A 139,544-nucleotide genomic window follows, 5' to 3' on the forward strand; every position below is an offset into this window, starting at 1 on the left:
TTTTTTGGCTTATGTCCTGATAGGACAAGATTTCATTGAAAATCCACAGAGAGGACTCTAAGAGAGCTGTTTCAAAACCCACTTTGAACTTGGTTCCCCCAATCCACTCACGCACTAGCTAACCATGCTGGAAACACAGCAGCTCACCATCCCTCACCGTTACACAGAAACGAACAGCCCATTTCATCCAGCTTTGGAACGCTCTAATGTTGCCCAAGCGACAGAGGCCAGGAGCCTAATACACTTAACCTGTCATCAATCGTTGGTGGAGCTCGTATTAAAAATCTGAAGTGGCTGATAACTGCTGGAAACCAGGATAAGTGATACAGCAACAGCACGTTTATTAATAGTAACAATTAAGCGATTAAACAGAAGCAATATGAAGATTTATGCGTGCTTTGTACCCTGAAATAAGTGCGAGACTAGACCTGTTAATTACGAGCGCCTGGTGATATCGCAGTACATATATTATGAAGAATATTGCCTATGTGTTCGTATTCACAAACGCAACATCCAGTGAGGTGTTTTTACGATGGCGAGAAAAGCCATGCGGTAATTGCTTTCCTGTGTCTGATTTTGCATGTACCTAAAATCATACAGAAAAGACAGACTTGGTTGATTTGGGTTAAAAGAATCTACCTTTATACAACCGTTATAACTATTATTTAAACAAATTCCCATTGGTTACATTCCCCAAAAGCAGGATCTGTGTTGCTCCGCACCTGCAATATGAATTATATCAACATGGCTCAAATGAGGGCTTTTTGAAAACCTGTATGTCCCAGAAACACCCGTGTCAAAGGCTCGACTACCGAACTGTATTCAGAAATTAACCACCGTTAAGTAGAGTGATGGATGAACAAACGCTGTCCTGTCCGTTGTCCGTTGTCCGTAAGGGGTTCCTGTGCCCGAATCACTTGTGAAGGAGAGAGCTCCGTTTGAGAATCTCATTAAAAATACCACCGAAGCGAAACACAGTGAAACGGTGTTACCTTAAATGTGTCATCAACACACGTACAGTGTACACAGTAATTTCTCATGTTATACTCAAAGAACAGTCGTGTTAATGCAAACTACCGCAATGAAATATAGGCTGCATTCCGTATTATAAATGCAATGTTTTCATAAACATTTCTGTTCCCAAATTAGAATGGAGGGGAACGGGAGAGTTTTTTTCCCTCTCCCTGTTTACACAGTAGACGTGTGGCTCTTGTCAAATCTTTGTTTTGTCTTGTCAATCTGTTCAGTTGCTGAGACGTGCCTTGTTTCTCAAGCCTATATTGCGCAGGCGTGATCCAATCTGAGCCCAGCGAAATGCTCTTGGATATAGAATGGGATCACCCTCTGCTCTGATATCACGTTAACCTATTTCTGGAAGTGAGTGAACCGAGGAGCTGCGGGCGGTCTTACTTCCCGGACCCATCCTTGAGGGACACTGGAGCTTGCATGTTTCGGAGGTCACTTTTCGCCACAAAACAACAGACATCAACCTGTGGATGGCGAGAGCATCAGGAGATTATTTTCGTGGCTCTGCAATAGCGCTGTCACCCCCCTCTGCCATTGAAATCTAGGGCGCTTTGGCTGTAACCGGCTCCGCTACCCGCGGCTCACATGAAAAGGTGGAAAAACGGGAAGTCTGAAAGAGGATTGATTTAGATTTATGAATGGCCCCGACATGGAGGAAATTCCGTTTCAGAAAGTCAAAACCCGGAGGAAGAGAGGGCACTGTCCGGCGGGGACCCCTTTAAATGCCATCGCCTGCGAGGACGAGTTCGACTGCAAGGAGCTGGAGTCGCTCTTCCAAAATTACAACCTGAAACTGGAGCAGACGTCGACCCTGAAAGCTCTGGCGGTTCTGATCATCATGGCATCAACTTTGGCTTTGGTGGAACTGATGTCCGGACCCAGCCTCACCATCTCCAAAGGATCGCACCCGGTGCACTGCATCATATTCATCTCCCTGTTCATTGTCACTAATGTCAAGTACCTGCAGGTGACACAACTCCAGCAGATCGTCAAGCTGACCCTGCTCTTCAGTTTTACTTTTTCCTTCCTCTGCTGTCCGTTTTCTCTGGGAGCCTACGGCATGGAGCCTCCGACGTCCCCGGAGCAAGGAATGTGGCAGCTGATGCTGGTCACATTTGTCGCTTACTCGCTCCTGCCCGTGCGGACTCTGTTAGCCGTACTATTTGGAATTATGGTGGCCATATCCCATGTAATTGTAACTGCGACGTCAGTCACGGTTAAAAGACAGCGATTGTGGAGAACGGTGAGTGTTGCTATTTTGGAGAAAGTACTTTTTGGCGTACATTCGTTCCTGCCCTTAATCGTCTGATAGTCTGCTTGCCATGGTTCTGGTTCTGTGTCTGTTTTGGTCTGTCTTAGTCAATGTCATGTGCTGTACAGTGGATGTTATCCAGTGCACGAGCGGATAAAAAAGAATCTGACTCGTGCGCTTCTCAGTTCAGCACTCAAATGTGGACAGCGGCGAGAAAGAAACACGGGCGCCCCGGGAAGCCCGTGAATTATGCACGGCACCACCTCGCCGCGGAGCTTCATGAAAGTTTGCAACGCCGGCACGTTCGGCGGCGTTTATTACACAGGCTACAAAAGCAATATTCCTTCTCAGTGTTAAGCGACGGTGGAGAGAATAGCTGCGCTTGTGTGTACAGAGCTGTAACTCTTTACATTTTCGTGTATATTTGGCGTTAAAGCTTGTGCATGTATTATACTGGAAACCCCGAAGAGTCACTCAGTGCACTGAGCTAAATTTCGCTGTACAAATTAAACACACACATACATGTTACTTAATATCATATCGGGGGTTAGGCGTGTTTTGGCTTTACTTTACGCTGTTTTAAATGCTATGAATTAAATATTCCTAATTTATGTCATTTTGGGCTTTAAGAGCGTTGTGGCTTTACCCTTACTTTGTGTTAATTGTAAATAAAACACACCATGTCGATACGTGAAGAGAAGAACCAGCCAGGATAGGTTGCATGAATGGTATTCTATTTTATGCTCATTTTATTCCTAAACAAGACAGATTGCCCCTTCTCCCTTTCCCCCATACATAGGCCTACATAAACTGTTTACTCAAACTCAGATCGACACAAATTCAAAGTCTTTCGCGATCTGAATGACTGAACTACAGTCGTCAAGCAGGCTACCTGCTTTCACGTTCAGTATTTTCTAGGGTAAAATACGTGCAATACTTTTCTACTATTATGCAGAAACTAAGACAGATAAGTGATTGCATGAAAAGCAGTTTGAAAAACAGCAATAAAACAAAATAAATATGATGACCCCGGAAGAAACGACTATTACGTAATCCGCATATTGGGATCACGAACATTGCTCCGATATCTGAACCTACCCACGCCTGCTTGGGATAGATGACAAATCTTTTTTTTTTTTTTGGATACGCCTTTTCTAATTGCAACCGCCCCCGCCAGGCATTGACAGCTTGGCCCGTCTGTTATGGAAACATTTTGGAATGTGACCACTGCCGGGCTGCCGGCTTCGCATTTACTGCCCGGGTCACCAGCAGAACTGAGCTTTCTTTTTGATGGTTTGAAGCAGTAACTTATTTTTATGCTCGTAAACAAAAAGTATAAAAACAAATAACGATAACAACAATGATTTTACACCTGTTTTCCATAGCTTAGACTACTTTTTAAACGAATCTGCTGCATCATTTGGTGAACTGCATCTTTGAATAGAACAATTAAAGCCATGAACTCTTGGCTTTCACTATAGTAATCTGCACAAATCATTAAAAAATAACATGAATGACAATGTCCCATTATGAAGAATGATACATCTGTTAGCAAATGGAAATGTAAATGATGTGAACCTACAATTCAGTTTTTAAATCAAAGCAATGGAGTATTTCTTTCCTACCAATAGTTATTGTTATTTGAAATTACAGCAAGTTAATATAAATTGCATCCCTGCTGATCTGATACATTGGAATATTTACATATGTTTTGATCAATGAGCAAGCACACTTTCAAATATCTATTTTTTCAAATCAATCAACCAACAAATCAATCAATTAATCAATCAATCAAATTGTATTTGTTAAAGTGAGTTTCTACAACTAAGATAGTCACAAAGTGCTGTATACACAACATAGTGCATTTTCCAGAGGGAATAAAAAAACCAGACTTCCCAGGCCAATATGGGGGAAAAAAAAACGAAATCAAACATATGATGATGTGAGTTCCTGAAATGGAAATGGAACCACACAGGTGGGTGGGTGGAGGGGAGCAAGCAGAATGTTCAGGAGCAACAGCAGGGGGGCTGTGACGCACAAAAACAGAGTCTCTAATTGATTTTGATTTGCACTGATTCACACATGCCCTCACAAGGTCATGGGGCACTTCACGAAAGGAGAGCAGATTGCTGCGTTGACGGGTAAATGACTTTCCACGTCAGCATTTGGTTGGATTTTCCAAGCATTTTCCTTGTATGATTTGACCGCACACCTCTTATTTGCTTGTTGTTATATGTCATGTATGTGCATGAAGTATATGTGTAAGGATTCCTGACAAAATGTCAAGTTTTGCAGCAGTTTAGCATAGCAGGCAGCAGTGTAACATAGTGATTAAGGAGCAGCGCTTGTAACCAAAAGGTTGCCAGTTTGATTCCCCACTGGGGGACTGCTGCTGTACCTTTGGGCAAGGTACTTAACCCACAATTGCCTCAGTAAATATCCAACTGTATAAATAAGTAATATTGTTAAAGAAAAAAAAATCTGTTACCTACGTAAGTCACTCTGGATAAGTGTGTTTGCTAAATACCAATGATAATCTTGTTTTAGGAACACCCACGGTGATCTCTCACAACTAAGGTTCAACCAAAATACAGCATGCATATACGTTACTAGATCACCTCATTGCATTGACTTCCTATTGATCATTTTAAATCCCTGCATTGAATCTCCCTTTAATATGACCAGACTGACCACATGACGGGGATGGAGAGGAAGTCTATGTATGTTCTATACATTTCAAGCTCAGGGTTTATACTTAGTTACTTTCGTACTGGATAAAACTCTTTAAAATCAGGGCGATAAACTAGAATAACAGGTTGTCATTTGAGTCACTCGCACATTAGAGGTGTGAATATTGCCACCAACTTACATTAGTCCACGACTGCCTGAACCTGGGAAAGGCAGTATGCTGGTCACGCCTTCACAGCACCCACTAACAGTATTAATAAAGAGCAGTGCAAGTATGACGACTCGAACTGGCTGAGTGTCAAGCCATACTGTATTGCACGTTTGTTTTTCATGTCTTCATCTTGGGAATCGGGCAATAAAAACCATACAGATTGCTCTTTTGCAGTTTACACTAGAATATTCTAAATTGGTTGAAAAAGAATCACCAGACAGGGACCCGATGACCCAACAATGTCTTGTCAGGTGAGGTCTGTGTTCATGGGCACCATGGTAAGGAATAGTGGAGCATTTTTCCATGAAAAAGTGTCAAACCAACTATGGATGAACTGTAAATATGAATTATAGTAATGAAGAGGGAGAAAAGTTTGTGATACCGAATTTATCTTTCTGACAGCTAGCATTCCACTGCATGTCATTCATGGCTGAGGGAACATTTTCAGTAGATGTCCTTAAAGGGGCTGTAAGCTCTATGAGAAGCATCTTTGATCTTGTTTGATGTTGTATATGATCAGTGCTGATATATCCTCCCGGACTGTGAATCATCAGCAACTCCTTCCCGAAGAGAGATCTTTTCCCCTCTCCCTGTTTCTGTGGGTCTGTTATGCAACACACTGAATGTAAGGCATCAAACCTGAAACCGCATTTTATCAGTAAGGACCACCCTTCACGCAGTGGTAACCTCTGTTTTATTTTTTCTCCTAAACCTGTCCAAACAGCTCACCATTACTGCACATCCACCCATTATAAAGCTGCAATAGAAAGCCAGGTTGAGATATACAGTAGTATCATACCCTAAACAACAACAACAACTACAAGAACACATTTTCCCTGAGATTAATGACTCAATTTCAGCCTTTGCAAAGCCATTGCACCTGCCACGCAAAAGATAACAAGCATTTGAATGAGAAACTGTGTCTCATTTGTACTCTAGGAACCATCCCATGTGAAGCAAGGCAGGCGAAAAGAAAAGGCCCTCGTCTCTCTGTCATATTCAGTCCTGTGCTGCTGAATGCATATTATTCAAGTGCTACAATGTTATCACAGACTCGAGGGCAGCCAAAGCGAGTCAAGGACTTCTTCACGCGCTTGCCCTCCGCGCCTCTCTTGTACGCTGGGCTGTTTGCTGCTAAATGTCACTTTTTTTCAGTGCGCTCACCCCGCTGAATTCGTTGAAGCGTGTTACTCCTTGCTTGTAAATTTGTTCTCAATTGGCAATGTGACACACACACACCATACACACATAGGCTCGCATGTACCCATGAACACATGCATACACACACACACACTTGCATTTTGTTATGTCATCCAAACACTCAAGGATTTAATGATGACACACACATGCGCATGATCAAATGCAGCCATCAACACACACACATTTTGTTAATTCGTCCAAACGCTCAAGGATTTAATGAAAGCAATGACATTTACTTTGCAGTACAACCATGACGAATGAACCGTAAATGAAAATCAAAAAGGAAACAGTATTATTAGGCAGCAGTGAGAGGAAGTAATTAGGTCACTGGAGTCTCGACCCGAGGGCTTGTGGGACGAATCGCTACCTTGGCTTGTGCCGTTTCACTCTTCAGAAAAAAAAAACTCCCCTTCCCCCCTGGGAGGACTCCAGTGGCGTAACTCACTGCTTTGTGTTGCAGCTGGTGGCCAACACCGTGCTCTTCACCAGCGTGAACCTGTCAGGAGTCTTTGTGAGGATCCTCACTGAGCGCGCTCAGAGGAAGGCCTTTCTGCAGGCACGCAACTGCATCGAGGAGAGGCTGCGGCTGGAGGACGAGAACGAGAAGCAGGTGAGACATGTGTGCGCAAGCATGCATGCACGCACTTCACACACATGCAAGCGTGTTCGGGCAAGAACACACACACACACACACACACACACACACACATACATGCAAGCATGTTTGGGTAAGAATACACACATACACATACACACACACACACACACACACACACACACACATACAGTACATGCAAGCGTGTTCGGGCAAGAACACACACACACACACACACACACACACACACACACACACACATACATGCAAGCATGTTTGGGTAAGAATACACACATACACATACACACACACACACACACACTCACACACATGCAAGCATGTTTGGGTAAGAATACACACATACACATACACACACACACACACACACACACACACACACACACACACACACACACACACATACACACACACATGCAAGCATGTTCAGGCAAGAACACTCAGACACGGGCACACAAACACACACACACACACACACACACACACACACACACACACACATCCTACAGCCGTATTGGTTGCTGTGAACAGAACACATAATTATTTCATTATTACAGAAGGCTTTAACAAAACCTAATTTTGTTTCTGCTCATGAATGTGCATGAACTGTGGGACGTGTTATCATCAGTGTTTCTGTAACAGTTTAGTTTTCTTGCGTTACGAATGCCATCCCAGCACTACCAACTATCACTATAACAATATCTCTCCATGAGTTCAGTTAGTTCCCTGCTGGGAGAGCCTACATTTGATTAAAAGAAGTATATGAAATTATAGTGCTTTTAATGAGTGTGATTTGAAACTTTGAAAGCTGAAACAGCTACAGCTGACTAACTGCACATTGATGAACTTTAATCTTCCACCGAACATAACATTTCAGAAAAAAAAATATTTTATATGTTTCAGTTACTATACATACTGTCATATTAAACGAGGCTATATTTTGACAGATAATTACTTCAGAAGATTTGTTTCTTTGGTTCTGCAGCTTTTCTAAATGTCACTGCATTTAAAAAAAATTCTCATTGATCATGATCTTTGACCATAATACGTCGAGCCTGTGTTTTAGATGTGAGGCAAAGTATTCGAACGCATCAGTTTATGGCACAATCTGCACCTGTAGTTTAACTGATATTTGATCCGGTGAGCCTGTGTGGATTTTTGATACCACTGAAAAACATCAGGAAGGGTTCACTGTGATTGAAGTGCAAATAGTTATACTGTCCAGCACCGAATGTGAAAATAATTTTTCCATGAAACATTTGACAACGTTTTGATATTTTATTAGCATATATGAATAATAACTGTAGTGAAAAAAATAGAAACATGGATAGGTAGTTTACCCTCTATAGACAGCAGATTCAATAGTGGACAGTGGATGAAACACTTCATGCTTCACATGTCCCTGTGTAATTGCACATGTAATCAGTATGTAAGTGCTTTTCTGTTTGAGAGTACTTACTGTGTGCAAGATCCCAAAAGTTAATGTAATCGCACTTTGAAGGCACATAGTCTTACAAGTACTTGTAATTACACAGATACAAGATGACAGACAGCGTTAAATGAGACCCAATTCTCCATGTATAGATATAGACATTGAAAGAACATACAACTTTGTGATATTTGGGGCAACAGTGTAGCATAGTGGTATGGAGCAGGACTGATAACCGAAAGGCTGCTTGTCTGATTCCCTACTGGGGCACTGCCGCTATACCCTTGGGCAAGTTACCTAACTCAGAATTGCCTCATTAAATATTCAGCTGTACACATGGATAGTATGTAAAAAAATTGTAAACTATGTAAGTCAGTGGTACAATCCATCCCAAGTGGCAAAGGTACAGCATTTTTCTTCTTTTAGGTTTTGTTGGAGCTTAAGCTAATTAGGAAAACTAATTATGGCATAACTCATGTTTAGCATACATAAATAAGAAATTTTAATAAGAAAAGATGCACTGAGTGCTATTTCAACATAAAAATTACATTGCCAATCTTTCAGATTTTTTTTGACATGAGGTTGAGGTTGAGAGAGTGTGAGAGTGGATTGTAATTGTCTCCTCCTAATACATCTTACAGACACATATTTAAATATGTATGGTAATAATTCATATTCATTTTTTTCCTTCTGCTATAGCTTAAGGCAGGAGGTGATTTGGGTCTCGACAGCAAGAATGATTCTAAGCCTGAACTACCAAAAAAGTCTTTACCGGTATATGTTATCACCTATGATATTTAGACTAAATTAGCTTCCTATTTTAAACTCTGTGAATTAAGATTCATTTCCATAACAATGTATCCTAGCTATATGTATAATGTGTGTAACTGCCATTTCTCTTATCAGAGGCTGAAGAATCCTTAGATTTTTCCGTTCATCTGCCTAAAAGAGAACTCAAGTTAAAAAATGTTGAATTACATGATTGAGCAGTCCATCCCACGTCCTGTAATTCCAGAATCTGACCTTCCTCCTCCAGTAGAGGATGCAAGCTGGCCTCATTACCAGCTGTGCTGTTGGCCAGAGACTTTCATTGTGAAGTAATATAAAACCGTGTTGAGAAAAAGCTGCTTGCGCATGGCGACATTTTCACAGGTGGGTAAAAAAGTAGGGCTTGCTGTTTCAGCAAGTCATTCTCAATTGAAAGGATTTAGGAGGCCTACTTTGATTTTAGCTCTGTATCTTTATCTTTTTCACTTCAAAACAATTAATTTCTCATCATCGGGAAGGGCTCCTAGCGTATGTGGAAGGAAGTCCCCAAAAACATTTTTTATTAATTGTGAAACATTCGCTTGATCATCACCGCAGTGACTTCTGCTCTTGCACAGGTTTGCTGTAATGACAATCCTCTGATACACTTGCTTGCAAGCTACTTTTCACTCTGTGATTCCTACAGTGCACTGCATTGAATTAAGCACTGATCAGAGGATAGGCGTGTCTCTGCTGACATAATCTGAGTGCCTCATAGGTACCTGAAGAGTTGCAGGGTGCCTGAGAACAGAGACATGAGGTAACCTTGCCATTAAATGCATCCACATCCTGGCAGAACAAGGCTAATCTGCATCATTGACTGGCATTGGCGGTTGAATTCTAGACTTATACTGTTGGACCTGGCTCATAATGCAGTGCAATATGAGCACTTCATAGTCTACATCTCATAAAACATATCAAATTTTTTTTGTCTCTGACTGCCTTTGAAATATAAAACACATTTTCCATTCCTATGATGAGCATAATAACCATTGCAATATTCCCCACTGCAACAGCAATGATAGATTGAAGCCAGGTGAATAGCTGTTTCATAGAAGGTGGATACTATGATTAAATAAGGTTCAAACATTTTGAAACATTTTAAATGCACATAGCAGTATCTATTGTATAATATCTTTTAAAAAATTGATTACAAACTTAAAGTGCTTAAAGAAATCCCTTAACATACTGTATCATTAACAGAACAGATCATGGCAATAGTTTGTTGCAAATACAATTGTGAGCACACATTGTGAGCAGCAGTAACTTGAAAACGCTTTGGCTTCCATCACGAAGAAACAGAGACACAAAAAAACGTGAGGAAAAAAAAAAGTAAAAGATGTGACTTGCCAGAGGAGATGAAAAACAGATTACCATTGCCACCATGTAGCATGTGTCATAAACTGCTGAATTCAATGCAGTTACACCCATTAAGCCTGGCTGAAGCGTTGAAAATAACGTTTAAGCCTTAACTGCGTTCAGGTTCCTGTGTTTGGCCCACTAAAATGGATCAAAGCAGCTCCTGTGTAGCTTCAATACTTCTGAAAACTTCTTTCTGAACCTGCGCTGCAGAGTCATTTACCCCCACACCCCTGATATTAGCTGAAATAATAAATAATAATTTCGAGTATAGGACCAGAATGCGTAAGAATATCATATCTTAACTGAATAAATAATTATCTTCCTCATAAAATATGAAATACAAAAAGTCATGGGAGTAGCGCTAATGGATATCAGTATTCTGTGCCGTCCTCCTCTCCCGCAGAAAGAAACGCTGCTGAAAATAAGCTGCTTTCAGGCAATGACTGTCCATAATCATAAACAATTTCATACTTGATGGCAATACAGCTTTTTAAGGAGAATAACATGTTGACACAAGCATAATAGTCACGGATGAGGGGTGTGCGGTTAACTTAAAATGATACAATGTTTTAAATGGGATCTAGAGGAGTAGATGCATGGGTGGCGCGTTAACTGTGCTTTTGTGTGTATCAGATAAAAAAGTACCCGGTTTCGCTGTTTGGAGCTTAACACTGACTAAACGTTCCAAAGTGCAAACTAACTGACCGACGCTGGCTGCGAGCAGCAGGTTAGGGCCCGGAGGTGGGCACGGAGACGCAGATTAGTGCATAAAACATGACGGACAGGGGATGAATGATTCATGTTCGGTTGCCATGGACTTATTTGCGGAAGATCTGAGCTTTCTGGGAAAGGCTGCTGCCGCTGCTGCCGGTTAGTGCACAGGAGGTTGGCAGAGGCATGCCCTGGAACAGGGCAGCGAGGCCTCAGAAGTGCAAATCACCCCCGCGGTCCCTTTTTCCCCCCTTCCAGGAACGCCTTCTGATGAGCCTGTTGCCCAGGAACGTCGCCATGGAGATGAAGGAGGACTTTCTGAAGCCCCCGGAGAGGATATTCCACAAGATCTACATTCAGAGGCATGACAACGTCAGGTGTGTGTGTGTGCGATGAAATGACCCACAGTTTCAGCCCCATTGAAGTTACGGAAACTAGCTGATCATGCTGACTTACAAAGGCAAAGAGCAGTGACTCTAATTTTTGTGAAAAATGTGACAGGCAACGACCACAGGAGAACTCTGTGTCGAGGTCACCTACGTTTTTGTTTCTGCTCATAAATTGGATTGATTTTCTTTGTTGGAGTGGGGCCTCCTAAACATAGGTTTTTGGGTTGGATAACTGTGACCCTGGTCTTTCATTGTTAGGATGGATTGTGGGGTTTGATTAGAACTGACTTGTGCTAAACTCATACCAGCACAATGGTCTTCTTACAATGAAGTACAAACCTGCCGTAACCTTACCCACACACAAAAAAGTTACAGCAAATGCATTCACCTTACAGACTTAGTCAGGCAAAGTCCTTGCTGAGCATAAACTTAAGTTTAATTCTGTAGTTTTAATGTACAAAATGGCTCTGTATTAGAAGGCTCTTTTAAGAGTTAATCACTAAGATGATCTTAACTGAACCTGGTTAAGTAAATTCATAAATAAATCAGTTACATAAAATCAGAGTTGTACCATAACCACTTGGTTTCCCGGAAAGCCTTCTCCCGGGTCGTGAGAGGGGTCACTGCTTCTGAATCGCGCCGTGGAAGGGCAACACTGCTTCTTTCACTCCGACACAGTCACGCGGAGCACCGAGTCGTGAGCGAGCGGACCCGCCCCCCCGGGCGCATTGTTCTCGCAAATTACGGATATTGGCGGAACGCCGTTTCGCCGAGAGCCCTAGCCACTAATTAGGGATTCATTAGCGGCTTCTCTGTGCCATTAACGCGAGGCTAGCCGCCACGGTGAACGCTCTGCCTCATCGCGCCGGTTTATTATCCTCCTCCGGTAGCGAGCGAGGCACACGCACTGTTTTACAGAGGGGGGCCGTGTCACCCGCCGGGTCACCGCAACCGCACGCTCCGGGGGTGGGTTTCTCTCGACTCTGTCACACCGCATCACCGCAGCGGAGATATGCGCTGAACCTCGAGCAAGTCCGTTCCGCCTGCTACCGCCCGCATGGATATTTCAGTGCCCACGCCTTCCTGACTGCCACATACTGCAAAGTTCTTCACTACATCAGAAACCACTCTGCACAGGGGATATGGAAGCTGGGAAGAGTTATTTCTTGTAAATAATACACTAATAACCCCCATCTGTGTGAACAACTGCCATGATGATGATGGTGGTGATGATGATGATGATAATATTAATAATAATAATAATAATAATAATTATTATTATTATTAGTAGTAGTAATAGCACTAGAAGCAGTATTAGCAGTAGTAGTACTGTCATGATCATCATCACTATTTAATGTGAAAAGGCTTTAGTTTCACTTTTGATGGAACCAAGTGAAAAAAGGATCAGCCATGGATGGGTGATCCTTGCCCATGATTAATTTCATGCACTTGTTAACCTTGCAAAACAGTCTGAAAAAAGGTTCAGGGCAGGTAAAGGTTGCAGGGTAATAGTTTAAACTCCCCTATTTTAATCTCACATGTACTTGGAGAACAAAGAATAACCTCCCACACTGGCAATGAGTCCTAACAGTGTTAGAAAGTATCACAGGGCTGTGCTTTGACAGACTGTGTGGATTAATAACAAATTATACACTCTAAAACAAGGGTGGGGTTCTAGGAAACTCAAATTATGACTAATGAGAAACTAGTTAAGTTCATTTATATTGAGTATGATTAGTTAATATGTCAATAGCAACCTTCACAAATGCTTATTAACAGCCTCTTTATTCTTAACAAACTGTAAACCCACACCACATACAGGGCTAATTGCAAATAATTAATGTTCAAATGCATTCAATTAAGAAAACATTTACCCTTTCCTTTTAACAACAGCCTATTTGTGTTAAAACTTGAATGTATAATATTATAAAACATACATAGGGATACTGTACTAAATTTTCTTAGATTCTTTGCTGTGCATGTTTTAATTTTTTAACAGATAGGGTGATTAAATTCCACAGTCTGGCCATTGAAGTTAAAACTATAATCTTGAGCATGGAAGTCCCCCACCCCCCATGAATTCACTCACTTACTCACTCACTCACTCACTCACTCACACACTCACACACACACACACACACATGCACACACACACACACACACACACATACACATGGTCGCACACAAACACACACACACACAATCTCACCTCACCAGGGGAACACTCCTACGATGATAGGGGTGGAACAATCACCCATTTGAAATGTGCTGGCAATAACATTAACCATCTGTAATTTCCAGCCTGCTGGGAGCAACCCACGCCCTACCAGAGAAATTAGTCTTCTCATAGAACTTTCTCCCTCTATCATTTCTCCTGCCATGAGGTGCATCTTATATAATTAAAGTAGTTTAATCCAGATATTATAATAATTTTAATGCTGTTTCAAATAGCAATATCTAGATTGTAATTCTCTAGAAGGCAGTATATTCCAATTTCGTAGGGTGTAGGGTCTACTGTTATAGCCTCTGTGCTTATCCCCTGTGTCCCCAAAGTCCAGCTGGTGCTCACGCCTAGGATATTAACTGCCAAAAGACAAAGCAAAGGTAAAGTTAATTGAAGTCTTCCAGTTTTCACCAGGCCTCCAGCTGCTTGTTGTTAGGGTTTCTGTGGCTAAAGCGGCATGTTAAACCATGCTGAATGAAGTGGGCAGTGCTGGAGAGAGGTCCTTGTGGACACGAGGACTTGCTGTAAGTGATGCTTGCGGGGACGTTGAGTCTGGTGCCTGCCTTTGAAAGACAGGCTGATATCAGCAGACTCCGGAGCAAGTCTCTTGGCTTTTTTTAAATTTGTCATCAGCCATTTGACTTTAATGTCTCAGTTACTTCAAGGCTGGGTGGGTGTTGGAGCCCCCGCCCCTGCTGGAATGTTCCAGAAGGAGCAGATTATTCAGTCTAGCTATCTTTGTTCCCATTTGAAGTTAAACACCTGGTGTAAAGCCTTCAGACGCGACCCATATGGGTGGTGGAAAACAGACATATTTGATGTATACTGATGATGCAATGATGTCTACTCTTTGAAGTATGCCTTTTAATTGAGAGCAAATACACATGTATGCATACACACACACACACACACACACACACACGCACACACACACACTCTTAAGGTTAATGCCAAACCTGAGTTACAACTATGAAGCCATGCCAAAGCAGGATATACACTGTCACACATGCGTATATGCTACAGTTTACAGGTGTGAATTTGATTATAGCGTCTACATTCGTAATGACGCTGAGCGCAGCCGTCCTCCCATTTCTGCCCATTGTTTATTGCTACCATGAGCATTTGAATGCGGCTGCTGTTGCAGGCTGAGAGGGAATCACAGGCTGCTTGCATCGTAAGTGAACGCTTAATCTGCCTCTTTTCAATGAAAATTCCATGTGCTGTAGGTGGAAAAGCTCTTTAGATGTGTAATTGTCCGGTGCCAGATGTCAACAGCCCCTACGTGAAACAATGATACCATAATAGACTTTTCAACAGTATTTTCGAACGCGGCACATCCTCACCGGCGTCGGCCCCTGTTTGGGAATGTTAAATCCATTAATGCACTGTGTGCTTGCAATAGATTTTCCAGGGGCCAAAATGGCAGGGGTTAGAATAATGGTTAAAAGGCTTGTTCAGATCATAATGACGGAGGAGGGTAGGTAGGTGTGCATATAGTAGCATTGACAGTGGTCTGCCTAATCGCACCACAACCACATCATGTATCCTGTACAGTCCTCTGTATTCCACATATCCCCTCAACAGAATTGGACACCATTCTTGACCTGTATATATCTTTGAGCAGCATCATGTAGCTGAAATCAAGGAAAAGTACAGAGAAATGCCGATGCTATGCACATTAAAAAGAAACATTCACCTTTTCATGTATGTTGCACCCAGAATATAATCATAATCAAACTTAATGTTTTCTGGTTACAGATGGCAGCCCTTTAAAATATTCACAGTAAATTGAATTGATAACACCTCATTATTTTGACATCTGTGCAACAGAAATGTGGCATTTAACACAATCTTATTAAGATGACATGATCTGGAAAATATGCCTGCTCCTTCCCGTAATTGATTTTAAAGTCACTGCGGATGCATGGACGTGCCTGTTTATTTTGAGAACATGTGAGGGGTTTGACATATTGTTGCACTGTTTTTATTTTCCTCCTGCAGTATCCTGTTTGCAGACATCGTGGGTTTCACGAGCCTGGCCTCCCAGTGCACCGCTCAAGAGCTCGTCAAGTTGCTGAATGAACTCTTTGGAAAGTTTGACGAGCTGGCTACGGTGAGTAATTGATTTTTTTTTCTCCTTTTGAACGCTTGGCTTGGCTACATGATTCCTATTTGCATCCAGCAGTGAGGTCTTTATACCTGTGGCGGCTGAATTATTATTCTGGCTTTTATATGCGTCAGGGTTTCACCTTGACAAAGGGCAGAGAACTGACTGACTGACTGTCTGGTAAATTGTTTGTTTTATTATTATTATGTTTTTTTTTTACCTGCTTATCAGTTAGAGGTTACCGAATTGCCGGATTGGGGTCTTCGCTAGATCAAGGTTAGGGATGGAAGCGGTGTTCACGTTTTACTGCTCTCTCACATGACATTTCGGCGGTAGCTGACATTTGCGAAAAAAGGCTATGTGAGAAAAGAAGGAGAGAGAGAGAAAAAAAACATGCAACACTTGCTAACATTTACATTTGTTTCTCAACGTTAAGGGTGAATCACAGCGGCAAGAGATTTAATCTAGGCCTAAAAACCAGTTTTTCATAGTTGCCAGAGCAGAACAACAGCTGTACCACAGAGCTCCCCACAGTTGCCCGACGTGCAGAAGCTGTACCCAGATCTGAAGTCATTTTTAATGAACTTCCAGCCGAATATTTAATTCACTGATGTAGTTCCTCATGTCCCACTGGACCCTACGGACTGCCTTAATAAGAGAAACCAATATAGGCCTATACCCCTAGTCCTATCTTTGAGATACATGTTTCTTTGACTGTAAACAGCTTTGGCTCTTTTGAGTCTACAGTCATTTTACAGTACATGTTTTGCATACTGCATGCTTAAGGGAAGTGGGCAAAGGGAAGGTCATGTGTTTGGAATTATTACCAATCAGTTGTAAAGTTTAAATTCATAGTGGAATGCTATTGCTGTTGCCAGGCAGGAGTGCTGTTTTTGAGGGCAACTGTTGCTAATTTTGGGCAAGTATCAGGTAATCTCGCTTCCTGATTGCAGTCTAGCTGTGCTGTATCGTGTTGATGACAAACAGCCCTCTGTGTTTGTGGCTATGACATGATTGGGTGCCTCCAAACAGACTGTGTCATCTGATGTGCTTTTGAGCGCACTGCTTCTAAGCTAGAACGTCCTGGCCATAGCTGCTTTCAGTCTGGCTACCACTTTTTCTCAGTCACATTAATTTATTTAAGAACAAAAACCAAAGCCACAGTTGCTTTCCATTTAAACACAACCAATGATTTTTGCTTTGAGACAGTCGGATTTGTATCATTAAAATCGACCTTAAGTGAGCTGTTTTTTCTCTGAAAATGAAAAAAAAAACATCATTGGTAACATTATTTGACATCTGCCCAAAAGGGCTACTGTAGCATTTGAAATTGATTGTTCTGGGTCATTTCCAGCAAGGTAAATTCTGTTGCACAGATTACAAAAATGTGAACAACAAATTTTGCATATTTTTACAATGAGATGATATTGTGAGAACTTTTGCTTCAGTGTCATAGAGTGATTTTTCATTTAATTTTAAAATGCATTCAGAACCTTTTTTATCATGCTCCACTGCTAAGCACAAACAGCTTGAGTATTCATCTCTTGTTGCAGGCTGGAGATCCCCGATCTGAAGGCACATGCAATATTTAATATGATTATGGAAAGGCAGGCATGAGAAACGGATATCAAGATCCTAATCCTTTTTCCTGTTGAATCTCAGCAGAGTGGCTTACGGTACAGTAAGCTACTGTAGCCTTTCTTTGTCCATGTGAGGTAAAAGAGAAAATTAGGAAGCAGGCTGAGATTTCCCTTTTTTGGTAGCTTACAATGCTTTTGACTATGGTAACATCAAACGTCTGAATGTCTTGGCTTTATATGCATGTGCCCATGCCTCAGGGGGCAGGATGAAATTTGTGAGGGGGACTTATACATCACCCCACTGTCACCACCCAACTTCTTCCCCACTGGGCAATTACCTAGTTTGGTGCAATTCCTTGTCGTGTCACTTGTCGAGTTCTAACTTACCAAGGTAAGAATTCGTCAGAAGTCTTGCCGACCAGCTCCTTGTCCTGAAACCTCAAAATTGAACGCGCTACCCGATTCTGGCACGAAAATGCAACGTCTCAGCTATCATAGATGAATTGTTGTGGGCAAACTTTTAATTTGGGAGCCATATAAGTGGTCTCTCTGAGATACAGTATATGGTATTATGAGCATTATATAGGATCTTACCCTTTTGTCCACTGAAGAACAACCTTGATATGTAGTCCCTAGAAAAATGTATGCCCCCCCAAAAAAGTTATGCATCTATAAATCGTTCAAGAATTTTTGAAAATTCCAATGCCAGCAAGGTAAAAGGGTGGGAAATGAAGTCTTGTGGTGCAGGTTTTAAAAGTAAGCATTAGAGTAAGGGGAAAGGGTGAGATGTGGTCTCCCCTCTGAGCCGATGCACACATTGGAAATGTAATGATCACATCTCATCCCAATTTTCATCAAGGCAGGCTGCAGCAGAATTAATGACAGAAATTCTAGACCTCCAGCTGCAATCCTTCCCCCTCCTCCCAAAAACAAGAGCCCTCTTTAGCACCTCTTTGGCACTTGTGGTTTGGGAGCTAATGAGCTTCTTTGTTGGTGGATGAACTGTCTTGACCTGGAATGGTGCTACACGTACATAAAATCTTTGCACTGTTACTATCAAGTTATATCCTTAAAATCTTGTTACCTATTGTTCTCTCTGACTGTTCACCAGCTGCTCTCTCTATTTAAATTATCTCCCCCTGTCTCTCTCCTTCTCTTTTTGCTCTCCTTCTCATAACTGAAAGGTTGCTGGTTCGATTCCCAGATGGGGCACTGCCACTATAATCTTGGGCAAGTTTCTTAACCTACAATTGCCTCAGTAAATATCCAGCTGTATATATGGACACTGTATAAAGATTATATCCTATGTATTTCACTCTGGACAAGAGTGTCTGCTAAATGGCAATAATGTAATGTAATATAATGAACATGCTGGTGCATCACCCAGGTGGGAGCAACAGCCAATGAAAAGAGAGCCCTGAAAGGAGCAATATAAACACAGTCCATCACGAAATGCAATCCATTCCTTCTGTGACATCCACCATCTCCTGTTTTCTTTCACCCATTCTTCTGTCCCTCTTCTTTCATTTTTCTCTCTTCCATCATACTTCTCCCGCAGTTAATTCACTCACGCTTTCCTGTTTTACAATATCATTAGTCATGTGTCCCTGACATCACTGCCTGGCAGCAGAGAGGGTGGCAGCAGATGACTTGCCTTGCGTGTGCAGTGGGCACGTACCGCAGGGGAGGTTGTCTTTCTCCCTCAGACTGCTGCTCCAGACGGGAGGGCTGCTGGTGCCACATGGTGAGCGGGCATGCTCACGCTCACACCCATGCCCGGTCCCTCCGCCACCTGGACGTGCGCGGGAGTCATCACTGCGGGGCAGAAGCGCAGGAGGATGCAGTGTCCCCATATAGCTGCACCCCTGTCTCTCTCCCTGTCTGTCCCTCTTTTTTTTCTCCTGCTGCGGCAAAGACACGAGCAATAGGAGAAATGGGCAGTAAGAAAATGACACACAGACATCAGGAAACAGGTGCGCAGACAGTAGGTAACAGGAGAACGGACGGAAAGGAACAGGTGAACAGACAGTCGGGAATAGGTGAACATGCAGTAGGAAAATGGCAAATAGACAGTTGGAAATAAGCGAACAGACCGTGGGAAAGTGGGGAATAAACAACAGGAAACAGGTGAACAGACAGAATAGAACAGAGGTGCAGACAGTAGGTAACAGGTGAACACACAGAAAGGAATGGGGAGTAGGAAAATGATGAACAGGCATCAGGAAACAGGTTATCAGACAGTAGGTGACAGGTGGTAGGTAACAGGCAAATCGTAAGTAGGTAACTTTCCCGTCTCTAATCGCACTTTATCCTTCTGGGTTCTGTTCTGCTGTATACCTTAAGCCCGCTCTTCTTCGTGTAGAGGTGCCATCGACCTCATGGAGGGGTTCATGTCAGATTGCAGTTTGGGTGCTGATTGCCTTAAAGCTGCAAATAACCTGCTCCAGAGCCCACAGATCATTTGCTCAGTTTTCCCAAAATGGGAGAGGAGTGCCACCTTATCTCCAATGGATTGAACTCTTATTTTCCATTCTCTTTGAAGCACTGTCCAAGCGAAGATTAGAACTGACCCTCTGAGCCCAGTTCGCCTGAGAAAGAATCATTTTTGTGGTGAAATTTGCTATTCATCCAGTGTTATCCCCACAAAAGCAGCTTTAAACAGCTGCCAAATGGCTGAATGGTTGGCTTCCCCCCTGTACATTATTTGTTTGCTTCACAAAAGCCCTCACCCAGGGTGACTAAAGTACTGCTGCATTTTACATTTGTACGACTGGGTATTTACGTAAGCAAATCAAATTAAGTGCCTCTCTCACGGATTCAACAGCAGTGGTCAGTGATTCTGTACAGTATGTGCAACCACTTGGTGAAAAGTCTGTTGCTCTCCACTGCACTGCATGCATATCCTGAATTACTTATTTAGCCTTTTTCTACAGCAGAATTTTTACAGCTATTGTATTCTCTTTAATGGCTGGTTTTTGTCTCTTCTTCTCCCCTGTCAGTTGCCTTGCTCTTTCCACTGCAGAGCCATGGCCTGGTCTTCGTCATTTGATGCTCTTCCGTATTGCCTTTACAGTATCATTTAATCATTAGCTGTAGTTAACCTCCCTGGCTCATATCTCGCTTTGCTCGGCAAGATATCAGTTCTCCTCTTCCACAAAAAATCAGTTTCATTATTTATCTCCTCCTTTTTTCTTTGCCAGGTGTGATTACCTTTGACAAACCAGAATGTCATACTGTGTGCTAATTCTGTGCACACACGCACATACACACGCATGCGGCTTACATGCCTACACACACACGCACGCACGCACGCACACACACACACACACACAGTGTGCAGTGACATTGTGATGTAGTGGTTAGGCAGCTGGGCTTATAACTCAGGAGCTGCAGGTTTGATACCCAAGTGGGACACAGCTGTTGATTGCGTCATTATCAATGTCTAGCTGTAGAGGTGTGGCTGAGGTGTGAAATATGAACTATATGGGCCAAGCTGTATGGGCTTCTGCTAAGCAAACAAAGAAATGAAATGAAAATGCTTACTTTGAATTCTTGCAACTTTCTTCTTTGAGAAAGCTCAGGGCTCATAGTCAGGTTCCCTCTTGAAGAGTATATTTTCTTTGAGTTCTTTTTGAAACAGGCTGCTTACTGGGATGATTACGGGAGAGTGGGGCCCGTCGGCCTGGGTGTTAGTTTGACAGGTTGGGCACTGGCTGCTCAGTTCTTAGAATACTAAGGAACTAATGATTGTTTATGTGCTGTATCTGTTTACCAGCTGCCTTCTCCTACCTGTGCTGTGCTGTGATTGGCTCCCGTGGGTTGTGTGGTGCGGTGGGTGGGTGCTCCCCAGCTGGCATGAAAGGCCGGGTTCTGGAAGTGAGAAAATCACTTCCCCAGAGGCCACTTGATCATTCCCACAAGCAGGCTGGCTGTCAGACAGTCTGCACGTACTGTCACACTGGTGCCAATGGACTTTCTTTTTTTTAAAACGGAAATCATTGCCTATCTGATTGGATGAGGTTTTTTTTTTTTTTTTTTTTTTTTAAATTATGCTTTTATTTATTGAGTTTTTTCAGGTGTCAGTTTAAACAAACCTTATAAAATAACAATTCAAAACAAACATTTTTAATGTATTATAAATATAATACTATAAATTAATTGTTTGAGTATCTCTTCTTGTGTCCCTTGTCTCTCTGGCTCCCAGACAAGGGGTTTGACCCAATTAAAGAAAAAGACAAGTATCTGTCAGTCTCCTCTAATCCAGGATACAGCATTTTCATTTTCATGCCAGCATTTTCATGTTAAGTATTCTACTAGAGCATGGAGGTAGATACATCAATATGTTTAATACATAGTGTGTAATTACAAATGTACATAAAAGAATATATATATATATATATATATATATATATATATATATATATATATATATATATACACATATATATATATGTGTGTGTGTGTGTGTGTGTGTGTGTGTGTATGCTGTAAACATGACTTACTACCAAGACTTACAAGCAAAGCATTTATCAACAATGATAAGTATTCATTATGATTGTCGTGTGCATGTGTGTGCATGTATGTTCATGTGTGCATGTGTATGATTTAGTGTAGGCTGGGAGGGCTGTCTGAACAATCTCCTTTACTTCTAGGTACCTAAATCCAATTTAAACAGCCCTGGGCTCCATTGAGCGCAAACAGAGAACTTAATGGGCTAAAACATTCACACTCTTAATTCACTGTTTAGTGCCTCTGTGACACACTGTACCCTCCCCTATTACAGATAAATCATGTTGGTACAATATACTGCTGCTGCTGATTGCGTACCTCCTAGTATTATACCCAAAAGAGTAATTTAAAAATTAAATGAGCAAAGCAGTTTTCTTGCAACTTCAAGGCAGGAGATACCATCAAATGGTTAAACTCAAACAAGCAGCGCTGATGCCAGAGCCTGGTTCTGGGACTGGTTCTGAGCCAGCAGTGATGCACAGCATGATGCTTCCAGGACAGCGCTTCCAGGTCACTTGGAGAACTCTGATTGCATTGGGCTGGCTGTCTGGACCAGCCCCCACTCTGCCTCAGTCTTGGAGGGTTTCAGTGCCTGCAGGCTTTTGTTCCAAGAGCCAGGTCCTTAACCATCCGATTCATCTAATCATTGTCTTGATTGCATCAACTTTGGTTTCCCTCCAAGTTCTGACATTTTTTTATGGTGGTTTAAAGAGAACTGGAAAGACTGCCAGTCTGTAGCCCTGAACCGTCAAAACATACATCTCAGGAGATGAGAGCCATTGTGCTTGTGTTTTATGTAGAACCGAAGAAGCCGAATGAAAATGCAATAGCCAAAATAAACGCGATACAGTTCTAATATCAATATCCAACTCAAAAAGAGCAGGCGGCAGTTTTTGTTGTCTGCAAAGCAGGTAATTGTAATTATATTTTCCTTCTTCCTTCCTTTATTTTTCCCCTCTAAATCAGTGTTTCTCATCCTCATATCTCATTGTGTTCTGGAACACGGCTTGTTCTGGAAAATTAAAAGTCATGAAATGAAGGAAAGGCCTTTTTCTCGGTCGTAGTTTTGTTTATGCCCACGGCTCATTAAAACAGAGTAGATAAGAATGCAGAGAGTTAAAATGAGACGTGAAGCAAAGCAGAGTGGGATGTCTGTGAGCCGGGCCTATAGATCACTCTTTCAGCGTGCTGGCTCTGACAGAACTACCACGTACAGATCCACGGCCATCCCTGTTACAGCTAAGCGACAGATTTAGCGTTTGTTGCTAAATGAACAAACGCGTAACTGAACAGGTAAATAGCCTGGTAGCACAACGGCAGCATCCTCTCACGAGTCCCTGGTGGGTGTTCACGGGCATTCAGTTCCTTGTCAGAAATCTGTGAAGATCATTGATCTGGGGCTTTTTTTCTTTTTTCGGATTAAGCCGGGAGGGTGGCATCGGGAGAGCCGCCTCATTACGCCGCAGCTAAAGGGAGCACCCGCCACCGCATCTCCTCTCCCTCTCGCTTGCTCCCTGCCTCGCACAGAGATAATTAAAAACACACCAGCAGATTGCGCGTCGTGGCCGGGTGCACGTGACCTGGGATAATCCCCGCTCGGGATCTGAGACGGCATCGAAGCAATCAGCAGAAGCTTAGCTTCGGACGGTGAGAGCACGACAGACGCACATGCTGTATCCCCCCCCCACACACCCTGTCCCCGCCCGCAAACCCCATGCCACCAAGGCTTCTCTCCCGTCTTTATCTGCGTCATCTGGTTGGCGGCCCTGTTAAGAAGTCATACGTGTGGATCACAGCCCGCTGCCAGGATGCAGTAGATGCCACAGGAGGAAGGGATTGCATTTAATGATAGATTGCATTTATATAGCTCCTTTCATGGCCCTCTTTTCATTGGTTGGAGGAACGTGACCCCACCCAAACGAAAGTAACGAGGGTGATGCGCAGTAGCCACTGTGCACCTGCATGTTCATCACATTATTGTCATTTCGCTGACGCTCTTATCAGAAGTGACTTACATATGTTTGAAGTTTTACATGTTATCCATTTATACAGCTGGATATTTACTGAGGCAATTCTGGGTTAAGTACCTTGCCTAAGGGTACAGCAGCAGCGCCTCAGTGGGGAATCGAACCAGTAACCTTTTGGTAGCAAACCCTGCACCTTTCCACTATGCTACACTGCCGCCTGTTCACCATAAATCAGATGGGGTGAGGGGGTGGGGATTCGCATTATCAGAGTGTAGGTGATTGGTACTGTAGAAATGCTAAATGTCTTGTCATCATCAATTGCTTATCAACTGGTAAAAAAAAAATGTCTCAACGTGCAGCAATGATCTTGAAGGGAAACTGTCAATGTTAGTCCTGGAGCACCACAGATGTTTCAGGCTTTTGTTCCACTGGAGCTTTTAATTACATAATTGGATCGGTTACAGTGCTGAATGCAAGTGGCTATGTGCTCAATATACTCTGAATTTAACTATTCAAACTCTGAATCACCTACATTAAATTAGCTTAATGATTGGACAGATTCACCATATCAGGCTGACTGATACGTTTTCTTTGTTCAGCACACATGCACTAAAAATCTTAAACATACAAATGCCATGTGTTGTTATCTGAACATACTGTACCAAGAAGTTCCTGGCCTTTGTGTCAGAGTGAGAGTAATTCTACACACTGATAATAACTGAGGCCCCAGCTTTTCAAATGTCCACTACCCTTATCAGAAGGAGAGGCCAAATGAGAATGAGTTTTCATTGCAAGAAAGAAATACACAGGAAAATTGTGCTGTAGAAGTGTAACTGTAGATCCATTTCTACGAAATATATTCAGCTAAGGCACATTTATGTGTATGTGTGTGTGTATGTGTATGTGTGTGTGTGTGTGTGTGTGTGTGTGTGTGCGTGTGTGGGTGTGTATATGCGTGTGCGCACATGTTTGTGCTTGTGTGTATACGTGCTGGTCTGTTAATGGGTGCGTGGGAGTATGTGTATGTGTGTGTATGTCTGCGTGAGTATCAAACACATTTCTGCTGCTGTCTTTGCCCCAGAGTCAGCCCCACGAGGCTCCTCTTTTTTCTGTCTTTCCGTGTCTGCATCTTGTTTTCCTGTAGACGCTGTGATGCAGGCACTTCCTACTTCCCTGTTTTTCTTTGTGCCTAGATTCAGGGCGAGTGTCTTCAAGGGCTGCATATGCCTGCAGTTTTGTACACATTCCTTTCTCAGTGAATAAAGCTTGTGGAATGACCACTAATGTAGAGCAAGAGATCGAAACCCCCTTCTCAATCTGGTGCTACGATATCATGACACAATTGCACAATGACACTATTGTAGCATTTATTGACATGCGCTCAGATGCGGTCTGAACCCTCATGTAATGTTGTTCAAACTGGCCTTATTATGTGTTTCTGAATTTTTGATTTTTAAGTTGCTCTAGGTGAGAACGTCTGTCAAATGATTACAGGTGAATATAAATGTAAGGTTCCTTCCTGCTTGTTTGACTCTCCGTTGACCCCTCTCAGTCAGAGTTGACCTCATCGGCAGTGAGGGTTAACACGGCCCACGGCATGTGGGTGACCTCTGAGGTCATGGCAGGTGAGAGGCAAGAGAGCGATACCTTGATCTGCCCTCATCTCAGCCACTTCTGACTAACAGATCACATAGAGTGCATTGAAGGATCTATTGATGTCTGTTTATTTTAGATTGAATTTCGCATGCCAGTTGCTCAGGTTAGATGATCAATGGGATATGAGGGTCACTGTCTGCAATAAAGAGGCTCTTTCTCTTGCTACTCTAGCGGTACGGGGGGTGGGGGGGAAACCAGCAGTTCTACATTACATTACATTATTTTCATTTTGAGCCCAAGTTCAAATTTCACAGGGCTGAATCATTCAGATTACATTACATTATTGCCATTTAACAGACATTCTTATCCAGAGTGACTTACATAGGTTCAGACACATTATGCCCATCGAAGCTGGAGGGGCACGTACCCCACCAGATTTTTGATCTGGATTTTTTATATTTTTATTATTATTTATTACTATTATTTTTTTTATAATATGTAGTTATGAGTCCAAAATATTCTTCTAATTATGTCATAGATCATACCTCAAAAAGTCACACACCCCCTTTCCCTATGGTATTGGTTTCTTCCAAAAGTTGCAGGATGAAATCGGTTCGCAAAAGCAGGTACGCACGCCATGTACACAGCACTCTGTTGCGCATCAGTGCTGGAGGAGATGTAGGCTACAGCTTAACGTTGTGTTGCTGAAGTGGTTAGTAGAGCATCAATCCCTTTTTCAAACATGTGAAAATCAAATGAAATTAGGTATACAGACTTAATTGCATTTGAGAAATATAGGCATAGTTTGCTTTGCAGGATGGTTGGCTAGTACCAGCTAAAGTTAGTAGCCATCCCTCAATCCGGTTGTTTAGCCTTCTGGCTTGCTAGCCCATCGTGACTTGTGATAGCATCCCATTTAATATTGGTAAAGGAGAGCTGTGTGATTCTTGTGACAGTGAGCTGATAGTTTTTACCACCACTATCACAGGTTATAGTTAGCAAAACACTGAATTCCATTTGATATCTCCAGGTGAAGATGCAGAGGAAAATCTTGTCATTCTTTAAAAAAAAATAATAGAAAGCCCCAGCCCTGTCCTCATTCAGGAGGTTGATAGTGCAAGAGGTAGGTTATCTTAGGTGAGATTTATAGTGATAGCCTATTTTTCCTTCATGGAAATGTATGCAGATTTAATTGAAAGATTTGTTCCCTCTTTTATATGACCATTTCAGACCAATCAAGGGATGATGATGATGATGATGATGATGATGATCAGGTAGTTAAAGTTGCTGATCTGTGAAGCAGGTAAAGATAAGTGAATAGCTTAATGATGATTCTCACAACAACAACATGATCATGATGATGATAATAATAATAGCTAATAATAATAATAATAATAATAATAATAATAATAGTAATAATAATAATGCTGTCAAAGTACTGTGTAAGAGGCAGTCAATTAGCCTATTTGGTGATAAGGGAGCAAAATGAAATGGTTTGATAAACCACAAAAACAAATTTTAGCACTTATGTAATTATGTAATTAATATGTAATTAATTTTAGCATTATATAAGGAATTTCACATGATTTAATGAAGTTCTTCAAGTCATTGAGGATTCCCCATGTCCCTCCACAAATGTTAATCACAGTCTAAGCAGTGAGATAGAAGGTAACCATGTCAGGGGGAGTCAGGATTGCTCTTTGTGACATAGTTTGATACATGATGTAAACATTCTATTCTACACAGAATTGTTTAATTAAGCATTTTCTACTTTTCAGAGAAAGATGCATATATAATGTAGGAGAGAAATAATTGACATGAAAATCTCTAAATAAATATACAGTATTTACCCTAATATAAAGTGGGGGATTACTGAGCTACGAAAACTGATTTAGTGAAATTTTAAAATAATCCCCCAAAGTCTTTGAATATATATGTCAAATTGCATCATTATGTTCTTTTTTTTCTGGGGAAGGACCCCCATGCCCCTCACTCTAATTGTGCCCCCCCAGAATTTTTGCTTTCATGACGCCCCTGCATAGGTTACACTTTTTACATGTTATCGATTTATACAGCTGGATATTTATTGAGGAAGTTGTGGGTTAAGAACCTTTCCCAAGGATACAACAGCAGTGCCCCCGAGGGGATTTGAGCCAGCAACCTTTGGGTTATGAGGCTTGCTCCTTACCACTATGGCACACTGCGGCCTATGGTCTAGGCTAACAACGCGTTCTGTCTTCCCATTCCATGCCTCTGTGCATATCAGCTCAGAGGTAGCGAAGGGGAGAGCAGCCAAGCGCAGATTAATTGAAGTGTATGCCTTGTCTCTTCATCGGTTTCATCGGGATGGCGTGAAATCTCGAAAGGAATTCCCTCCTCCCTAACAAGCGCTTGGTGGTAGTTCAAGTTATTTGGCTCCTAATGTGACACGAGTCTCATCGTGTGCTCCCATACATCATTCTGCCTACCTCACTCTGTTTCCCTCACAATTTCCATGCTAATCAGCCGCTCCAGCAAACACTCCAGGGTGCCTGTTACCATAACAGGAATACTGTATTTTAGGCAAGGTGTGCCAGGGTGTAGGGTTTTGAGCATCAGGGTCAACCTAACCCATTAGTACTGTTGAGCTGAACCCTTGAGAAACACTTACCCTCCATTATTGTGGTAGCTCCAGTTGCCTACATGAGTTAGAGAGGGTGTAAGCTGTGGCAGAAGCTGCATTTCAAGCCTGTCCAGATGAGGTTTACTGCGCATATAATATGACAGCAATGGTCATTGTTTTAACAGTGAATCAGGGCTTCCATGGGTTTAGTATACTGAATACAGGGAAGTACATTGAGCAACACATTGTAAGTGCAAGTTGTATGCTTTTTATTTTTGATAGTCTGTTTATTATATGATTTCGCATAACAATCAAAATAATACAGCACTTGCTTATTTGCTACTCAAAAGTAAGTATGGTGTGTTGAGAAAAATCCATTTAGTGTACATTTATAATGCTTTCTTAACATCCAGTACGCACTCATATGTACACATATGTCCTTGTATATGGGATGATGTCACATATTGGTTTGGTGCCATATGCACTGGTTTACTGGCACAAGTCTTGATTTGATTTGCATATCTCTTGGTTTACTCGGGCTATGGTGAGCTTGATTGTTACACCTGTTGATCTGACTGACGAAAATAATGGCCTGACATATATTTAATTGCTGGTGTGGACTATGATGAGAATGAAATTGGACCTAGGAGTCACCTAACTGTGACAAATAGTATACCAATAGTATACCAACTTCAATAAAATATGATGGTTCGATACAATCTGTGTCTAATTTATATGCTCTAATCATTTACTATATTAAGACTTTATAAAAAATGGGTTTTAAGCATACATCTTTCTTTACTGGAGGGGTGGAGGGGATCAGCGTGGTTGTAGGTTAAGGATTACAATAGTCCCATACAGGTAAATAACAGTAAAACATGGTAATTGTCAACCTGTTTGTTAAAGAGAATGTTAAATGATGTTTAAGGGAAAACATTTAAAATACAACCTTGATAATGAAAGTTGAGCCCTGCTCTGAACCTGGTTCTTGTCAGGAATAGCGGCATTGGTGAATACTATCCACTTTATCAGCAGAACATAGCCCTCTGGGTGTTAAGCTAAACATTTTCCCATGTTTAGCTTACCCTGGAAGAACATTATAATTCTTTTTCAAACAAAAATGAAAAAAGAAAGAAAGATTCAAATCATATTACAAGATAATTAGTCTAGCTGTGGGTCTTACAGCATAAAATATGAATACATGCTATTTTTAAAAGTCTTCTTTAAAGGTAAGGTAATAAGGTAATAAGTTCATTTATTTATGGTGCTTAATCAAGAAAGCAAAAGTGATGGATACATTACTCTCAATGAAAAGTTTTCCTTAGCATAGGGCCTCTCCTTTGTGATCTCGCCTGCCAGGCTATTCAGAAACATTGTAAGATGAACCTGATCCTTTTGCACCGTTTTACTCCTGACACCTTGGCCTCCCTTCCTGTACCTCCAGAGCCCTTTAGCTCATTCCGAATTCTGCTACTTGGCTGGTCTTCAACCTTCCAGAGTTTACCCGTGTCTGATCTCTCTGTCTTCCTTCACTGGCCTCCACTTACTGCTTGCATAAAACTCAAAAGCCCTGGTGCTTGCCTGTCAGACAGCCAAGCGAAAGATCTCCTTCCTCACTTTCAGACCTTATATCCTTGCACATGCTCCACACTTGAAAACCTCTGGTCCTCTGGTTGACCCACACAGCTGTTGCCTCATATCCTCAACTCAACCCCCCAGCCCCCCCCCCCCCCTTGTACTTTGCCCCCCTAGTGGTGGAATGTGAAAACTGTCTGTGGAATCGCTCCACTGATGCTGCCTTAAAAATGCACCTGTTCAGTGTTCACTTTTGTGTTTGCTCCCAGAACATGGACACATCCCATACCTCATGCCCAGTCAGATTTCTGTCAGTCAAATTGGATATAATGTAATGTTGCGCTAAAACATCACTGGTAGGCATCAGGAGTATGATAGTATGACACAAGGTAACATTGTTGACCGGCATGTGGACGCTTAGATATAAGGCAATATAACTGTTATAGATCATTATTAGACTCTTAAGTGCACGTCAGTATGATGTAGGTTCAGTATGTTGCTCATGATAATAATTGCTCGCTACCATGTATGCTGATACAGTTATTATGGTACATTATGTTACTGTCAATCTGAAGCTGCTTGACTGCATTGCCAGCCATTTTGTGTCATTAATGTTGTTCCTCCTCCTTTGACTTGCATTTTAATGAACCTTGCTATGATGACCCATGCTCTGGACAAGAGCATTTTCCAAATTGATTATTAAAAGAGATATTAAAAACAACAAGCACAACAACAACAATGATAATCATCATCATCATCATCTTCGTTGTCATCATCAAAATGTTTGATTGATTAAGTTGATGATTATATACATATATACAACACATATACAACATATATATGATGTATATATTTGCAGGTGCAATTCCACTATACTTACACTCTACTTAGATGCCAATGACACTACACTGTGGTTGCACTGTCTGTCTGAGAAATTGCCATTCTTTATCATTTCAGGCCAAGTTTGAGGCTTTCACTGCTGCCATTGAACCCCTTAAATCTTGATAGCTGTGAGATCATTACAAGAAGATTTATGGCATCAGGGTTGTGGTTGTTGCCAAGTGTGGGTGACACTGTGACAAGGAAGCTTAGAGCTTTTCCCATTTGGGGGGAGGGGGGTTGTTATTGAGGGCACTGGGAGATCCGATTCACTCTTGCTGGTGGTGTGCTCTGAGGGTAACCCGGAATGGTAACCTGGTGGTGGGTGTTAATAGCACCGGCAATAGCCCCCACGGTCGCCCAGCAAAGTTGTCTGAAACAGAGAGTGTTTGGGAGGGACCATTGTAGCCTTGGCAGTGACATGATGTGGGAAGACAGCCCGCTGAGTGGAATGGGCTGTGGGCCGGAGAGATTAACCCAGTTTATCTACAAAAAAATGTGGAGAGCTGGCTGGCACCCAAACGGGGAAATGGGGACGACAAAATGTTTGGCTTTGTATGGATCTGATGCGTGTTTCTAATCCCTTCTCTAGTGACCAGTGACATCATAACAATTGTGGGTTTTTTCCCCATAAAGCTTGTCTGCATGTCTGTGTGTGTGTGTATGTGTGTGTATGCAAGCATGTCTGTGTGTGTGTGTACGTGTGTATATGTGAGTGTGTATGTGAGCATGTCTCTGTGTGCATGTGTGTGTGTGCGTGCGTGTGTGTGTGTGTTTGTGTGTGCATGCATGTGCATGTGTGTGTGGGTGTGCATGCAAGCATGTCTGTGTGTGTGTGGGGACTGGGGGGGAGGAGTGTGTGTGTGTCTGCGTGTGCATTTTCTCTGATTCCACAGTTTGAATGCTTAATACTTTGCAGTATTTATGGCTATGAAACCATTATCCAACATTGCCTCCTGACCTGCAGTGAAAAAAATTGCCGATTGCATTTAAAGTGGGACTACACAGACTGTGCACCATTAGTAAGCATTTCTGGACAATCATACCAGCTGTTGTGATTTTGGTGGGATTTCTTTTGATTGTAGACAGTTTATGCCTCTTAATATATGCATGAATGCATATAAATGGGGTTATATGGCACTTATAGCTTAAATATTTTCTCCAGTCTTTTTATCTCACCATAAAATTAATAACATTTGCTTACTCTCCATCATGCAACAGAAATGGGTGATGATATCAATTATCCATTTATGAAACACTACCATCTATTAATGTTAGTAAAATCTGTCATTTTATAGTGTCCGTTGATGCTATTTACTGCCTATAAATGACTCATAAATGGTCATGGATCATCTGTTAACATCATGAAGCATTAACATATTTGTTGTGCAGTACCTTTGCTAAAGTCAGTTTTGAAGGGTGAGCAATGTCTATTTTTGGAGAGGTGCTACAGTATGCTTTAATAATTCTTTAATAATATCATACTCAATGGATATTTAATGGTACTTTAATATAATTATTAATAATATATTAATATAAAGTGGCACAAAGAAATGCATTAATGCCAGTGTCATGCCCAAACATATGGTCTGTATTGTGTTGCTGCATCTGAATGTCAGGCAATTCTCATGTCTGCACTGGCATGACTGAAAATCCAAGCCAGCCTCCAGACATTTGAAGATCTGAATGCTGATTTCAGGAAAATAGTGTGGGAAATAAATTGCCAAATTATACTGTGAAACACATTGATTCATTTTTTCTCTTTTTGTCATCTCCTTTTTGCGTAATGTGAAACAGTGGGGAATAGATCTATTATGGGATAGCTGTTGTTTTGTTCTCAATCAGCTCCCTCCTCGCCAGTCAATCAAAGGTCAGCGTGTCTAGCTGCTGAGTATTGACCGAACCACTTCTCACTCTGTTATGGGGTTTATCTCTTTCATTTGAAAGCTTTACAATGTATCGAGGCTGTGGGACAACCTGTTTTTTTTTTTAGTAATACCTTTGCTTGATTGACATACAGTGCTGCTTTTGCTGTCAGTGGTGGATAAACTGTTAGGGGAGAGGAGCGGAGATGTGTGAGGTGTTTGATGGATCGCCAGCACCCATGTTAAGTCCTGTGTGGGGCCTTTTTTGGCAGCACTGTGAGCGCAATACACAAACGCAAATGATCTGTCATACCCTCAGCTCCCTCAAGAGCTAAAGGTAACATGAGGCACTTTTTTTGCTCACATCCCCCCATACACGCACTGTATGTCACTAGTAAGTCTTTTCCCACAAACCCCATTTATCCATGCATTTGTCTTTAATATTACAGACTGTTTTTTCACTCATGTTTTCATTTTTTTAATTGCATAAGAAACGAATTACTGTATGTTTCAGGCTGGGACTGTACTAATGTTTTGGGATGGAGCTAATTATTGAAATTTGCTTTCCCCCACTCTCCCAGCAAGGAATCTCTCAGCAATTAGAGGGGGGAGGAGGATATTGGACTTTTTTTTCTTTTTGTAAGAACCAGGACTTCCACTATTACATTTAATAGTGGGTGGCAGTGTAGGATAGTGGTAAGGAACAGGGCTTGTAACCGAAAGGCTGCTGGTTTGATTCCCTGCCAGGGCACTACTTTTGTACCCTTGGGCGAGGTACTTAACCCACAATTGCCTCAGTAAATATCCAGCTGTATAAATGGGTAACATGTAAAAACTGTAACCCATGTATGTCACTCAGGATAAGAGCATCTGCTGAATGACAAAAATATAATATAAAAATGTAATGTACATTTACGGTATACTACAGTCTTTCACTGGTTTATCTTGAATTGGACATCTCCCATGAAGAGAGTGTCATATTTTAGTACACACCCAGTGTGTTGGTATTACATGTTATTAAAAAGACAAACACAAGCTTGCGATTCCTTGGTATATTGGGCTACATGATAAGTACCATGTAAATTCTCACGCATGCTCATAGTGCACCATCAGAGTCGACAGTGAGCCCACAGTTGGCACGTATAACTGCTTCACGGAGCTCACCAACACACCAGGTTCCGTCTGAATGTCTGTCTTTCATACGCGGCTGGTGCTGCATCTGCAGGAGAGGACAGGAAGAGATAAGAGTCTCATTAACATCAGTGACTGCGCTGAAGCGCTGCCAGTCCCTGCCTTTGAGATGACAGCAGTTTGGTGAGGAGCACTGCAACAAAGTCGACAATTAACATTAAGCAATTAGCATACAGTTTTTCCACTGGAGAAGTCTTAGTACATTAGAGGCTTTTCAAACACAGTGGGCATGTTTGTATATGCACACATACACATACGTGCACACACGCGCGCCCGAACACCCCCACACACACAAACACACATGCAAACACACATGCATGTGCACACACACACACACACACACACACACACACACACACACACATGCACATGCAAGTGCACACACAAATGCACACACACACGCACGCAAGTGCACACACACACTCATTCAAACACACGTACATACACACACACACACACATTCTCTATTTGCTGCACTGTGCCTGCTGCAGTCTGGGTTATAATGAAGCACGCTTCTGCCTCTCGGCTCCTCCCCCGCCAGTGACTGGTGCTGCCGCTAGCCGAAAGGCAGCGCTCCCTGTCTCCTCTCATCTGCACCCCTCACTGTACCACTGCCAAGCATGCCGCTGCTCCTTCCCCATCAATCACTGTTCCCAGATCAGAGTCTGGCTTCTCTCTCTGTAGCTGCAGGCTAAAACATGTTTCATGGGAGTGCCATTTTGCGCTCTACGTTGGCCTTTCCATTGTTAATAAATGAGCGTGAGATTTTAATGTGCTTCGGCAAAAAAAAAGGAAAGAAAAAGAAAAAGAAGGAGGCTTGCCTTCCTGTGAAACACGTGGGAGGGATTCTACTTCAAGACTGTGTCACGACATTTCAGTGTGATGCTGACTCTGACATGCACAGAGCCACGCATGCACACCCACTCAGTTGCTTGGCCGCTCGCTCGATCTCTCGCTCACAAACAGACTCACTTGTACTTTACACACACCTGCTCGCTCATTCGCTCCCTTGCTCGCTCATTCACTCACTCACTCACTCACTCACTCACTCACTCATTCACTCACTCACTCACTCATTCACTCACTCACTCACTCATTCACTCACTCACTCACTCACTCACTCATTCACTCACTCACTCACTCATTCACTCACTCATTCACTCACTCACTCACTCACTCGCTCATTCAACTGCTCACTCACACACTTGCAGTAAATGTTAGCGACACAGTTGTTAAATGTGACATACAGCAAAAGCCTTCTACAAGATTGGACTAAATGAAGTCAATAATTGATGAAAGTCTGAAAATGATTTGTTGTCATTGCAAATGGTCGCTTGAAGGGAACACAACAAGGGGTCCAAACTTTAACCGATAAGGTGTGGTTGGTTCATAAGTTCTCCCACACTCTCACTTGCATTTTATCACACCACCACTGTAATATTTCAAGTTTTTTTTCTTTCTCTCTGGCACAAAACATCTCAGTTAACATTCCTAAGGGTGCAATCCCATAATTCCCCTCTCTTTGACTGACAGGAGAACCACTGCAGGCGTATCAAGATCCTGGGAGACTGTTACTACTGCGTTTCTGGCCTAACCCAGCCCAAGACCGACCACGCCCACTGCTGTGTGGAGATGGGCCTGGACATGATTGATACCATCACGTGAGTGACAGTGTGGAAGTTCTGTGTGTGCAATGTTTCCTCTGTGCTCGGAATTGTTTTTTTTTCCCCACCTGTCATTATTCTCAGATTCGGAGCTTTAGCCTTAGCAACACTTAGCAACACTTCCGGTGGATGAAAGTCAATTGCTAATTTCGCTGCAGTCGATAGGCGTAAGTTTGATTTATTGCGTTTCTCTGTTCCCTTGTGAAATGGAAGACTTTGCTGTGCGCTTGGTTGCACAAAGCGCAACATGACAGAGGACAAGAGGATCACCGTGGAAGCAGTCCCTTATTGGGCACATACGGAGAGTCTACGCTAACATGACGCTAGGCATGCTGTAGTTAGGCTTAAAATACAAAGCATTCTTGATGCACTAGCTTAAATGTTGATGCATAACCATTTTCCCCTGTGCATATTCAGAAAAACATCTTTATTTCACCTGTTGAATATCACAGATACCCCTACATTTCCAGACATATTGTGAGATGAGGAAAACTGTACATGTCGTGTTGGATCTGACCTCTTTTTCATCCTTATTTCAGAAACCATGGCACTATATAAAATGCTTGTTGCCATGTGGATGGAAAGACAACCCCTCTCCCACACTGGCTGGCACACAGCAAGAGGAGAGCAGAAAGACAATGAAGTACAGATTAGTTTTAAGCAAATATGTTTGATATCTCTGGAGAGAATCAACTCTGAGGGTCTGCATTTTTGCTGGTTCGATTAACCACTGGGGCTCTGCTGCTGTACCCTTGGGCAAGGTACTTAACCTACAATTGCCTCAGTAAACATCCAGCTGTATAAATGGATAACATGCAAAAAGTGTAACCTATGCAAGTCACTCTAGATAACAGCATCTGCTAAATGAAAATGTAATGTAATGTAATCTGAACAGTTCAGCCCCATGGAATTTGAACCTGGGTTCAAAACAAGCTGCTTGGAAGTGCTGGCTTCATTGCAGTTCATATGTCAAAGAATGCTTAGTGTAGCATACATGGGATTCTTTAACAATCACCCTTTTGTGTTGTAAAGATATTATTGTCATACCAAGCAGGCAGGGAGCAAAGAGAGAGAAGCGAACAGCGAACACAAAGAGACCCCATTCTGAATGATCTGGGATCTATTCAAAGTGATGCTTTTTTTCCTCTGCTGGTATTGACGACAATGTTAATTAGAATAGAGGCCCTTTCTCAGCCAGCCCATTCAGAACACTGCAGGGTTAATTACCAAACGCTCTGTTAAATAAACAACCAGGAGTCATCCAATTTGGCAAACGTTTCCATCCCAGAGCCAGCGGTGGGGGCAAAGTAATTGAACAACTCCCCAAATCTCAGATCACAGAGGCTTGGATATTGTGAGGCTGTGGAAGGCCGGATTGACGCGCAGTCCAAATAAAAAAGAAGGAAAAAAAAGAAACAGAACAGCAATGAAAAAAAAAACAAAAGAGAGCAAGAGTGAAGCTCGTTGCGGGGAAGATCAGACGACAACCCAGCAGCTCTGTAAATCACTTTCCTAGTGCCAAATCCACTATCTCCCCCATCTAATTGCATCTCAGCCACAGGAGAGGAGCTGAAATAAAGTCACTGTAATTGGTGAATCGATAACGAATGCCTTCACCACGGAGAGGAAGCCTTGCAATAAAAAAAAAATCATTGCCGCCTCCTTTCTTGCTGCTTCATCATATTTTGCTTCTACAGCTTTTTGTAACACGCTTGATTAAAATATTGGGCTAATGGGATACATAATTCAGCAAAATATTATGTCTGAAGGAAAGCATTATGGATGGAAAGAATAGGAATATTATGTTACTATATAATATTGCCATAATGTTTTGCTAAATATTAACAGTTTGGAGATATGTTGATTGAGTCTGACAGAGAGTGCGGTTTGTCTGTCAGCGCAGCTTGAATTTACCAACCTGGTCTCATAGGCCAAACATCAATATTTAACGTTTTTCCTGGGTGAGGGAAACATCAATATGAGCTGTTTTGGGATTACATCACACATCAATATTATACCTTCCAAATAAAAAAGGCGTCAAGGTTCGAGCATGTGATGTTAGAGCTTTAATGCAGAAACACTATGGACTATGCCAGCCTAACACCCCACTTAAATAAGGAAATCTTGTTAAGATAAATTTAGCTTGTGTCATTGTAAACTGTAATTTACAATTTTTGTCAGTTGCTTGGGCATATTTCCTAAAACATTATTCTGTGTTCTTAAGACAGTTAACACAACAAAATAGACACAAAATAGAATAAATGTTTTCAAATCATTTCTACCCAAACACTCTTCATACCCTGGTGGAATTTGTGTAATGAGACATGTTACCCACACCTCTTCTTTTGCACTGGAATAAGGCATTTGCAGGTTCGTGCATCAAATCACAGGTGGCTGTGCGGAAAATGACAAGAAAGGAAAATCTTGTTTAGTCAGCACCCACTTCCTCGGCTTCTATCACGCCACCTCTGTCAGGCCGCGTCTACATCACAGAGATTGTTCTCTCTGGCCAGACACCTTGAGGAGCATAGCATTGTGCATAGCAGATTCACCCAGGGTGAGTGACCACAGTGATGTCTTCACATGCCTTTTTCCCAGAGCCCAGAGAAGTACAGCCTGCTCAGGGGGATTGTGGTCATAAACCGCCCAGAGCTTGGAGGAAAAAAAAAAAAAAGAAACTCGTCTACAGAGTTCAGGAAGGGAGAATAAAGTGGGAGGAACACCAAAGAGGTTTGTGTGTGACCTTTAAACCAATCACAGACCAGAGTCGAGTGGTTACTCTTGTTTGAAGGGATGTATGCTCTTCCTCTAGTGCTTCCAGCCATTCCAGAGTCCCCCCCAGCGCCCTCACCCCTTAAAGTGTGTCCGTTTCCCTCCAGCAAACATGAGCTCACCTGTTGTCCCTTTTATTCATTGCTCATTCAACTTGAATAGACACTCTTCTGTTCTTTTGTGCTGGAAGTCACTCTGGATGAGAGCATCTGCTAAATGAATGAAAAGTAATATGTAATGTTTTGTTATGTTGTATGTTTTGTTATGTTATGTAAGGTTTTATTAATGCATGAATTAAGCAATTTGATACTTCAGAGCATATGAGTTCATTGTAGAGTTAGGAAACTGTAATTGAAAAGTCTTGAAAAATGAAGATTTGTGTTTAGTGTTTTGCTAACTCAGCTGTCACTGGAAGTGCAAAATGTGTGAAAATGAGTTTTTTGCCTTTAAAATATGGACTTAATTTGCAAATTCTGATATTGGTGACCATAGTTTCAGTTACTGTACAAAAGTGATTGGGAAAACTATATTAATATGATATTATCTAATATTATATGCTAATATTATTATATACCTATTATATACACTATTGCACAATGATCACTAATGTACCAGCCTTTTAACATGACATTACATTCACATTTAGTCATTTATCAGATTAAACAATATGTTGATCAGCTTGAATATGTGGAGTGACAGAGTAGGGCAGGTTATACCGTTTAACTTTGCAGCAATCACACTGGATGAACTTCATACATTGTTGTTTGGCCTATGAGACCAGATTGGAATTGAAGGGGTCACAGGGAGTGATGCCATCCTGACAGTGCAAACAATGATATAGCTTGCTGGTGTTACTGTCAGATTTTTTTGCTCCACAAGCAGTGAAATCAAACTATTACCATTCTTGATCTGCTGGAACGGATTGCCATTTGGTCCTGTCAGACTGCATACGTGGCGAAAGGGCACAGACTGAATATTTACACAGCTGTGGACGGCTCTTGTTTGAATATCATCAAGGAAGTATACCAGGACGGTGCGCCGAAAAGGTCAAATGCTGAGAGACTATTTCTGGCGCAACGTAAATGAGTACATCCAACTCCCTTACAATAACAGTCAGGAAGGACTATCATTTCAGCTAGAATTTATAGATCAGTGGTAGCAATTACAACCATGCAGAAAGAGAGCTACGTATAGCGTGCATTGCTCGTTAAGTGTTGTGGAACATTATGCCGTGTTTGCTGACATAGACAATGCTATTCTTATGTAAAAAATAGGTCACTTGAAGCCATACATGGAGAAAATATTGCATGTGCTTTTCCCCTGTCCTTCGTGAGATCATTATGTCAGATTACAATCAAAATTCATACATGCTTTTTAGCATGGTCCCTGACCACCTACATGAGCCTTTGAGTTTCTACACTGTATAAGCATTTTCTTTTCTCTGGGGTTTGAAGTCATTTGACTGTTCTACTGCATTGAATTAAATCACCTCATTGCTCATTTCTTTCTATTATCTTTCCTCTTATACAACATTCTGAAAGAGTCTGTGTCTTAATCTTCCAGCTCTTTTTTAAATATCAATATCAGTATCGAGAGTTATAAAGTAATTTGAAGTGACTGCATCAGTGCTCTGTACTACAAACTTGGCACGATGGACATGTTTAAAAAATCATGTTAGATCGTAGCAGAAACACCCAAATGTTGCCAAGTGGAAAATGTTTCTGCAAATGATATGTAAATGGACTGAGAAGAGCTTAAAGTTGGTAATTATTTCAAAAGGCAACCCAGGCATAAGAATCACTTCAGAGGAATGGCAGCCTAATGCATCTCTCCACTAGTGGCCTGCATAACAACAGTGTGGATTTGAAAATCTCATTTGACAGTAAAAAAAATACATTTTAATGCTCATCTCTGAAGCATGAAACCATTTGTCTTATTTGCATGGTGTGCTGCATAATCTGAAAATGACTTCACACATGAATGATCTGTATTCACAATGTCCTCCACAAACAGACATGCCCAGCCTGAGCGCTCACCTATTGTCCATGCAAAGTGCAGTGCACTGTGGCAGTCTGATCAAGGCAGCTCAGAGTAAGAAGCTGTGGTCCAACTGACCAATAAAAGCTTTTCACAGATTAAGGTGGCTATGGTCCATCTGGCCAATTGAGGACCTTCATAGAGTAAGTTGTGGCTGTGGTCTAACAGGCCTATTGAAGACCATTGCTCAGTAATGCCTAGCAGTGGTAGGTAGGGTCCCAGTGGAATGCATCAGAAAGTCCTGAGGACACAAAAAGAGACAATTTTGTGTTGTGGCATAATGGATTTTCAGGTCACTGGACAGCAATGGCCAAAACATTATGCACCTACGAAGGACAGTTTCTGATGGTAGTTTCACTCAGTAAAGGGATAGTACTAGACCACAGTGAATTTGTCATCAGAATATAGCAGCAAACTGTGTGAAATATGCATTAAAGTGATTTCAGTATCAATTGAATATTTTCAGTTGTAAAAATAGCACTAACCATGTGCATATTCATAGGACTTTCTTTAACTGCAGTGTTGGGAAGGCGCACACAGTCTTTAATCTTCAGTTTTAATCCTTAAGCTATGCAACGACAGCACTACGAGTGAAAGGATGGGGGGGAAATATTTTTAAAAATGTACAGAACTGTGTGAATGTGGTAGAGATCCCCTCTTCCCACGTCCCCCATCTCAGTCACCTGCATTCGCTCTCACGACAATGGAAGAGAGAGGATTGATTTGCGGTACAGTGTTGTATTTTCAGCAAAGGCTATGGTCTTTTTTGTCACATTTCCTCATGTTTTTTTTTCTGTAGATGTAACAGTTTGCCCCTCTTATCAATGGTGACAGTCGCTGAGTGCTTTAATCGCAGTCTGCTCATTTCTGGCTGGTTGAAATCCCTCGTTTCAGGATGATCGGCAGATTTCTCTCTTTTTCTTTGAAGTCGTGTTCCCTTCTGCTTGCAGCTTTGCATATAGACAGTGGAAGAGGGACTAAAGAAGTCTTTAAAATCCAAAGTACCAGTGATTTCCTTCCTCCACCTTATCTCCTCAAAGCACATGCACTTGCAGTAGGAAAAAAAATGGGAGAAAGGTTAAAACCCGTTTTTTTCTTAGTACCTTGTTCCTTATTCTGGAAAGGAAAGAGGCAGAAGTAACGGTTTCTATTTTCGAAAAGAACGTGGGTTTTTCTACCAAGCAGGTGTCCTTAACCCATTGTTAACTTTGCATATTCTGGAAAGAACACCTTGTAACATAAGTCCTCTCTGCCCCACCCCAAGTCACAACCACCCCCATCACCCCTGTCAAATCATATCATAATGTGAATATAATGTGAATGTTTAATTCTTTCATGAGAGAAACATAAAGAAGGTGTTTACATAACGGTGGTTACATAAAGAAAACAATTATTGGATTGTTGACTCTGTGATGTAGTCACTATGATGTATGGTAGTGTGTGTATTTGGCTTCCCTTAATTTCTAGGCTGTCTAGTCAGGTTCCCCAGGTAACTTGTGATAGCGCTTGAATAGTGTTATACTCACTCACTGGTCTGGGAGTGCTTTTAGGCCAGTCTGACAGTGTTGCTCATTTAACTTGAACGGATACACTTCTGTTCATTTGTGCTGGCAGTTGGTCTGGATAAGAGTGTTTGCTAAATGAACATAATGTAATGTAGCTGTTTCAAGATGACAATGTCCAAAGCCTCTACCAAAAATGATCTTAGAAATGCATTCAGCATGAGCCATGAGCAGGCCTGGGTGTGGTGCAGTGTCTGTATGCTTCCCTCCACCCTGGTCCTGCAAGGCCCCAATCAAGCACTCAGCCTCTGGTTAAACAAATTGTACTGTCAGAACAGACGAACTTCCCTTCCATGTTCTTAGAGTGGTAGATGTGGCGACTTAAAGAGGAAAGACCCTCTGGACCCTGAGCCTCCAGGGCTGGGGGTTGAAGCTGGGCTGTGGTGGGTGGTTCACGTGCTTCGTCTCTTCCACCCCCCTCTTGAAGCTGTATGTGTGAGAAGCCATGGTGCAACTGACCAATCAAAGGCCCTCAGAGACTAAGGTGTGGGTGTGTGGGTGTGGTCCATCTGACCAATCTGGGACCTTCACAGAATAAGTCATGGCTATGGTCTAACAGGCCTTTTGAAGACCATTGCACAGTAATGCCTAGCTTTGATCATAAAAGTGCTGTGGACACACTCTCAGAAAAAGGGCAGAATTCTGTATTGTGACGTTCGATTTCAGGGGTTGAGCTGGGCCATGGTGTGGGCGGTTCACCCATTTCATCTCTCCCTCCGTCCTCCTGCAGCTCGGTGGCAGAGGCTACGGAAGTGGACCTGAACATGCGGGTAGGGCTCCACACTGGCCGGGTGCTCTGTGGGGTGCTGGGGCTTCGGAAATGGCAGTACGATGTCTGGTCCAATGATGTGACGCTGGCCAATGTGATGGAAGCCGGTGGACTTCCGGGGTAAGTACACTCCTCACCAGATGGCTAAAAGATTTTTCTCTCTAATAGTAATAGTAGTAGTAGTTTTAGTAGTAGTGTACCTGTATTAGCACTGTAGTAGTGGTGTTATGCTTTTGTTGTAACACTTGTTTAGTACAGTACAGTATTTTTCAGGTTCTGCTGCATATATATTGGGTTTAATATTATCACACAAAAGCTGGTTGCTAAGATACAGTTCAATATCTTAAACTGAACAGTTTACGATCAAGTTCAGTTACAGTATGTTAATCATTAACATTTAAATGTAAAGGTTCTACTGGAGAGCTCTGAATGGTGTTGTCCTGTTCTCTCCACGGCCCCTCCGTAGGAAGGTGCACATCACCAGGACCACCCTGGAGTGCCTCAACGGGGACTATGAGGTGGAGCCGGGCTACGGCCATGAGAGGAACGCCTTTCTCCAGAAGCACCACATCGAGACCTTCTTCATCGTGCCCTCTCACCGGCGGAAGGTAGGAGAGGCTGTAGCCCTGCATTCGCATCGATCGGAGGCAGCTGGTTGGTATCTCAATGGTGTCCAGCGTTCCCCACGTATCGGCATTGCTTCTACACCGTTCACTTTATTTATTTTACCGGGAAATCATCACCTCAGTTCACCTCTGTAGTAGATTTTATTTAATTCTGTTTCATTTTGATTTTTTTCCCTCAAAACACTGCCTTTCCAAAATCAAATACATGTACCTTTCCTCTGCCTTTATCTGTCATCCCCCATTGTGCAGTAAATATGTGGAGAGCAGAAGTTAAGCCTGCGGAATGAGGCGTGAGCTTGGGAGAACAAATTTTAAGGGGCGTCTGAGGACAGCGGCTGTGACAGGTTGATATTGGTCTTCCTCTCAGCACAAAGGGATGACAGTGAGGCCGTCAGGGCTGTAAATAGCTCCCCTGTCCCCCCCCTACTCACCCCCTCCCTGCACTGTCCAAACCCTTTCACTCCTCATCATAGAGGCGTGTTGCCCGTCCGCCAGGATGATGGAGGATTGGGAGTACATTTCGCGCTCACTTCCTCACAGTCTGTGATTGATCAGGAGGTGCTCTCCAATAGTATGCTACAGTGGGTAGAGTGTATTGTATTGCCCAGCTCATAAATATTACAGCTCTTCATAGATATCTCACCCCTGAGCTAGCCTCCAGAATGGCTGGGGTCATATTGTTTTTGCGTATATCAGTATTAGGCTTCCCTTTCAGAATAGCTAAAAGACTCTTGATCAAGTTAATATTTTTCTTTCTAATAGTAATAGTAGTAGTAGTTGTAGTAGTGATTTAGCTGTATTAGTACAGTAGTTGTTATCCTTTTGTAACACTTGTTAAGCACAGTACTGTATTTTTTCAGGTACTGCTGCATATATATTAGGTTTACTATTATTACACAAAAGCTGGTTGCTAAGATACAGTAAGGTTCAGTGACAGTATGTTAAATAGTAACCTTTAAATGTGATGATGCATTTTTTTGGTCATACAGTATTTGGTTAGAATTTTTTGCTAATCCTAATCCTCATTCCTCCATCTCATCTGAGCCACTGGTTACCTTAGATACCAAAGATTCCAGTTCATTCAATATGAAGGATTATAGTTTAAATACATCAAAGGCTGTTTTTGGAGAAATTAAACATTTTACAGCTCTCAACAAGTGTCTAAGGTGATATCAGTCCCGATGTGCATTGCAAAGATTTTTTTTTTTTGGAATGCTTTTTATAATCCACTTATAGGGATTTGTCAAATTAAATGATTTCACATCAGTGGAACTGCTGAAATAAATCAAATTGATTCATACCATCTTTTACTTATTTTATCTTGTGCTCATTCTCGTGCATTAAATTAATGTTCTTTTATATATGTCCTACTGGTCATCATATTTTGCTACGGCCATTTACACTATAAAATCCAGCCGTGAAGAATTCTCATTTCTACCATCACCGTCCAGTCAGTGACTGGCTATGAGGCCGAATGGTATTCAGAGCACAGTACAAAAACTATTTGTGCAAGACCGTGCTCAGTGAATGTGCTTCTCATTAGTAGCGGATTAGCTGGGATTTTGTGTGGAGAACACGTTTTGGACGGTGTGAGCATTAGCCGTTGCCGTTCTTTTCGGTCAGAGCTGCTAGAGTCCCGCTGGGACAGCCTAGCGTGGGCGCAACGGCGGCACTGTCCTAAAAAAGAAGCAGAGTGTTTGTCTGCTCCTTCATCCCTAAGCGGTCATTACCCTGCTCGTATAAACGCAATGCCACGCTCTGCAGCAAGCCTGAAATAGCAGCCGCAACGCAGCCACCACGGTTTGGTCGGTGTGAGGAGCCGCAGAGGGCTGGAAATGTCATTTCTGCTGAGGGTGACCAGATGAACTTTGATACCTCGGTTGGCTGAGGTTTGCTGTGTTCGGAGGTGCACCATACTGGTGAAAGCTGGAAAACCTATTCCAACCATTATGTATACTTAAAAGATCCATAACATAACATTACTGGCATTTAGCAGATGCTCTTATCCAGAGAGACTTACATTGGTTACAGTTTTTTTATCTACAATGTTACCCATTTATACAGCTGGGTATTTACTGAGGCAATTGTGGGTTAAGTACCTTTCCCAGGCAGCAGTGCACCAGCGGAATATATGGTCGTGTATGTACTTTAATGACTTCCCATAGTTTTCCAGGCTGTCTAGTTTCAGGTTAGCACTGGTTAACTTGTCGTAATGCTTGAATAGTGTTGTGCAATCCCTTGCTGGTCTGGGACTATTGTCAGCCTGGTCTGATACTGTTGCTCAGTAACTTGGATGGATACACTTCTGTTCTGTTGTGCTAGAAGTCTCTCTGGATAAGAGCATCTACCAAATGAATGTAATGTAATGTAATGTAATGTAATGTAATGGATTCAATGTTTGTTCTGCTGCTTCTCTCTGGCTGCTTTTCCTGTGGATGGCTATGTATCACTGTTTCCATATATCCATATCTAAGAGGCTCTCTCATGGTTTGCATCAAGCCTAGATGACTGTTTATCCACAGATTCAGTGCACAACAGATAAGACGAATTAAAGGGATGGAATAATGCTAAAAAAAAACCTTTTGCATGTGCCTGTTTGACCTAATTTTGTGCGTTCCTAGAAATCAAATGATGCTAAGTCCATTAAACGCCATCTGTATCTCTCTCTCCCCTCTTTTTTATTTTGTTATGGCAGATATTCCCTGGATTAATACTCTCAGATATAAAACCTGCCAAACGGATGAAATTCAAAACCGTGTGCTACTTACTGGTGCAGCTCATGCACTGCCGCAAGATGTTCAAGGCCGAGATCCCCTTCTCCAACGTCATGACCTGCGAGGACGACGACAAGGTGTGACACCGGCCAGCTGTTCCTTATGACTACCTGTGCGTCTGTGTACATGTACATGCATGGCTGTGTATGGGTGTGTGTGTGTATGCGTGCATGTGTGCGTGTGTGCTTGCATGCGTGTTTCTCCAGTCTGGGGAATAATGTGTTTAAGCGTTTAAGCATTCATTTGATGCCCCGGAGCTGATGGAGTGCAATCCTGCCCTGTTGATGCTGTCCTAATCTGGCTGAGAGATTTAAATCTAACCAACTGCTCATTGCGTTAAGCGCACAGGGATTGCACTGCTACTTGGCTGAAAGGAATGCAATACATATCGTGCCCAATTTTGAACGCGCTCCAGGCCTCTCTGTCCCTCTCTTGCACACACACACACACACACACACACACAAGCATTCACACACAAATGCACGCACACACACAACCTCTCTCTGTCTGTCTGTCTGTTTGTTTCTCTGTTTCACCATTACCACCACCACGATTTGGAAGCATAACAGGATAGCAGTATCAGTTCTGTAGTTACTGGTGGGTACGTGAGTGAAACTCCATGCGTGCCAGAGACTAGCTTAGCTTCAGTGGGAAAAAAAAGCTATTTCATATCATTTTCTAAATGAGCTCAGTTTAGCATAAGCTGCTTATTGGGTGTGGAAACATTGTTTGTTGATGATCAGCTGATTATGACACTTATGTATGATGCCAGGCATTACATCAAACAAGGGAAAGGCATGGAGCTCATAGTTACAAGTCCAAGGTCACGTATGCCGAGAAACGCTGGCATTGTGCGCTGTGTGCTTGGTGGCCGTCTTACTGCCGCCATTTTGTTAGCATTAGTTTGTGCCATAAGCCAAAAAGGAGAGCACAAAGTATAAGGCGTGGTGATTTTCCAGTATTGGAAGGTTTTCCATAATCAGCAATGGATTCTCAGAGATGCTTGATAAAATAAAACCTACACAACTAGCAAAACAGAGAAGTCTGGAAAGAGAGCTTGGCTATGTGCATTGTGATCTACAGTATGTGCTGTCTGTGTTGAGAGCAGTTTCGCTGATCATCAGAGCGGGGAAAGTAGCCACGCCCGACTCCAGTATATTTGATAGGATTGGCGGCCAATGGCAGAGAAAACACAGATGTCCTCTTCCGGCGGCAATGTTGCGCTAATGCAGCGGAACAGTAAACTTCCGATTCCGTCCAAATCCCATTTGGGATTGATTAGCTCGGTTCTTCTGTCGCAGGCCATGTGTGCTGCTATCCTAGAATTCCCCCCTCCCCCATTTATATCATATGAAAATTTCATCCAAACACACAATTTCAACAGTTAAAGGCCAATGATCGGGCCATCTTATTTCCATACTTCCTTAATCTGGTGAGAACGGTCCGTTCCTCGCTGCTGCGGTCTGTGTCAAAAAAAAAAAAACACAGTTGAGGCAATTTTAATGCAGTGCTCCTTATCCTGCAACGGTTTCTGGCAATCCATGTGTCCACCGCAGCATTTAAAGCCAAGGTACGTCTAGTCCCCCTCAGAGCCAGTACTGAGGACAGTCTGCTCCCACTGTTCCAGACGGTTTATTGATGCGGTTACCTCCGAGCGAGTTATAGTGAAAGGGAAAAAAAGTAGTTCTCGTCTAAGAATATGGCGTGCGTGCGTGCAGGGGGAATTGTCATTTAGTGGCTCTGATATAATGGCATTAATGTCCTCATTCTGCTTTCGGTTAATGAGATTGAGCGAGAGGCTCATTTTCCGGCATTTTCACACATGAACGGCGAGGATTCCGCATTTTAATTCACACAACAGCGTCGGTCGCGTGGATGAGTCGTGGCATTTGTTCTCAGTTTTCCTCAAACCAGTAAAATTTCAAATAACTTGCTTGTTCCCCTTATTTGTTATGTGCACCCCCTGTTTTAAACTAAAAGGATGTTAATGGTATCATTAGGCAGATTTAGCCTCCCTGGCTAAAATGCTTCTGCTAGCCATGTTATCACCCAGCACTTTCTACTCTCTAGAGCACCGATTCTCAATCCTACTCCTGGGGGGCCCCTGCTCTGCACGTTTTCCATCTTTCCCTGCCCTACCTACCGAACTGAACTCATCAGTGGCAATTTTGATTAACTGAGCACACCTGATTTAATCAAGAGCATGTTAATCACACGAATCAGGTGTGTTTGAAGCAAGGGTAGATAGAAGATATGCAGGACAGTGGGCCTCCAGAAGTAGGATTGAGAAACACTGCTCTAGAGGAAACTTAACTCCCTGCCCTGCCCTGCCTTGCTCTTCCCACAGCGAAGAGCGCTCCGTACGGCCTCGGAGAAGCTGCGGAACCGCACCTCCTTCTCCGCCAGTGTGGTCCACAACTCTCCCGGGACGCGGGTCAACCGCTACATCAGCCGGCTGATCGAGGCGCGTCAGACCGAGTCAGAGACAGCCGACCTCCACTTCGTCACGCTGATGTACAAGCGCGCTGAGCGCGAGAGGAAGGTGAGTCTCCACGCTGCCGCTGTCACGTGTGTCCCCCGCGTGGCCTCAGATGTCCCTTGGTTTTTTAAAACAAGCCAAACCGAATGATCCGGCCTCTGCACTGTGCGCCACTCTCCGTATGCTGTAGGAGTGGAAAAACTAACCACATCAACATTGTATGACCACCACGTGTGTGTGGAATGTGCTTGTGATTCGTGTGCTGTGTAAGCCTGCTTGTTTGCAGTAGCGGTGTGTGGAGTGAGTTGGTGATTTGCGCCCTCTGTTTGCGCTGGGAGTTTGTGGAATGTGTTACTGATTTGTGTGCTGTGTAAGCCTGCTTGTTTGCGTTAGCAGTGTGTGGAATGTGTTGGTGATTTGTGTTCTGTCTTAGCCTGCTTATTTGTGCTGGCAATGTGTGGAGCGCGTTGGTGATTTGTGTGTTTAAGCTGCGTGTAAGCTGCTGGGAGTGTGTGGAATGTGCTGGTGATTTGTGTGCTGTGTTTGTGCTAGCAGTTGTGTGGAATGTGCTGGTGATTTGTGCACTGTGTTACGCTGGTTTTTCATGCCGGCGGCGTGTGGAATGTATTGGTGAGTTGTGCTCTGTGTTTGCATTGGGTGTGTGTGGAAAGCGTTAGTGATCTTTGTGCTGTGTAAGCCTGCTTGTTTGCGCCAGTGGTGTGTGGAAGATGAATAGCTTTTCCAGCCCATTATTTCTGTGTTCGTTTGTGTGGCGCCGCAGCCTGCGAGCTCTGATCTCTGTGTGCTGTGAAGACAGAAAAGACGGCAGGGATCACGCAGGGCAGGGCGTGGCGTGGCGGGCTCAGAGAGAGGCAGCCCTCCCGACCCACGGCTGCCAGCTGTAATCATCTGAAAGACCCCCCCCCCCCCCCCCCCCCCTTTGGCCCCTGCGCCTTAGCAAAAACAGGAACGAAGACTGAGATTTGGGTTATTACAGCTGTGTGAGAAGGAGGCCTCCACCCTGGGACTGAGGCACACACACTGTATGTACGTGTGTGTGTGTGTGTGTGTGTGTGTGTGTGTATATGTAGGAACAGTGTATGTGGAGCAATGACTGTATGCGTGACAGTGTGTAGGTGTAATGTATGCTTATGTGTGTGTGTGTGTGTGTGTATGTGTGTGTGTGTGTGTGTGTGTGTGTGTGTGTATGTGTGTGTGTGTGTGTGTGTGTGTATATGTATGTGTAGGGACTGTGTATGTAGGGAAATTACTGTGTGTGTGTGTGTGTGTGTGTTTGTGTGTGTGTGTGTATGTGTGTGTGCACGCGCACATGTTCTGTGTATGAATGTGATTTGTCTGTGTGCGTGTGAGTGTTCTATGCACAAATGTGTGTTATTGTGTGTGTGTGTGTGTGTGTGTGTGTGTGTGTGTGTGTGTGTGAGAGAAAGAGAGATAAAGGGAGGGACTCTGCATGTGGGGAAATGACTGTGCGTGACAGTGTATAGGTTTGCTGTATGTGTGTGTGTGAGAGAGAGGGAGTGGGAGAGAGAGGGGTAGGGACTATGCAGCAAATTGACTGTATGCATGACAGTGTGTGACAGAGGGATTGAAAGAGATAGAGGCAGTTTGTGTGCATGGCAGCTGTGCGCGTGTGAGACCTTGTGCGTGTTTATGGAAGACAGATGAGTGTTTATGTCAGCTGGACCTTGCTTCTCATAGGGTTATGTTTGTGAAAACGTGAGACAGAGACTCTGTGTACATTAACTACTGACCACTGAGCTACTGAAGGATGTGGTTGAGTTTGTGAAAGTGATTTTAAACATTCTTCAGAGGTTTTTGTATGCCCATGTTTGTGTCTTTGTTCAGGTGTGTACAAGAGCATGTGTGCCTGGGGGGGGGGGGGGGGGGTGTATTGGTTTACATCATTATCCCAAAACCATGTCACAGACATGAACTGAAGACCTGTGCCTACTGAATACAGGTTACTGAAGGAGCTTGCTCTAAGTTCACTGTTGTGAATCGCCATCACCTCTTTCAAATGTCTGTTTAACCCAAAGCCCTGCTTTTCTCTTTCCATCTCTCTCACTACAGTACCACCAGATTCACGATGAGCACTTCACCAGCGCCGTGGTTCTCTCTCTAATCCTTGCTGCCTTATTTGGTCTTGTCTACCTTCTAATAATACCACAGTATGTACCTATACTGCCTGCCACAGGTCTCTGATTCTCTGTTCATCTACCCTAAAGCTTTATAACCGACGTGCACTAACTCTCCCCTTCTGTGCTGATCTCCAGGGGTACGGTTGTGCTAGTCCTCTTGGTGTTCTGCATATGCTTCCATGCTGCCTGTATTATGTACCTGCATGTCACTAGTGTACAGGTAATGCCTGCTTCCTTTATACAAACTTATTTTCCTGTTTAGAACTGGCTAATATATTCTTTTTTTTCTGAGTGAATTACTAATTTGCTGATGCATACTGGTAATACATAATCAAAGTAATTTTTTAGATTTCAAACAGGCAATTTTTTAATTTTCAGTTGCATTTAAAACATTCTTTTTTAATGCTGATTTCTTTGCTCACCTACAAGGTATGAGTGCTGTTTTCAATTATTTTAATGCATGATTTTATATTTATGATTTTTATACTTACACACATGTGCACTGAACATTAATAATTATTTACTTAATTATTCTGCCTGGTATGGCATGGTCAAAAGGCAGCTGATGGTACTGAGATTAAATTCCATTTTCTTTTGTCAACCAGAACATAAGATTCCTTACAAACATAAAATGAAAAACACTTTTTTTAATTCGTAATGATAGTGCAGCGTCTTTTTACAGCTGACATAGAATATTATACCATGTTTTTTTTTTTTCTCAAATTAGATGCATTATCATTGTCAGCCATATTAATATGCTACAACTATTTATAAATGCTTTATTAATTAGTAGTGCCATCCACCAAACAGTGATGTTTTGCTTTCAGAAGGCCTGATAAAGGAATTCTTAAGGTACCTTTGCATATGACTAATAAATCTCCATTTTGCCACCAGCTGCTGAGCTCATGTATGGACACTTGTTTACTCTTTTTCTTTTTAGATTATTGTCATTTAGCAGATATTCTTATCTAGAGCTAATTACATACAGTAAGCTGCCTACCACTACCACACACTGCTGTCCCACACCACAGTTCATTTGTTTATTTGAATAAACTGAAACACTGTATCGGAGAAAAATGACAGCCAAATTCTGTCCTTGTCCACCTCATTCATATTAAACATGTAAACACTATTCATTCGGCTTTTCAGGACAAATCACACACGTATTGGCCCAGGGTCTATTTCGATAAAATCCAGAAGTATTTCTGTGGGGGGAAAGAATCTGTATCTTTTTTCCCTTATATCCTGAAGCTCAGAGAGATTTCTTTTTGAGCCTGTGATGAACCCGATAATTGAACGAGACTGCGGATGGTTGAAAATGCAGCGGGTGTGCCGGAATTGACTGCACAGTCAATTTCATTCCCCTGAGCGGCAGCAGAATCGTAGATCTCAGCTCTAACTGCGCCATGCTGGAGACATGGATATTAGCTGGCCCACATTCACACAAATTTCTCTTTCGATGCATGGTTTCTTTACAGCAGATTTATCTATAGTTTTGGCACATATATAGTAAAGACTAAAGACGTGTGCTTCAAAAGTGTTCTGAGTCTATGGGAACTGGAAAGCGCCTGTGGCTGCCCCCGCATCATCCTCCACCCCAGTGGGTGGCGCTGTTGTGGCAGCTTTAACAAAATCTGCTTTTCTGGTATGAGTTAGAGGAAAACCCATAGGCATGTCAGAGAGGATTGGAGCTCAGACATTTTGTACTGCATAACCAGACAGTTGTTCATTTGTGGTGTGTAGGAAATACAGTATATATTTTGACAGTGGAGTGTTTTCTGGCTTGATGTACACAATTACATCAAATTCTTACAAAAAATTTTGGAACTGCATAAAGTTATCTATTAACTGGCATTTTAGAATGATTGGATCATAATGCATTCTGTGGAATCACACTGAGGACAGAATTATGAAATGAACTTTCAAAGACATAATTTCACATTCTACTTGTGGAAGCCTCTTTGACAGGCAACAGTCAAAAGGCATCTACCATCTTCTTTGCTTTCATATTGCCAATTTTCCATTCACAAAAGAAACCCCAGTATTTTAGTCATTAATTTAATCAGTTTGATCCAACATATTCAGTGAATTCCAGCAACGTCTCAAAGCACTGCCAGAGAGGAATGTTTCTGGATTTTTATTACTTTGATGTTGCATTTTACTTCAGTGCGTACATCAATAGGTCAAAGACAGTAAACAGATGCTTAAGGCTACATATGGGCTAGGGGGTTCATTTAACTGGTAAATGAGCAGACACCAGTTTTTATAGGAGAGTGGTTGGTAAAATGGCCTTACCAGCATTTTACATGCTGTGGGACCCTGTATAAGGCATGCCAAAAGACCATATATGGGACCCTGAAGTGACAAATCATAGAATGGTCCAAGGAAACAAACCCCACCCCATTCACCTAGTCACTGTGTCTGTCCCACAGCATGTGGTACTCAACCAATCAAAAAAAGCTGACAGACTCCTGGCTCATACGTGGGCAATCCTGGACTGAATCACAACTTTCAGGGGCTGATGTGGGTGACCTTTGAATGAAAAGCAGCAGTGTAGAATAGTGGTAAGGAGCAGGGCTTGTAACCAAAAAGTTGCCAGTCCCACTGGGGCACTGTTGTTGTACCCTTGGGGAAGGCACTTAACACACAATTGCCTCAGTAAATATCCAGCTGTATAAATGGATAACATGTAAAAGCTGTAACCTGTGTAAGTCGCAATGGATAAGAGTATCTGCTAAATGACAATAATGTGGTATAATGTTAAGAGCATACATCAACACCTCAGCATTCTGATGCCACTGAAAAGACCTAACTAAGAAAGTAGCGGGTTGGTTGAGGGGCAGCCCAGTAGGAGTGTGTGTCATCTGACCTGCTTGCTCAGCAAGGCAGACAAAGTGGGGATCGTAGCTCCTCCTCATGCAGCACAGCATGGACCAGTGTGCTCTACCAAACATGGGTTACATGCCTAGCCATACTTATCATAAACCCTGTTATAATGACCAGCAGGGGAAGGAGCTAGCAGGCGCCTTCTAATCTTCAGCATTCCTCAGCCGCATTGCATCATGGGTGATAGAGGCTAATATGCATGGTCTTCCAAGCTAACACAAGGAACAAAGGCAGAGTAGCCAGCAGCCCTGCTGTAAGCAGGGTGACACCAGGTGACACTGTGGCAATCCTAAAACATGCAGCCTGACTGTAACTGATCAACATATGTCAAGCTGAGGGAGGAGGGGGAAAATTGGGTTGGGCAGCCAAAAATAAAAATGACCTCTGGGGAAAGGGAGTTCCAGCGGGGGGGTAAATTAATAATGTTGTTGTCGAGAGGATGATGAAATAGGATTAAAGTATCATAGCTGTAATTAATTAAAGACACCTCAAGGAACAATAAAAGGATGCATTGTGGTGTGATTATACCTCCTGGTCACAGGATGGCGATCAAGGCACAAATGCCTTAAAGCATACTCCATAAAGGCATGCAAACTACATGCAAAGCAGCAGGAAAACCTGACATGCATTAAGTAAAGAAGTGTATTTTTTTGTATGTGTGTGTCTGTGTGCATGTGTGAGTGGACAATAAAGCCACAGTAATAAGGAATACTAGCGATATCAAAAAGCAATATAAAAGTCATACATAATGTAATATGTATGTAATACCTCAAATAACATGTTTTTTTTGGTTCAGCACTGTGCAGTCCCTTGGACTTATTACAATGGTGGGCTTATTACATTCTCTGTCCTTCTCCTGTTTTTATATTTGTTATTAAAAATATCCCTGGGATTTCCCTCATCTACAGAAAGGTTTTTCTTTCATTTAGAAGAACAGCAAAATTCATGTCTCAATGTCTATACTGTACACGTATTTTGATTCATTTCCATGAAATTGGTCTTTTCACTCTATTGATTTTGTGCTGCATTGGTATGTGTTTGACACTCCAGCACCAAAACTGTAGCCATTTCTGTATACTGTGGACCACTTTCTGTAGCAGTGATACAAGGGATCTATCAGTTTAGCCTCCTATTACACACCAAAACCGGAGAATTAAATAGATTGGTTTCCCTAATGTACCATGTCAAAATGATCTGCCTCTCTCTATTTCTGTCTTTCTGTTTCTCTCTCTCTCCTTTTCTCTGCTCTCCCTTTCTGTCTGTTTCTCTCCCGCTCCTCCCCTTCTTTCTTTCTCTCTCCTTCTCTTTTTCTCTCTTTCTCACTCTCTTTCTTTCTCTCCCCCTCCCCTTCTCTCTCTCTCTCTCTCTCTCTCTCTCTCTCAGTGTTTTCCAGGTTGCCTCACCATCCGGATCAGAACAGCCCTATGTGTGCTTATAGTGCTCTTAGTCTATGCCGTAGCCCAGGGATGTGTGGTAAGTCAACGTGCCAGGCATCACAAACTCCACACAAGTGCACAACACCCCTGGAAAGCCAGTCATATGAAACATTAGCACTGCTCCTCCGATGACACTCGTCTCCCACCAGGGATGGCTGTGTTGATGGAATTGGATGCTTTGGATTTAACCCTGATATTTTACCATGGATTTCGAAGGGTGGGCTGTCAGACAATGCGTCAACTTATCCATCACTTATTTTGCTGCCTTGGTAGATGATATGCATCAAACGTACCTACAGGCTACACATCTCATTCACATTCATTTTGTTTTTTTTTCTGGGGTCTATTCCTGCCTCTTCCAGATTTTTCCCAGTTTCCCCCTACTTTCTCTATGACTCTATATGCTTCTCCCAGTTCTTTCTTTGGTTCTCTTCACTTCTCCCAGGCTTCTCCTCATTTCTCCTGGCTTGTCCCACTTCCCGCTTGAAGCTCCAGGAGAGCTCTGTTACTCTTTCATGAGAGTGTACATTGTTTTGAACCCGCTAATTATTTGGGTCTTGAGTCAGTCAGACCGATCGGTTTCCTCCTTATGCAGACAGACCTGTCAGAATTAGAGCAGCTCTGCCCATGCATTGAATGAGAAAAAAAAAGAAAAAAATACTGAATAAATATTCTGTTTGCATCTAAATCTGACAAGAGGAGAGGTCACACATGAAAGCTTATCAGAGAAATATACCCACTGGGCCTCCCTGGTAGTTTAATGGACACAGTGCGTGCCCATATCCATAGGCCAAATTCTACCCTGCTTTCTGCTATTCTGCTGCTAATTCAGTTCTATAATTCTATTGCTCTAATGAAGTAATGGGCAAATCGGAGGTCACAGATCTAAATCTGATATTAATCATTGGTTAGAAATAATCATTTGAGCATATAAGCATATAAGCATATAAGCATATGAATCAGGTGTGGATTGAAAGATAGCTCTGATATCTCTACAGAACTGCCTGGAGAGTCAACTGGTTCAGGTGTAGCATAGTGCAGTCAAGACAGTAGATGCACTGATCTGTTAGTGGCACTATGCCCCAGAGCAAGCTTACCTAAAGCAATTTCTTATGTCATAAACTCTGTTTTCCTTTAATAAAAAATATGGTTTAATGCACTTGTGTCTCTACCAGCTAGCTTGTACCTTGTCTAGCAAACTATTGAAACATGGTTATGCGGCACTTCTAATATTGTGAGTCCGTGTATGGTTTTTTTTTGTGTTGTACTCTGCCTCACTTTTAAGTTGCTTTGAATGAAAGCATCTGCGAAATGAATAAATGTAAATGTAAATGTACTGTGTTTTCTCATTTGACCAAGCAGATAGCAGGCTGAGTGAGATTAGCCCATCCAAGCAATGCAATGCACAACACCTGACATCATTCCCCAATGTTCCCCCTCTCCCCTCCCCAGGTGACCTGCCTGCCATGGGCCTGGAGTGGCAACAACTCCAGCACCTCGGTGGTCATCGTCGACCCCAGGGGCGGGAACCGCACCATGCCGGAGCGGCCCTGTGAGGGTGCCCACTATGCCTTCCTCTCCTGCGTGGTGGGCACGCTCACCCTCGCCCTCTTCCTCCGTGTCTCCTCGCTGCCAAAAATCCTCCTGCTCCTCTTCCTCAGTGTCTTATACATCGCTGTCCTGGAGATCAGCGGCTTCAGGAAGTCCGTGGGGTGAGGGGCAACTGACTGTACTGTCCCGACGGGATTGCTCATCTCAAGCACAATTCCTGTCTGTACTGGTCCCTCAGTGTTGGAATGAAGTCCCCACCGGGGTCAGGACAGCAGAATCACTGTCCATCTTCCAACGCAGACTTGAAGACTCACCTCTTCAGACTGCATCTTGGTTGCACCTCAACCCCTACTCCCTAACACCTGCTACTTGTAGTACTTGCCATTTATTTTACGTGTAGTATCACAATGTGCTTTGGATTCTGTGATCTAGTGACTAACGTATTGTAGTATACTTGGCTTCTCTTGCCTAGTTCAGGATGCACAAGTTAACTTGTGGTAGAGCTTGAATAGTGTTATGCTCACACTCACTGGTCTGGGAGTGTTGATATCCTGGTCTGACACTATTGCTCATTTAACTTGAATGCATTCACTTTTGTTCTGTTGTGCTTGAAGTTGCTCTGGATAAGAGCTCCTGCTAAATGAATGTAATGTAAATATAATGTGATGTAAGGAGGAGCACACCTGTCGCCTGCACATTTTCTACTAGCCACTGCTGACTGAGCAAAATGGAAGAGCACAGGCTGGCACGCCTCATAAATGGCTTTGCTGGAAGATAATTCTCGCAGCGGGCACACATTGTGCTACCCTTATCATTTTAATCTCTGGGGAGATGTGCAGTGCATAGGTCCATTGGGCAGAGTTATGTCCCCTGAGTGCACTGATATTTATTCAGATCACTGTTCAGTATTCAGTCCAGTGCTGTGAATGCTGCAATATTATGCATTTGCTTAGCAGACAGCCTTATTCAGGGCAACTTTCATTACATACCTTGTTTAATGTATAGCTGATATAGCTGATATTTACTGGATAAGGATTCAGACTAACAAACCTCCTGGTTAAGAGTCCAGTTCCTCAACCTGCTATATTCAGGGTGCTCTGCTGCCTTGAATATCCATCAAGATGCTTAAATATTCATTTGTTAGTTTTTCAGTTAAGGGTGTTATTTAAGTGATTGGTTGTAAAGTGGCATGCTGATATTCTTGATTGTTGAGTGGGTTGTTGAGTGATGCTGCTCTGGGTGACTGAATGCACACACCTGGCGTGAGTTTTGCACATGCCCACACGCTAATGACCCTGCTTACCTATCTGTGCGCAGGGCTGGATTTTTCTTCGTCCGTGGATATGAGCCCATCTTGGCCATCTTGCTGTTTGCCAGCGCCCTGGCCCTTCACTTCAGACAGCTGGACCTGAAGCTGCGTCTAGACTACCTCTGGGCTGTACAGGTGAGCCCCCACCTGCAATGTTTGTGCTTGTGCAAGTATTTGTGAGTCTTTATAGGCACATACATATGCATATGTGTGTGTGTGTGTGTGTATGTGTGTGTGTTGTGTATCTGCATTTGGAAGTCCGTGGGTGTGTATATGTTTTTGCATGTGCACTTGAGTATTTGTGTATGTGTATATGTGTGTATTGGTTTGCTTGTATACGTTGTGTTTGCTTATGTGTGTGTTTCTGCGCATGTATGTATATGTGTGTGTGTGTGTGTGTGTGTGTGTGTGTATGCGCATGTATGTGTGTGTGTGTGAGTATGAGTGTGACCATGGGTGTAAGTGTGTGTGTGTGTGTGTGTGTGTGTGTGTGCATGTGTGTGTATGTGTGTATGAGTGTGACCGTGGGTGTGAGTGATCGGACACAGATACCTGGCGAGTGAGCCGTGCTCTCCGCAGGGACAGCGCGGGCAGGTCACAGTGGCCGGCTCTCTCGCTGCGACTGCTCCACTTCTATAAATAGCGCCGGGGTGAGTGTTTGTTCTTAGGTGTTATTGCCATGGGCCTGCATTGCAGCCCCGTTGCCTCACACTGCGCTGCGGCCACAGAGCGCGGTGGGCAGATCTCCCACGCCTCAGTCTGGTGTCGGGTGCTATTAATCGCCCTGGGCGGTCTGTGAACCAGACTATGTAGAGCTGGACTCCAGCTCTTTCTCCCCCTGGAGCATACCATTGCACCCTTATGCGGGGGGAAGGGGGGGGGGGGCACTGGATGGTGGATGAGGGGTGACCCTGGAGAGGGAGAAATTGGAAGTTGTATTTGTAAAGGTGTTGGGGCCAACAGAAATGCAAAGCCTCATTCACACTCTGGATAAACTCCAGTTTGAAGCTGTTCCAGTCTGTGGCTGGTCTGGTGTTTTGTTTTCCCATTGAATCAATGCTACAGGGAGTACACTTCATCACTGAGTAATGTCTGAAAGGGTGATACTGTGAACTTAGCCGTTGTGCATTGTAGCCTAGATGAGCTGTGTTGCTGTCTACAGTTAAATAGCTGTTGAATCAATGTAGCTAGTTAAGTGCATCCTTTTTTAACACCGGCTCCACAGTTCTCTCACATATTCGTTCCACATATCCTCATAAAATCAGGTCACTTGTGCTCAGCGTCTGGCTGCTGTGACCTCACCGATTTGTGCGCTTGGCCTGTAGTCAGATTCAATACATGGCTGATAGCTTGCTACCCTTTGGTCCTTCTGAAACCTGTTTTTAATAAAAGCGGACTGCTCTTATTTTGGCTTACATTGTAGGCAAAAAACACGAGTGCATGGATGAAAAGAGTTAGTAACTACATACATAAAAGATCATAACACTTTTTTTTTCTCATACACAAGAATGAAGGCTCAAACGTTTCAATATTCTACCTTCATTAGTGAAATGGTGTTGTTCTGCAGGCAACCTATATGTAGCTACCTAACTGTAATGTGTCACCACATGCATACAGTTCCCTCTCTAATATACTTATGAACCTGTGATGACATATTTGCCTTGTAATTTGTCAGCATTATAGCACCATTTAATAGATGACCAGTTTGCCAAAACATTTGAAACTTTGCAGAGTAGGTTGTGTGAATCTTCTATGGATACAGCCATCATGACTAAATAATTTTCAAGACAGAGTAAAGCAAATTCGTAAGGAGTGATGGCTGTTGTCATGAGCACAACTCACTGGCTTACTGTATTTGTTGCTTTTCCTCGTTTATAATCTGCTAGATGGACACCCATCAGTGTTTAGTGGTAACAGTGAAGAGCGAAGCTAAAAATCATTTATTGGGTCCCTTCTCCCTCCCTGTTGGGACAATTGCCACAGTCAAGGACAGACTGAATATTAGCCTAATAGCGCGTCTCTCAGAATTACAAAACGCCACAGCGTGTTTCAGTTAAATGAAGCCACACAACATGAAAGCCCTCGTACAGCGCACAGCTTCAGAGGTGGAGCGGAGGAGAGACCAAGAAGACTATTCTCAGCAGAGGTCCTCACAATTCCCTATCAAACTCTCCCGTCTCAGAGACAGCATTTGCCTGATGAAATGAGATGTGAGACTAGCAGACCGATCCACTTGTCCCAGTGAAAAGCGCCGGTGCTTTTCATGTCTGCCGAATCTCCCCTTGGCAAAACTGGGCACGCAGGATCCCCCTTAATGCGGAGCGCAGTAGGGGGACATGGTTGACTTTCATGTCGTCTTCCTAAACGCATCACAGAGACATTGTTATCGGGGCCCATGAGAGCAGCAAAGTCAGGCTCGTCGTGACTTATGAGGGCCGAGAGGAAAGGGGGTCTGTCGATCGGGTCAGATTCTATTATGCTAGAACACGGCAATGTCCAGGCGATATGATGTGGAGTACAGTCTTCACATTACCCATATGAGAGAATGTTCAGAAAGTGTGTGGGAGTGTAAATTAGTATCATAATTACTGTTACTGTTCTCTCTCTCTCTCTGTCTCTCTCTCTCTCTTTCTCTCTCTCTCTGTATGTACACACACACACATATATATGTATATATATATATATATATATATATGTGTGTGTGTGTGTGTGTGTGTGTGTGTGTGTGTGTGAGAGAGAGAGAGAGAGAGAGTCAGAAAGAGTTACATGGTGAAGATGAATGTTTACTTGGGTAAACATCCGATTTTCAGACAACAGTTATTTACAATTTAGGGCTAAAACGTTTCACAGAGAGAAGCATTTTGGAGTTTCAAAAGAGAACATAACATCATATTTTATAAATATTTTTCCAACGCTGTTTTTTCCCAGGGTATGCGAGAAATAGTCATTTAAACCTCCCCCTCTTCATTAATGACCTCTAGTGGTCATATATTTGTACTACAGTTTACCAACAGTATCTGGTTTATTTCTGTAATGCTAAACTACTTTACGTGCAGGTATCTATGTGCAATCCATGTGGTAAAATAAAAATCATATCATGATGCTATGTAGATTTTTCATGTTTATTTTCACTTAATATCAAAAGTTTTTCATGTTTATTTTGTATCAAAAGTTATACACTGTAGTTTGGTGTTTATAGCCAGCAGTCATATAGCCATATCATTCTTCTGCCTTCTGCCAAATGGCAGAAGGTAACTGGGGTTAAGCTTGGTTAGGACTTGCATGGGAACCCTCCTGGGAACACTAGGTTGCTGCTGGAAGTAGTATTGGTCTGCCAGTAGAGGGCAGTATTCTTTTTGGACCAAGTAGCAGCCTAATCCCCTCGTGCGGTGATGAGGACTCTGGGCTCTAGTAGACATCTTTCACATGAGACAATAAACCAGCCTCCTGACTCACAGTCATTAAGATCCCATGGCACAGATTGGAAAGGGGAGGGGTGTGCCCTTGTTTCCTTGCCAAATTCTCAATCTGCCTCTCCCAATCTGACCATCTGACTCTTTCCTGGCTTAATTAGCAATATAAATCCTTGTGAAAAAATAGTTCCTGTGCTTCCCCTAGGTGGGCAGCATAATGTATATTGACAGTGCTTGACCTGAGGTGCATGCCCCCTTGACTGTAAAATGGCTGTCAGATCTTTCTGAGGGATTTAAGGTGCTACATGACTGTAATTCCTTATAATTGTTTAGAAGTGCACTTGTGCCTCATTGGTGTCACTCATTCAGTGGTGCACTTGTGTGTTTGATTATTTTCCCAGGCTGAGGAAGAGAGAGATGACATGGAGAGAGTGAAGCTGGACAATAAGAGAATTCTGTTCAACCTTTTGCCTGCACATGTTGCACAGCACTTTCTGATGTCTAACCCTCGAAATATGGTACGTCTCATGACCAACCCCTGAAATATGTTAAGTCTGATTTCTAAATCCCGAAATATGGTAAATTTCACGACTAACCCCTGAAATATGTGGAGTCTGGTGTGTAACCCCCAAAATATGGTAAGTCTCATGATTAAAACCATGAAATAATGGAAAGTTTGATGTCTAACCCCTGAAATATGGTAAGTCTCATGACTAAATGCTGAAATATGTTAAGTCTGATGCCTAACCCCTGGAATATGGTTAGCCTCATGACTAACTCCTGAAATGTGGTTAGTCTGATGTGTAACCCGCGAAATACAGGTCTCATGACTCACGCCTGAAACATTTAAACCAGATGTACTGGCCAGATCACTGCGCTCTGCAACCTTGGGGCAACTAACTGTCCCCTTCTGACGGGGTCCCTCCTCTCAGACATGATGCCTGGCTGTACTGGTATTCCAGTGGTGGAATGAACTTCCCATGGGGGTCAGGACAGCAGAATCACTGGCTATCTTCCGATGCAGACTGAAGACCTACCTGTTCAGACTGCATCTCAGTTCCACTTCATTTCCCTCCCCATAGCACCGGCTAGTTGTATTACTTGCCACTTATTTACTTACTTTTTATTTACTAGTATCACAAAGTGTTATGGATATTGTGATTGTGAGATATATGGTAGTATATGTATATGACCTCCCATTAGTTTTCTAGGCTGTCTAATTTCAGATTAGCATAAATTAACTTGTGGTAGTGCTTGAATGGTGTTGTGCTCACACTTACTGGTCTGGGAGTATTGTTAGCCTGGTCTGACTATACTCTGCTCATTTAATTTGGATGGATACACTTCTGTTTTCTTGTGCTGGAATTTGCGTTGGATACGAATGTCTGCTAAATAATGTAATGTAAATATGGTAAATCTAATGTGTAATCCCTGAATTGTGGTGAATCTCATGTGTAATTCCTGAACTGTGATAACTCTAATGTGTAACCCCTGTACTATGAGGGTAATGTTTTACCCTGAAATATGGCAAGTTCATTCCATAGCCTGTGAAATACAGTCAGTATAATGACTAACCCTTGAAATACAATGAATCTTGTATGAATTCCTGAGGTAGAGTGAATCCAGTGCCTAACCCAAGATATGTGGTAAATATAATGGCCACATTAACATCTGAAATTGAATAAATAGAATGTCAAACCCCTAATATACAGTAAATTTGCTTTATAACCTTAGGAAAAGATAAGCCTAATGTGTAACCCCTGAAATACACTGAATTTAATGTATAACCCATTAAACATGGTATTAAATGTATAACCCCCCAAATACTTTTAGTCTGTTCTATAACCCCTGAAATATGGTGAACGCAATGCCTAACCCCTGAGATTGAATGAATGTAATATGACTCCCTGAGGAAGACTGAAGCCAGTGTGTAATTGCTGGTAAATCTTATATGGCTATAACCTCAATACAATGAGCCGAGCGCACACCCCCCGGATGGTACACTTCCACACAGCCCAGGACGTTGCTTGCCCCTGGCTGCCGGATGTCAAATGTTTGTCCAGTTTGTTTGGGTTAGGCTGGACGTGACGTGGTTGGTGGCAGGGTTCATAGTGAACCGGTGGATATCCCGTGCCATTGACGCTTGTTCCCCTCTGAGTCACTTCCCAGGAAGTGATGAAATTAAACATCCTGGACCTAAGGAGAGAGGAAGTCCATTCGTTCAGCGCGTAAGGGCATTTTTTTTTAAAAAAAAAAAGAACAGCAAGGAAAGGAAACAGCAATCTGGCAAAGCACTGACATAAAGAATGTGTTGGAGCCATTAAATAGCATGTTTATGTTTGAATCCATTGTTCCCCTGTCAATGCCATATAGAGCCTATGAAATGAATATGTGAACCTGCAAAACTGTGTGGTAAAAAGGGGTCATTTTTCTCTTTTATGTCCAATATCCAATACCAAGGCTTTAGTTAGAGATTTGCTTTGAGTAGTTAATAAGAACACAATCAAAGGCTCAGCTAATGCAAAATGAAATCAGCCTCAGCAAACAGCATGAATTAAGAAGGGTGGGGAACAACATGTCTTTTGCAATACATCACCATTAAGCCAAAATCACTCTGCCAGTGGGATAATAGCCCCGTTTTGGGGAAAAAAACAAAACGAGGTCAGTTACGAGCTAAAGCAGTACACTCACCGTGTTGTCATGCAATTGTGGGAACACAGGCAGTAAGGAGCAGAACTCGTAACCGAAAGGTTGCCAGTTCGATTTCCTGCTGGGGCACTGCTGTTGTACCCTTGGGCAAGGTACTTAACCAAAAATTGCTTCAGTAAATACCCAGCTGTATAAATGAGTAACATGTAAAAAAAATTGTAACCTATGTAAGTCACTCTGGATAAGAGCGTCTGATAAATGCCAATAATGTAATGTAACACATATCGTTAAAGCGGCCCTGCCGTCATCTCCGACCGCCACTGACGAGCCTGTATCCCCTTCTCGTTTCAGGACCTGTACTACCAGTCTTACGCCCAGGTGGGAGTGCTGTTCGCCTCTATCCCCAACTTCAACGACTTCTACATCGAGCTGGATGGCAACAACATGGGGGTGGAGTGCCTGCGGCTGCTCAACGAGATCATTGCCGATTTCGATGAGGTGGGAAATCCTTCTGCCAGAGTTTTAGAGCATCATTTTTTTGGGGTCATTCCCTTCAGCATGGGACTGATATTAAAGATCATATTTTTGTCCTGAGACCACTGTCATAAACTGAGGCCAACAGTGGTGAGGGTGGAGGGCCTCTTGCAAAGAAAACACAACCTGACCGTGCAGTTCCCCTACGTTGATAATGGGGTGGGAGTGTAGCATAGTGGTCAGGGCTTGTAACTGAGAGGTTGCCAGTTCAATTCCCCACTGCGGCACTGCTGTTGTTCCCTTGGGCAAGGTACTTAACCCACAATTGCCTCAGTAAATATCCAGCTGTATGGATAACATGTAAAATTGTAAACTATGTGAATCACTCTGGATGAAAGCATCTGCTAAATGACAGTAATGTAGTGTATGGTATGATTGTACAAATGCATATTTTTACAGATGAATTTGGAGGGTGGTGGAAACAGGGGGTGGGGGGGGGTGAAAATGAAATTAATGATGATGTGGGTTTTTGTTGTCATTACAGACCCCTTGTTATAAATTTCATAAAGTCATAAATAAATATTCTTAAACGTCTCCTGTCAGCATTTCGTCTGGTGCACTGAATGCTCTCTGAATGTGCACAGCTTTATCCTTTGTGCCACGGCGGTGTGGTATCTGCTGTGTATTTGTGTCTGTGCTATTATTGGAAATGGGGATATCTCCATAGATATGCAGTTTACACCTCAGTGAGCCTGACAGTGTGTGGGCTGTGTTTCTGGCATGAGCAATAGTCTGCAGCTGAATAAATTCACTGATTTTCCAGCTCATGGACAAGGAATGTTACAAGGACATTGAAAAGATCAAAACTATTGGCAGCACGTACATGGCAGCTGTGGGTTTGGTTCCCACCACTGGAAGCAAGGTAAGCTCAGCTGGAAAACAGTAGACCTCTGTGTGTGTGTGTGTGTGTGTGTGTGTGTGTGTGTGTGTGTGTGTGTGTGCATGTGTGCCTGTGTGTGAGAGATGATGCTATATATACCCCTAAGAAAAGACACCAGCGTTTTAGATTACATTACTTAATTATGTATTAAATACAGTTTCCAGATGTCCTATATGAGAATCTTTTTGTGACTTTTGAATGTTTCATTGTGTGTGTGTGTTCATATAAAGTGTTTGTGTGCGCGTGCATGTGCGTGTATGTTTATTCCACATAGTGTCTGTGACACACAAATTGAAGGCTTTCTACAATGATGTAAACTTCTCATAAATTCCTGTCCAGTTGTACCTATTCTGCCAATGTATAATCTGATTTCTTAATTTTGTCTTTTCGAAAATAGGCCAAAAAGTCCATCTCCTCGCACTTATGCACAGTGGCGGACTTCGCCATTGAGATGTTTGATGTCCTGGATGCAATCAACTACCAATCCTACAACGACTTTGTGTTAAGAGTGGGTGAGTTTCAGCCCGTGACACCCGCATTTACGAAAGGTCCTGCAGTGCAGTCAGCAACACCGTGAGTGTGGTAAACCTAACTGCAGTCAGTGCGCTAAAGGAAATGCATCCCATAAAAAACGTTGAGTCTGCTTATTCCATTGTAGTAGTCATCCTGTTTAGCAGTAGTAGCATACATCGGTGACTGGGGTGAATGAGGCATCATGAACCCCAGAATGGGTAGAGTTACCATTGGCTGTTAATAATTTCCAGGTATGAACCATTGGAGTAGACATTCTGTTTAGTGTTGCAGCAAAACACAAACTGTTCAGTAGTAGCATGGATAGGTGACTAGCAAGCATGAGGATTCATGAACCCCAGAGTGGGTGGAGCTACCATGTGCTGTCAATCACTCCCCAGTATGAACCAGCAGTCAGAAGACTTGACTTTCCACAGCAGAAACACTTTGGCTGGTTAAGAGCACCTTTTTGGGGATCAGGAAGCCACAGTCTCCAGTTAATAATGTACACTGTCACTCTTCTGGGGACCCACAGTGGTGAAGTAATCGGTGAACAGGGCCTTGCAGTCAAAATAAAGCTCTGGCATCATTGTCCCTGTAGGAATTAACGTGGGTCCTGTGGTGGCCGGGGTCATCGGGGCCAGGAGACCTCAGTATGACATCTGGGGCAATACGGTCAACGTGGCCAGCCGCATGGACAGCACTGGAGTCCAGGGCAAAATTCAGGTATGAATGCTACTTCTTTACTGCATCAACAGCAGTCTTCTGGCCACCAGCTGCTGGTGACAGTTAAACCGCAAGACTGTGAGGTCACTTCTGCCCCGATCTCATGACATACAGTAATATCCGATTTGGCTGTTTGGAACAGGGAGAAGTTGGGCTTGTAGTCCTTCCTTGAATTTGCTTTGTACTGGATGACAGAGACTGATTGGGTTAATGGCCTTGATCCAGACGTAAGTTTGAAGCATGTCTGCTACGCAGCACAGATCTCTCTGGATGACCTTTGACCTTCTTCACAAGTTGCAAAGAAAAAGTCTGTATCCACAACAGCAAACAAGTTGAAGTTTTTTTCCAATACTAGTGCATTCTGTTGAATGGTTCCAGTATTGCTAATGTGCATGACGATGCAATCTGATGTGATTCACACAAAAAACATAGAAAATGCTGTTGGAGCTTCTCCTAACTACCCAAACCCATTCTATCTCCCCAAGTGAGCAGAATAAGTCGTTTTTGTTAGCCAGGTAGCAAAAAGTATCCTGATAGATGGCTAGCTATCTCATCAATAATGCAGATATCAGATTAGCCTAGCCATAACTAGCCATATAGTGTCATGTAATGAGGCTCATTTGATGAAAATAAACTTTTTTATGTTTTTAAGTTTTGACTCCATTTCAAGTCTTATGTTCTTTGGATTTTTCAAGCAAGTTTTCCATTTGAATGAGTGTAGTACGATTTTCCTGATGGTTAGTTAGCAGCATAGTTACGGGCATAGTTACAAACACTTACCAATCACCAGCTGGAGTCATGGAAGTTAGGTGGCGTTTATCTTGTTAAATGTTCAACATGGCTATGGGTATATGCTTGTGTATCTTCATTCTGTATGTTGAAAAACATTAGCTTGACAATTATTGACTATAATTGAAAAAAATATTAATTAAATAAAAAAAAATACATATTAACAATCATGATTAATGATTAGTCTTTGGTTCCCGATTGGATGAAGACATAAAACCCCCACTGTAGCTCAGGCAGCTCTCCCATTCCCAGTTCCCATTCTCTGGGAGTGTGTACCAGCTAAGAGAGGTGTTGTCTTTTTTCCACAGGCATGGTAAATGGCTGTTTGCAGGGTACTGGCCCTGAGGGCTGTTGTCATTGGGTTCATTGCTGGAGGTTTCTTCTATGGTTCAGCACCAGCAGAGCCTCTATATTAGACTCTTTTATCTGGCTTTTGCAGCTGGCCCACTTCTGGCTTCAGTAATAAGTCTAACATAGTTTCCCAGCAACATCACATCCATATGGTACACAGACTTTTTGAAAGTCCCTCTTGACTGTCATTTCAATATTGAGTGCATGTTTTAAATCATAAACTTGCTCTCTGGTTGTTGTTTTTGTTGTTGATTTTGTTTTTGTGTTTTCATATTTTTAAATGATTTTTTTCTTTATTTTCATGGGTAAACAGTAAGACTAAAGTAGAAATCCATTATCAGATTCCTTAAGGCATGAGTGAACATATTTAAACGTTCCCTGTCTGCTCGGTTTTATTATTTTTTTAGTTCAAATGTGCCACAGAAATATTAATGCCATGTAGGTGTGTGTGTGTGTGTGTGTGTGTGTGTGTGGGTGTGGGTGTGTGGGGGTGGGTGGGTGGGGGTGTGGATGTGTGGGTTTGTGGGTGTGTGGGTGTGGGTGTGGGTGCATGTATTTATTTGTGTGCTTGTATATGGGTGTGTACACATATCCGTCTGCATGTGTTTCTGTTTGTATGTGTGTTTGTATGCACATGTATTTCCACTTGTGTGTGTGTGTTTGTATTTTTTGTGTATGTGTTTGTGTGCCGGTGCTTGTGTGCATGTGCGCGTGTGTACGTGTGCGTGCGCCACAGGTGACGGAGGACGTGCACCGCATGCTGAAAGGTAACTACGACCTGGTGTGCCGCGGCAAGGTCAGTGTCAAGGGCAAAGGCGAGATGCTGACTTATTTTCTGGAAGGGAAATGCCACGGCCCCGGCTCCCACACCAGATCAAAAAGCCTCGAGCGCAAGCCACATCCTTACGGCAGAGCCAACATCCGCATGAAGCTGGGAACGGGCTGCCCCTCTGTGTCGTCCGTGGCCGGTTTCCCAGTCAAGGCGAGCCTCGGGACAATACAGACCACTCTGACAAACACAAACACCACCGCCCTGTACCTCCCGTCTGTCTCCGTGCCAGCAGGGAAGGACGTGTGAGAGAGAGACGCCAGCCCCAGCGAGAGGGACCCCCCGCTCCTCTCACCCGAAGCGCTCAGCCTGAGGGGGTCACAGGCAGACACACCGTTAAGGATCCTGGCAGTCCAACCAAAGAGAACTTTGGGTTCTGTAATGAAAATCACTTAAGAAGTTAAAAATAACTTTTGTTGGAAAGGTTATAAGGGCTAATGACTTTGTTAGGGGGCTGGTGGTAAGTGAAGGTTGAAAAACGCTTATGTAAACTTCTTTTGAATTTTTTTCTTTTTTTTTTTCCAAAAGCAGTACCCTTTCAGCCTGAGTCATTGAAAAGTGTTCTGAGTTTCAAACAATCCCCTCCAGTTGTGAGAAACGTTAGGGAATCGATTCAAGAAATGAAAGTTGATTCTGAACAGAGATAAGGATTTTCAGTAAGGAATAAGTGATCACATAGCACCAGTTTCACTGCTGAAGGAAGAAAGTATGTCTTCCTTCCATTTTCTCTGATGTTAAGAATAATAATAACAGTAATTAAAAAAAAAAACTTTATGCTTTTGGGCTCTCAAACCCAAAGGGCCTGTATTTGCTGAAAGAAAAGAGTATGTTTATGTGTGTTTAAAGTAAAAAGCCTTGTGACTTTCTTTATAGAGCCAAGTGATATTTTAGATTGTGTTGATCATCTGGGTTTTTGTTTGAATTAATCTGGTTGTAGGACTCACCAGACATGCCTCTTCAAGTAAAACTGTCCTTTTGTGTTGTCCTGGTTAAAGACAAAAAAATACCAGGCTTACTCCACATTCAGCACATCTAAGCAAGGACCACCCCAGCACCATGAAGCTATTACATATTTTTCAACCTTTGTAGCAAGTATGCCAGGGTACAGTAGCTATTTATCTTTCCAGTTGTTTGGAGTTGGGGGTATATTTTGATACCGCTGTATAGAATTGAATAATTATAGCCGTCTCGAAAAATATTCTATTTTTATGTAGGTGTCTGCGGGTTTTTAAACAGCCCTAAACTGTAATTAAACAGCACAAACAGGCTTTTCATAGCTGATGACTAGTGCGTCTGGTTAACTCTGGAATGGCTTGGCTCTTTCTGATCTCCTTGTAACCTTCTGCAGACAGGAGAGGAGCGCCCCGGTGCCAGCTGGGCAGCAAATGCTTCGGTTAGGTCCCCCATCCCTTTGGTGCAGTCATGTTGACGTCCATGATAACCGCACAGCGCTGTAGCCAGTAGCAGCAGACTATCAGTGCACTAGCTCTGCTGTGCTTGGGAGATGCACAGATCAGGAGCAAAAAAATATATATAATTAGCACATGTGTTATTAGAGAAAGCATTATACCCATGGATGCATTGACAGTGTGAATTAGGCAATTATTTGTGCTGGAATCCTGCCCAAAAGAATCACTGTTATGTCATTCTTATGTCCCAAAAACATTAACTAGTGTTACAGCATGGAATATTATGCTATAGCCAATGACTAGTGACTGACTGTTACCCCTGAATGTATGTCTTAGAAAAGATTTCCCTGTTGAGGCCAGAAATGCTTTAAAGAGGTATTTCTGAACATAAATGAAAACAATATATGATTACATGAACAAAATAGATATAATTGGATAATGGGAGGATCTGCCACAGGGAAATGACATATTTTGATCCAATTAGCTATCCACACTACTTATTCCATTTTCCCCTAGAGATGCAGACTGAGTGAGTAGAGAGAGTGTGTTATGTTCTGAAGGGGCAAGAGGGTGTTGCTTGGTTTACTTACTGGTTTTGACTATGGGAGGTACAGTAGGGTAGGACTATCTAAAGTTACAGATGACTGGATGGAATGACAGACATGGAAAAGAGGTGTGGAGGGGGTGGGTGTAGGGTGTTGGCATGGAGGCCAGTCTCTAATCCACTTTAGCTCTAAGCATTTAGCTCTTGTGGAGTTCAGTAGAGGTTTGAGGTCTGATGCCATCTCTCACACAGGACAGAAAAGACTCAAAGAATTTGCTAACTGGCTTTAAACTGGCTTTTTTTAGTAATGGGGTGTTTGTATAACACTATGCTCTTCAAGGGTATTACCACGTGGCAGAGGAATGACAGCTCTGCATTTATGTTCTTTATTAAGTTGCTTTTTCGTGACCTTAGTCAGTAAGGAGTGTGGTCATTCAGAATTGGCGCTCCGATCTGAATTTTGCAGGTGTAAGCAGCATTTCCTCTCTGTTCCTAAAACGTGGTGATGTCACTTTTTGTGGCTTGTGGTTCCTCCCTTGCGCTGTAATCCGGCTCTGATGGTCCAGCTAAAGGGCAGGTTACCATGGAGGTGTTGTGCTGTGGACTTGTGTGCAAAGATAGTGACAGGTGCAACTTCCTAGAGTTATCAGACATCTCCATCCTGTCGTCTGAACGGGTACCTTTTGCCCCGTTGTTCACATGCCTCAAAAGTTATAAAAGCATGCCCGCGCCCAGAGAGGGGTTCAGTCCATCTGCCATTGCAGCTTTTAGATCCAGAATTCAAAGCTAAAACTATTGGCCCTGTCACATGAGGATGGCAGGTTAGGCCACGATTTTGGAGATAAGGATACACCCACTATATGTTTCTGTCAGGTTTTGGGCAAAGCGACAGGGATCTGAATCAATGCCAAGATCACACATTGTGTGCAATATGAGCTCTTCATGCAGTTTATATTAGTACAGAAAGGAAAACATTTAATCGCCAACCTGACCGCATATAACCTGTTAAGTTCAGTAATATTGGCTGTTCCAATCAATACAGACCTCATTCCATTACAGTCAACATAGGAATAGAATATGCTGGTTATTACACAATAAGACACATTGTTAGAAATATTTAAAAACATTAGTGTTTTTGTAGCTTTGAAAGGCCTTCCAAGATGTTATTATTAATATTATTATTATTTTATGTAAGATAATCATTAGTTAGTTTGTCGTGTTCTGACATTCTGAGAGAGCCAAGACAACAGATATATAAACTGTCACAGGCCTTTAAAAGGACAGAACATTCCCTCCTCTTCCTGCCTGCACCCTTTGACCTCTGGAGATAAACACTTTGACGTTGCTTCCAAAACAAACTATTGAAACAGACAAAAGTTTATTGCCTTATTTATTTTTTAATCTTGTAGTGTCCAGGTTTCAAATATTTGCCTTTTAGATAATCACTTTAATATGCTGTACAGAATTCATATTGTAAATAAACTGAGTGACACAGGATAGATTATTTACTCTGTAAAGACAAGTTAAGTAATTTCATCTTTTGTAATCAACACAACTTGTTTTATAACAGTGCATTTAGAAGGACAATATGTAGGTTATTACCTGGTTAGAAGTATTGTTCTGCCTTTGCATTTGAAAGGCCTTCCAGTACATTATAATTATTATTATATGAACTGATAATTACAATACATGTCATAAAATAAATCCCATTGCGTATAATTTCAACAATTCACTAGATGAATTAAACATAATTGTTGTAAGTGAGTTGCCTTTGTATCTTGAATAAAGTTTTATTTTGAGAAAATTAGTGATAAAGCACATATCAGTGTTGCCGACCTGAATGGGCAACTTTATTTTGGCAAGTGTTTAAGAAAATGCGGCTAATACTTCCTTAGTTGACAAATGGTAGCAATAAAACACTGCACTTGTAGTTTTTACAAAATCTACAATTGTTAATAATGCTTAGCTGGATTCCCAAAACATTCACTCTGCATATACATAAGAATATCTCCCTCACTGAGAATCTGGAGGCATGCAGGTATATGGTACTACATGCCTGTGCATCAGTCCAAGGAAAGCATGCCTTTGATTATTGTGCATGACTCTGTTTGCTGATTTTGTTTTTTTTTTTTGTATATGTCTTTAATATATCTCTGTATGATTTCAGTGACTACAGTTTTTAATACTGCACAACTCCCTTTGCTTGTTTATGATGTGTGTTTTATGACAATAATGTTTGATGTATAAGTTATTTTTAAGATATCATTATATATGTATTGATATTTATATAACTATATATGATGGAAAAAAGTGGTGTGAAGCTGACTATTCTCAGCTCTGGGTGTCACACTCAGCTTTTAAAGATCCGCGTTCCCCCCTAAATGCACGGGAACACGCCTCTGTTCTGGTTCAGCATGTACCTAACCACCCGCCTTAGTCTGTGTTGGCACTCTCTGATCTGTACTCTCCTTCCAAAGCTACATGGCACAAATATGTTGTGGCCTCTATCCTGCAAACTGAAATGTTTTGTCGTGTATGCATGAAGTCTGGTTATCCTCCTGGCTTTCAGTTTTAAAATGCATGAGGAGGACAGCTGCCTACTTGAATGTATAGTCTATAGCTTTCCAGGGTCTCCATACATCCCCCTTGTCCAGTGACTTGTGTCCATTTCACTGGGGGGGATGGGTAACAGTATTCGTCTCCCCCCTCCCAACCCCCTCCAGTTCTGTAACTCAGATCTCCAGCATCTACTGCATGTATACCTTAGGGGTGTAGGTTGCTGTCGGACACTTATATTGTGCCAACACATTGTCCTCTCTGCTCTTCGGCAGGAGGAACAGAAGTCAGCAGTGTTTTGTTTTTGGGAACTCCCTCTGAGAAGCTTGTTTGGTTTAATCTGCTCATTTTCCCCATGGGGAGTTTTGTCCAGTTCTCACGGCACGTCAGGTCCTGCAGCTCCACATTGCCCCTGGAAAAAAAAAATGCTGTATGTACATTACAATAAACAGAACTGAGCTGGGATATTCCCAAAGCACAGTGTCCTGAAACGAATCATTGCTAAGAGCTTATCACCAAGAACTGGATCTTCTACTGGTTTGTGCTCCTACCACCAATGTGGAGATGCTTCCCTGTCCTCAACTGTCCTACTGTAAATAACCTCTGGCACATGGACAGCTGATTAAAAAAAAAACAGGCTGTAAGAGAATAGCTTTGAGCTTGATCCTTCTTTGAATGGGTGTGATGTAATTTTGAAGAGCTTGTTTCATTTTTTTTCTGTCTCTGGGGATCAGACAACTTCCTGCATTTCTTATACAACTTCTTTGAGCATGAAGAATCTATTGCATATACTGCATTGTAGTTCTCTGTGGGCTGAGTTTTCAGGGGCCAAATCAAATGCATACTGTAATTTGCTTAAGCAGCTACAAATGTTGGCCAAAATGGTTATATTTCATAAATATTGACTGCTGTGGCCAACCTACTTAATTTTTGAAACCATATATGCGCAGTTATCTCAGCATACAATCACAGATAAACTTGTAGGCTTTTCTTGTGGATTAGATATTTTCATAAATAATACGGGTCTAATTTTGTAAGTATATATGATATTGTAGAGCGACATCCAGTCTTTTACAAAATTGTTAATCTAATCTGAGCGACTAAATCTGTGTCCTATTTTTTGTTACAAGTGAATTGATTGAAATGTTCAATGTGAATGTACATTTCTTATTGCAACTTTTATACTGAGTGTTTGCACTGCTATAATTATTGGAGTATTATGGAAAAAATAAACTCACATCCATGCTTTGGTTTTACTTTTGTTATTCTTAATTTTTCTTCATTTTGTTTGAGCCAACACTGAAATATTTCAGCGGGTAACATGTGATTACACGAGTAACCTCAATTCTATGAATAAGGTGAACATGCCACACCTTTGAGATACAGTGTTTGCCAGGATAGTTGTTCGCATAAACCAACTGTCTGGGAGACTGATAAACTGTAAGGATATAAAGCCTTGTTGCCTACCAGAAATACAGTCATTTTGTTTGTTTTCAGTCAACATACCATGCTATGAGGTGAGCCATGGAGGAGAAGGTTAGACATTGGGTTGAATCAAGATCAATGCCTGAGCAGAGGCCCATATCAGTGATATTGATTAACAAACAGTATGAACCTGAAGAAGCAGGTGAAGAAGACTGCATACCTTGTCAGGCCCTTCCTTCTCTCCAGATCTGTGCAGTGGAGCATCCATAAAGCACAAAGAGAGATTACATTGCATTACATAACATTCAGTTAGCAGACGCTCTTATCCAGAGCAACTTCCAGCGCAAAACAACAGAAGCGCATCCATTCAGGTTGAATGAGCAACAGTGTTCAGACCAGGATATCAACACTCCCAGACCAGTGAGTTTGAGCATAACACTATTCAAACCCCGCCGCAAGTCAACTTGTGCAACCTGACTAGACAAGCGAAGGTAAGTATACTCAAATATCAGACATCAGCTACTAGATCACAGAATCCAAAACGTGTTGCAATACTGCACATAAAATAAAGAGCAAGCGATAGAACAAATATAATAGGAACATCTGCTCTGAGGAATTGTCACCACATTTTCAGTTCTCAACTAATCTAATGGCATGCACGTGTCAATAAGTGAATAAACACCAAAGGCAACACAAACATGCAGTTTTATTAGCTTGCGTTGTTTTACCTGAGAGACTGTCTTTTGATATAAGGCACTAACAGTTACTGAACAAGTTAAAGATCACGTCATCAAGGATGTTGTGGGGTCCAGAGAGCCAAGGCTTTGTTAACCATCAGTCTGTCATATTTCTGTGCCAGTGGCGGAAAAAAGGCACTCCACATGGACCTGTCTCACCCTAGTCAATAACAGAAACGAAATAATATTGCTGATTATGGAACAGTGCTTTATACTGTAACCAACCACATGCCAGGATCCTGGTAGGTTGGGTAATGTCAGATACTATCATTGTAATCATCTCTGTGAGCTGATCTCATGGTGCGGTGTACTTGAATTGAGTGGAGGAGAACTTCAAAGCTCACGCAGCAATCTGCTGTTTTTCATTATGTGTCCTGGACACATGCTATCATGGGAAGGTTTCCACACATGTAACGAAACACACTGTTTTCAGGGTTCTTTGGCATCAAAGTAAATTACTGAAATGCCTGAGACAGCATGAACACGGGCAAGTACGAATACGACCCTGTCATTCACTGCAGGTCGCATCAGGCCTCTTGCTGAACTTGAGCCTTAACTCCTTTGTACTGAAATATGGATTCAAAGGGGCCAATTGCAGAACAAGGAACCTGGGAATGTGAGCAAAAATAGTGTAGGACTCCTTAGCAGAGCAAGTCTTTGTGGGATGTGAGAATCCTGCCAAAACTCTTAAACAGAGGTTTAGACATCATGTCGATGCCCTACAGTAGCAGGGCATTGTCCTATTTTCTGTCTACGCTTTCCATGCGATGCCGTCACTCCCTCACATCCCAGAATTGCCCTGTCAAATGGCACAAAAATAAAACAGAGCCTTATCGGCCCGTCTGTGCGTAACTAGTAAACACAGCAATGTTTCAACTCTTTCCAGAGGAAGCTTGTGTTTTGAAAGCTTCCACTTATGGCTTGTGGCGGATCACAGCTTTTGCGCACTTAAACGGCGGAATTGCTCAATGAAACCTGCGTGTTTGGAGAAAAAGGTCAAAGCCGGCCAGCCAGAAGCAGGCTATAAGTCACACAAGCACTGGCTGACTAGACACTGGCTGCATTTATGGAAACCAAAGAGAGGTAATACTCAATGCACAATTGGCCAAAAAGAGTGCTTTTATTGACACCTTTTTTAAAGTACAGAGGCTCTATGTTTTCTTAGGGTCCAGACACATCCTGCCAACTTGTTTCAGTGTGACTGTCACAGGTAGTTCACTTATTCTGACATGAGCATGTGTCATTGTGACTTATTAGGTCACATTTTAGCCAGTGCATTCACTACATCCTGTGTGCTGGTTACCTTGAAAGTAAAGTGGGTACTTATATGAATCTCATTTATTGAATGATAGCGGTATTATATACTTCTTTGTGATGAGATTTCAGTGACACAAATGGCTTCCATTCTAAAGACACCGCAAAAGCAAAAAAAAAAAAAAAACCCAAAAAATTGAAACTTGCGTCATACCACATCTTTGCATTGAAGACTTCCCACGACTCCCCTTGACTTTTTAAGGCATCCACAGCCTTGCAGAATGAAGTTTTTTGCTTTCAAGCAGTGGTGAAATCTTTGGTATAAAACTGTACTTTTTTTCCCAGCATGAGTCTGAGGTCCTCTGTGAGCAGTATATCCCTTTCTCTCCAGCTGAGCTCTCTATTCCCAGGAACATTCAGAAGTTAATTTAATAATAGCAATGACTGCATGTGCACTCTGTCTTTTCAGTGCCTTGCCAGAGATGTGCTTCATGTCAGCAGAGTAGTTACATCTGTCCTGGGTACAACAAGAGAAATATCCATATCCTCTCATGAACCCCAGAAAACCTCCCAGCGGTGAATAGCCATGTCCTCTCCCCCAACAACCCCCGGCCCATCCAACCACAGCTCCAGCTACAATCGAATTATGAGCACTAAGAAATCTCTCTTGCTAATCACATGCACATGCACATGTCCCATATAATTACAAAGCTGACAATCTATAGTCTGTAATGGTATGAATTACTTTGGGTAGTTTTGAGCAGCCCCAACTAAATTAAAACAAAACCACTGGCTGACTCCATTGTAACCTTTCCTCATCCCCTCTGCAGAGTATGGGGAATGTTTTTCTGCAGGTTTGTTCGGAGTTCATGAGAGTGAAGTCTAATGCACAACAATGGAAAGTTACCAGTCTGATTACTTCAAAGAGGTATTTCAAAGGCCTGCAGCCTGCAAAAGCCTGGAACAAGTTGTTTTTTTTTTTTCTTACAAATCCACAACACTATCATTTAACCATGTAACACAGGCAAAAAATTTCAATCTTTTACAACAACAACAACAAAAAATGAAAACAAAATGTACAAATGGATAGGTGCATAACAATAATAAAATAAATGATTCATTGACATTGATTCCTTATAAACAATGCAATCTTGATTAATTACCTTTGTAATAAGGGCAAATCATCCAAATTATAATAAATTTTACATAAGATATGGGTATTTTTGCTACAACAGCCCAATCTAGTCCATTGGGCTGCACTGTAGCTAAATTCCGTAATACCCCGAACACTTTGAGTCAGCCAAGGTTGAAAATGCATCATGTTCCTTTTAACCAACAGGACCAAAAGCCATTGTGTAGAGGGTCTTATCTTCTTCAAGATGTTGCAGAATTCTTTGGGCATTTTGAAAATTGAAGCCACTACTGATGCTCACACACAGGTGACACCCAAGGTAAATTAAACAGACAAGCATAGTTGATGTAGAGAATGAAAAGGTATAGAGGCTCATGCATAAACACCTGAACCCTGTTTACAATGATCTTCAACTTCCAGATCCAATATTCCTACTATATAATAATCCAAAAAAGAAGGTTTGATCAATCCATTGTTCTTTGTATGGTATCTCAAAGATAATCCACCCCTTTCTGGTCTAAGTAATATACAGGTCATTACCACATCTTCAATAGACTCAGCACTCTATTTGTCATAGAGCTAAAGTACAGTATTTTTAGGGCTTTCTCTTTCCATGTACTCAGTGCTAAGGTAGCGTTGAGCATAGTGCATCCAATGTTCCAATGCTTCATTTCTGAATATGGGCCTGGTTCCTAGAAATCTGGTTCTTTCTTTAGAATAACACATTTTTTTCAGGTTTACTGCCAGGACCCAAGTCTTACAGTATTAATCTAGCAGAGTGTCTGTTGAGGGTCTGTGGTGACAGCATAACCAAGTCATCTGCACAGAGTGGGAATCTTCTTTCTTTGTCATGAAGGGTGAAGTCAGGAGCTGTAGATTGTTCAAACATCATACTCAGTTAACTTATATAGAACACTGTTAGGCCTTGCCACTGTCGCACTCAATGCCCCAGAATGGAGAGGTCTACTCTTTTTTAAGTTTTAATTCCACATTTGTTTTTTTTTTTTTGCTTTTTTTGCATTCATTGCTGGAATGCCACTTCTGAGTTTTCTCAACAAACCCTCTTCTTGGAATCAAAGGCCTCTCTGAAACTGTGATGAAGCCCAGTTGGTTTACACAGTTTCATATTGAGGGTTATAGGGTGTAAATATGGTCTGTTGTGCAGAGCTTTGGAAGGGAACCAATTCAACGTTTATTCATGACATTGTTGCTCCCTGAGGATGTCAAGAATTCTTGTGTTTATAATTCCACATGAATCTTCCCCAAATTTCTGTTTACACCAATTCCTCAGCAGTTGTTGGGGTAAAATTTGTCCCTGATCTTAAAAACAGAGGTTATTAGGCCTTTGCTCCAGATGTTGTGGAAGTAGGCCACACTCCAAACTGATCAGCTTTAGTTGTGCTTTCTGCACCTGGTAGCTGCTGCATTTCTGCAGTTGTTGATACCATTCATTCATTCATAGGCTTTCCTGGGCTGGAGGGCTTGCATTTAAAAAAAAAAAAAAAAATAGCATATTCTGTGATTTGGAGGTCCAACAGATTGCAATTGTTTTGCAAGTCAATTCTAGTTTCTTGACAAGACAAGATGCAATTTGGTACATAAAAATATCAATACATTTTTAGGTTTGACATCATTAACCTTCAAATAGAGGACACCATTACATAGGTAATACCTCCAGGGTAACATGCTGGTAACATGTGGGGAGCAATTCTGTGAAATATTCCATGGGTCAACAGTCCATTACAGTGTTTTTTATTATTTGAATTTCTTTCAGGCAATAAAAAGCTAAAAACAAATAACAATAGTGGTATTGGATATCAATGCAATATATCTTGAAATTCCTGTGCGTTTATCCTGAATATTTATCACTGCTGACTATTTCTCACTTCTTGCTTGTGATTTCCAAAAAGTTTGCTGCCCCGATTGCTGAGATGATGGCAGGAAACTAGCCATTAGTACTAGAAATGGTCCTCAAGTTCATCAACAAACACATTGCCTTTACTCTACCAAGCATGAATAAGCAAAACCTGTTACCTTAGCCCTGCTAAATGAAGTAAATGATTGATTTCTACCCCCTCCTATTATGATCATTATCAAATGATTATCCAGTGTCACACAAATATTTTGGCCATTTACTGTAAATGAGGAAAAAGTTGGGCCAGGAAATGGCCCTATTTGATGTGGCAATGAAACAACATTGTTTCCAAACAATGATTCACAAATGCCTTGTTTATTACAGTAGGATTGTGTGGTGACGTAACCAAGTGAAAACAGTCCTGGACTCAGTGTGCAAGGCAAACACAAATTACCTGCACTGTTTGTCTAACAACAAACACATACCTCTCCTGAGCAAATACCCAAATCCATTGCAGTGCTCTTGTAATCACCAAATGGCCTTAGAAACATGTCAGTCCTTACAACATTTACTGATTGAAAAGTACAACATTTCACAACTGCAAAACAATGGTGAATTTCTCCACCAGGAAAAAAACTATCTCAGACTTGATGAACATATATGAAGATATATTATGCATTTTATTTTAGGTTATTTATTTTCTTTGAATTTTAAGTTTAGGTTGGTTTTAGATTCACTTGTTTTGCATAATGGCTGGTATTGCATGATGCTGAATTCCTGAACGTGTTGTATTTTCTTGACCTTGCACCAAGAAAGCAAACCTCATGTTTGTAACAAGGGAATAAAGATGAGCTTAACTCAACTCTGAAACATGATAATTACCACACTGTAAACATTGCTTGCAAGCTATATAGTCCTTACCGTGTTTCACTTGAGAGCAGTAGGATCAAAAGTTATGATGTGTTTACTCTTCAGGAGTGTACTGCTATGCTTCCCACCACACGTAAAGGCAACACCATAAAATCCTGAGGTGGCAGATCACAACAGCGGTTCTACTCTATGGGTGACTGTTCAAAAGGGGAACATCAGTATGATGCAGTCAGATACAACTGAATTCACATCATCTACTGTGAGCGTTGTACACTTCCACACAGACCCAACCCAAAATGTACGATTTTCTCACAGCAATGGCAAGCTCAGAAAAACTATCAGTGTGTTTATCTTGTAGCACTTGCCAACATTCTTGTTCTTTTGTTCTTTTGTAAGTCACCAGTGGATCATAAAAGAAAACATTCTTTATTTTTGATTTTTTATCTTTTTTTTTTTAATCACATTCAGCAGCATGCATCTATGCTGCCGCATGTATGTTGGTTTGCGCTCCCACAATCCAGCTTAATTCAACAGTCAAGGAAATTAACAGAGTGCAAGAGCGCAGCGGATGGTGAAAAGGAAGTCAGACAATGGAACCTGGCATGTGGGATCAGGTGTTTCCTGCCTTTCTCACCATACAACTGTTTGTTTATTTATTTTTTTCTGCCATGTAGTCAAAAAAAGAAAAGAACTATGAGAAATAAAGATGTCAAACTCAATATATAAACTTTGTCACTGCTGAGGGAAACACTATCACAAACAGACACCTTTGCCTACAACTTACATGATATGTGCCATTGATGTCAACTGGTGGACTCGAATTGTTGGGCATTTTGGGTATATCATGGACTCCACTCCTTTGCCTGTTCCTGTCTTCCTGTTGAAGCTCTTTGGGTGTAGGTTAAGAAATGAGCCCCAATCAACACTGGCCCTTAATTTGAAAGACAATTAAATATTTTTTTCTCTTCATAAAAACTGATTTCATTGATCATCATAATTATTGAAAAAAAATAGTGCTGTGAAAAACAGGAACATTTCAGTTAGATTTAAGGACAAACATTGACTGAATCAAGGGGTGGATATCTTTGAGTAGGTACCATAGACTGTATTGAGATGGAGGACAGGTCTCTTTCACTGGGTGTGAGGAAACCTCGACCTGTTATTTCCTACAATGAATGGCACATTGGACCTTGAGTCTGAGGGGCACGGGTTTAAATCCCAGATGGGACATAGCTACAGTATACTTCAGTGTGGCACCCTTCCGTCAACCTTTTATGTCAGTCACTTATGCCAATCACCCTGATTAAAAAAGATAGAGGAACCAAACAGACACTCTTCAAAGGCTGTAACCTCCAGTGGTAAAAGATCATTACTGTGTCAGTCAGTCTGTCAGTATGGGAAACTAACAGAAACTGAGGGCTGCTTCGTTCAGGTACAGCCACAATACTCATTGTAAGCCTTGTGGAGAAACTGCTTCCCCATGATGGGGTTCAAGAAGCCTCATTATCATAACACTGTAAATCAGTTTCACCTCTTGTGAAACTGTTGGCAAGAAGTATGTGAATTAGTATCTGATCTTTATTTTATGTGTAGTATTGTGATGCATTTTAGATCCTGTGTTTTTACTTTTTTGGCTTTTATTTTGCTAAATGATTCATCATATCTTATGGTCACTGTACGCTTGTGCCCTATACTCACAAAATCTTCTGCTGCATTCTGTTCTTATTTATTTATCTGTGTGTTTATGTATTGAATTTGCCGACTTCCTTAATCAGGGCAATGTCCAGAGCATTGGAAAACACAGAACAGAACAGACAGCAGTTCAACCCTAAGTGACCCTGTAAGCTGCCCTGAAGTGAGAGGTATCACTAGGCAAATAATATACTGCAACATCTTTTGAGAAATCCACAGTTAGGTGTGTACACACAGTGTGGGAAATGATAATTAGTTCATTGTACCATTTCAGTCAGTCATTGCCTAGACTTAAGAACAGAAAAAGTCCCTGGAAGCCTTACACGGGCAGAGGTGATACCCTGGGAGTTTGTGTATCAGTAAAGTCCCAAGCTCTCTTGAACTCATCAGCAAACTCAGAACGTCACAGAAACCCACAGGCCCGAGGCGGGTCACTGCTTATGGCATAGCCAGGCCCAACCATAGACAGCAGTGACGCATAGTGGCAAGAAGCAGGGCTCATGACCCAGTTGTTGGTTGGATTCCTCTACTTGGCACTGCTGCTGTACCCTTAGGCAAGGTGCCAAAAACCCAGAACCGCCTCAGTAAAAATCCAGCTGTATAAATGGACAACACAGTGGTGTAGTCTACGTGATACGCAGGTTTATGCCGTGTACCCACCAAGAAAGCTCCAGGATTTCTGTATACCAACTTAAAAATGTGCAAGGATACGTATCAACATAGTTTTGTGACAGAATTTTCATATGAGCTTATTGTTTTCGCAAACACTGGATTGGGAGACAGCAAACTGTGCAAACGTTGCCGAATATGAAAAAAAAAAAAAATCTTTCATATCACCCAATCAGACAGCCCTACCCCCTGCCCCCACCTCACTCACCCTGAGCACTAATGAGTACATTTCAGAAGCTAGAATGTGTACACATGTGACCACTGCAGGTGTGTGATTTTCAGGATTTTAAAATAAAAAGTGGATATTGAAATAAAGTTAAATGAAATAAAACAAAACGAAATGAAACAAAAACAAGTAACACTCTTGCACTTTATAAAAACACATCATCAAAAGCCAGAAGCTGAAGTTTCTGATCCTGGCAGACTGGCACCTGAGATTGTGGAAGAGGAGCCTGATAAGGTTACAACTGGTAGGGCCTAAGTGAAAATCTCATACAGACATTAGCTGATTAGGTAGTATATATTATTCTAACAGCAGGGGATGTGCGATATATGTATTGAATTATATTTGCTGTCATGTCTAGTGTGTGCCTGAAGTTAGCTAGTGAGCAATGGTTTTCATAGTTTTGACCACGAAATCTAGCTGTCTAACTAACTAAATTGGTTAGCTAGCCAACAAGTAGCTAAGTTAGCACAGTAGCAGTATCTCCCTCCTCTTTCCCCGTGTTCGCCCATCCTTCCTCTTTCAGGCTACTAAACATCAACATAAGAGAATGTAGCTATAGAGGTAAATAATCAAATGACAGTGCTCAGAGATGAAAAGCTTTGGCATGCCGGGTCAACATCAGTCTTGCATGTGATATTGATACAGGTGGATGAAGTAGGGAACTTTGTTTTAGTGAAAGTATAACTACTCGGATATACGCTGTACGCTGGTAAACGCAAGAGTAGGCTACTTAATTTCAAGGTGTAATGAATTTAAAGTAGCTACTAAGTATGATTGCTATCCTCTGTGTTTGATATAGCTATTATTGTTAGGAGGCATTCAATGCACAAGCCTTTGAATTGTGAATGTTAGTGGTCAGGTGGTTAAATGCAGATTTTAAAGGTGCACACTGCAATTCTAATCCATTACACTTTTTGTCAAATTCAACGAATTTCTCCTCACGGTCCTCTAGCTGTCTGTTCTGTAGGCCAGGTTCTGCGTGCTCAAAAAAACTCCGGTGCTCCTACACAGTTCTGCCATCGCTCCGCCATGGATGCAAGGAGGCAAAGCAAAGTGAAGATGTTAGAGTACAAGCACATCTGGAAAGCTTTGTAGTCTGGATACCCCCCCTTACCCCACCCCCACGGACACTATGCTACATTAAGCATGTAATGTTGCTTGAAATAAATAGGTTTCATCCTCTGAAAATACATACCCATTCCTTTGGAATGGCCTCAATTGTTCCATCAAAAGTTCCATCTGACAGGTAGCACACCTTTTATACCCCTCCTGGTCCTGGAAGTGCTCTATACTGACAGATGTATTTTAGCCAGAAACTGACTGACACCTATTGTGGCAAAGGAATACAATTCAGATCCAGCAGATCCAGATTAGAAATGTTAATTAATTTTCTCCAGCATCCATCTCTGTCAAATATAATCAACGGTAGCCAGGACATTCATTTGATCAATAAGGGAAGTCCATCAAGTCAAACACTGTTCTTGAAATTTCATTTTAAAAGTGTGAATCTATGATGCGTTTTAGTAATGTTTGACTAATGTAATCCTTGCTGTTCTTTTGTGTTATTGCACTGTTATTGATTGTGAATTACTCTGGCATTACTGTTGTAAAATGAAAGTACACTACTCTTCACATTTTTGATCATGATAAATTAATACAACAGTTTGCACATACACAGACACAGGAACTTTTGAAGGTTGTGTCAGGTTTTGTGCTTTGCATGCAAAAATGTATAATATGAATTTTGCAAATATTAGAGCTTTGTAACTGAGTTCTGAGTGTGGAGTTTTGTTTTTTACATCTCTTAAAAATTTATTTTAGCAAATGTAAAAGAATCCACTAATAACACAACAGGTCCATACCTCTATGATAGCATAGCCACTTTGTCTGTGATTGATCCACGCAAAGTATGTGTGCCCAGTTAATTAACGAACAATAGCTTAAAAAAATCAACTGCATCAAACCTAGATTTTACAGTCATGCAAGACTAGCAAAAATGACATCCATAATTACACTGTGGTTTAGTGACAGCTAACACTGACTCATTCTGTGACATTTGTTCACTTCTTTTTTTCCCAGAGAAAAACCACAAGACGCAATGATCGCTGACATAAAGATTTATGTAAGAACCCATGAAGGTGACCCCATTGCCAAAACCCTGGAGAGTGATCTGTTACTGACACCGTTACATGTGAGCTTGTACCTTGAGCCCAGAGAGTCACCTGTTACCTGCAGCCTACATAGTGACCTGTTAACTTACACATGAGAAGGTGCCTATTTCTTACTCCTTGAAGGGTTATACCCTTTACCTGCACACTGGAGGGAGAGAAAAGACACATAAACCTGGTCATTCAGTAAGCCTGTTACATTAAATTATATTATTGTTATTTAGCAGACACTGTTATTTGGATCGACTTACAGAAGTTGCAGGGGTTTTTTTTTTTAGAAATGCTATCCATTTAAACAGCTGGATATTTACTGAGGCAATTGTGGATTTAGTACCTGGGCCAAGGGTACAGTAGCAGTGCCCCAGTGGGGAATCAAACCAACAACTTTTTGGTTATGAGCCCTGCTTCTTACCACTATGCTACACTGCTGCCCTATTTAAGCCTGTAATGTTCAATCGTCTAATACTGAAGATTCCTTCGATTAAGGCCTAGCTCATTTGATGTTTTAATTAAACAGATTGCAATGCACAGTAACACAAGGTTTGAATCACATCACAGCAACGTCATCCACTCCCACGTAACTACAGTAATGACCTCTGTTATCTGTTTTGACCCTCCAATGGGTGAAAGTGAGTGTTTTCTCCACTTTCGCCCCTTGCTCAACTTCCATCGTCATTATTGTGTTTTCAAACAGATTTCGCTGTCCTTTCAGCCGCCCACAGCACCATATCTGAGCTACGCGTTACCTAACATTACGATACATTCATTTAGCAGACGCTCTTATCCAGAGCGACTTCCAGCACAATAGGACATAAATGTATTCATTCAAGTAGAATTAACAACAGCGTCAGACCGGGCTAACAACACTAGTTGTTTGCTACGCTAGATAACACTTAGTTGTCATATTCAAGAGCGCTCCTGAATGTCACTTGTCAAGCTGTTTTTCCCGGTGGCCCATGTCATCATGACAGTTAAGCGGCCAGACAGTGGAATCACTCGCTCATTTGAGACGAGATGGATTACATCACTCCTATTTTTCTTGCTCTCTGAGGTAACATGCCACCTGTAAATGGCTGGCCACTTCAATGGGAGATGTTGCATATGTCAGTAAACCCCAAAATCCCATTCACTTGAGTGAACATTATTTATTTTGGCTGAAGCTCTTATTGATTACATTACATTACATTGTTTGCATTTAGCAGACGCTAAGCATAGCACAACAGAACATAAGTATATCCATTCAAGTTAACTGAGTGACAGTGTCAGACCAGGCTAACAACACTCCCAGACCAGCATGGCTTTTTTCGTACACATACTGCCCATTTCAAACTGTGGGGTACATACTGGGTTAAGCACCTTGCCTTAGGGTACAACAGCACCGCCCCGCCAGGAAACAGACCCAGGAACTGCCTTACCATTAATGGGCATGCGCACAGGTACACGTTAGTTCAATGGTCAAAGGTGTTTTGATGGGTTCGACTTCATAGTAAACAGGGGTTTGACGGGGGTGTCAAAGGACGCATGTTTGACTTTTGATCTGGCCATGTGATCCAGCGGGCTGGGCGATAAACAGGCAGGCATTTTTGCCTCTTTCCTCTGTCCCGCGCTCGAACCTCTGAAGGGGCCCCTTGTTTTTGAACCTGGACCCTGAACTTAAACAACTGTTTTTTTCTCCTTTGATCTTGCACAACTTCAATCCATCAGCATGCTGTGATGAGATTTTACTTAAGCGCTTATAGCAGTTTCTATAAAATATTTTTCCTCCCTCTCTCTCTCTCTCTCTGTCTCTCCCTCTCTCTCTCAGTCTTTCATTATCTAAATTGCTGCTCCTAATGTACATATTTTTAAGGGATCAATGAGGAGAAAAAAAGCATGACCTTCAAATAGTGTCTCCTGGCATGCTCTCGGATTCCTCCAGGTGAACTCTCCTTTGAGATTTAGCCTCCCTAATTCCTCACTTTGATAGTATTAGCTTGTTAATCAATGTCAAATCTATCCTATAGATTGTCGAGAGCATTTCGTCAAAAGGTATCAAACGAGGACTCGTGCAATGCCATTAATATTAATATACGTTGAGAATGCCTTCCATCTGTCAGTCCCACACAGCTTAACACACTGCTCTGAAAATGTTTCTGTACATTGGGTCAGCTCAGGTCAGTAGAGTGCAACACTGTTATGGTGGGTCTTTCTCAAAAACAACAGAAAATGCAAGGATGGGTCTGGTACCACAACAACTTGTTCAAGATCTTCTGAAATCATACATGGTGTGGTTTTTTGTGGCTAATATTCTTTAATCTAACTCTCTGGTGGTAATCCACAAGTGGAAGTTGATTTCTGACTGTGAAAAGGGGATAATCCATGCTTGCTGTGCTTTTGAATAGAACAGGACCAAACAATAAAAATTCTCATTACCTGGTTACATGAGTGAATACATAAGCATTGATGGACTGGGCACAAATCATTCATATGACTGTGTTAAAAGCTGATGGCACACCCACCTCTTATGATTACTGCTTTGTGATACTGCTGTCCAAATTTGCTTTAGGGGAAATAGGGGGAAAAAAACACCTTACAAAACACTACTGGGTCACAACAAGGGGATTTAGTTTTTGAGCATCTGCCTAAAATAGCTACAGTCCCTTGAATATGGATAAAACAATTGAAAGAACAGCAAAAAAATAAATAAACTTCAACCCAGCATTTTATGCAGAGAGCCTGCTGGGCAATTATCTGAAATTAGCACATCGAGTCCTTCCGGCCTCTTGAGTGCAAGCCGAGGTCTCCTGAAGTGCACGGATGCATGCAGGAGAACAGGGCAGCGGGGCCAGAGAACGTGTCCCTCTCCACGGCCAGCGTTTTGCTCTGGGTGAAAAAATCCGACTGAGTAATACTACGACAGGAAATGGGTAATTACAATGGGACTCTTCCAACGCGGATCCGTGCTTGGCTCTGTTCTGCTGAGAAAGGGCAAGGCGCTCGCATTGAGGGGACCGTGACATGACTCAGAGGAATACACACTGACCCTCTATCCCTGCAGCTGGTTCACAGGCACTGCTATTGCTGAGCGGTACAGAACTTGAGGACACTTTTAAAAGGCAAACTGAGGTCATGCAGGTGGGTTGTGAAATTAGGGAAGCTCCTGGAGACCATAATTTTGCAATAAACGTGATCATGTTTCAGTTTTGCTGGTTGAGTGTCAAATGATAAAAATATTCTGAAAGAAAAAAACTGTTGAATGAATAGAAGCCCTTGTCTTCATTCGCCCAGAGTAAGATCCTCTATTGTGTACTTATCCAAATTGCTTCAGTTAAGGGTAATTAAACAAGTACAATAAATGTACTAAGGGAAAATGTATCATTTATTTCTAAAATTAATCTGAATTTTTTGGAAACCTCCATTAAATTTCGGGCAGAAAAAGTGAATATTATCAAGTAATGGTTTACATTAAAACACAAATGCGTTTTTTAACTTGAGAAATGAGATTTATGCTGTTGGTTGACTAGTCAGAAAAAAATTGACTGCTGGCATTGAGATGACTAGACTTCTTTTTTTTTGTCTTTTTTTGGCTCTGGAAACAGTGTTGTCGTCACTCACCAGTGTTGCATTCCCACAAAGCGACGTGCCGGTACTGTCTGTTCCAAAGTAAATATTGACGTCGTTAACTTGTTCATTCAAATAAGCCCCTGGCCGGATCTACGCAAACCAATCAGAAGACATCGAATCATGACACCTTCTTTTAAGAAATCATTTATATCACCGATGCGTCAAACATTAACATACACTGGAGGTCAAGCTACTGTATAAATACCGCTGCGCTGAATGAAGTTAGTCATTCTCCAAAAAAGGGCTAACTTAGCAAGATACCTTGAAATACTTTTTTTACTTGATATTTTTTAAATTATTCATTTGTGATGAGTGGATTATTTCCGAGACACTTCTGGGTGGTGGCAGTCTTCTCTGTCCTTCTGGCCTCGGTACTGAGTTCGCCCTTGCTGGCGCAAGAGCCTATTCGCTGTGCCCCTTGCACGCCGGAGAAACTGCAGGAATGCCCAGCGGTTGCGCCGGACTGCGAGGAGGTGCTCCGGGAACCAGGCTGCGGATGCTGCCCGGCTTGCGCTCTTAAGAAGGGGGATTCTTGCGGGGTGCACACGGCGCGCTGTGGATCCGGCTTACGTTGCACACCCAGACCCGGGGACCCCCGACCCCTCTTTTCTCTAACGCGGGGGCAGGCTGTCTGCACGGAAGCCTCCGAAACTGAGAGAAGCCAAGCACCCCAAAGTCCAGGTACGTTTTTTTGTCTTCCAAAATTAGTCTAAAACCAACAGCCATTGAGTATTTATATCAAATCATCATCGAATCATTTAAACCGTTTTTTAATTTCCTTAATCTGTCAAGGGGCTGTTGAGTAGCGGTGCTATCTTATATTAATTGTATTTATGAAGTTCATTTATTCGGATTTCCGTGAGCGTGCTTTGATTGAGTGCATTTAAAACAGAAATGTCCTTGCTGACAGATTAGTAGATATAATTATAGACAAGGCTACTGTAATGGCTCATACATAATATATATATTTTTTTATTCAGACCATGCTGAGACAGACGCAGAGTCCAGAAACAGTGCCGTCGCACCTGATCAGGGCGCAACCCTCTACCTCCCCGGACACAATAAGCCCTTTGATCCAAAGGCTGCCGCGGATGCCCAAGAGAGCATGAAAGCCAAGTTCAATGTCATAAGAAAGAAAGTCGTGGAGCCGGTAAGCACTCAGAACGTTGTCTGCGCTTTGCGGCTAACGCATAATGTCACCATACCGTTGCCATTGTACAGACTGTACTTATAACATGACGGGAATGTTTAAGAGAGCGTTAAAGACACAGGATGCCGGCTGGTACTTTATTGTGAAATTAAGCATTAACCACAGGGGGGAGCCCCTGTGCTTCAATTTGCGATAAACTCGTAGAGCGGGCCAGACGCCGCATTTAACAAACCTGTCCTTGTTCAGAAAAGGCGGCAGTGCATTGCAAATAAATAGTGGTTTTCGATTGATTATATGTTTAAAAATGCACCACGCTACTGTGTCGGGCAGATATCCACGCACATACGTTTCATATTGACCAAAAAATGGAAAAAGAAAGTCTGCATGTTGTATAATGTACTATCCTGTTATAATAAGATTTAGTTCTGTGCATGCGACCATGGTAGTCCCTTGTTTCAAGCAGTGTAGTTTTGCAGTATGCAGATTATCTCAACTGTTGTTTTAGCAGGGGATTGGGGTTGTTCATTATGCTCCATTTTGTTGTGTGTATAATCAAACAAGCCACAATTCACTCTCTGTGTGTCTTTTTTGCAGGGCCCATGCTACATTGAGCTGCAGAGAGCCCTCGAGAAGGTCGCCAAACTGCAGCAAAAGCCGGGAGACAAACTGACCAGATTCTACCTGCCCAACTGCGACAAGCTCGGCTTCTACAAAGCCAAGCAGGTAAGCGCCATTCGCAGACGCTGGGCGCGACACCCTGCACTGGCCGACACCTGACTCCCTTCCGTCATCTTGAAAGAATCTCACCTGAACGCGCTCAGCCATATCCCAGCAGGCCTAGCGCCCACCAGAGGAACGAGGGCAGAGAGTAAAATGTGCGGTCTGTGTAGCATTAGCTGTGTTTACACCTTGGAGGGCGTTCAGCGCCCAGCTTGTTTCGCCCTGATGTCATCGCCCAGCAGAGTGATTGTCTGCAAGACTGTACACGCGCTTTGGGGGTGGGAGATGTGAAGGTGGAGGGGTGTGTGTGTGGGGGGGGGGGGGGTGTGGGGGTGAGGTGTTTCACATGCATGATGAATCCAATGTCAGGAGAACAGAGCAGGCACTGTGGTTAGGGCAGCAGTGTGCAGAGTAGCCCTGGGGTTCTCAACAGTCTCTCTCTCTCTCTCTCTCTCTCTCTCTCTCTCTCTATATCCTTTCTTCTACAGTGTGAGTCGTCTTTGGATAGTCAGAGAGGGAGGTGCTGGTGTGTGTCCTGGAATGGGAAGAGAATTCTGGGGTCCACCGACCTCCCTGGAGATTCGGAGTGCCAGCAAGAGCTCACCTACTGACAGCACCCTGACTCTGGGGCAAGCCACACACACACACACACACGCACACACACCCAAACACACATACACGTGTACACATCCACATGCACGTACATGCACATACACACAAACAGACTTTGACACACTCTCTCAACACACAAGAAGAAATTCTTTCAATACCTTTTTTTATTTATTTAATGTTCTTCTTTCATTCAGGTACACTGTCTTTGATTGTTAACACTGGTTCTTGGAAAAAAATACAAACAAACCAAAAAGACCCCCCTACCGAAAAAAAATATTTTTCTCTACAGAAAAAGAATCTGAATTTATTTACATGAACCATATAGCCTTATTTATTTAAACTGTATGTAAGCACACTAGTATTTAATATTTGTAATTATTTTAAGAATATTTATATACATGGTTGCTTATTTTTTTGTATCACTGTACATAGGGAAAGTGTTTATTTCTGGGTTCTGACTAAGTAACTCCAATGCGGGGCTTACCTCGGCCAGCCCTGTCTTCCTGGCCATTGTTGTGGCAGAGCCAGAGAACTGCATGAAACAACTGTGTATCACTTTAAAAATATTTGTTGATAATGTCTCGTTAGGAGTAGGAGTATTTTTGTTATGATGTGTTCATGTGCTGATAGAACTGGGAATTTGTCTGTTATGAGCTCACTGTTAGTCTGTTATCCTCTTGTGCCGTGAACTTGCCATCGTTCGATACAACCTGTGGTGCTGCAGAAAAAAATGCACGACCAGTGATACTACTTTTGAGCGGGTATTGACCTTTGACCTTTTTACCTACCTCTGTTTTATGTTGTTGTTGATTTTAAGTTGTCATGCAGAGCCTTTTTTTTCCCCGAGAGCGCTTTCTAGCCGTACGGACAAAATCACACAGTCAGGTCCTTTCCACTTGTGTCTTTTTTGACTAAAAGAAGCAACATTGGATTCACAGTGTAGGTTCAATGCGTTTAATGCTGGATATGTCCAGTGAGAACGCTGCTGCATTCTTTCCACTGTGTTCTGTAGTTCTGCAGTTCTTATCATTGTTACTGACTGCTTGACAAAGAGTGCTGCTATTTTATAATTTTTTTTGTATTCCAAAGCAACTACCCAATCAATTGTATGTATACTTTTGTAATTACAACATATTGTAAATACCTATACTGTACATATACATGCATATATGTTGAATAAATCTTTAAATCTCAAATTTGCGCTGAGTTCTGTCTCTGTCTGAAAAAGCTTTAAAGCAGCACAGGTCCCTTCTGGGATGGCCTGTGTACATGTATTTCAATGAAAGAGAGGTATCCAGTTAAGTTTTGAAGTGTACTTTTTTCAGAAACACGTAATGACTTGCATTGCTTGTATCTGCTGTGTGCACATGTGGATGCCATTTGGTCTGTGTTTTCCTGCAGTTTGCTTTGGGCCTGCACTAACATCTCCTAGGTCTTGCCCAATTCCTGCCTCTCTGGCACCATTTCCCTCTATGCAGTTCTCCAAGTGATTTGTTTTGACCAATTTCTGCCAATAACTAGTAGCATTATTCATACCTTTCATAACTGAAGTCACTTCAACTTCAGTAGATTTGGTAAAAAAAGAACTATTTTTTTATTATTATTGTTGTGTAATGCTTAGTTTGGTATTTTTAATCTTATAGTCTGAAACACAAGACTGTTCTCAGTTGTACAATCATTAAATGTATGCATTGATTCAATCTGATACCCCCCATTGATTTACTGTTTGATATAATAATATTATATAAGTTATCTGTGGAATTCCTTTTGTCAAAATACAAAGTGCAGCAGTGTGGCATAGTGGTAAGGAGCAAAGCTGCTAACTGAAAGGTTGCTGTTCAATTCCCTGCTGGAACACTGCCATTGTATCCTTGGGCAAGGTACCTAACAGCTGTAACTTTAAATAGATAACATATAAAACTGTAATCAATGTAAGTCACTCTGGAGAAGAACATCTGCTAAATGACAATAATGTAATATAAAATACACAAATCTGTAAAGTCTCCATTACTTTCATGATCAGCCCAACAATGGCTCACCCACAGATGAGTTTGCAAGGGTCAGAGGTCGCATTAAAACACTGCTATACTCCTTCCTGGTCAAGCTCTATGTTTGTAATGCAGGACCACCATCTTGTTTACAACTAATACATTCTATTTTTTCTTAATATTCTTCCCAGACTTTAAGGATGCAATAAAACACAGCTAACATCCATGGTAAATTAAAATAGTGTTTATTCTTTATTTAAAAAAGACATTAAATACAAATTATATTTAAACAGAATTGTTTCCTTTCTCAAAGAAAAGAATAGCTGTGATTTCTAGTTTAGTAAAATGAAAGCTTCAAGGATCAAAATTCTTTAAAATGATAATCTTAAAAAACACACACACATGCGCGCACATACACACACACACACACACACACACGTGCACACACACACACACACACACACACACACACACAATTACCCGTGAAAGGAGAGCTCCTTACCAGACCAGCAGAAAAGTGACTTAATTACATTGTTCAGATGTACTGCTACACATAGGCGTGACCTACACATTGCACAACAGGTGGGATAACATGGTGAATAATGAGAGATATGAATCTATGCTATTGAAGGAGTGCAGGTTATACTACAAATCAAGAGTACATGAGTATCTGTGAGTGAACATTTGTTCTGCCATACTGCTGAAAATTAAAACGAATATTTAATATTTATTAGTGATTATATTCCCAAAATATGCTGTTCTTTTGTTGTTGTGCAATTGATAAGTCACTGTATGATTCTTAAGAGAATGAATAGTTTGGATCAGCTTATATATCTTTTTAGATAAATATGTTTAAGTACTGTATATATGTCTATTCAGACACACAGCTGGCCAAGAGAAAAAAAACAACGTAAAGGAGGGCCACCAGCTAGACAGATATGTTATGATCTTCCCCAAATCAAGTCAACAAAACTAAACAGAAATGGCAATAGCACCAGCATTTTTAGAACAAGCATACAGCCAATTATATGCTACCGAGCTACTGGGAAAGCATTCCAGATTGGTACCCTCCACTTTTCAAGTCATTACACAGGATGTGGCAGAAGAGGCCTGAACCAGAAACCACTACTGGCTATGATGAATGGCCATTTTTTATTTTTATTTATTTATTTATTTAATTTTTTTTACATTTCATTCGGCATTTCGTGAATCCACAGCTTATCCACAGCTGTGGAGAACGTTGGCATGTAAAAATCGTACGAGTTTCTTGGCATGGCCTTCTCAGTCTACAGAACGGCGTTAGCCGATTGTACCGATTGAGCACCCGAGGGTGGGGGACCTCGGACGACGGGGGGTGCAATGGGGGACTGTAACCGGCTGCCTACACAATAGAAGAGCCTGGATAGAGGAGAGAAGGTGGAGCTGCTACTCGGCTGACCAAGACCACCCAGAGACAGACTCGAGACCAGATATTTTGGATCAGACACACACACAAACACACATTCATACACCCAGACACACACACACACACACACACACACACGTGCAGACACATGGGCCAGCACAAAAAAGTTCGCTCACACATGCCATCACACACACACTCAAAAAAAGTATGCTAACATAAAAATGCCCAATCTTAGACACGCACGCACACACACAATACACACACACACTGTGGTGGCAAGGGGTGGACGCTGCTCAAGTCTGGACCTGGGCCAGAGGAGGCAGTAGCTGAGCCCCCTAAAAGGTTGAAGGCAAAGTGGAGGAAGAGGAGCACATAAGAGATAAGGCACCATTACTGGGAGACAAGCCCCTACTTTAAATTCCTTTCTGGCCACTTGGGTGAGGGGGGATATACAGAACAGTGACAAAGTGCTGTGGCGTTGGAAGAGCATGTGCATAGAAGAGGTGCCATGACCGGAACGAAGCTGTACCCCTTTCAGTGTGCAAGGTCAGCAGTGTGAGTGGGAGTCAGGCACAGGACGAGTTAATTGTGTGTGTGTGTGTGTGTGTGTGTGCGCGAGCAAGAGTGTATGCATGTGCTTGCATATGGGGGGGGGGGGGGGGGGGGGGGGGGTTATGAGAAACTCGGTATCCCACAGAACAATGTGGGAAGGCAGTTGGTGTCTCTCAAAGCAGTCAGTGGTATGAGGGTATCCTTCCCATGAGTCTTCACTTCGTCACAAACCCTGAGCAAAGCTGGAGAGGGCCCTCGGTGACAGTACAAGGAGCGGCCCGCATAAATCCCTCTGGTCCCCCATACTGAAAGCACTAAATAAAGCCGTGTGGCACATGCTCAGCTGGGCCAAGATCCAAAAGCACCTTTTTTTCTTTTTCCAGAGACATAGCATATATGTGGTGGACGAACACGCACTCTCACTCAATCACACACATGTACTCTCACACACGCACATACACACACAAACACGCACACACACAAAATCCATCTGCTGGAGTGTGTGTGTCTGTATGCGCATCGTTTGGATTTCAACATTGAGCTTTTTTGTCTCCCAGGATCAAGTGGGTCACATGCAGTTCTTAACAAAGTGAGTGGAAAATCCCTCCTTCCGATTTCACAAGTGAAGTGCCTTCTCTCCCTCTCTCTAAAGAATAGTGCAGATCATATATATTTATATAATATATATATATTTATTCTCTCTCGCTCTCTCCCTCTCTTGCTCTCTCGCTCTCTCTCTCTCTCTATTTGGGAATTCAAAGCTCCCTATGCACAAAATAGAAAGCCGTAAGAATTAAATGGCTTGGCCTAGTTGTAATCTCCAGTCTTCACAAGCTCTGTGTATTCCCTTGCAGGTCACATGGCTTGAGGCACGGCCATCTCTGCCAAGGCAGGCACCGCCGCAGAGGCCAGCACCTTTCAAAGTCTTTGTTTATTCAGTCTTGTGCGCACAATCCTCGGGAGCCGACTGCGCCCTCTCTCTCCCTCTCTCTCTCTCTCTCTCTCTCTCGCTCTCTCGCTCTCTCTCTCTCGTGCGCGCTCTCTCTCCCTCTCTCCGGCGCTCACTTGCTCTCCAGGTTGTAGCACTGGGGATCTCCTCTTTCCTTGCCGTCGTAGCCGGGCAGGGGCTGCCCGTACTTATCCACGCACCAACAGTAGCCCCGCTTTCTGCCCTTGGAGGGGCGACACTAGAGGAAGGAAAACAAGATAAAGAGAGAGAGTGAGAGAGGGGTGGAAAGAGCGAGGGGCAGAGAGGGTTGTCGAGAGAGAGATAAAGAGGGAGAGAGAGAGAGAGAGCACAGAATGTAAGAACGAGCTTCACTCATGGTTTTAACGCCACCACAGCACTAAGCCGGCAATGCAGTCACATTCCTTTGCAAACGTTTATAACATTCACACATGATGTAGTATTCCTGGCTGATGGGCAGGACTGTTACAGCGTTAATATAGTTGCGGTGACAGATACTGTAAGCTGATACGTGTTTCCGTTAAGGTGTTGCGCATACCCCTGCGGTACTATAACACCTTCCTAAGCATGTGAAAGCCAGAGGACTTCCCTTCTCGCTGCGAGCAGCAGAGGAAGGAACGCGGTTAAATTTGGGATGTCTGGGGATTCTCTCCACTCTCTAAGAGGCTTCCAAAAGACGCCAGTCACATGGGAGCACAAGGTTTAAATGTGGCTTCTGTCGGTAAAGAACGCCATGCCGCTGAGGATGTGATTTCCCCCTTGAGTCGCGCAATGTTTTCACATGATCGTGTTCATAAAAAGGGACAAAGCACTTTCGCTCCACAGACCCCTCCTTCTGTCACAGGGCAGGTGAGGATCTGTCACATTTCTCGTGCACAGACTGACAGACCAGGGCTTCAACGCCCGTGTGGGCCTCACCGGAGGGAAAAAAATTCACCTCGTCATCGAGGGTGAGTCAGACATGAGGTTCGTCTCCTCAGTGGCCAGCAACAAGAACGACCACAGACACCAAGACAGGAAACATGCCATTGGCCCACCCCTCCTGTTCCTGGTGCAATGCCGCCAGACTGACCATCTAACCTCCCCTGACAGAGTGCTCTATCAGGGCTGTAAGCTCGATGGGAACTTGGAGCGCCTAAGTGTCCTTTTTTGGGATGTACTGGGGTGAGGGGGGATTGGGGGGGGGTCGTGTTACTTAGAGAGCAACTCATTTCATAAAAGACAGTCAAAAAAAGTGTAAGAAAGGTAAACAAAAAACCTGCTAAAATATTTGCCCGGGCCCGCCGGAGAGGACCACTGAGACCAGGGGGCTATTTTAAGAAGCTGGCATGTAGTCAAAATCATCTGTTGCTGATTATACCGTACAGCTCCAAATTATGGGTACAACAAATGATTTACAGACCAGCTGGGGGGTGCCAATTTTATTGCCACCCCTACTTTTTTGTTCAACCCCCTGACCGGTCTCCCTTAAAACATCCCAGCTTTGGACAGTAGATAAGCAGCTAATAAGGCAACAATCAGGGGAGAACATATGGAAAAACCCCCTGTGTGAGGGCCGTGTTTAACATCTTGATAACGGGACCACTGCTGCAGTTCAAAAGGCGCTTTTAAGAAAGGAAAGCATATCGATATGCCTTGAATAAAACGCGGCTTCCTCGTCACAGAGAGGTCTTCCTGCAATGCCTTCATTACAGCCTTGAGCCATTTATTTTGCTCCTCTTTAATGCTGCCCGTGTTTGCGGCCGGCTGCTATTTTCGACTTGCCGAACCAGATCGTTTTGTGGGGGAGTGCATACCATTGTGCTCCAATGAGGCCGGGTTATGATGACTGACTGTGAGCTCAGCCCCTGTGTGTGTATGAGTATGAGTGTGTGTGTTTGTGCATGTGTGCGTGTGCACCTGCATGTGCGTGTGTGTGTGCACGTGTGTGTGTGCGTGTGTCTGTGTGTGTGTGTGTGTGTGTGTGTGTCTGTGTGTGTGCGTGTGTCTGTGTGTGTGCGTGTGTCTGTGTGTGTGTGTGTGTGTCTGTGTGTGTGTGTGTGTGTGCACGTGTGTGTGTGCGTGTGTCTGTGTGTGTGTGTGTGTGTGTGTGTGTGTGCGTGTGTGCGTGTGTGTGTGTGTGTGTGTGTGTGTGTGTATGTGTGTGTGCGTGTGTGCGTGTGCATGTGAGTGTGTGTGTCTCCATTCTGCTTTCGGCAGCAGCCCTAAACGCAGTGCACTGTGGGAAGGGCTGACTGCTCTCCCTCAGCGCTTTGCTGCCGGAGCGCTCAGGTCTATCTGTTCCCTCCCTGTCAAAAATCTGAAACATTGTCCCATTTCCTGCATCCCAGAAATATTCTGTTTCTGATGGCATTTGCTACTGATTGTGCTGTCAGCAACACTCCCCCAGAAGCAAATTAGGCAAGTAACATTTGCTTTCAGATTGTTGTGGATTCTTGATACGGCTGTGTCAACAGCATCCTGACATGTGTCTATGATCAGCTAATCCTCCCAAATACTTCCTTTGCTCTAATTATTTCTTTTGTGTAAGTACCTCACAAGCCAGACTGTTGAGAGAATTATACAAGCAAGCATTCACTGATTCAATGTGGGCAGGCGTTCATTTTGGTGTCATTATGATATCGGTGCTGAATTTTTCTCTATAATCTTGTCTAGCAGTCCTCCACTTCAGTTTATAACAACTGTAACTCACTATTTAATTGATTTGAAAATTACTTCACCTGTTAGAAATAAGGTGTTGGGATATATTCTTTACACCTGTACTTGTGAATGGCAAAAGTTACACCACTTACACCATCATTCACATTTCTTTCTGTTGCCTCTACAAGATCCTCTCACAAGATAAAATTATTATTTAGGCAGTCGTAGCAATATATTACACATCTTGGGCATCAGTGTAGCATAGTGGTTAGGAGCAGGGCTTGTAACCAAAAGGCTGCTGGTTAGATTCCCCACTGGAGCACTGCTGTTGTACCCTTGGGTGTGGTACTTGACCCAGAATTGCCTCAGTAAACATCCACCTGTATAAATGGATAACATGGAAAAATTGTAACCTATGCAAGACCCTCCGGATAAGAGCATCTGCTAAATCAGAGGTGGTTTTCAACCTTTTTGGGGCTAAGGCACATCAAAGGTCAAACCAGAACGTCAAGGCACACCAACTTAAAGTTGGTTATCGATTATGAAGAACGTCACACGCATAATGCATTGGGTTCCTCAAAATTCAGCGGCACACCGGTGCACACCGGTTGAGTACCACTGTGGTAAATGACAACAATACAATATATCTTCATTTAATGTACTCTGTACCGACATAATATACACATTCATAAATAACAGGAATAATAACTGACCCACTCTGCATTAAAAAGGAATCACAAAAACTACAAAGTAACTTGGAGGTCATTAAATAACCTACAAATTTTAAGCGATCCCTTCTCTTCTAGCAGGAGGATATTGCCTTCCTAAAAACTACAGCTAGAAAAAAATGAAGATAATAAGAGTCTCCTCGTATTGGTTAAAAAATGATTGCAGGTCAACAAGAGAGCTCACATTAAACACCAACTGCTGCGTAATATAAATATTACTTTGGTAATTCTATGGCATAGGAAAATAACTGTATATATATACACACAGAAAATAACTGACTGGAGTTCTCTGGGTAGTCATTTATTATAAACCAATTGTGGGCAACGTATGATTTCGAAATGCCTTAGATTTATTTTCGTAAGTGCTTTTTCAAACGCGCCGGGCAATTATGGGGAGATCACCTCGAGGAGCGGGTGGCCACCTTGACGTTTCTCTGTGGGGTGGGGGGCACTGGGGTGGTCGCAGCTTCTGCCGCCTCCAAACCTCCCCCCTCAGGTATACAGTCCACCCTTCCACTCACACTGGCAAGAAGTCCTGTACCCAGACACTAAGATTTTATGGAAAGTTTCAAATAATTCTTATAAATACGTCCCGCGGCCTGCACTTGAAAACCCCATTCTGGTTTTCAAATAAGGTTTAATGTTATTCCTCCATTTTATTCCCACATTCTCAACAAAGTCACCATTTTTTAGTTTAATGAGAACTGGCAAACCCCTGCCACACAATAGTATTAATCTTGGAATGCAATCAGTGGAGCTAGGTAGGGCAGCGGAGCAGGCCTAGTTTGCAATGCCAAACAGTCACCGCGCCAATTCATATAATTACGGCTATAATTAGCTTTCACTGCAACCTCAACAGGTATGGCGGCTCTAGTTCTGGCTTCCACATAGCTGGGCTCGGGTTTCAGAACTTATTTTGGGTGAGAGGACACTCGGGCACACAAGCTTGCCCTCGGCCCATTTTTCTCCATCAGCAACCCGTCCTCGTTAATTCAGAGCCTCTGCGCTGCTTCCTTTTTCCGCTATCAGTGTCTCATACCATGTGTACAGCACTCGATCCATTAATGCAAACCTCCACTTTTTGTTACTTTCAAATAGGATTTTAATGTAACACCTGACCTTAATATTACATACACTGTGTGTGTCTGTGTGTATAAACACAGTATATTGATATTCACATAATATACATAATGTGCACATGTGAAGGAGCAGCTCTTCACCCCACCCCAACAGGTTAAATGTTAAATGTTAATTAATTGTTAAATTGGTTAAATTGAGGATCCTCATATTGTCCATTTTCCATCTTGTAAAATAAGCACTTTAAATCAGTCAACTACAACTGAAACAGGTTTCATGTTTGTCTTAATTGATTATTTAATAATTGTTTTGTTAATTGTCTTGTCTGTCTGTGAACCAGTTAACTGGTCACACGTGTCCTAATTAGGCTTGTTATATACAGGTGTGTCCTAATTAGGCTTGTTATTTACAGGTGTGTGGCCACACAGAAGAGTTCAGACCCTTGGAAGCCATTTTGTGTGCTGGTGGTTGTAGACTGGTTCTCCTGTGTTTGTGAGTGGTTTTTAAAATAAATTACTGTTTTGTAAATTTTACTCCTTCTGTTAATTTATGTGTAGAGCATCAGCCAGCTCTGTCACAGCACATTACACACATATGTACATACATACACAAACATACAGTAAGTACAGTTTTTAAACTTAATATATTCTGACTTTACAATGCCTACAGTGAAAAATGTATATTAATAGAAAAATGCTCTTGTCTAGCTTTGTTTGTAGCCCTGAAAGAGAGGAGCTCTTGGTATATGCTTGCGTAGTGTACACTTATGTCCTTAAGCATTAAGCCCTCCCTAAATGGTGTGCTGTGATCTAAACAGAGCCCTCGCACTCTCTGTCTCTTTCAAAGACAGCTGGGTGCAGAGGAAAAGAGGCAGACAGAGGAGGCAGACAGAGGAGGGGGGGTGTGGGGGGGTTTATTAGGAGAGTCTGATTGTAATCAACCATCAGATTCTGGTCAGAGGAACAGCCTCTGGGGCCGGGACCGCCCCATCTCACTAGCTGGGGAGCCAGCACACGCTCCATTCTTTCTCACAAACCAAAATGCATTTCTCCAAGCACAAACTGTCCACCGCTCTCTTGTAAGAACTTGTCATATGCGATTGCTGCGTTATGTAGATATACATAGCAGGGTAGCTTAAGGGCTTGATTAACAACTAGGTCATTTCCCAGGGCAATCGGTGGACAGTGCTCTGTGGAAACTCCTTTTTGAAAGCACTTATTTAGACAGCTAGATTTACTGATTGGCTGATCGAGTGACTGACAGACAAATGGAGCACTCTGATCTTGAACACAGAGGATGCACACACCTGGTCACTGGAACTAAAGCTCCATATGCATGAAATGAAGACAATGCAAATGGTAATCGGTCAAGCTTGCAAAATGTGGAAACCGGTATAAAGAAAAAGATGGAAGCAGTGAAGTTTTCACTGGACCTGATTGACAAATTGATTGGCTAGAAGGAAACCCCGAACACCCTTGGGGGTGAAACATTTGAGGCCCAGCTGTAGGGTTTAGTGTACTAATCTCATCTAGTCTGCCTTTACGGCCACTGTCCTACCTCTCACGCCATCTCAGAGTGGCTGCAGTCTAATATAGAAACAGAGCTTAGGACGCACAGCGCAGTCCAGAGCCAGCTTCGCCCCCTGTTGAGGTCATGCAACATTTGTGACATTACTGCACGTGGTGTGATTCAGCATCCTCCAAAGCCATCGTCGAATGGAAACTTAGGGATGGAAAAGCTGTTCTTTCTGTAAGCTAAACGGTGGAAACTCTGACCCTTACTGGTGAGCCACGAGACACAAGACTGAAACACGACGTGGTGCCCACTCTGACATCAAATAAAAAGCCAAGCGGTTTGGTGGCGATTTCAGTTCAGCAACGAAGGCTGCAAACGTTGTTCCAGCAGCAGGGGTTGCAGCACAACGGCTGGTTTGCTGGCTTTCTCCCAGACATGCAAAATTAAAAATACAAAGGTCTCTATGGCAGTGGCTTGCGTAAGGCAGTTGCAAAGCTCGTAAGCCTGCTGGGTCAATTCACCAATTTGGTGAGCGTGCCGCTTTTTCCTGGAACTGTAGTAGCTAGCTGTTCAGCGAGTCATCCTTTTCTCAGAATTCCACTAGGAAGTAGGGTGAGTTGTAGTATTTCTCAGAAGGGTACTGGCAGGCCGATGAGTGAGTCATAGTTTCTCACAATTACACTATGGGATTGTTGCTGTTGTCGAGTGGAAAAAAAGGAGGGGATTCTGAGCCGCTGTTCCCGCCACGGCCGAGGATTGTGGTAAAGCATTCAGCACCTTGGACAGCTCTAATTAAGCAGGTACTGCCCTCTTTGTATCCTGGGCTGTCAATCTGTGGCCTGCTCCGCACAAATCCGAGGAGCTCAAAGAGGAACAGTCCTCCAAACGAGGCAAGAGGCTAACTTACAAATGATACAGAGCTGACTGCTTGATGGTGTATAGTCTCAGAAACACATACATTATACACACACGCACACACACACACACACACACAGACAGTCTTACAGGTCTTACAGTCTTATTGGTATTTATGACCAACTATCAGCATTTAGTGTTAGCATTCCTTTGAGGTTACAAAACTACCTTAACCACCCTCGATGCGTGTTCCACTGGCTGTAGACATACAGGCTTTTTATGCATTACAGTCCTCTTCAAGACTCCAACAACCACACACCCCCCTCACCCACACACTGCGCACCCCCCCCCCCCCCATGCCTGCCAACACCCCCACCACAGCTTGCTTTTATAACCCCCATTTTCCCAGCAGCCTGTAAGGATCGCACTCCATCAGGAACGTTGATAATCTGGTGGAGGCATGTGCTCTTTGGCCCTGTGGGTGGGCAGGCGCTTTACCACAGCCTTGAAAACATCAATATCACGGAGTGGGGGGGGGTGGTGGCGGTGTGTTGGTGGAGGGGGGGGGGCTTCTGTCTCTAGGCCAGGGAAATGCTTGCACAAAACCCACCTCGCTCTAATCTGCGGTTCACTTCAGGGGAAAAATGCGCATTAGACAATACATGAGAGGGACCTCGGGAGTCCTGGCTTCCCTTGACTTCCTCGGCAGGGACGAACAATGACCGCGTGAGTGGCTTAGCTGAACAACATGTTCGTTCTTGGTTATTTGTTGTTGTTGTTTTTTTTTTTTAATTCTTTTGCTGTTATTGTCAAGGCGACAGGGGGCGCTTCCTTACCTGCTTTTTTTTGTAGAAGCCCTTTTTGTCACAGTTGGGAATGCGGAAGCCTCTCGGGTTGAGGACGTTTGTGATCTTGAGACTGTTGAGGACGCTCTCCATCTCCCGTCGGCAGGGGCCCTTCAAAGCAAAGACGAGGGGGCAGACGTCACGGCTTAGCATCGCCACGGGTGGTGGCAGAGGGGTGGGGGGGTTGGGGTGGGTTTACTGTCACTTTTTAAATGACCAAACACCTAGGGACGGGAGTCTTGTACAGTGAAGGAAGAGAGACCATGTAACAAGCGGCCTTCATTCACAGTGGAAGAGAGCTGGATTCTACATGCTGCCCCCTGGTGGTAATTAGCTGCAATCCCTGCACAGTGTTCAAAAGACGCAGATGGTGGGGGACGAACCTCCAAGCTCCCGGAACCTTCCATCAGACACCCCCCCAACCCCCACCCCCACCCCTACCCCTGTGACTCCAGCTCCTCTATTTTCACCCAGCTTCGCAAAAAAACTCTTCCCCAGGAAGCAAAGTCGCGGGCTAGTGGCCATAAATAAAGCTGGGGGTGTTCACAGGGGCCCCTCAACCCAACCCCCGCTACCTATGGTTAAAATCCAGCATTTTTACACCACTTGTCAACAAGAAAAACCCTTCTGGACCCATGGTGCTGACTAAGTGGCACACAGCCTTCGTTACTGCAGGTGACACAGTCAGAGAGCCCCGCCCCTCCACTCATGGGGGGAGGGCAGAACTGCAATGGGGGCCAGAGACATTTCCAGCCCTTTGCAGTGGATCAGCCCTCAGACCCACGGTGGACAGGGCCGGAGGTACGCCGCGTCAGGACGGGGTGGGGGGGAGCAGGGGGCGGGGGAGGTAGCGCACCCAGAGAGGACACGGCACCCACGACACTGCAGAGGGGACACTGTTTACACACCACCGCAATGTGGCTTTCATTACCGAAATAGGGAGCCTTCCCATAATTCATCCGAGGGGACACACACTCCCACCGCACAGTCACATCAAACGGACGGGCCATGTTTTATATGTTACGCCAAACATGTGTTTCGCTCCGAGGAAGGCCGCGATAAAAAAGATAACCCTTTAGTAACCGGGCGCGCTCGGCCCGGGCTTTGAAAACAATGACAGCAGGGAAACCGCACGTTGGTGTCTGAAGTGCCACACTCACCACTTTAGAAATCGCACATAATCACCCTCTGGTTTGTGACGTCAAGATTCAGGGGTATATATATCAGACATTCTGCTCTCGCTCTGCTGTAGTTCAGACAGCAGGCTAAACTGCAATGAAAGTTAGCTCTCCCTCTTGCAAAGGTGGGTAAAAATCTGATGCATAATGGCTCACTGTCCTCACAGGGTTTGTGGCAGGGGGTACGTCGTAACAAAGACCCCTTTTCTCCAATCAAATAGACTACACAGGGGCGGCAGTGTAGCACAGTGTTAAGAGCAGAACCAAAAGGTTGCCAGTTCGATTCTCCACTGGGGCACTGCTGTTCTTCACTTGGGCGAGGTACTTAATTCAGAATTGCCTCAGAAATATACAGCTGTATAAATGGGTAACATGTAAGTCTCTCTGGATAAATGGCAATAATTTAGTGTAATGTACACTAGTGACAACAGATTCAGCCTTACAGCTATCTCACTGCAATGACAAGGGAAGAGAGGAGGCAAGGTTGCACAACCCATCTTTAGGTCCCATTCCTGATCAAAAATCAAAGCACTGTACAGGGCTTATGTGTGCTGCTTTATCGGGCCAAAAGAGCCAGGAGCAGGGGGGGTGCTTCACACAATTCATCACTTGTGCAGTGCTAGCAGCACAGCAACGCAGACGGTCGTGAACAAATAACAGTGCAGCAGAGCTGGGCGGTGAAACGACCTTGCAGAAATATGACGGGAATCTGTGGAGGCTCCTCGTCCGTCTGCAAGTCAGCATCGAGGCCCCACCCCCCCCCCAAACACACACACACACACACACTCACATGCACACAGACTCACACTTGCACGGACATATGCACACACACAGGCACACACTCACACATGCAAGCAGGCATGCACACTCACACGGACGTATATACACACACACACACACACACACTCATACACATACACACATGCAGGCACACACACACACATATCATAGGCACAAACACACACATACACACACATTCAGAAACAGATACACATACACACACATACACACCCACAAGCACGCGCTTCTCATCCGCGCACCAAATCGCGAGGCACGACCCGCGCTACTTACATACTCCGTCTCCCGCTTGGACTCCAGTGAGAAGTTCTGCATGTCGGTGCTGAGCCCGCTGGACACCGACTCTACTTTGTAGCTCTGCGACTTTTTGGACTGGTCTTTCTTGATGACGTCCCCTTTGGCGTGGTGTGGGGGCCCCATGGCCTCCGGGACCCTGTGGGTGCTCTCCAGGCCCTGGGACCCCGTGCTGTTGGTAATCTGCTCCTCTTCTGTCACTCTGGTGTTCTCTGGCCGACACACAAGAGGAATGCAATCATTGTTATTTCTAAAAAATGAGTTAACCCCCCTCCCAAAACTCTATTCTGTTGCATGACCTTTTTACACGATGACTTTACACTTTGGCAGAAATTAGACGCAGGTTATTACGCATGTCTCCCTCCTCCTCTGGCCTGCGCATTGGGATCCTCATACAGGGCAGGCTTATACTTATAAGATTTTAAAAAAAAGGAGAGAGAGAGAGAGAGAGAGAAAAAAAACAGCCATACCGCACTGGAGGCTTTTCAAGCCAGAGAGGCAAAGTACTCCAAGTCACCCTGCCAACTAATAAACAGTAACATAACTATTTAACATCAACAAATCCTCCTTTCCAGAGGGCATGTGTCCAAGTGTACTGAAAGAAATGAGGAAAGTTATTTATAGGCCCGCTGGCAAAGATTCTTGACAAATCGTTAAAGACAGGGCATCGGCCACCTGACCGAAGGGTTTTAAATACAGAACCTAAAAATAAGAAAAGGCAGAACTGAGAAATTATAGACCTATTAGCCATATGCCTATAACCTACAGGATCGTACAATCGGGCCTCAGTGGTCTTCTTCTGCAAAGTAATTCAGATAGAAACTGTCCCCAGTACGGTCTCCAAACTCCAAGCAAACAAACAAAAAAAAAAATCTCGACTCGGATCTGAAGGTGAATGGCTCGGTTGATGAGGTGCTGAAAAATATGGGAGTATTCCTGTGCTGAGATGAGATCGCTTCTCTAACGCAGCACTGACAGGATAAGAGGCCTCACCGGAACTCCTGCTGCTGGTGTGCTTGAGCTTACGCCACCGACTAACAGTGACTCAACTGGAGTCTTTGTCCTTAAATGACTCGGCTAAAAAGTTCTGTCTCAAGAGCTTCAGTGGATGACCAAGTTCCTGTGAGCGAAAAACCATCCCTGGTCGTTAAAGTTTATACACCTACAAAAAATATATATATCAAAATCTGTAAAATGTGGAACTGAGCGAAAGGAAAGTTTAAGTTTAGTGGAAGGAAAGTTTAAAAATGAGTGATACATAATAATTTTTCCTTCCTTTTATTATGTTTTTAACAGCTTCTGCTACGGCCCGTACACGATAACAATGAACAGTAGAGGAATGCGAGGGCAGCGTCCAACTTAAACACTATAGCATTTCATCCTTAACTTTGAGCAAGGAGAGTCAGCAAGTGCTACATTCTTTTGATTCCAGCACAATATGTTCAATTACTTCAAGTGCCAACCAAGACCTGAGTGTTTTGTAAGTTGAAAACAGACATTAACAAACACTTAGTTTATTACTTAAAGTTAAGAGCAAATTACATTAATAGCTAAACAGAATATCCACCAACCCAACCAAGCAACTGTCCACCTCTTGCAAACTTCCATTGCGGTGGGATCAATGAAGTGGACACTGTGTGTGGTGCAATGCATTGTGGGCCATTTGACACTCTCTCTTCTTGCTCAGTGGAAGGAGATGAGTGTAGGCAGCATGCAGAGGGATCAGACAAGAACCCTGTCTATACCAATCAATGGTGCTGACTTACATGGAGAAGCAAACACAGGTACCCATCCCAAAGGCTTATGGGAAATGAGTGCAGTGACCTGGGCTAAGTATGAGGCAGGGCACAGTCAGAGTTGCTGCTGCCTCCCAATTAGCTCAGGGATGGCGACGGGGATTTTTCAGAATAAGTAGAACCAGATTTCAGACAAACAGGACTGGGAGTGGTGGGGTGTGTGGGGACATGTGGCCACCAGTTCATTTCTCCCTTCTGACTGGATCAATTAGTAACCAGGCAACAGACACCCGCCCACCAGGGTCAAATGGTCTCCTAATGTCACCATTACTGCTGCAACTTGAAATAAAACTGAACAACAACAACAACAACATCAACAACACACAGCTGTTGATATAACTTTAAAAATAAATGAATGGGACAAACACGCAGAGCTTCTCAGAGGAGGACGTATTTGGATACCTGGATAGCATCAATATTTATTCACAATGTAAACTTTTATATGCTTCACCATTTAAATGATTTTAACTTCTTACTTCATTTGTTTGTATAATCTGTGCCAAGTAAACAATTTGAAATGCAGCACGCAAACTCATTAAAAAAAGAAAAAAAAAGAGTCAGCAGAGGCCTCCTCTTGTTGGTCTGCAGCCTGGAAACCAATTGAGGTGCAATTATCCACTTCAACCAGAAGGGGGAGAACATTTCAAAGCTCTTCAAGCAAGGTCTAATCCTGACACTTGAAATTATCAATCTATTAGCTAGTTCATAGATGCAAGGCCTCCCAGCTGTTGGAATTATTAACATCAATCTCAGCAGGGTTTACTTAATGTTGTAAACTTTTTCTACCATTACAGAGACAATATAGAGACTCTAATATGTTATAGCACCATGTTGAAATTTTCCATAGAAAAGTGATTCATCACCAGACATGCCATATACATATAGTAATTGTTCATATAAATAAAGAAAACTGTTGAGACAAGGCTAAATGGCACAAATGACACAGCAACTGATCACATAGGACCAGGAATAATTACAAAAATAGACATGCAAACACGACAAAGAAATCAGTCACAAAGAGCACACTAAGAAAAACAAAATAAATAAGAAAAAGGTTTTTTAAAGTGACCCCCTTTGCTTACAATAACCCTTGTCACCATCCTGCACTCAAGTGCTTCAGCACACCACTGCGGCCACTCTTAAATTGCTACGGACAACTGAGCGTTGACGTCACCGGCATCTGAAAACACAGCGGATTGGGAATCGCCTGCCTCGCCTGCCTCCCCTGCCCGGTTTGCTGCCGCTGCCGTAAGAGCGCATTAAAGCGCTGCGGGATCATGGCTCCAGCGAGGCCCTTCAGCCTCAGGCATCCTCCGCGTACATTTCCACTGCCGTGTCACCCGGATCGCGCGTTGCACACGCTCCCAGACGAGGCTCGAACCCCTCAGTTAATAAGCCATCCCGCGCTCCGCAGGCAGGGAGAAAGATATGCATTTAAAAAGAGGCTTGTTGTTTTTCTTTTTTTTATAGAGGAAATGTTATGGTGTAAACCACAAGTACACTGTGTCAATGATGCAGGGTTTTTTTTCCCTCTTTTAGTTTGCCTCTGTCCTTGCCCCTGCCTCCGCATCAAACGCAAACTGTTGTTAATAAATCTTATAATGAGAAATAAGCACGAGAAACGTCATTCAGAAAATACCCATCTTCGTGCGTCTAACTTCTGCTAAATATAACTGCATGTGGCATACCATAACGATTGGGTTGACAAAGCCAAATTTCAGCGCACACCACGCATATTCTATAGCAGCGTGTTGGTGTGTGTATGTATACACAAAACAAGAGCTGCTACTGCTCAGCACTGGAATACACATCGTAACACTTCCCCATGCAATATTTCATATTTTTCATAACTGTCAGCAGATTGTCATAATATTGTGTTATGACATTGTTTAACTTTCAATATACATGTTCAACATACACATGGCTTGTACGCAGGTCACAGTTCCTTGCAAAATAATTGTGCGCTGAGTTTTTGTAATTTATTATTATTATTATTATTATTTGCAATGCAATCAACCACTTGTCATGGAAGAGGGTTGTTTTATCAGGTTTCATTAAGAAGTTATTTTATTGCTCTTCTGCCAAGTAAATGTAGGTGATACCGCACAACCTTAATACGACTGAGGCTTACTCATAACACTGCCTTGCGATCAGGCTCTATTGCAGCACAAAGACAGTTCTGCTTAAAAACGCCTCTCTCTGAAGGACATAGATGCGGGGGGGAAAGGTGGACGAAGCTTGCCCAGTCAGTTCTATTTGCGGTTTCTTCCTATTTAATCCACCAGCAGCCCGACACCGCCTGGGATCCTTAACTTGTAGCAGAAATCGGCGGGCGATTGTCATTTTTCGCAAACTGTGTCCACAAACCCTTCACTTATCAACCGGTGACTATATTTTCAGGTCAAATCTGCATCGATACTATTAATTTCAGATGAGTAAATTCCGCAAAAACAAAAGCAACACTTATTCTGGTGACGCAGCACAGCGCCTCGCGCATGCAAGATCAGCTACAGCTAACTTGGGTGTAAAGCATGCACGACCGAGCTAACACGTTGATTTTACGCATTTCTTTATCGACGAAGAGGAAAAATACACATATACTGCATTAACACTCGTAAATCTGAGCTGCCTACCTGGTTTATGAATGGGTAGCAAAAGGCTGCTGAGTTTTTTGGGAACTGCGCTGGAGCAAACTCCCCGTCCCTCCAGCAAAGCTTGTAAAGGTTTGGTCTCACCCGGCTGGTGTTGGCAGGTCAAGCCGGAGCCGCACCTCCCCGTGTACACTCCACAAGACTGTCCCTCGGTAAGTGCGCAAGTCATACAGCAACCGCAGCCGGGCTCTCGGACCTTCTCGGTACAATCTTTGGGCAAAGGTTTGCACTGCCCAAGTGCTCCCGCGTCACAAGGTTCACATCGAACCACCGGCCCGACTGTCTCCGCCAGCCGGGTAAAGATAGCCAAGACAGCCGCCAGACAAAGAACGCACAGCCTGGGCATCATGGTGACAAGTTAAACACAAAGGGAAAAGTATGCGAGTTGTCACGTAGGCTTAAGTAGACTTTTTCTACCACAGTGTGAAGACAAGTCTTCTCCATCTGTATTTTCTTTTGCGTGAACTTCTCGTTATATACAGGCAGAAAAAAAAGCGGCTGTAAGTCACACCCCTCCGTATGAATAATGTAAACCGAAGGCTCTGGCTTTAGGGATCACTTGCATCTTCCGATAATTTGTGAAATGTGAACATATTAACTACATATATTCTACTGGACCATGTACATTCTAAGCTAAGTTTCTGATACACGCTTATATTTATCGTGCGTCAAGAGCGGAGGGGTATCAGAAATATAATAGTTTTCAGATCAGTTATAACATCTCGTCTTTTGAGCAAAGGTTATTTTACCGCTCTCCGGTTATTTGTAAATATTGCTTATTTCAAAAATATATTCAATTAAACGCAAATGTTTTAAATGTAGCAACCGAACCAGGACATGTAGCTATATTATTACTTTCTATGTTAACTCCCACAAATCTAGTTAAAAGTGGGAAAAAAAACTTTGTTAAACATATACGTGTGTTTTAATCTCAATAACGTATATATTTGCAAATGTGGTGCAAATGCCACTTCAGCTAAAATAACGATTTCCAAACATAAAGGTTTTGTGCGTTGAAAGAAGCAGATAGAAATTAGAAACGACCCCCTGCAGAAACTACCGGTGAACACGCTCGTTTTAATAAAATGCAAACGGCAGTGCATCTGTCAACTTGGGATGGGAGACACAGGGGTTTCCCACGTGCTTTTTGCCGTTCATAGCTTCAGAAAGGCAACTGTGAGAAGTACATGCGAAATCGCTTTTTTTAAAGAAAGATAACGTTATGAATCACTTGTTTCTCCTTGCTGTTTGTGTTGCGCTACCTCCATCTTTTTGACAATGCAGTATTCTTGGAAATGTGACAATGTACATTTTGATGATGAAAATGTCTGCTGCAATTTACACCAAGCTGCTGTGTGTCTCTGTTCCAACAAAAAGCACAAGCTGTATTAGAATTGTTGTCACAAATCTGGTTTTGAAGATACAGGATCCTGAGGAATCTCTAGAATCATTTTTTAAACTATCTTTGCACTCCGTTTTGTTCAGCTGGCAGAGGGACAAAGTGCTTTCTCATGGGCCAGAGCTAATCCAGTAGCTACTAGAATCTGTAGGTCCGGTTTCTTTTGATGTCACACTGATCTGTCGCAACACTCGGTGGAACCCAGCAGAGATGAAAGACGCCAATGAGAGCTATTGGTAGTGATCATGTCTTTTATTAGGTTCCCCTTCACTGGCTGCCTTGGGAGGTTGCTGGGTGATAGAACAGATTCGTACAGTTTAACACACCGAGCAGCACGCTCACACTTGAACTGAACCGGACTGAGGCATAGTGTGCTGTCTGAGGGTTTTGCAAGTGCAAAGGAAAGCACGAGAGAGTCTGACTTTGGAAAGGAGAACGACTTTGGAAACTCTGAAGTACGTGTTTTATAAATGCCCTGTCACTCAACTATGTTTAGCAAACTGTAAACGAGAAGCAGTTTATTTTCAGTGTATATTGAACCAGTTCAGTCCGTCCTGTCCCATATCCCCCTCATGCACTGGAATGGCAGGGTAGCGTGGAAGTGCACCCCATCACCAACAGTATGCTGCTCTGTCCTGCATGTGCTGGCCAGTGTGCCAGCCAGCCTAAGGCAATGGCCTAAGAAAACACTCAACTGGGCATGTGCAAAGTGTCCCTCCCCCGCCATCCAGCTGCAGGAAGCAGCTCACCTTAAACATACTTTCCTCGCCGGCGACTTTTGCGAGTGTTGCTCCGGCCCCCTCTGTGTTTGGAATTATTAGCAAGAAATCGTCAAATTCTGCAACCCCAGCAGGTCTCTGTCCCGCAAAGTCTGCCCCCCTTCCCCTCCCTGCAATAACAAACACGAGTGGGGGTATAAACTGAGAAAACAAAGCAATCAGTGTTCGCTATTGTACGATTTCTACCAGTGTAGCAGAAAAGTGTTGAGACTGCAGGATGAAAAACAAGCAAGTCAGTAAGGCAATACCTCAGAATAGCAAGAATAATTACTGCCGCCGATATTAGCTTTCCTATTACTTGGCATATTCGTTTTATTCAAACACAGCCATCGTGTTTGTCTTCTTCTGAGAAAGACGTGGAAGTATATTCACTTTTTTTGTTCCTAAAACAACCTACAGCAGGCTGCACATTTTTTAGAATAAATACTGTATATCTGGCAATCTAATCATGCAAGATTCATTTCCATGCTCTATGTTCTATGCACACAATGCTTTTTTTTTTTCCTAGGACCACATTCACTAAATGGACAGTTGTGTTTTTCCAGCTGTCGAACGAGCTGGACAAGAGCTGGCCAGAGCAGGATGTTTATGGGAGTAAAAAAAAAGTGATGTAGAAAAACAAGCTAAATTACATGCCAACTGCCCTGACTGCTTCGGAGTGATCGCAGCATTCCGTTCTTGTCTCCTTCTCACAATGGAGGAGATTTCCGCTCTTGCTCAAGTCGGTAAATCTCAAGCTGGAGACACAGGCTCTGCAAAGCATGGCCCTTTTTTGTACCTTGACAGCAGTTCCACCATCACTTGCATAATGCATTTTGCTTTTTTTTTTCTAATATGAGCATTCTGGGAAGTGAAATGGACGAGGTGAAATGTTGCAGAACACCACATTGTGGGGACAGCGCCTAGACCCCCCCCCCCCCCCCCCAATGCCTTAATGCACATCACACCATCATCAAAATCCTCATGCTCTGTGTCATCACATCATTCCTATCGTGATCTTGCGTGCCATCTGCTTGACTCAGCTGTCCTCACCAGGGAATCCTGTCTTGACAAACGGTTTTAATATCAACTTATGTGATCCAGAGAGCGTTTTTACATATATGTTCAAGCCTTGTGGTGAGGCTGCGACTTTCAGAGACAAGTAGCCAGTGGTTTTGGTTAATGCCAGCACTGCACAGGTCTTCCCTGAGATAGCTGGGGTGAAGCTACCAGGTCAGCAGCGAGGCAGTTAAATACCACCTCTTCTTTGGCTAGGGCTGTGTTGTCCAAGCCACCACAATGCCTTCGCTCTTAAGAGCTAGCAGGGCTGCCGGAGCTGAGCAGCCCCGCTGACTGGTGAGGACTTTTGAATCTCAGCGGGTTGCCACCGGCTAAAGGGTTGCGATGAGGAAGAATGCGGTGACGGAGGCCGTGATGAATGTAGCGGTTGCCGGCCGCGACACAGGATGGCCAGCGGTGACGAAAGCCAGAAGGAGGTCACTTCAGATGGTGTGATGGGGAGGGGTGGAGGCTGGCATTAACAGAACGTTAGACACGTGTAACGGTTGTCACCATTGGTGGCCCTGTAAGGCACTAGGACAACTCTGAACAGCTTGCTGTCTTATTTTTCAGCTCTAGCTACTCATCCTCAGGCAAATCAAGAACTAGAATCTAGAATCTAGAACTCCCGGCTCTGGAAGATTGGAACAGAACGGAATTCTATGAGGACTAACTGACTTGAAAACTAGTCTGGAGAAAGACTTCATTTGAGCAGTTTTCATCGAGGCAGGGTCAGCCAGAAAACCTCCTATACATTTCCATCCACCTCCGCTTCACAGGATGGTGGCCACATCTGGGGTGAGGGGGAAGCGAGGGGCAAAATCAGTTTGTCCTGCACCCTGACTGTGCCTGCACCAGGTGCTTTGGGTGTGGGCCAAATTCTGAGCCTCCCACAGCTGATCAGCTGGGATATCAGCTAGCTGCCTGCCAAAGACCAGGGTATTTCCCTTCACCAGTCTGATCAAGTGACACTCTGCTTGTAAGGTATATCGGAAGGCCTAAACTGTTATCATGCTTCACATATTAGAACTGTATCTGAATAGTCATGGTATTTGGTGATGAGGTTGTGGTGGAAGGGTTCTAACCACCTACAGGGGTTACAGAATAAGAGATTAATAATTTGTTTATAGTTTTATAGTACTTAATAATAGTTTGGCCCATGGCAGAAGTGGCTCTTTGGCCAAACTTTGCCATCCAACTCTGGACCATATGCGTATTCATCTGTTATGCCTCAATAATTGTTATGTGCAGTTTCTGTTTCTGAAATTGTCTTTGTCTTGCTGTTCCTTTCAGATCAAATGAAATCTGTTGTATGAAAAAAGGTGCAAAATCCCCCCTGATGTGCAGAATCAAAACAAATACTTCAATGTTATGCCAAGTGAGAGGGCATATTGACAACCACTGATCAATAAACATGAAGAAACCAGATTCTCTTTTCTTGGATCTGTTCAATAGAAAATTATTCATGATTCACACTTTCAGATTGCTGGACAGAAACCTCTCCCAAGAGTGATTAAAATGTCATTTGGCAAACGCTGACGGTTTCGTTTTATGGGAAAACATGTCAGTGATTATACCCTTCAGATTTATTTTCATGTGGCGCCATATTAATTTTGAGTTGCTAATCCATAAGTATCGTCAGCATTGCTCTGAAACTATTTGTTTTCTGTTTTTTTTTTCCTGGGAAGATTTTAGTAGTTTTTTTTAAACAAAGTTCAATGTGATCATTCAGGCTGAATACTGATATTTTGTCTGGATTAGCTGGACAGTTATTGGATTCAGTCTTAACGTTCATGAAGACACTTAAAAATACAATCCATTATATTTCTAAAATCTAAAATGCATGCACTATATGTTTAGTGTACATGCACTAAATGGTTAGTGTAACATGGATTCAGGTCTTGCTCAGCCTTTTCATGAAGTTAAGTGACCGCTGAGCTTGTGTTGTTGTGTAAGAAGTGTAAAAAGGTATCATTTGCTTATGTTGATTACTCAATGCAAAGAACTAGGCACACCTCAGACTGAATATGAACTGAGACTGGCAATGATGGTTGATGCTGTGCAGTTGAACAGGATTTGCACTGTATATAGGCAGAAATACAGCAGTACAGTAATGAGGCAGCAGGATTCCATCAATGGAATGGAGAAACCACAGAGATTCATTCATTTTTATGCTATTATCCCATAATAATGGCTATGAACTGTAGAATGAAAAGGCCTCTTCTTGTGGCCTTTGACCTAAAATATTTCAGTATTCAGTATAAACCTTGCAGTATACTAACCCTTTCAATTATCTCTAAATTCATGGCCTACAGCCAAAGTGAATGGAAACTAAACCCATTTTCAGGTGATTGTGTTGTTATAACTCTCTGAAGGCTTTTCCACTCAAGGGCAGAAAAAACAGAGGCCATGATGTGCATGTATGTGTGTGTGTGTGTGTGTGTGTGTGTGTGCGCGTCTGCCCAGAGGCAACACATCATGGTCTCTGGACCATATGCATACGAAAAAATTAAGTTTAAGCTTGATTCATTCAAAGCTCACAAAAAAGGAAAAAGGATACAATGTATATGGACACTGAAGCCTAGAGTATCACAGACATCCAAGCACACACCCAGTACACGTCAATCACCCATAGATGCCGTAGTTGGCAGGAACAACTTTCCAAAACAGTCAGGAGAAGCGTTTTGGTTTCATTCATCTGTAATTTCAGGTTCTCTATATTTGTGACCATTCTGGACCGCACGGCATTTCTGATTTGATGGGACTTCACATACACACCCGATAGACTGTTGCATCCAATGCAGTCATGCTGTCTCTGTGGCCCTTGAGACGCCTGGAAAATGTCCAAGGGAACGGAATGTTTTTGTTTTCTCCTTCGTCTTCAGAGAGCAATCCTAGGTGAACTTTAAATGAATGCCATGCCATTGCCCCGGTGTTCTTCATTATTTTATTATTTATTTTGTATAGCTAGGATGTCATAATTTTTCCTTCGCTTTACTACATTCGATTTTGACGTTTTGATTTCATATTTTATGTCCAGGGGTTTCCATTTCACAATGGAAAACGACATCTTGCATATATACTCTAAATCATGTGGCGCTTTTCAAGCAAGAAGTTTCCATAGTGTTTTATGGGTTGAGAACTCGATGAATACAACTTTGCATTGAAATCCCCCACCATTGAATATAGATAATCATTCCACTTTTATTGACATAATGAAACATTGTGCATGCTTGTAAAACAAGCCATTTATTATTTATTTTGGTAATAAGCTGCTTTTTAGGAAAGCGATATCTGCTTTCAATAAATGGTTGCAATGGATGCAGGCTCTCGGGCTCCTTTTATTGCATGACATTGTTAACAAACATCTGGAAGAAAGCTCTCCAAAACCATCAAACAAACTTTAAAACTGACCCACTTCAGTGGTGAATGCTTTTAGCAGTCGCCTGCACCAGTTTGCAGAGACTCCTATAGCTCAAAAGGATCCTCCCCAATGACCGTCCCCTGCTTTTAGACTGCTTCTGTCAGAGGAGAGACGGCGCTGGTGGAGAGTGACAGAGAGGGAAGAGGGAAGGAAGGAGAGAAAGAGAAGGAGAAATAAATAGAAAGAGTGAGAGAGGAGAGAGACAGACAAGAGGGGGGAGGGAGAGAGTGGAGCAGAGAGAGAGAAAAGGAGATGGAGGGCAGGGAAAGCAAGTGAAGCACAGAGAGAAATACAAGAGGGAAAGACAAACAGAGGTAGATAAGGAGAGAGAAAGAGAGAGAGCCTGCGACGATTGTGTATGTGTTGTGTGTGTGTGTGTGTGTTGTGTGTGTGTTGTGTTGTGTTGTGTTTTGGAAGGAGCTGGTACCAAAAGAATACAGATAACCCAGCTAGACCCAGTGGGCTGCTGGGGCTGGGCATTGCTCACTCACTCTAATTGGTCAAAGATTCTGGGGAGCGATATGAGCTTATTCCCATTCAGGCCTGGGCCAGTATGGGGTGTGTGTGTGTGTATACATTTGTGTGTGTGAGGCACAAGGCTTGCTCTCCACTCTCCAGTGTGTCAGATAACCCCCCCCCCCCTTTGGGCAGCTTACCGCGTACATGCCCCGAAGGCCAGCCAGGTAAGGCTATGTCACCCAGTGAACTGAAGGCACTTTCCTGGGGCCCTGCCAGCTTCAGCCAGTTAAGAGGATGATTTTGTCTAGCTGGGGACACACCGAGACTTGCACAGCTACCTCAGGGTAAGTGGAGGCCACTCCACTGGGGAAGGCGGGGGGGGGGGATGGCATGGCTGCGGAACTCCACACGACATCTTGTGTAATCTAATGGACAAGATCAGAGCACAGCATGTGACATTGTTGAAGCACAGACTCAGGGGGGTAGTCTGGACCGTACAGGTGTCTCTCCACCAGGGAGGAGGTCCTCGTCACTCTGGGGAGGTTGGGGGGCGGGGGGGTTGTTAGGCTGAGCCCTTGTCAGCTTTACCGTTACAGCAGGGTGCTGCACTGAGTTTCTGCGTGGATGCGCCTGCGACTGTGTGCTGGTGCGAGAGCGTGTTTTCATTATACGGAGGGGAGGCTGACCATGATAATCCCTGTGTGAAACAGGGATTTGATAGCAGGGCCGAGCTGGTGGAGAATGGACCGGTCGCGATGATGTCACCCCCCGTCAGGGGACCTGTTAACTGCTCGAAACCTCCCCCGTGCGATTGGTACGATCCCTTAGAGAGCCCATTGAATGGACCCTCAAAAGGAACATTGTTGTGAGAGCTCGAGGATGGTTTCAGAGGTTGCTCGGGATAATGAGGCGTCAAATTTTTCACCGTTGATTCACGTGTGAGCGAACAATCACTCTGTGACAGTGAAACGCTGAGCGTTTTAAACTGTTACATCCACCGCTCTCCAGCACATATGAAAGTATCTCTGAGGCTTCCGAAGGTGTGCGTGATTCAGAGTTTTCTATCCCATGTTTTTCAGCACCCCCCTCCCCGCTTCTACCTCACATGGAGTCAGAGGGGAAATTTGAACGGATTGCACCAAATTAACAAAGGACACATGGAATTTACCCACAATCCACAGTACCGCAACGTGTCAACAGAATGCTTCCATGTTGTGATTGAAACGTTGTGTGCTTTTGCGTTCTGATCGATTGCAGGCTCTTGGTGCCTGTTGTCCATTTCTTAATGCTGGTCTTGATAGCGATTGGAAGTCACGTGTACAAATCTGTGTCTCAATGTTGCCGAGCCACATGTTTAATAAATCAGTGCCACATGTTTAATAAATGTTACTTGACAGAGATGGAAATCATACGAGAGGCCAAATTTCAGCTTTGCGCATCTGCTCTGGCCTTCTGGGAGAGAGGGCGAGATAGAGAAAGAGAGGAAGAACAGAGAGAGAGATGCTTGAAGAAGGAGAAAACAAACCAGAGGCTCGGAAAGTGTGACAGCACATGCCTGTACCTGCCTTTTTAAAAGTAGGCCATGGCCAGATTAAAACATTTACCTAGCCAGCAATAAAGATGTCAAAAACCCTGTGTGTATCGGCAGATCGTCATAAAGTTGTAATAATCCATTTCAGAGCTGCGTTCTGAAGCCTAAACCCTTCTCAGACCTGACTGAGAGCAGCCAGTAGGATGCAGAACAGAAGGGCTCCTGAGACGCGAGCATGTTTCCAAACCCGAAATACATTATTTGACATATGTTTATATTCGGGGTTACAAATTACATGTTGGGATCGTTCGTAACCTGCGACTTGTTCTTCGCACCTCAGGGAACAGCTGTCAGGCCAAGCTGTGGCCCTCCCCCAGTCTGTGATTTATTGCCTTTTATGCTTTAAAAAATGTGACACCTTGTATAGGAAAGTTGAGGCAAAGCTATATGTTGATGCACATATATGTAGCGTCAGACCCCGCGGCTGAAAGTCAACCAAAGATCCCTTTCTGAAAGGCCATTTAGCCCGAGCTGTACACAGTGCGCTCTCTGTCAGCCTGGAAGGTTTACTTTAAGGCAACCTCTCGGGCCATGACTGTTTGACTCGGCGAGGTGACACAGAGGCGTTTCTGTCGAACAACCCCCACTCAGCGCCTGCCAATAATGGCCGGGCCATGTAAACATGCAGGCTCTCACACCCGTCTTATCTCTTACTATTGTACTCCCGGAAAAAAAAAAAAACTCCATCTGAAGTGTCGTGTCTTCTGTCCAGGCAGGGAATGTCACATTTTTGCGGTCAAATGTTGAATTAATCTCACGTGACTACTGCACGGGCCTACCGAGGGGCTGCCGTCTGCCGCCCTGCTGTGCTGTGGCACTCGCTGGGGCCAGCGTTGCTCGCTGCAGGAAGACCGGGGACAGAAGCAACACTCACCGCAGGACGAGCCCGGAGTGCGACGCGGCTATGTGACAAATTATACCGCCACACGCAAATGTGCGCTGCATCTCTCGGGTTCACAAGCCGCCCGGCCCCTGATGGAAAAAGGCCGTCCGGCAAGAGAGGAAAAAATAAAAGCAGAGAGATGTGCTCAGTCGCCTTATGTACTGTAATTATGTCTCGGGGATAAGTAGGTACAAAGGCTTGTGTAAATGCATGTCTTTATTTTTCATGGGAGGAATGCAGGGGCAGTTTTTTTTTATGCAGCGGCAGTTGAGGCAGTGGCGGCAGTGTCTAAGCAAATGGAATTTCAAGCATTTGTTTCTCATGCTGAGGAAGAGCGCTGTTTTTTTCTCTCATTCTCTCCCTCTTAACAACCTGCACATTTCGTGGATATCGGCAGAGAGGGACATTGCAGTCGGTAAGAGGAAAAAAAGCGACGCATCGAACTCTGGCTTGTGAAACGCGCCCCACAGAGCTGACAGCTCAATAAAAGGAAGCATTTTCTTTTTTTCCTCAGAGAGAGGATGTTGTACACAGTGCGCATTTCTGTGTGCCCGTCATCCATTAACCTCAAGGCACTTGCAAGGTTCCTAATCCATGCGTAATTTCTGACAGAATATTTTGGAAACTATTTGATGTAATCAAGAAAAAAAGCATGTAGCCCGTTTTTTTCTTGGAAAGCCACAACAGTTTCTAATTATATCCCAGTCCCAAATAAAAAACATTTACTGCCAAGTGGACTGCCTAAGTATCATTCCTTTCCTGACAGGGGGTGGAGATGTGAACCACTTCTCCCCTGAAGACAATAAATTGTTTATTGCTTTTATTAGTCACAATTATTCATAATGCATCATTCCTCCTCAAACAAACAAAAAAAAAACATTATATTTCTCTTCTTATGACTCTGCCGTGTGATTTATGAACCTTTTGCTTGACATTAAGTGTTTGAGGAGCAAAAAAAAGTCATTAGACCTCTTCTGCGCTGCGCAGTACAAAAACAGACACTTCTATATAAACACCGCTGTTTCCCAGAAATTCTGTGTCTTGTGGTTTGGACTTTATTCTGAAACTGAGAAACGGGCCCTCGAGGGTGTTCTCGTCTTTAAACGGGGCGAAACACGCCAGGTCCCAAAGACCACCCATGGCACACTGCCCACATTGCTCCCTATAAAAGCCAGCTGAAGGGCACGTTAATAGGAGCCCATGAGACAGCTAACATCTGGGACACCGTAGCACCAGGGAAACAAGTCTAATTTGCAGCACCCTGCACTCCATTAAGGCCATGATGCACCAAGACCCCTTTTACACTTATCAATGCAGGTGCCAAGGGAGCCCATCAAAGCCGGCAGTGATTTACATCAAACCGGACTGCGGTGCACCCATTGACCCCGAATGGAGAGGTTTTACATAGCTATCGCTCTCAGGGTACATCCACAGAAATTTTCTCCCCTGAGAAGGTGGTGGAGCTCAGTCCACCTAACGTGTGGTGCAATCTTGCACACACACGTCTAATCTATACTGCTGCGTAATCTCACACAGACCGACTTCTAATTCTGCTGTGTGCATACTGCGTTCTCAGAGTCACAGTGATCTCGTTAACTCTGTAATCTCATTCACAGCACAGTAAGGGTGTGTCCTTCCAGTGGATACCACTTGACACAGGGGGGAGGGGAGGTGCACGTGAGTGCCACCATAGAGCAAATGCATTCAGAGTCTGTAAGAGCTTGGCTTTGTTCCAAAACACATACATACATTCTATATACAGCTGTACTCTGAAAATTGCACTGCAGAACATACAGTTGAGTACATACGCTCATGTGTGCAAATGTGAAATGCACACAAAATTGGTTAAATTTGGAACAGGCTTTTACATTGTCAGCATGTCCTGACCTTACATGCACTTTGATTGCATTTATCCTGATGAGGCCGTCAGTATTTCTAGTATTATTTCTGGTTACACTTTAGAAGAAAACAAAGTATTTGCTGACCACTAACACTTGTTCACAAATTCCCCCAATTGCTGCCTCTTTTCTTGAAAAGGTAGCTCAGATAGCTAAGACTTCTGGGAAAGACAGTACAATGGATAAAGCACAATTCAATGCATGCTGCAAATTTTGGTTTCAGAACAGTGAGTTTTTGAACAGTACAGTGACCACAAACTTCACTACTTATGAGTAATAGTAGGACTGAGACTGAGTAGTAGTAGGACTTTTTTGTGTGTGGGTCTTACAATCACCTCAAACATATTGTTTTGGCTAAAACAGCTACTTCACTCTTTATATGATACTGAATTCATGCAAAAATGTGCATAAAAATAAATCATTTATGATGGTATTTGATTCATTTAATTCCTTCCACTGTCCCATTAGCTGTAACCTTGACCATCTCCATTACATTACATGCAACCTGCAGCCTTTCAGTTAGGAGTCTTGCTCCTCACCTCTATGCTACACTGCCATCGGACAGGTTATTACAGGGTCATTTCTCACAGCAAGCTTGACCTCACACCTCTCAAAACACAAAGTTTGACTGAATCTCAACACAGATGAATCAGTCCCATGGGCGGTGGGGTGGTGTGGCAGGATATGGGCGACATATTAATGCAACATTAATGCAGGCACATATCTTCATTTTTAATAATAAATGGTTCTGGAGAGCAAGTCCTACATTTGTAATTTGTAGCAAGAAGTAAGGGGTAAATGTTATTGCTTACTTGCTTTTTTTCCGCAAGAAGTTTGCAACTTGGCAGCGAACTGGTTAATGATAAGCTTAAATGAGTCTCTGCAGTTGGTGATCAAAGGTGAAAACAAATACATAGCTATGTGGTATAGCTTTCATAAGATATATGTTTGGGATATATTCCAGTGTACACCCAAATTCATAAGCTCTTGCTCTTCTGGAAAAGTTCAAAGCCTAACAGAAATAAGACAATGTTATATTAATGTTATGGACTGCCTTTTTCAGACCACCTTTAGAGTACTGTGTCTATTGCTATGCACTGCCAAAGGATATAACACCTCTTGAAAAATTTCAGAGACGAGCAACAAGGCTGGGTCCCAGTGTCAAACACATAAGTTACAAGGAGAGATATAAAACAAGTAATCACTTTAGTCTCAGCAAAGGACCCTCGGGGGGACTTGACTGAATTTTTTAAATGTTTTAGAAGGATGTATAAAATAGACTTCAGAAGCTAGTTCTTGTTCCCTTAATATGGAGATTACTGCCTCAGAATGCATAACCACACAGCCCAAGGCTTACAGATGCTTGCATTGGTCCATTGTTTCTTGAATTGATGAGAAATGAGCACATTCAGTCCAATGGATCTGCAGACCTGGGAGTCTCAGGTCGTGTTCACATACGCACATTTTTCACACACGCAGTTTTGAAGGGAACTTGGTCTCTTCTTCTCAAACTTGGTGTCACATGTGAACAACAACCACAGTTTCTTTGGAAGAGAAAGTGAGCAAACAACTTTAATACTACAGTTTGACAACAACAGCGTTAAACCCCCCCCCCCCCCCCCCCCCCGCCACCACCACCACCACACACACCCCCATCATCTTCACAAACATAAATTATGGCTGTCGTCTAATTAGTTTGAACCTCAATTATGCCCTCATTGATTTGGTCAGATAGCTATTTAGTTGCAAATGTTAATATAGAAGGGGATCTACCAAGCTAGTCCTGTTGTTAGTGATCTTGGTAATCTTTCTTTTATTGGTGGCACCAGAGTGATGTAGGAAAAACTCTCCGGAAAAAAAAGGTTCCCACAGGTTACACAGGAGCAAACCTCTTCACAGCAACTGCTTAAACTAAAGTTCCAAATGGCCAGAAAGAGAAACTGGGTGAACTTGAACGTTTTGAAAAGTTGTAAAAACTCTAGAATCTAAACAGACACTTTAAGCTTTAAAAAAATGACCATCAAATCTCCCCCTGACATACATTCCACGTCATACTGCTCTCTTTGTGTGGATTCCATTTCCAAGAGCATCACACATCTTCTCGCTCAAGGGGAAAAATATTGCATTGGAATGTGTAACTGACACATTTATTGCAGAAGGAAAAGTGACCCATGTATTTTTTTCTCAGAATATCTACAGTAGGCAGGATTATTGGAAGTAAAAAAGTAAAGTTCCTACCAGGACAGAGCTGTGTCGGGATTTCCATTGTATCAGACTTTCCATTGTATTACGTGCACATGTATGGAAGATGTAGTTCTGTGATACTGCAATGAAAGTATTCACACTCAGATGTTAAATGAATGGCTAAAGACACCGCTGTTCTGTTGGTAAAACATGTATTTAGAATAGATGTGTCCTGCAGAACATGCACTAATTATCTTAAATACCAGAGCTGAACCTCAGAGAATGTAGTTGGTGAACCAACAGAATCACAGAGATCTGGATGGAAATCAGGATGGAAGAGCATTCTCTATGACAGAACGGAGATTGAACAAAGATTGCCACTGAGGATATTTCGAGTTCACTCAGCTTCTACATGAGGCATTCTACATTCTTCATGGCACTTAGTCTCCAGTACCTGTTGATAACCTGTTTATCAGTAGACATGTAAAATATGAAGAACCTCACCATCAGTCGAGAAGGGAACCGTCACTACAGAGCTCTAAAGTGATAATTAGGCTGCTCAACAGATCTTTGAAACTTTCACAAATATTGCAGTTGTGCCACTTAGCTTCTTGCCACAAGGGTTATGGTAATGACTGTGAGGTTAAAGGTTTGGCACCGAGGAGGAATCTAAATCGCTACCAGCCTTCTGTTGGCATTGAGTCCAGATGTCGTTCAAACAGAAATTCACGCGCAGGTTCCTGCAACGGGGCACTCTTGTGAGGACAAGGGAAACATGTCACAGCACTGTTGTTGTATCAAAAGTGAAATTTTCTGTGTCTAAAGTATACATCTGAAGATCTTTGTTTAGTTTGCAAGCAGATGTGTAAGTCTCTCAGTAGATTTGTCCAGTGTTCTTCTCTAACTGACTCACGAGACATTGAACACAAGCTGTCAGATGCCATGTCTTGTCAATTGCCTATTGGGCCAACAGTGTAGCATAGTGGTAAGGAGCAAGACTCATAACCAAAAGGTTGGTGGTTTGATGCCCCACAAGGGCACTGTTGTTGTACCCTTGGGCAAGGGACTTAACCCAGAATTGCCTCAATAAATATCCAGCCGTATAAATGGGGAAAAAAAGTTGGTCTGGATAAGAGCATCTGCTAAATGTCAATAATGTAATGTGACGTAATCATGAGAAGAAACAGTTTTAGTAGCATTACCCCTCAGGGAGTAAGATCTTACCCCTTCCTATTGCAAAAACAACCAAACAAAAAAAACTGATAATAACAATGATTCATTGCGGCAAAAGCTGAGATTCAGTCTCTAAGTTCTCTGTCTGCTATGGTCTTGATAGGATCACCTTGGTCTGTTCTCCAAGCTCTCTAGCTTTTAGATTAAATAATCTACACAGGGCCTCATTGCAGCCTCCGCCGTTGCTTTACTGCTTGGTGGAGAAGTGGTGAGGGGACACCGACTCCACCTTGGACACGCAGCTGGACCTCCCTCTCATAGCCTTGCCCTCGAGTCACATGTTGTCTGGTGTTTTTCAGAGCCACATGACACACAGAAACACTTCCCAAAACACTTGAAGTGTTGGGAATGGAATGCAGGCCACTGTGCAATTATCAGCGTTCTGCGTGTGCAGCGTGTGTTTTTTCGACCGCCCCGCCACTCTCAGTGACCGTGAAACATAAAAGGCCACGCTCGACCACAGACGCCACCCGCAGCCCCAGATAGTGTGGTGTGCCGCGGTCACGCGAGGTGAGAGCTCCTTGTTTTCCAATGTTCAGATCTTGTGTAAGTCAAACCCGGCAAGTGCGGCAGGATTCTCGGTCTGAAAGGCCTGGTTGCATTTTATGTTGTTTGTGCATGCAGGAAGAGGATGAGGAGGGGTTTGTATTTGAACCAAGCAAGCCAGAGTTTCCTGTCAACATGTGACATACAGGTGGCATTTGAGGGGTAGTGAATATCCCATAGCCACAAGATCACCACAGAAAAGCATTTGAGATGGACATGGATGTGCCAACTGGCATAGACAGCCCAGGACACCAGAGTCCCCAGGACACAAAACTATATTTCATGGATAAATAACAGAGTCATTGAACTATACACATGCAGATGAGGTCTCCTCTGAAAAAAAAGTTTGTGGCATTGACCAACTGTCAGCATGATATTTTCAGTTCATGATTTTTAAGGGTGTTTTCCGCCTTACGGTATCCTTGGTCAAAATAGGTTCCAGCTTTTTCAGCTGTGGGAGTTCATGGACAAGCCAAGCCTTCCTACTGACCACAGTGCAGGAGAGACCTGTTTCCTGGGCTTATCCTCATTTTGGGTTGTTGAGTTGTTGAAGCCTAGGCATAGGTGTGAGTTGGGGCTCTTGCTTCTCCTTGATCCAGTTTCTCAAAGGCAGAATGGTACATATATCAGCCAGGTCACTAGCATTTATTGATTATGATTTGGTGATGCCATGGTCATAGTGTCATGTTGTCTCCCTCCATTGGCTACTGGTGATGGCTGGTGTCAGCCTATTGGGCAGTGCCAGGTTCAACTCCCCCTAATCTTCAGTCCATCATTAGACCCTGCATTTACCAGCCAGGTCACTGCACTTGACCTCTTCAGGATTCTTGGCTGTCCTCCCCTCTTGCAATTCCACATTCCACAGTTGTGTCCTTTCTCAGTCTTGGCCCCTGTGTGGTGGAATGAGCTTTCTGTTGTGGTCAGAACAGCTGAATCACTAGCCACATTCCACCACAGACTTTAAACCCACCTCTTCATACTGCACCTCATTTCCCCCACCCTAGCGTGATTTTGTTCCCATTTTATGTCATTTTTATATCTTGTAACTGTGTTGCTTGTAGTTTTTGGTAGTTTTCATTTCTTTTTTTCATTCTCTTAATAATGAAGATATGTTTTTCACTTACATGTTGAATGATGTACATGTCCTTGATATTGTATAACACTTCATGCTGCTTGGTTACTGTGACAGAGGGCTCTGTCCCAGGCTGCGAGTGGCACTCATACCCCCACATCAGCCTCACCAAATAGGTATATAGTGCTTGTTTGTTTGTGCTCCATTCATATACATTTCTCATACATTCCACTACCACACCCGTTTTGCTAAAAAGCGTTAGCTTTGGGCGTGCACACCCGGAGCTAGCAGCAGGCTACCTGGTTACATACACACAAACATCTCCAATCCAAAATCACTATCCAATAGTTTAAAACACTAGCTAGCATCACACACACATCCAACTACGTGTAAATGTTTGTTATCATCCTTATTGTACTTATCATTGGTTAGAGCGCTTTTTTTGTGTTGCAATGTTCCGTACTGTTAGTTGACGCCGTCTCTCCCTGTCTTCTCTGTTCGTTTGTTTGTTTGAATGGGCCGCAGGAAGGTGACACTTCCGGAGCAGGGGAGGGAGAGGTGTATTTGTGATTGTGTCTGTCAATCTAAGTTATTGTGAACTTCATAATGTTGTAGATTGCCAAAGAGCAGCTGGTATGTTCCGGGGAAGGGGCTTATTGTTGAAAGGGGGGGGGGGGGTTCAGTTGTTGTGTGTGAGAGAGAGAATAGAGGGAGTAAGTAGTGAAGTACTGAGTGTAGTTGTGAAATTTGTGAGTAGTTGTGGTTGGTTCTTTTCTTTGTTCTATTTTCTTTTTTGGTTGCTGTGATTTTTATTTTTGTACTTTTTGTAAATACTTATTGCACTGTACATATAATACAATTTGATAGCATTTTTTTTTAACTATTCTTGCACTTTGGTTGGGATTGTGGATTTTTGGCACTGTAAATAAACAACTTGCACTAAAGTGCTATTTGCAGCAGAGCCAGTTTTTGTGCTTCGGGGCAATCTGAACCCCTTTACGGCCTATCTTAGACCACAGTTACATTCGCACATTGCGTGAATGCACAGCACAACGTTTAGGGAGACAAATGTAAGTAGTGAAGGAATAATGGCAAAGTAGACCAGACCTCAGGGCTCCTGAGTCACAATTCAGTGAGGGAGCCCAAGGTTCTATAGGTATGCTTGCTGAGAAAAAGAGGCCTGGAATGCATAAATAAGCATATATACCATGCACAGATAAGTGAAACGCAGTGATGTTAGGTCCCTGGGCTCAGCTGAAAAAGTACTGAGGGATTGCATCAGTCAGGAGAACAATGCTGGTTGACACACACCCCCCACCCCCACCAGTCATCTCACAACTGATCCAAGATAACCCCCTGAATTTTTTTTTGCCAGCATCAGCGTGGCCACGTGAAATGGTTAACAAAGCCAGCAAACATCCAAACAGGAAGATTTGGTGTGGGTCTGTATGACTCATGGACAGGCTCCTTCTGTCTACGCACCATTATCATTGCTAAGGGGAGTGTCATCCACCACTTTCCGTCAGAATAGTTATAGCTAATCACTTATGCAGGGTGGTAAAGCCGTCCTTGCAAAAATCCTTACACAAATCTCTGATAATGGTCATCCTCTTTCGAAAGGGCTCCTTCATTTTTTTAAACCTTCTCAGGGTCTCAGTTTATGTACGTCCCCATCGCTGATCGAGGTGTACAGAGAAGAGTCATGAAAAGAGGCGGCATATCCGTTGACGTCATGGGAATGTGCGGGCAGTGATTCACAGGGGTCTGCACTTTGATGCAGATATCATAAAACCTGAGTGGAATATGTGCGTAAGACAGCGCTGATGAGACGCCATCAAACTTTTACAAGTCGACCGCAGTCACCGTGAAGCTGGAAAACAGCAGCCCGTCTCTGGGTCTCTCTCTCCTCCTCTCTGCCTACCTCTCCTGGCCTGTTGCGCCACATCCTCATGTGTTGCATCATACCAACCTATCGTTCCATTCTTTGGCTTCGGTATTACAATCAATCTCTTTTGGGCCGACCAACAATATTTGAAATTCACGGCCTCCCGTCTAATTCCACTGACTCTCATTGACACATCTCCTAAGACGTCATTTCTGCATCTCTCAATTCTTACCTGTTCTCACTTCATTTTTTCCTGTTCTCACACCTTCATTGGTTTTGCCCAGTGTGACTTGCTAATAGCCTGTGTTAATTTCTGTCATAATAACCTACAGTTTAACCCCCCAGCAGGTATTTACAATTAGCTGTTTGTTTTTGCTTGTGTATTAATTCAAATTAAGGATTAATATATTTCACTTTTGGAATTTTTACATATTTATTTTTTTTTAATCTTAATTTAATTTGGCATCAATTTTGTGATTCTAATATAATTACAAGGCAGCTTGTTCAATAAGTGCTGAATTCACAATCCGATTACATTCACAATCACAACCACATTCAAATTACATTCAAATTTGAGATTATCATGATTAATATTATTAAACAAAAAGGTGGAACTCCAACTTTCAATTTCAATATGAATGTATTCGTGAATTTGAATGTGATTGTCAATGTGGTTATCATTAGGATTATAGATCAGGAATGTAAATTGCGTTTGCAGTAACAGTTGTGACGATAATCATGTCCCATGGACCAAGCCTTGTCTGGTGTTGAAAATATGCATATTGCCAGGTGTTTCCTGCTCGGGGCTGTAGCTCTTAAACCTGTGTTTTACCCCGACTAATACGATAAAGCGGGGCCTGTGCATCCTATTGACCTGACAGTGAACTGAAGTGGTTGTCACGGCTGCCATCCAGATTCCTTTTCATCTTCGGTGCATTGAATAGCTCTTTGTAAGACAGAATTCTCCAGGCGGATGTTGTCCGCAATAATAATACTAAAAAAATAAATAAATAAATCACAGTTAATAATTGGATTAGAGACCACATCTTCCAGATCGCTCAAGTCTCCACATTTTGTGTGCCCTTCTTTGTCTTTTGTTCTCTGGCAAATTTCCGCTTTTCATTTCAGGCTTATCATTTCCAAGCAGCCAAAAAAAAACAATGTGAATGACACTTTATAATTTCTAATAGCGTGACACTGTAGAAGACGTACTAAGGAATGAAAGAAGTACAGACCCACCCCCCAAGTTTAGGAAATACTTGTATGTATGCAACATGTTGAGCAACTTCAATAATGTTACGGAATAATGTATTGGATTTTAACCAGTGTATAACACTTCTGTGGCAAGGTAGTTTTTTAAAATAATAAAAGTTCTCCAAGACACACTGATGTTCCTGCCACCAATAGACTGTATACAAAGGGAATACAAAGCCAGCCTGGCCAATTAGGGATCCCAGCCCCTAGCTAGCACTTATTTGCTGATAAAAACTGGAAAACAAACTATTCCACTGAGCTGATAAATGTCTCTAACTTGTGTCAACAAGATGAAGACTTGGCTCACATTTTAGGTACCGGGACTTGCTCACCCACTCTTTCATAAGTAAAAAATTGTACCAAATAACAGTGTTACTGTGATATGCTCCTGTATGTTTAACACTATAAATGATGCACTTTTTGCTCATGCAAGTTTACACCGAGGACACATGTTTTGTCATGATTGATATGAAATTGTTCAGTGCCAAAAGACAGGCCTTTTAAGTTGCTTATCAAGTTCAGCATTGAGATAGGAATCTTCAAACGGCATTGCTTCAGGCAGAGATGGTTTCTGTATAAACCCTGTGTTTAAGTTTCCACATAAGACAGAATAAACAAGCTGTGTATATAGCCTTTGTTAAAGCTTTGCAATTTTTAAAAAAAAAATTCTCACATTGTGAGAAGTTTTGCATTTGTGCAGCCTTGTGGCTAAATATATGCTAGAAGCAGTGGGAAATAGTATTCATATTTTCAGAAGTGTGCATCACTCATTTTAACTGTATACACCACATTAATTCAAAAAACAATTTAGTCCAGATGAAGCATTTCAGGAATGTCTGTTACTATATCACTAACATATTACATGCATCAGCAGTGTCACATTAATGTGGCTATATGACCAGCTTCATTACATTATTGTCATTACGCAGACATTCTTATCCAGAGGGACTTACATAGGCTACATTTTTTGTGTTACCCATTTATACAGCTGGATATTTACTGAGGCAATACTGGGTTAAGTACCTTGCCCAAGGATACAGCAGCAGTGCCCCAGCAGGGAATCAAACGGGCAATCGTTTGGTTATGAGTCCTGCTCCTTACTACTATGCTACACTGAATCTTGATTCATATGACAATCTAGATTCACAGAGGATGATGGCATATCATATGAATCACACCCGCTCCTTGTTAACATCCAGAGATGAAATTCCGACCTTCCAAGAGGACCATTCTTTCTATATAATGTCACACATGAAAGTTCAACAATTGTCTTTTAGATAATGTAGATAAAGGAGCTTACTTTTGTGGCGTGAAAGATGCACATATCATCCATATTTTGTCTTCTGTCTGAAGCTGGATGCAATCCCTATGAAAGTGCCAGAAGTATTTCTAGTGCTAAAGATTCTGGGTCAAAACCATAAATGCTGTAAATACATTTATAAATTAGGACACCAAAGAATATAAAGGCAGTGCCTTGTTTATAACCTTTTGACCTGATCCCCTCCAATCTGTAATAGAGAATTTAGGGTCTCAGGTTTCTCATTGCTTTTATTCATTCACTTTCTGAAAGCCTCTTGTTACCATTGGTTGGTTTCATAGCAGGAAGAGGAGACTTCAGAGAGTTGTAAGGCCCTGCCACCTCACCACCCTCTCATATTTATTAGGCTGCAGCCAACTAAAATGAGAGTGAAAAATGTGTGTATGTGTTCATTTTTATTTATGTTTCTTATGTTTTCTGAATCATCTGTTCCTCTTCTTGTTCTTTTCTCTGCTACTCTTTTTACCTTATTCTCTTACCCTTTTTTTATTCGCTTTGTGTTACTCTATCACAACCTGAAACAGAGATCTGTATCCACGTCAAGCCTCCAACACCAGATCCTTAAAGTATATGGATAGAATAGAGCTGTAGCTCTGGCCTAGCTGTACTGTACAAACATAGAGTTGTAGTACCGGGACAGTAACTGGGTTAAACACACAGCCCATCAGCTTTCTCCCACCCCAGCACTCATAAGATGTGATCTCTATCTCTCTGCACTTCTCTCAGGTTCTGTTAGGTAATATTACTCCATAATCATGACTCACAATCTTAAGTCAAGAGTCATGGTGAAGTGGCAAAACACATGTCATTACCACATATATGACACTGATATATGACACTGCGTCAGAATGATAGAGAGGTCTACTCATATTGTTATGGCAGCTAATGCTGTCTCAAAAGTTTCCTGAGAAACAGGATTTATCCTCCAGAGTTTGGCGTTGATGTTTGTGTACTGAGGTGCTTATCAACTCTCATTACAATAAATTTAGCGGTCAGTCAAAAGAAGTGAGAGTGGTCCTATGTGGCATTTCGGTTTTTAGAAGTTTTAAGCAGTTTTTAGCTTCATGAGATCATTGAATGCATCGCTCAGGTCAGCTGTGATGTAAATTCCATCATACAGTCAAACAAATTCCAGTTAGTGGAGGGACATTTGATGGCTGATGAATGATGTGAAGGGTATAGATATAATTGCATCATCCCAGTAAGTTGAATTATTGTATCAAACACACATCACACGTGGCTGCAAAAAGGCTGATTGATAGACTACATTGAATCAAGCTAAATTAAATTAAATGTTTAGTATGTTGGGGCAAAGATTAACCCAGAGTCTATGATTTCTTAAAGGCCTGCCCTGTTAGCCCTTAAATGTTAGACATGTAACTGTCAAAACTCCAGGACCAGATCCTCCTGTATGTTTCTGACCCTTGCATTCACCTGATCTATTTGGGCCAAAGTGAGAAGGCTGCAAAAATGAGAAGGCACAACTTGGTATCAGGCTTAAGCTTAGCAAGACCAACTGGGAAAAATCTGTTACAGGAATGTAAATGGGAGAGTGGATGCATTTTTCAGATAGGCTAAGGAAGCAGAGAAGACGACCAAGTCTAGCAACAGTACTGATAGTGATGCGTAGTTCTTTTACCTTATGCTTCATAATACCAACATTTATCAACCCTAGAAAACCAATTATACAGACAGCAGACAGGAAGAGAAACAAAATACACTATATATACAAAAGTATTTGGCCACACCTGTTTTTCAGGGTTTGGGCTAGGCCCATTATCTCCAGTGATGCTTAATGCTTCAGCATACCAAGACATTTTGGACAATGCTATGCTTCCAACTTTGTGGCAACAGTTTGGGGAAGGCCCTTTTCTCTTCCAACGTGACTGTGCCCCAGTGCACAAAGCAAGGACTGTAAAAGACATGGTTTGATGAGTTCGGTGTGGAAGAACTTGACTGGCCCGCACAGAGCTCTGACCTCAACCCCATCAAGCACCTTTGGGATGAACTGGAACGGAGATTGCGAGCCAGGCCTTGTCATCCAACATCAGTGCCTGACCTCATAAATGCTCTACAGAATGAATGGGCACAAATTCCCACAGAAACACTCCAAAATCTTGTGGAGAGCCTTCCAAGAAGAATGGAAGCTGTTATAGCTGCAAAAGGGGGACCAACTCCATATTAAAGTATATGTATTTGAATACAATGTCATTACAATGTAATGGTCAGGCATCCGAATACTTTTGTCCATATAGTATAGTATATCTAAGCATGTGAGCCAGGGGAACATACGGTATGTACACGTCTGAGGAATTACAGGAGGAACATCTTTTTTTTTTTCATTCAGGCACGCCGACAAGCACGGAATAAGCTGGGGGCATCTTTAACAGTCACCTTCATCAGAATGCGCGAAGGGTCGACACGTCTTCAAGCAGAGGGAAGGGAAAAAACGGGGAGCATCCAAACAAGCCCAAGAATTCCAAATGTGCGCCAAGGCTCACAGAAAGGGAAGCAGAGTCTAATCAGCTGGAGGCCAACTGCCACTGTCTGCCAAGGAGTTAACCCTGGAATAGGTTCTAGGAAAGGGACTGGAAATCACATGATGACAACACTGTAAAAGTCAATGCCATTTTAAGTGCGGCCTCCAGCCCGTCTCATAAACGTTGGATTATTCTGGGAAACCGAGAATGGGCCGGCCGGGGTCTGGGCCCGGGTGAAAAAAAGGCAGGAATCCTCCCTTTTAAATTCATTTCAAAATCACAGAAAAGACGCATAACATGCCACATTAACTTAACAGAAAGGGGGCCAACAAAGAGGTTCGTCCCCCATTCACAGACGTGGAGGATTCTTATGTGCCCGGGAGAAACCTCCTCTCTGCCAAGAGCCGGACGCCCGGCGTTCCTCATCCCGGGCCTGTAACTCAAGCCCTGGGAAAGTCAAGGCTTTAATTAGAACAGTTGTAGAACAAATCAGGGAAAGGGACACCAGTAAGCCACAGTCAACACCAGAGTGACGGATTGCACATGGGCGGAAGGGGGCTGGATGGGACGGCACTAAAATTGGGACAAAGATTCTCTTCCCCCCCACCCCCCCCCCCCCTCCGGTAGACAATGACCAATCCGTTTGCAAAACGGATAGCAAAATCGCAAGCTTGAAAACACAAGAAGATTTCATTTTGGTGGTTTTTTTTTTTTTGAAAGTTCCGGTGGTCTATGTATAGGAGATACAGTATACGGCCTGCGTGGATAAAAGAGATGTCTCACTGCTGTGAAAGAATTCAGAGCCCCGGGGCTATGCTGTCAAAAGAGAGTTATAAGAGCCATTGGCAGCTTTGGCTGTCAGCTGATTCACACTCCGAAAGGATTTGATGCTCTGCTCGGTCTATTTTAAATGTGCCACCCGCTTTCTACTGCTGGGTCCTGTTTTCATTTCCTCCGCTTTCCATACTCTTTGGTCAGAAGCCTTCTTATGGCCATAAAAAGCTGACGCACATTTTTCACCAGTGACAATTCCTCCCCGAAACGTACGCTACCCTATCCGGGGGGACCTACATTCCGTCTCTCCAAGACGCAATAAATCAGGCAGGCGGAGGGACTGTCCGCGATTATACGAGGCTGGCATCTGGTGCCGCACTCCTCAATCTATGTCAAAGAAAAAAAAATGAACTGCTTATAAAATCGAGCGACTGTTGCTTGTCTGCTTACGCTCCCTGAATTTTGAGCAGGGCAGGTTTATTCTGCCATGAATTACACCATGGAAAAATGGCCACCTCTGTACTGAAAGTGACCATAACACCAGGCTCGTGATTATGACATCATAAGTCACTGGTGAACACTGACGCAAGCGTGAAGGTGGAGACATCTTGCATGATGGGCTCAGTTTATTTAATTTGTCCTATGAAGTGCAAAAGGAGAGGAACTAGATAAGGTGTGAACATGAACAACCAGGAAACAGTTTCAGCACCCTGATTGGCGTGATAGACGTGGCCCATGATGCAGTAGGAGGGCTCAGAAAAGGCATCGGTGTCAGAAGCTATGCCAGCCTTTCCAGAAGAATTTCCATTGCTTGCTAAACTCCATCTCTCTTGTTAACACCAGCAGCCACCCCTACGCAGTGGTCTACTGTTAGTGCCATTGCCTTCCGCCTTGGCTGGTATGGTATGGAAAATATAATGCCTAAGGAGCTCACACAGATCACTGATGCTGCACCCAATAATGACAAGTCATAAACCAGAGGGTCAACTAATAAAAGGACTGAAGAACCCTGAAGGACCCACACTGAAGAACCAACCCTGAAGAACCAACCCTAAAGAACCCACCCTCTCAGTGCTATCTACACCACAGGTCTCTAAACCAGTTGGGATAAAGACCAGAGCATCCACCAGAAAATCAACTCAAGCTGATCCCAGTCCTTATCATATCATAACCAGATTTGCACAGTACCACATCACAACTAGCTGTAAATACATAACCCTCAACACAGAAAAGAGAGCTACTACGGAATATCAAGAATAAGGTCCATGTCTTCAAGAAATCAAGAATGCCAACACCTAGCAATATACCAGAATATGTGATCTATGAATCAGCTGCTGCATCTCCCAGGTCAGTAGCACAGCCTTGAGTGCCAACTCAATGTCCACAGTTTCATGCAAAGGGAGGAGCAGAGGCAGATGATGGTCCTGTTTATGAATGACTATGGCGCTTCAAAGCTGAAAGAGAGGGCATGACACACATGGAGAGACACTCTATGGACTCTTTAACCCCTGAGCAGGAGAGCTGTAAGGCAGTCTATTTAAGCTCGCTATGCAGCCAGGTAGCCTGGAGGCCCGGTGACCTGTCCCCCTCCCGCTTGTCTAACCTGTCCACCTCTTCTCCACTCAAACTATCGTGGGTCGTTCATTTGCCTGGTTTCCGGCCCCTCAGTCGGCAGCGGACGGCCATCGGGGGCGACTCGGGGCGTGCCAATCATTCTGCGCACACACACGTCCGTACACACGCTCTTGCATGCCTTCAATTCCTGGAATCCCCCATGCCACTGCAGCTACGCTCCATCGCACATGTAGTGTGGCGACGACAACAGAGGGGCCGACGTCTCATGTGATCTGAACCCCCCCAAACACCCCCTCCCCCCAACCATACCCCACCCTCTCTGCATAGTCAAAACTCACCGGTCAGGGAAACGTGCCAGAACTGCAGCCCCCCCCAGCCCAAAAAAGAACCACCTGCTACTCCATCCCATATGAGGGGTCAAGACTGCTGGAATGCTTATTAGGCTGTGGGCAAGGGGGAGGGGGGGTTGAGGGGGGCACAATGGTGATTCAGCTGCGGGGCTGACGCAATAAGTGATCAACAGGCCGGAATAGACCCCTCACTGAGTTATCAATCAATCCATCAGTTTCACTTCAGCTGTACTAGAACCCCCCCCCCCAACTCCCCCACACCACCACTGCCCTCAAAACTGTCCAGACGGTGGAAAGGGTTTATATGCATGTATATTAAGTAGGCCAGACAGCAACAAAAAACACTTCTATTTACTTCTTTGAAATAAGAGAGGGAGTAGAAGGGGGAAATGAATTGTTTAAAACAGCTGGCTTGTTCACAAGTCTGTGCTTCACAAGACCTCTACTCTGGAAGTGGACTCCGCTTGTAAAGAGCACGCTGCAGCTTTAATTAAAAAAAAAACATGTGCAAACGATTACACAAAAAGAGGGAGAGACAGAAAGAAAGAAAGAAAGAGCTCAGGATCTGCAGCTAAACAGGGGCTCTGTAGGTTAATCCAAGACAGTGCTTCTCTTCTTCTCCGGTCCATCTGCTATCGAGCGCTCTCTCTCTCTCTCTCTCTCTCTCTCTCTCTCTCTGTCTCTCTCTCTCTCTCTCTCTCTCACTCTCTGCGAGCATAAAGGACGGAGGAGCTCCCGCCTGCAAGCAGGGCCAGCATGGAGGTAGCATGCCCCCATGAAAGGGCCGATTGTTAACCCAGTTCCCATCCCGAAACTTAACACCGGCCCCCGACTGCCAGTCGGAGAACCTCCACAATGGGGGGCGAACCCTGTAAAAATCGGCAAGATTTCGGCTTCGTCCCTCACGTTGTCTTTCTCCCCCCTGACGGCGTGACACGCAGACGGGATCTGATTGCCCCCCGATGTTCTGCCAGATCGGCTCAATGGGGGCTGAAAAGTAAGACCTTAATGGCTTAAATCTTATACCCACGATAAGTGCGTGGAGAGGTTCCTCAGAGGCGTCGCGGAGATGGAGCGAGTGCGATAAAAGAGTTATGAATAAATGGGAGTCATTCAGCGCCCTCGGTGCGTCTCCCGTTAAAATGGGTCACTTCTCTCCCTAACACAATTACCCCTCAACAATACGACTCAAAACACTGTCTCACCTTGTGCCTGACTGAGACACATTTGTTTCTGTTTTGACTTTTTTTTTCTTTTGTGAAAACTATACTGCAGATTTTTTTACACTTTGCACGCATGCCTTTTCATTGATTTAACAACTAAAACAACTCAAATACAATGCAAATAGCATGTTTCTTTTATTCCTAAGCAGTTAAATGTAGCCATGCTTATATTGCTTGCATTTATGACTATAAATTATTCTTGTCTAACACAGCTCTCTGTAAAATGTGGATAGGATTCACATTTGGAGCTGAAGCGAGCATCACAATGAATTTGCCACTGAATAACATGTTATTATTTTCAAAAGAGGCAGGTGCATTCCTTTTGCTTGGCTTTACAAAGCCCTTTGTGAATTCTATTTACGACCAATTCAAATGAAATGGCAATTGATTTCCACTTTTCCCAAGAAACCAATTAGTGACAATATAAGTAGGTTAGACTCCCTATTCAACGAGAGCATTGTTGAACACAATACTGGCGAGTATTGTAAGCTGACAATTAGTGACAACAGGGCAGTCTAAAGTGTCACCGACATTGTTAGGTTCTGCTCAAGGATGGTTTTGTTCGCAGAAGGACGGGGAACTCTCTCCCAGGTTTGGAAGGCGGTGGGGTTTTGCCCATACACCTCGCTTTGGAGAGCGCACAGGATACCTGTGTGTGCACAGAGGCTCCCTGGGGACACAGGTGAGTTTCTCAGACACCCATGAGACCTGCTGGCATGGGAGGCCTGTGTCTTGCAGGTTGCAAAGTAGGTTCTCACCCACCCATTTTGAGACTGCAACGCTGTGCTGTGCAGGACCTCTCTGCCAGATTGGTTTGTGCTCTCAGTAAGGTTCACCGCGGTTATTAAGTTATGCTAGCATTATTGTTTCTGAGAATGCTGCCACGAGAGCATGCCATTCCTGGTCCAGGGTCATTTCAGAGAAAGCAAATAGCAGCAGTGTGACCTGCTGATTGGGGCAAAACCTCTGACCGGGTCATGACCTTAAGGATAAAGGTCACAGGCTCAATTCTCAGCATTGCTGTGGTGCTTGTGGAGATACAAAGCAACAAACAGACAAACATTATGGGTCTGTAAAGGTGTGTGCATAAAAATTTTGCCATATTGAAAAAAAAAGAAAAGTCCTACAATATTGTGAAAGTTATACACTTTATCTCACTATTATCACTACAATTACTGGATTTTAACCACTGCTTAGCTGGGGTGCACACACACATCAAACAGATGCCCTGCACTACATTAGCAGGCAAAAGCTTGGTGTGCATAACTAAGCACTTCCCCTGGGTTTGCTTGTCTCAGAAAACCGCTTGGATGCCATGTATGTCAGACATTAATGACTCATGCTCATTTGATTCAGCATTCAGCTGTTTTGGACCAGATTCAGATTAGACCGCTGTCACTCTGGACAACAATATAGAAAGTAATCCCATTGTGTGTAAATCACATCCACTGCAGGCAACAGCAGAGAGATGCCACATCAGCTTGTCATAAATGGCACCCCGCAGCCACAGTGGTCTGCCACTCAGCAGCATATGATGGAGGGGTCGGGGTTTATGGTTAGGGTTAGGGTTAGGGTGGGGGGCGTCGTACCATCAAAACGCAGCCAGGCTTATCCATAGTAAACTGAGCTCTATGGAGAGGCAGAGAGGAACCATTCTGCCCCTTGATCATGCCTGGTGGAACCAGAGCAAGATGGCAGGCGCTGCTTCAGGGGGTGAGCAGGTTTGTGCAGGAAGCCCCAGTACAGGTGTATGTGCCTGCAGGAGCTGTTTGAAGCGTTA

At 43.0% G+C, this 139,544-nt stretch overlaps 3 protein-coding genes across 3 annotated transcripts; 2 read left to right on the plus strand and 1 right to left on the minus strand.

Moving 5' to 3' along the window:
* The first annotated feature begins 1,302 nt into the window (after positions 1-1,302).
* adcy1a (adenylate cyclase 1a) lies at positions 1,303-69,002 on the plus strand. Its single transcript, XM_036521138.1, has 20 exons — positions 1,303-2,269; positions 6,838-6,987; positions 11,558-11,676; positions 15,914-16,025; positions 35,317-35,444; positions 42,549-42,707; positions 43,054-43,195; positions 45,909-46,064; positions 48,335-48,529; positions 50,558-50,655; positions 50,761-50,845; positions 54,895-54,984; positions 56,400-56,659; positions 57,816-57,942; positions 61,622-61,738; positions 64,221-64,367; positions 65,167-65,265; positions 65,681-65,795; positions 66,395-66,519; positions 68,396-69,002. The coding sequence occupies exons 1-20, from the start codon at positions 1,661-1,663 to the stop codon at positions 68,735-68,737; spliced, it is 3,375 nt and encodes a 1,124-aa protein (XP_036377031.1). The 5' UTR covers positions 1,303-1,660; the 3' UTR covers positions 68,738-69,002.
* Positions 69,003-88,833: 19,831 nt separating this feature from the next.
* On the plus strand, positions 88,834-91,501 carry igfbp1a (insulin-like growth factor binding protein 1a). Its single transcript, XM_036520654.1, has 4 exons — positions 88,834-89,309; positions 89,609-89,778; positions 90,373-90,501; positions 90,987-91,501. Exons 1-4 carry the CDS (start codon positions 88,937-88,939, stop codon positions 91,107-91,109), a joined length of 795 nt encoding a protein of 264 aa, XP_036376547.1. The 5' UTR covers positions 88,834-88,936; the 3' UTR covers positions 91,110-91,501.
* Positions 91,502-95,768: 4,267 nt separating this feature from the next.
* Positions 95,769-110,827, minus strand: igfbp3 (insulin-like growth factor binding protein 3). Its single transcript, XM_036520653.1, has 4 exons — positions 110,382-110,827; positions 105,932-106,164; positions 103,674-103,793; positions 95,769-96,242 (listed from the first exon to the last, which is right to left on the minus strand). Exons 1-4 carry the CDS (start codon positions 110,746-110,748, stop codon positions 96,117-96,119), a joined length of 846 nt encoding a protein of 281 aa, XP_036376546.1. The 5' UTR covers positions 110,749-110,827; the 3' UTR covers positions 95,769-96,116.
* Between the last annotated feature and the right edge of the window lie 28,717 nt (positions 110,828-139,544).

The sequence above is a fragment of the Megalops cyprinoides genome, chromosome 2 (assembly GCF_013368585.1).
Source record: "Megalops cyprinoides isolate fMegCyp1 chromosome 2, fMegCyp1.pri, whole genome shotgun sequence".
In the NCBI taxonomy this organism is placed as follows: Eukaryota; Metazoa; Chordata; class Actinopteri; order Elopiformes; family Megalopidae; genus Megalops; species Megalops cyprinoides.

What these genes read in the sequence shown, in the direction of transcription:
- igfbp3 (XM_036520653.1), bottom strand. Translation starts at nt 110,748, where the DNA reads ATGATGCCCAGGCTGTGCGTTCTTTGTCTGGCGGCTGTCTTGGCTATC. An exon ending in CCAAGCGGGAGACGGAGTAT is followed by an intron (nt 103,794 to 105,931) that starts GTAAGTAGCGCG and finishes TTTGCTTTGAAG; the next exon opens with GGCCCCTGCCGACGGGAGAT. An exon ending in GCTTCTACAAAAAAAAGCAG is followed by an intron (nt 96,243 to 103,673) that starts GTAAGGAAGCGC and finishes TCCTTCCTCTAG; the next exon opens with TGTCGCCCCTCCAAGGGCAG.
- adcy1a (XM_036521138.1), top strand. Translation starts at nt 1,661, where the DNA reads ATGAATGGCCCCGACATGGAGGAAATTCCGTTTCAGAAAGTCAAAACC. An exon ending in GAAGCCGGTGGACTTCCGGG is followed by an intron (nt 42,708 to 43,053) that starts GTAAGTACACTC and finishes GCCCCTCCGTAG; the next exon opens with GAAGGTGCACATCACCAGGA. An exon ending in GGCTTCAGGAAGTCCGTGGG is followed by an intron (nt 56,660 to 57,815) that starts GTGAGGGGCAAC and finishes ATCTGTGCGCAG; the next exon opens with GGCTGGATTTTTCTTCGTCC.
- igfbp1a (XM_036520654.1), top strand. Translation starts at nt 88,937, where the DNA reads ATGAGTGGATTATTTCCGAGACACTTCTGGGTGGTGGCAGTCTTCTCT. An exon ending in GAAAGAAAGTCGTGGAGCCG is followed by an intron (nt 89,779 to 90,372) that starts GTAAGCACTCAG and finishes TCTTTTTTGCAG; the next exon opens with GGCCCATGCTACATTGAGCT. An exon ending in GCTTCTACAAAGCCAAGCAG is followed by an intron (nt 90,502 to 90,986) that starts GTAAGCGCCATT and finishes TTTCTTCTACAG; the next exon opens with TGTGAGTCGTCTTTGGATAG.